Source organism: Hemiscyllium ocellatum, chromosome 6 (assembly GCF_020745735.1).
Source record: "Hemiscyllium ocellatum isolate sHemOce1 chromosome 6, sHemOce1.pat.X.cur, whole genome shotgun sequence".
NCBI classification, from domain to species: Eukaryota; Metazoa; Chordata; class Chondrichthyes; order Orectolobiformes; family Hemiscylliidae; genus Hemiscyllium; species Hemiscyllium ocellatum.
The window spans coordinates 123,113,415-123,257,593 of NC_083406.1; the positions used below are offsets into that span (position 1 = coordinate 123,113,415).

Sequence of the window (144,179 nt, forward strand, 5' to 3'; positions counted from 1 at the left end):
AATCATATTATGGCAGTTGGGGGAACTTCAAGTTCATTTTATTAAGTACACCTGAAAGAAACAAGGGAGTATCAAAGATAGTGACTTTAAAACTTACCAGATTGTCATAAACACCCATCTGCTTCATTTATGCCTTTCAGCAAAGGAAATCTGCTGTCCTGATTTGGTCTAGCTTGTATATGACACCAAATCCACATCATGGTGTCAACTTTAAACTACCCTCTGAATACCTTGTCAAGGGCATTTAGGGATGGGTAATAAATTATGCCATCCTAATCCTGCCCATTAATTTAAAACATTTAACATCAAGGTTGAATGTCTTAGAACCCAGTGATAGCAGTGAAGCAAGGAATTCCAGTGAAGCAAGTGCCAATTCCCAGGATGCAGTGAAGGTATGGTGATCTCCATTATGCAGCAACTTTAATCCAATTTTGTAGCCCAGTCAGAGATCAGGAAGGACTCATGGTCCATCCCTAAATTATGTGGAACAAGCCAAAATGGCAATACAGTGTTACAACTGACCACAATGTATTTGGACTTAGGACCGGAAAGTTCCCTCCGAGCTGTTTATATTTTATATATTTACTCACAGGATGTAGGTGTCATAAACAGGACTGGCATTTGTATTTCCCATTCATAATTACTTTTAAGAAAGTGGTGATAATCTCTGTCCAGGAACTGCTCCAGTCCATGAGAACTAGGCACACCAACTTTTATATTAGAAGGCACTCATTCCTTCTTGAGCATTTTACTTCATCATATACAGATATGTGAGAGTTTAGATGGTTACTTATCAGGTCCCTGAACTTTAGATTTTCTCTCCTAAATCTACTTGCTATTTCTCCTTTAAGACACTCTAGAAGATCAATCTCTAACCAAGATTTTAGTCACCTGTCCTCGTATAATGTGGCTCAGTGTCAACTTTTGATGAGTAACAATAGACAATAGACAGTATGTGCAGGAGTAGGCCATTCTGCCCTTTGAGCCAGCACAACCATTCATTATGATCATGGCTGATCATCCTCAATCAGTATCCTGTTCTTGCCTTATCCCCATAACCCTTGATTCCACTATCCTTCAGAGCTCTATCCAACTCTGTGATTTGGGCTATCTTATTATGTGAAAAGTACTATATAAATACATTTACTGTAACTGTTTAAAATTCATTGATGGAATGTAGGCTTCACTAGCTGGGCCAGCATTTACTGACTATCCCTAGTTACACTTGATAAGATGCCTTCTTGAATTGCTCCAGTCCATTTGCTGTAGGTTCATCCACATCACTACTAGGAAGTTCATGTTAGGAAAGTGCTGTCTAAGGAGCCTTGGTAAATTTTAGATGATACATACTGGTGTTACTTAACATTGGTAGTAGGAGTGAACATTTGAGGAATGGCCTTCAATACCTGGCCTAGGGTTGGCAGAGCATGGTGGCAGTCAGCAGACCATATGGAGTTCCTGGTACTGGTCTACTACAGAAAGCCTTTGCAGAGAGACAGGGATGCTTGCTTTTTAACTTTGCTTCTTGTTTTTTTTCTGATCAATGGTTGTTCTGTGTATAGCTGTAATGCAACTTTTTAAAATTGCTCTATTCTGTAACTAAAAAAAATTCCTAGTACCTTTGTACTTAAGGTGGTGCTGTAAGTGGTGACATGTAAACTTTTCACTGTACTAATTTGAGTACATGTGACAATAAAGCCAATTCAATTCAATTTAGGATGTGGTGCCAATCAAATAGGCTGCCTTGTCCTGGATGATGTTTAGTTTCTTCAGTGTTATTAGACCTCCTGTGATTCAGACAAGGAGGGAGTATTCTATCGCACTCTTGACTTGAGCTTTGTGGACAGGCTTAGTCAGATAGGTTACTCACTACAAGATTCCTAGCCTCTGAACTACTCTTGTAGCAAGTATTTAGATGGCTAGTCCAGTTCATATTATGGTTAATGGTAATGCCCAGGATGTTGATAATGGGACAGTGATAACAATGCCATTGAATGTCAAGGGGCAATAGTTAGATTCTCTTTTGTTGGAGATGGTCATTGCTCAACACTGCATGACACAAACGTCCACATTTCTAACCTTACCAACGACCTTCCCTCCATTGTGAAGCAACTAAAGACAGTTGGGCCAAGGATACTATCCTGAAGAACTCCTGCAGAGATTACCCAGAGCAAGATGATTGATCTCCAACAACTACAACCATTTTTGAACCAGGTATGACTCCAGAGTTTTCCCCTCAATTCCCACTTAGTAAATTTTGCTAGGATTCCTGGGCACCATATTTGGTTAAATGATGTCAATGGCAGTCGCTCTCACCTTAGTCAGAGTCATGCAGTTGGTCCAACTCCTCCTAGAGTTCTGCTGTTCCATTTGTGTTTGAATCAAAGCTGTAATGAGGGTCTGGAATTACACAGCACAGGCACAACCCAAACTGAACATTAATGAGCCAAGGAACTGTTATTAGATAGCATTATCACCGTGGCTGAGTAGTTAACGTTGCTGCCTCACAGCACCGGGGACCCAGGTTTGATTCTAGCCTTGAGTAACTGTCTGTGTGGAGTTTACAGAGTGTGGGAGGACACCCCGTGTCTATGTGGGTGTCCTCCCACAGTCCAAAGATGTGTAGGTTAGGTGAATTGGCTACATTGCCTATAGTGTTCAGGGATGTGTGGGTTACATGCATTAGTCAAGGGAAATATAGAGTAATAGGGTTGGGGAATGGATCTGGGTGGGATTCTCTTAAGAGGGTCAGTTTGAATGTTTTGGGCCCAGTCTCCACACTGTAGGGCTTCTATGATTATTGTTTACCCCTTAATTATTGTTATTTAGGTTGAGTTTGTCCTGCTTCTCATGTACAGGTGACACCTGGGCAATTTTCCACATAGTTGGGTAGATGCCAATGTTGTAGCTGTACTGGAATAGCATGGTTAGGGACACTACAAGTTCTGAAGCACAAATCTTGAATTCTACTGCTGAAATGTTGTCAGAGCCCATAGTCTTGTCAAACCAGTAGTTAATATTTTCTGCTGTTTTTTGATATCACGTGAAGTGAATCAAATTGGCTTAAGACTGGCATCTGTGATGCAGGAGACCATCTGAGGAAACTAAGATGGATTCTCAATCTTTCTGGCTGAAGATCGCTGCAAAACTTTCAACTTCAGTTTTGCACTGGTATGCTGAGATCCCCCTGAGAGGGATGGGGATATTTGTGGAGCCTCATCCGGTGAGTTAATTACCCATCACAACTAAATGTGACAGGATTGCAGAGTTTAGATATGACTCATTGGTTGTGGAATCACTTAACTCTCTCCAGCACTTGAAACTTATATTGTTCAGCACACAAGCAGTTGTTTTGTAGCTTCGTTAGATTGGCACCTCATTTTTAGGTAATGTGATGCTGCTCCTGGCATGCTTTTCTGCATGCTTCAGTTGAAAACCATTGCCATCAAACCAAAGAAAATGGGGGAAACATGCTGGGCCATGGTGTTGGATAAGGATAGCAGATTTCTTCCCTAAAAATATTAGTGAAAATCTACAACCAATCAATAAAGGTTACATAGCCATCGTTAGACTATTTTCTTATTCCAGATTTTAAAAAAAAATTCAAATCTCACTATCTGCCAGGGGATTTGAAATTACATCCCCAGAATTTTAGCTTCGGGCTCTGCATTATACATTATTGCTGTTTGCCTCAAGTGCTTTGAGTGAAGACCCTCTGCTGTGTAAGTATACACTAGATAATTTGAATTGGATTATGTAAAATAACTTTTATTCACGTATGATAAACTTTAAAACAGGAAACTGTTAATTATATATCACCACCCCACCCCACTCCACCAACACAACCATCAAGGTGGCCCAGTTCCATTTACAAGGTCTGAAGTACAAATGAAATTATGTCTGAATGTTACATGTACGTTGCTGGGAGAGTCCCCTTTATGATTGTGAATTCTTAGACTGATGAACTCCCCCAGAAACCATATCCTCAACAGTCCTCAGAATTGCAACTGCTAGGGGTAATAATCAGTACTTTCTGTGCTGCAAGTAAAGATACATAGCAATGAATACAAGTTTAATTGGCATTGGATATTTCAGACTATCAACCGAATAGTAAGTGGAAGGACATGTGTCCAGTGTTCCTGCTTACAAAGCAGGACATTTGCACAAATATCACAATATTCAGAACTTCACAGACTTTGGGTACTGTTGGCTTACACTGAGCCCTGGAGGAATACAATAAGTATTGTGATCCTCCCCAGTACCGTTCATTTACAAATAAGCACCTTGTCAGGGCCACTGCCAGTCTCCACAATTCCCACTGCTACTTATTGATTAAAAGTTCACGTGAATACCTGTAGAGTGTATCCCATCCCAATGTTGAACTGAACAGAACTGGTTGATAGTCAGGATAAACTCCTTTAATCTATGCAGTAAAATGAAAACTCCTGTGACTGACTGTATTTAGAAAACTGCAGAACTCCTGTCATTGAAAGCATTCCTTACAGCTCACTTGGGATGTGAGGTGGGGGACTCTCAATAAATAAATGTAATCATCTGGTGCAAATGTACGAGTCAAACAGACTGGGTTACATATCAGAATCAGAGTGGGAAGGCATAGCTTATATTGCCTGGGGCAGTGAATATGCTGGGTTTAGTGCCAAATTAAGGAAAATGGAACTAAATTAATTGTGTTGTACACATGTTCACTGTCCAGTGACTTGTGGAAACAACATTGTAATGTCCTCTAAAATCTATAAACATTTCCCTGGTCACAGAAGGCTCAGGCAGAAGATAATCACGGGTTGTTGTGAAACTATTGAACTGTACCCAGTGTTGAACCTGGTGGGGACAAGAGGAACGCTCCAGAAACAATTCCTAAAATCTGTTAACCTGCTTCCAAGGACTTTACAAGGGCTATTGAGATACTCCACAATGACACAAAACAGTGTGCAAGGCAGCAATGTAAAGTAGTAACATGTGTTGTAACAGTATAGAGGCCAAAGCAGCATACAGGGTAAGGAAGCTCATCCTTCCAAATGTCAAAATCACAACCCATCTGAAACTGTTCACAAATAATTGCTTTTCAAAAAACAAACATACGTTGTTTCTCTCCTGGTTTTTGATCTCAAACAATTTTTAACATTATCTGCTGAAACAGACTCAACCTGGGAGATGATTAAAACCCTATCCTGTAACTACCATGTGTACACAGGCATCTGTTTGAAACACTCTTATTGATGATCACTTCAGAAAGCTGAAGAGATCCAGTTGGTCGATATCATCTCAATAAAAGACAAAGAAGTAGTACCATTTGGAATAAAGTTCGAAGATTATTCCCAAAGCAGTGGCGGAGCAGAAAGACTCCTGACAATAATATACAATGTTTAAATGTGCAATGAGAAATAGTCTCCAACTTGAGTGCCACTCGAGGTATATGAACTGCATCACTCAGTTATGGGTGACCCTTCCCACACACCTGATTTGTCCAGCACCAGCTTTCCTTCTTGTTTATTGCTTGTCTCAAATAAACCAAGAGCCAATGGTTAGCTTTTCGGACTCTGGTTTAGATATCAATATCTGTCCACAATGATTGATGATGCACATTCAACACCAGTTGACTGAGGCTGGGTCAGCACGAGACGAGATGGAAGCTGCCACTAGACAGCCTTTTTGAAGAATCCCATGATGGACGCCTGCTTGCCTGCCCTGCTGGAAGCTGCTGCTTTCTTATCCTTCTGCTCCTTTAACTGGTCTTTGTTTCCCAATGTGCTCTTTGTGGCGGCTGGTTTGGATCCCAAGAGATTCTTCGACTCTTGTTGCTTGGCCACAAACTCATCCTCGCTGTCTGTACACGACTCACTCTGATAAACCTTTTCTGTCACTGATAAAGGATGCGGGAAAGGGGAGGGGGCAAACATAAACAGACTTAACAGATACATTCTATACATGAGTATGACAATCTATTTTAAATGCAGCTTCAGTGAAGCTCAAAAGTATCATCAGACAATGGATTCTACAAGCACAAACTCTCACTTCCCTCCCTGACCGTGTCCAACATCCACTTTTGGATTAGCTGCAATTTCCCCCAGTGAAATGCTAGGAAGATCAAAGCTTCACATACCTCCCTCCATCCCAAAGCACCCACACCATGTTCTTGCCACTGAATTCATTTCCTTCCCTGGCTACCAGAGTGAACCAAGATTCAGCACTGTCTTCAACTCAAGACCTGAACTTCTGACCAACCCCACTTTGGTTTCTCCAGCAAGAGGACTCCAGCAACTCCTCACCAATAGGAGATTCTTCACTTTTTGTGGGCTTCCTGATAACTGAACAAATGGTATTAATATTAAAGATCATGTAATGATTACTAAATCTTACCCATAGCACCCTCTTCATCCAGAAACATCTTGGATTTGAGAACTCGCCGCCGTTTCCTACGTTTTACTCCTACGGCTTTCTGGATGGGGAGGATGGGAGGAAATAGAGGAAGATGGAATGAAGCTGTAACACTGACCAATTTCTCTCCTCCAGACGGCACTTGATCAACCAGATGCAAATTTTCTGCTTTTACTCTGGTTTTTAATTGTTGTCCTTTCCATTTCACATTACGGCTGGAGTATCAACACATGTGGCAAAACGGTAAGTAATCAGTGAACACAAAGTTAAGATGATGGGCAAGTCGTAATAAGGTTTGAAAATATATATAAAATACTTATAATAAACTGGGAAGCAGAGCCTGACAGGATGTTTGAAACAGATTCATGCGTCAAAATTTCAAAAAAAGAACTGGATCAATGATAGACAAAGATTTACAGGATCTGGACACACTAAATAGCTTTATAAAGAGTCATCGCGAGGCACTAAGATAATGCCACCGTCTCCCCTGAATCTTATTTAGATCTCCATTATCGTAATTCAAAATTGTTCTGATAATTAGGGGGATATTGGTATCAGTTTAGTACAAAGCTCGAGGTGACGATGACGTAGGGAGGAATAGGTTACTACCTGAGAAAGTGCTTGTTGGATTGCTGAATGGTGTCATATACCTTTATTGAGTTATTGACACATTTATCTGGGATTTTTGACCCTGCCAAAGAGTTGGAATGGGAGGAGTAATTGCTGCATGGACACAAATTCAAGTTTATGTCAAACACACATGGTTTTTTCCCACGAACACACAAATGTGGAAAGCATCAATTCTTAAAAATGAAGAGTAGCCAATATATGAGGCTGGTGAAGCTGAGAGATAATGGGAAGAAAGTAGGACCACAGTGCTTTGTGATGACTCCGGTGCAAATCCCAACTGGTCAAAAGGGCTCTGGCTGCTAGTCCAGCAAAGACTTGTTCTTTAAACTTCAATCCTGATTTTCATATCCCTCCATCATTGCACCACTCCCACCTTCTGCTCTGTGATTGCTGCAACCTCCTCCAGCCTTAAATCTGCTGAGCTCACCGAAGTTTCATGGTCCAGGAGGAAGCCAGTGTGCCTGCACCAGCTCGCCAAACAATCATCTCCCAGGCTGAGTCTGTTTCAGATGATTTTCAAAGAAATAATAATCCAATGTCATCACTGTCCTCCTCCAATTCTGACCTCTTGCCCTCCCAAGGTGTTTATTGCTCCACCATTAGCTGCCATGCTCTCAGTTACCTAAGCCACTAAACTCGGAAATGACTGGTTAGGTTTTGAACCATGTTCCAAAGACAGGAGTTAAAATCCCAGTTGAGTAATTTAAATTGGAGTTAATTAAATAAAACAAGAGTAGACAAACCAGTCTCATTTTAGTGACCATAAAACTAATAGATTATGTAAATCTATCTGATTCAGTGGTGCGCTTTTGGGAAGCAATTGTGCCATCCTTCTTTGGTCTGGCCTATGCAGGACTCCAAATCCATAGTAATGTGATTCACCCTAGAATGTTTGAAAAAATATACAGGCCTAGCAAGCCACTCAGTTATAACCAAGAAGGTGAATCACCCATCATACTTTCAAGGACGATTAGGAATGAGCACTAAACACATGCCTTGCCAGCATTCCTTACATGCTCTAAATGAATGAAAAATAAAAACCTCTAGAATTTCCTACCAAAATCTTTTGACTCTATTCTGGTCCCCATTAAGACAAACCTTAAAACCCATCTCTTTAGCCATTACCATGTAGCTTGATGAGATTTTATTCGATTATGCTCCTATAAAATTCCATGGGATCTTCTCCAAGTTAGTGTTTGATATATAAAAGATATTGTTGCAGATTTCAGTTTTGTTTTTCCAAAGAATGGACCATACTTAATGGCATGAAACCAAAATTAGCATTGCAAATCAAGCAAGCTCCGGTCCTGGATGCATGCTTAAAGACGGATTTTACTGTAGCAGCTTGTTCTATTCCCTTCACATCTACATAGAGACAGGCCACAGCTCCTTCCTGAAATCTTGCATAACTATCCTGCAAATTATTGTCTGCATACAGCAACTGAATAATTCCTGCTGGAGGAACTGGGAATTACCTGGGATCCATCTGCATTTTCCCAACATGGTGGCTTAACCTCGATGTCCGCAAAGCACTGAGGTGATATATCCTCTTCCCCAGTTGGTTCTTCAGGGGATGGTGATGGAGTCCTTATATCGCAAGCTTCAGGAGAATCTGGGATTACTAGAACAGAAAACCAAGAACTTGAATGACAAGGAGAGCTGCTCAATGCTGAAAAACAAAATAAATGCAATGTTCATTTTTGAACAGAATTTATTCAAAGGCAAAATGAAAACATTCCTCCTTGATTCCCCAACCACTCTGAAAAATCAATATCCTTGCCATCAACAAAACACTCCGGGATAGAATAGTGAAGGCGGCGTTTGGTATGCTTTCCTTTATTGGTCAGAGCATTCAGTATAGGGATTGGGAGATTATGTTGCGGCTGTACAGGACATTGGTTAGGCCACTGTTGGAATATTGCGTGCAATTCTGGTCTCCTTCCTACTGGAAGGATGTTGTGAAACTTGAAAGGGTTCAGAAAAGATTTACAAGGATGTTGCCAGGGTTGGAGGATTTGAGCTACTGGGAGAGGCTGAACAGGCTGGGGCTGTTTTCCCTGGACCATCGGAGGCTGAGGGGGTGACCTTTATTGAGGTTTATAAAATCATGTAGGGCATGGATAAGATAAGTAGACAAGATCTTTTCCTTGGGGTGGGGGAGTCCAGACGAGAGGGTAAAGATATAAAAGAGACCTAAGGGGCATATTTTTCATGCAGAGGGTGGTGCGTGTATGGAATGAGCTGCCAGAGAAGATGGTGGAAGCTGTACAATTACAACATTTAAAAGGCATCTCGATGGGCATATGATTAGGAAGGGGTTTAGAAGGATATGGGCCAAATACTGGCAAATAGGACTAGATTAGGTTAGGATATCGGGTCAGTATGGATGAGTTCAACCAAAGAGTCTGTTCCATGCTATACATCTCTATCACTCTTCTCAAAATACAGCTTAGCTTATAACTTTACATTTTATCAGCAAAGATAATTTTTCTCCCTGCTCTTTGTTCTAATATGCTCCTCTCAAGTCGGTCTGATCTCCTTTGCCCTCATCAAAACCTGGGAGACTCATGCCAACTCTTTGGATAGGTCAACCCTGTGCTGCTCAAGGACTGGTCTTAAAATAAGTATGGTGGTGAACATGTTCAATTGGCAAACTGTAGTAGAGCTATAAAATAGCTGACATTCCCCTGCTTCATAACGTTATTTTTCAGTTTATATAGCTATCTAAAATAGATGATCATGCACCATTGACAGATGAATCTGGTCTCTGGATGTGGTGCTGATGGCACATTCATTATCCATTCCTCCTTTCTTTGGTGTATGCGAGTAGGAGACCTCATTACGAGGGTGCTCCCACAGTATAGACCAGGAAATTGATTTAGCAGCAATGCAAGGACTATAATAGCGATTGTAACATTGTCAGTCATAGAGATGTACAGCATGGAAACAGACCCTTCAGTCCAAGTCATCCACGCCGACCAGTTTTCCAGACCTAATCTGGTCCCATTTGCCAGCACTTGGCCCATTTCCCTCTGAACCTTTCCTATTCATAAACCCATCCAGATGCCTTGCAAATGCTGTACTGTACCAGCCTCCACCATTTCCTCTGGCAGCACCACACTTTGGATGAAAACGTTGCCCTTTGGGTCCCTTTTGTATCTTGCCCCTCTCACCCTAAACCTATGCTCGCCAGTTCTGGACTCCCCACAACCCAGAGAAAAGACTTTGTCTATTTATCCTATCCATGCCCCAAATGATTTTATAAACCTCTATTAGGTCAGCCCTCAGCCTCTGATGCTCCAGGGAAAATAGCCCCAGCCTCGTCAGCCTCTCTCTATAGCTGAAATCCTCCAATCTTGACAACATCCTTGTAAATCTTTTCTGAATTCTTTCAAGTTTCACAACATCTTTCCCATAGGAAGGACACCAGAATTGCATGCAATATTCCAAAAGTGGCCTAACCAATGTCCTGTACAGCTGCAACATGACCTCCCAACTCCTAGGGTAGAGTGTGGGGTGCTGGAAAAGCACAGCAGGTCAGGCAGCAACTGAGGACAGGAGAATGGATGTTTCCAGCATAAGCTCTTCATCCCTCTTGATTCTGATCTCCAGCATCTGCAGTCCTCACTTTCTCCTCCCAACCCCTATACTCAACACTCTGATCAACAAAGGCACACATACCAAATGCATTCCTCACTATCCTATCTACCTGCGACTCCACATTCAAGGTACTATACACCTGCACTCCAAGGTCTCTTCGTTCAGCAACACTCCATAGGACCTTCCCATTAAGTGTACAAGTCCTGCTAAGATTTGCTTTCCCAGAATGCAGCACCTCACAGTTATCTGAATTAAACTTCATCTGGGACACCCGCACCAATCAACCACACCGCCCTGTGGCCCAACATTTCAACTCCCCCTCCCACTCTGCCGAGGACATGGAGGTCCTGGGCCTCCTTCACCGCTACTCCCTCACCACTAGACGCCTGGCGGAAGAACGCCTCATCTTCCGCCTCGGAACACTTCAACCCCAGGGCATCAATGTGGACTTCAACAGTTCCCTCATTTCCCCTTTCCCCCACCTCACCCCAGCTCAGCACTGTCCCCATGACTTGTCCTACTTGCCTATCTTCCTTTCCATCTATCCACTCCCCCCTCCCCCCTGATCTATCACCTTCATCCCCTCCCCCACTCACCTATTGTACTCTATGTTACTTTCTCCCCACCCCCACCCTCCTCTCATTTATCTCTTCACCCTTCAGGCTCTCTGCCTGTATTCCTGATGAAGGGCTTTTGCCTGAAACATCGATTTTACTGCTTCTCGGATGCTGCCTGAACTGCTGTGCTTTTCCAGCACCACTAATCTAGAATCTGCAGTCATTGTTTTTACCTAGTTAAACTTCATCTGCCAAGCCTCAGCCCATTGGCCCATCTGATCACGATCCCATTGTAATCTGAGGTAACCTTCTTTGCTGTCCTCTACACCTCCAATTTTTGTGTCATCTGCAAACTTAATAACAATACCTCTTATACTCACATCCAAATCATTTACATAAATGACAAAAAGAAGTAGACCCAGCACCGATCCTTGTGGCACTCCACTGGGCACAGGCCTCCAGTCTGAAAAACAACTCTCCACCCCTACCCTGTCTTCTACCTTTGAGCCAGTTCTGTATCCAAATGGCGAGTCTGCTCTGTATTCCATGAGATCTAACCTTGCTAACCAGTCTCCCATGAGGATCCTTGTCGAATGCCTTACTGAAGTTCATATGGATCACATCCACTGCTCTGCCCTCATCAATCCTCTTTGTTACATCTTCAAAAAACCCATTCAAGTTTGTGAGACATGATTTCCCACATACAAAGCCATGCTGACTATCCCTAATCAGTCCTTGTCTTTCCAAATACATGCAAATCCTGTCCCTCAGGATTCCCTCCAACAATTTGTCCACCAGCAATGTCAGGCTCACTGGCCTATAGTTCCTAGCTTTTCCTTCCCACCTTTCTTAAATAGTGGCACCGCCATAGCTACCTCCAGTCTTCTAACACCTTATCTGTGACTATCGATAATACAAATATCTTGGCAAGAGGCCCAGCAATCACTTCCCTTGCTTCCCACGGAGTTCTAGGGTACATCTGATCAGGTCCTGGGGGATTTTCCACTTTTATGTGCTTCAAGACATCCAGCATCTCCTCCTCTGTAGTCTGGACATTTTTCAAGATGTCACTATCAATTTCCCCACAGTCTATATCTTCCATGCCCTTCTCCACAGTAAATACTGATGCAAAATACTTGTTTAGTATTTCTCTGCAGCTCCACACAAAGGCCGCCTTGCTGACCTTTGAGGGGCCCTATCCTCTCCCTAGTTACCCTTTTGTCCTTAATGTATTTCTAAAAATCCTTTGGATTCTCCTTAACTATTTGTCAAAGCTATGTCCCCATTTCGCCCTCCTGATTTTCAAGTATAATCCTTTATACTCTTATAAGGATTCATTCGATCTCTCATCTATACCTGATCTATGCTTCCTTCATTTTCTTAACCAAAACCTCAATTTCTCTAGTCACCCAGCATTCCCTAAATCTATCAGCCTTCCCCTCACCCTAACAAGAACATATTGTATCTGGATACTCGTTATCTCATTTTGAAGGATTCCTATTTTCCAGCCGTACCTTTGCCTGTGAACATCTGCCTCCAATCAGCTTTTGAAAGTTCTTGCCTAATATCGTCAAAATTAGCCTTCCTCTAATTTAGAACTTCAACTTTTAGATCCAGTCAATCCTTTTCCATCACTATATTAAAACTAATACAATTATGGTCGCTAGCCCCACTAGCCCCAAAAGTGCTCCCCCACTGACACCTCAGTCACCTGCCCTGCCTTATTTCCTAAGAGTATGTCAGGTTTTGTACCTTCTCGAGCAGGTACATCCACATACTGAATCAGAAAATTGTCTTGTACACACGTAAGTTCCTCTCCAACATAATGGCAGTCCTAGTCTATGTTTGGAAAGTTAAAATCCCCTACCATAACCACCCTAATATTCTTATAGATAACTGAAATCTCCTGACAAATTTGTTTCTCAATTTCCTGCTGACTATTTGTGGGTCTGTAATACAATCCCAATAAGGTGATTATCCCTTTCTTATTTCTCAGTTCCAGCCAAACAACTTCTCTAGATGTATTTCCGGGAATATCCTCCCCAACTATAGCAGTAAAGCTATCCCTTATCAAGAACGCCACTCCCCCTCCTCTCTTGCGCCCCCCCCCCCACCCCCCACTTTCCTTCCTAAAGTATTTGTATCGTGGAACATTAAGCTGCCAATTGTGTCCATCCCTGAGCCGCGTTGGTGTAATTGCTATGTTGTCCCAGTCCATATTCTTAACCATGCCCTCAGTTCATCTGTCTTCCCTGTTTGGCCTCTTGCATTGAAATAAATGCAGTTTAATTTATCAATCCTACCTTGTTCTCTGCTTTGTTCCTGCGTGCCCTGACTGTTTGACTCGCACCCTTTCCCAACTGTACCAGTCTCAGATCACTTTCCTCACTATCTCCCTGGGTCCCACACCCCCACCTTACTAGTTTAAATCATCCCAAGCAGCTCTAACAAATCTCCCTGACAGTATATTAGTCCCCTTCCAATTCAGGTGCGATCCATCCTTCTTATACAGGTCTCTTCTACCCTAGAAGAGATTCCAATGATCCAAAAACGTGAACCCTTCTCCCCTGCACTAGCTCCCCAGTCAGGCATTCATCTGCTCTATCCTATTCCAACCTTCATTAGCTCGTAGCATGTGGAGTAATCCAGATATTACTACCCTTGAGGACCTCCTTTTTAAATTCCTGCCTAATTTTCTATATTCTCCCTTCAGAATCTCAAACTTTTCCCTTCCTATGTCATTAGTTCCAATGTGTACAATGATCTCCTGCCCCCTCTCCCTTTTGAGAACATTCTGCACCCTCTCTGAGACATCCTTGATCCTGGCACCAGGGAGGCACCACACCATTCTGATTTTTCACTGCTGGCCGCAGAAGTGTCTGTCCGTGCCTCTGACTAGACAGTCCTCTACCACACACTATTGCTTCCAACCGGGCGTACTCCTCATTATATTAGAGTCAATCTCCTTACCAGAAACTTGGCTGTTTGTGCTACATTCCCCTAAGAGTCCACCACCCCCTATATTTTCCAAAACAGCTTCATTGTTTGAAATGGGGATAGCCACAGAAGAGTCCTGCACTACCTGCCTATCCCTCCTACTTTTTCTGGAGTTAACCCATCTACCTGACTGTATCTGTGGCTTTTCTCCCTTCCTATAAATAACTGTCATCTGCCACACCTTGTAGCTCTTGTAAATTATTTATTACCTCTAACTGCTGCTTCAACCGATCCATGTGATATGATAGGATTTGCAACCAAAGACACTTCCTGCAGACATAATCGTCAGTAACATGGAGACTCTCCTTAAACCCCCACATCCGACAACAGGGGCATATCAATCTAATAAGTGCAATCTTTGCTCCTTCACAATCTACAGCTGCCTTATTTGACAGCAAAGATTGCCACTTAGCTCCTGCCTGGCTTCATTACAGCCTCAATTCAAAAATGGACGGGGGTAACCTGGGGCAGGTGTTCTTGTTGCATCCCAAGATCCACGGTCAGTGCTATTTGCTGCCAAATGCATAATCTTGTCCTCCCTCTCAATCAGTATTACCTCTCACTATCTCAAAGCTATCCAACACCTCAGTTCAACTTCATTCTTCAGCTCATTCAACATTTTAACAAGAAACTTTTTCTCTTCCTTTCAAATATTAAGGAATGCAAACTGTAACAATGCAGAGGCGCCTATGGCCCTCTGGCATCTTAACTCACCTGCTGTTCCCTTTGACTCCATCCATTCCTTTTATTCCACCACTTGCTGGGTATTTACCATACCTTCTGACCTTCCTCTCTCCAATGCTTAACGATCTGTACTCAGCAAAGTACTGATCTCAGTCCTCACCTCAATGAATGTTACGTAGTACAAGATGCTGAACTCCTCTTCCATAGTCTTCACTTCTGTGCCAATTTCTGTGAGCAGAAATCCTCTCCCTGGCCCACAGACCCATGCACCTGCCTCCAATACCGTCCCTTCTCCTGGACCATCTGGTCTCTTACCTGTATTCAAACTGCTCATTGAGAACTGTCAACATAACATTGGTCACCTTAATTTCTCTGCTCTGCTCACCCATTCTAACTGTCTCTCTCTGAACATACTGCTCTCTGTACTCTCCAATCCAATCCTGACTTTGTAATCAAGCCTTCTGACAAAAATGGTACTGCTGTTGTCTGGCATGCTGACCTCTACACTACATAGACTAAGTAGTCGGTCTCAATATCTCATATCTCCCTTGGACCATGACCCCACCATCGAACATCCAAGCTGTTCTATGACCATCACTAACTTCACCTCATCTGGAGTCTCCCTGCCACAGCTTCCCACCTCTTTTTCTCCTAACCTCGTACACCCTGCTTCTACCTCCTTCCTAAAATCCACAAACAGGACTGCCCGCGCAGATCCATTGTTTCAATCTGTTCCTGTCCTGAGGAACTTATTTTTTTCCTAACTGAACTCTACTTTCTCTCCGCTTGTCCAGTACCTTCCCACTGACATCCTTGATTTATCTGACACTTTCAAGGTTTCCCGTTTGTGGGCATGAGCTGCCTCCTCTTCACCATGAACGTGCAATTCCTTTACATGCCCATCCCCATCAGATGGTCTTTGATGTCTCCGCTTCTTCCTGGAAAGCAGGCCTGAACCACCCCTGTCCTCCGCCACCACCCCAGCTCATCCTCACTTTGAGCAAGTTCTCCTTTAGCTTCTCTCACTTCCATCACACACGAGCCCAGTTATGCCGGTCTCTTTGTCGGTTACATGGAACATTCCTTGCTCGAGTTCTGCTTGGGACTCTCCTCACAGCTCTTTCTCCAATACATCAATAACACAATAAATGCTGCTTCCCCCGCTCATCTGGAGTTGAAAAAATTCATCAATTTTCCTTTCACCCAACCCTCAATTTCCAACTGGTCCATCTCTTATTCCTTCCTTTCCTTCCTCAACATCCATTTCCATTTCTTTGGGATAGGCCAGTCACAGATATCCAATTTATATTCTCTAGTGTAAGATTCAGTGATAGTGATGCCATTGAATATCAAACTTAACTAACTCTTACCTGCACTATACATCCTCTCATTCTGCTCCCTGCAAGGACTCTATTCCATTTTTCCATCTCTGTTGCCTGCATTCTCATGATGCCAACCTTTGCAGGGAGGCCTCAGAATGCCGACCTTATTCCCAAACCAAAGCTGACAGGGCCTTCAACTGTGTCTGATCCATTTCTCGTTCTTCTGCCCTTATTCCTTCCCTCCTATGACAAAACTAGTGCACCTGGTCATCGTTTCCCACTTCGCCAGCCTACACATCCAAACAATCATTAGCTGTCATTTCTGCCACATCCAGACACACACACTCTTCCCTGGTCATCTCTCCATAGGGACTGTTCCTTCTACTCCCAACACCTTTCATGCAACTGCAGAAAGTGTAACATATGCCCATCTAACTTCACCCTCTTCACATTCCAAGGCTCTAGACACACACTGCTGATTGGAATCATACCTAGCACAAGGAAGATGGTTGTGATTGTTGAAAGTCAATCATCTCAATCCCAGGACATCAATACAGCAGTTTCTCAGAGTAGTTTTCGTGTTCCAATTATTTTCAGCTGATTCAATGACACTCCCTCCATTACAAGGTCAGACATGGGGATGTTCACTAATGATTGTACAATACATAAACTGCGCATGATTCCTCAGATATTTAAGCAACTTGTGTCCATATGCAGCAAGACATCGTCACTTATCATACCAAACTTGAACATACATTAGTGCCACACAAATGCCAGGTGATGACTGTCTTCAACAAGACAGAATCCAACCACTTTCCCTTGATATTCAATGGCATCACTATCATTGAATCTTACACTAGAGAATATAAAATGGTAATCTTAGAAATACCACTGACCAGGAACTGAACTGGACCAGTGATACAAATAGTGTGGCTACCATAGCAGCTCAGAGGCCAGGTTTTCCACAGCCCAGCCAATGTGCTCCCATCCAGTGAATGATTAAGAGTATACACCACTGTGTTAACTACTGTTTTAGGGTTTGCATCTATCTCAAAAATTAAAATTGAGTGAAAATTAACTCATCTATTTGCTGATAGAAAATATTTATTCCCTGGCCAGAAAGGATTCAAACGGAATTGCACGATTATATCTCACCTTCGTCATCACTGCTGTCTGACTGAGGCTGTCTGATCCTCCTTCTCCGTTTGATACAAGGTTCCTCCTCTTCACTGGTTAACGGAACGTTGCGCTTGGTTTTCTTGCTGCTAGGAGAAATGTTTTTGGGAAGACAAAGACATTTCAAACTAATCAGTGACTTCTGATGGTCTTTTAAGGATAACAATAAAAAAGTTTACAGCTACTTTGCTCTATGCTTATTGACATTAAAAGCAAATAGATAAACTGGCAGGGTTGGGAGAACTCCAGGAATGTTAATAGAATAAGATGTTTAGACTTTTTAGTTTATAGTAGACAGTGTCAATGCACTAAGTCATTATTTTTGTTTTAATTTAGTTCATTCGTATACCAGAGTTTTAATGAGAAGAATTAAGAGTTCAGATGCAAGTTTTAGTTTCTCTGCTAACACAGTTCAGTAAAGAAGGGAATGGTTACTCTACAAGCAGGTTTCGTTTCAGTTCAGAGGAAGCCAGTCATTGCAGCAGTGTTGTTTCTAGTTTGAGAAGATTTCCAATCGAGGAGAGTTGGGGATAAAAGTCTTCAGCTTGTTAGAATCGAACAAGTGTCAGCCCATCTGCAGTGTTCCCTCAAATCTTCTTAACAGCTCCAAGGCCAGAGTGTGACAGGGACTTCGGAACTGCAAGTCAATGCCACAACTGGCATGCTGATGCCAATAACTGTGTGCAGTACATCGGAATGGCTGTTCAGCTTATGGGGAATGTTGGCCATCAGGATTGTGAAAGGTTCATGCCATCAAACTTGGACAGAACTACAAAATTACTTCTGCAGTTCAAGGAGGGAAACTGGACAGGGTCAGTTAAGTAGAAACTTTAAAAAGTGGAGACAGGAATATAATTGCTCTGAATTTGGGTCTCTTTAATAGATAGCACTGGAATACAGATTGAAACTTTGTTTTAATATGTGTGTTAAGGTCTCTCTAATTGTAATACATGCATGACTTGTTTTCTTTTGTGTAATAAAACGTTCTATCGTTGAAGAATTTCTGCAACCTCATGTGAATATATTTCAGTAGCTAGCCTCGGCGCAAACCAGTTAAATGAAATAAACAAAACAAAACATATATTTCAAGCTGAGTTTCTTTCTGGAATCTGATTTGCCCAATAGTACCATCAGGTGGAACCTTAGCACAATCTCTTGCCTCAGTAGTAAATAGATGATGCAACAAAGAGCATAAAGGCACTGTTCTACAGTCACATGTACAACAAATAGATTATGTCATAGCACAATCCCTTATTTGATAAAACTCAACTAGTTCATCAATGCTTAAGAATTTAACAACTCAACCTGAAACACAACCTTTAAATCAAAATATAGATTGAAGGAGGCCTTTCATTTTTATTCTGTAGTGGAAATTAAGTAAACTTTCATCTATCTGTATATTGAAATGTTCATGACTGTGCAAGCATTTTATTATTTTGTATTTTATTTTACAGTCTATAACTAGATGATTTGTATTTTTCAGTCATCTATCCATCCATCCATCCATCTGACACTCAGCAACCCACCCACAACTAACCTTTGACCACCTTTTTGTTGTTGTTTGTTCACCATGTCCTTCTTTGTCAGGATTTTCTCTTGATTTGCCAGTGGTTTCTGTGTTGAAGCCATACTTGTTGGGGACCTCTCTCCACCTCCCCCTCTGTCTCTGTCTGATACAGGTTTGACATTGCTATCTTCCACTACAGGAGTGTCCCCCATCTCTGCATTTTCCAGAGTGGATTTGGCCAGAAGATCTTCTTCCTCAGTGACTTGACTGAATGGAGGCGAACTTTTCTCTGTGGGTTTTGAAGCAGATTTAGCTCTGGGTACTAGCAACCACCATTACGTATTTTTCAAGAGAGACCTTATATTTCCCACACATGTAACAGTCATTATTTATCAACAAGAAGCTCTGAACTGTTTAAAATTCAATAAAGGCATGGCATTATTACAAATTTTAACATACACAAAAACAAAAATTAGGAAGTAAAACAGAAGACCCCAAGTGTGCAGAGCAAGCAGTTAACTTGAACAATCCAAGGATGCATTGAAGGTCCTTTATTTTTTCACAGGAACTGGGCAAGTCTGGCTAGGCCAACACTATTTTTGCCCATCCCTAATTGCCCTTGAGAAGGTAGTAGTGTGCTGCCTTTACGAACCGTTATGGTCTATCCTTTAGGAGGAGGAGGAGTGAGCAGGAACTACCTCTGGAGCACACAGAATAGACATTCAATTTACTACAACTAAAATGCATTTACATAGTACCTTTAATTCAGTAAATAACCCCAAGGGACTTCACAGGAGTGTGTATCAAAGAAAAATTTAACATAATGCCTGATATGGAGCCATAAGGCCCAAAGGCTTGGTTAAGAAGGTAACTTCCAAAAGGTGAGGTGGGCAGGTTTTGGGAGGGAATTCCACAGTTCGGGGTCCAGGAAATTAAGGCATGGCTACCAATGATGTTTACTTACTAGCACTAGCTTTCAGAAAAAAGTTGGTGAAGCTGTTGCCTTTGTTTGTTGTTTTACTCCCTGAAGGAGCCTGGAAGAGAAGAGGGTGAAAAATCACTTGGTTGTCATGAAACAACACATTGAAGAAAAAATGTTGTCATCTTTCAGGATGGATGTCAAGAAGTACTTGATTCACAGACAACATATCTGATACAGAAAAGTCTGTGTATAGGGGAATTGGAGCAACAGCGTCTGAATCAGGAGAAGTATTCACAATATAACACCACTATCCCCTCAAGCCTTACAGAAGGTGAAGCCCCACTTCAAAGACCAAAGATCAAAATCCAGGCCAACTTTCCAGCATAACATTGAGAGAATGCAGCAAATTCAGAAATTTAAACTGAGGACTGTGTCTGTGGCTAACACCATTGCTGGGTGCAGCAGCACACACAAGTGTAAAGTCACAAGTTTTGCTTAAAGCTCGCATCTAGCAGCAATGTGTCATGTATTATAAATAAATATAACAAAAGTCACCACGGCCAAAGAAATATTAGAAAATTTGTATGAATAGTTCTAGCATGACAAAGGGCTTCTGACCCATTTTATGGTAATAATATTTACATCAAAATTCTTTCTCCAGATTTTGGTAATCTGATTACACAGAACTGTTTTCAATTGTGAACAGTTTAGATTAAAAACAAAGCACTGGAGAAGCTCAGCAGGTCTCAGAGACAGAGAATCAGAGTTAACATTTCAAGGCCAATATGACTCTCATATTTATGAAACAGTTTAGCCCCATTTGGGACTTATAACATTTTAACACAGAGTTAGTTAAGTCAATGTGAACACACGAAAACCACTGTGTGCCTGATTTGACTTAGCCTGTAATTATACAATGCTGACTATAAATCAGAAGTATTTTTTGACTTTGGATGCCAATTTCAATGACCATAAAGAACTCATGTGTCATCACAGGTGCAACTGTGCTCGCGCTGTCGTCATTATGACAGCCATTAGACCATAAAGTGTAGGAACAGAAGTAGGTCATTCAGCCTGGTGGGTATGTGATCATGTTTGATCTGATAATACTCAATTCCACTTTCCTGCCTTTTCTCCATAAATCTAATTCTTTACTGATTATAAATTGCTCTATCTCAACTTTGAATAGATGGAACGACCTAGACTCGATGACCCTCTGTGGTCAAGAATTCTACAAATACACTACCTTCTGAGAAAAAATTCCTCATCTGTTTTAAACATGCAAGTCCTCATTTCAAGATTATGTCCCCTGCTCCTAGACTCACAAGGAGAAACAACCTTTTAGCATCCTGTCAAATTCACTAAAAGTCATATCTGTTTTAATAAGGTTCCTTCCTGTCCTTCTAAGCTCCAGTGAGTACAGGCCCAAACTACTCATCTTCTTCTCATAAGACATTCCTTCTAAACCCCGGATCAGTCTACTGAATCTTCTCTGGACTGCTTTCCATGCCAGTATATTTTGCCTTAATTTAAGGGACCCCAAACTGTTCACAGTATTCCAGCTATGGTCTAGCTAGTACCTTGTATACCTACTTACCTTTATACTGCACTCCCTTTGGAATGAAGGCAAACATTCCATTTGTCTACCTGATTACTTGCTGAACTTGGATACTGGCCTTATGTGATGCATCAATAAAGACTTCCAAATCCCTCTGCGCTGTAGCTTTTTTTGCAGTCTTTCTCCATGTAAATAATATTCAGGTCCTCTATTCTTCCTGCCAAAGTACATAACCTCACATTAACCCACTTTATAAGCCATCTGCTGGGTTTTAGCCCATTCAATCAACCTATCTGAATCCTTCTGCAGTTTTTTGCATCATCCTCACCACTTATTTTCCCAACTGTTTATGTGTCATTGATGGCAGCACGTATCTCTAGTATTAAGAACCGATGAGAGTCATGATGTGGAGGTACTGGTGTTGGACTGGGGTGTACAAGATAAAAATCACAATACCAGGTTATAGTCCAACAGGTTTATTTGGAAGCGCTAGCTTTCAGAGCACTGCTCCTTCATCAGGTGATTGTGGAGTATAAAATCATAGGAAACAGAATTTATAGCAGAAGTTTAGTGTGAATTAACTGAAATTATATATTGAAGAAGACACGGCACAGTGGCACAGTGGTTAGCACTGCTGCCTCACAGCGCCAGGGACCTGGGTTCAATTCCCACCTCAGGCGACTGTCTGTGTGAAGTTTGCACATTCTCCCCATGTCTGCGTGGGTTTCCTCCGGATGCTCCGGTTTCCTCCCACAGTCCAAAGATGTGCGGGTCAGGTGAATTGGCCATGCTAAATTGCCCGTAGTGTTAGGTAAGGGGTATATGTAGGGGTATGGGTGGGTTGCGCTTCGGCGGGTCGGTGTGGACTTGTTGGGCCGAAGGGCCTGTTTCCACACTGTAAGTAATCTAATCTAATCTAATGTAAGTAATCTAATCTAAAGACCTGGACTGTTTGTTAAGACTCTCATCTTTTAGAATGACCTTGTTGGTTTCAGTTCTTTCATATGCAAATACCAGAACTTTCTTAAAGTTACATTCGCAAGTGAACTTTAACAACAGGTGCCATGTCGGCCCAGATAATGCATTGAAAGTGAGAGGTGCCCCGTGTGAGGCTGTGTGCCCATGTTCAGACGGATTCTAATCTAACAAAGGCACTTACAGAATCTTACATGGATTCATGCAGTGTTTGAGTGAAATAATTCTGCAAGTACAAAGTGTGTGCGTGCGCGTGTGTGTGTGCATGTGCGTGCATAGTACAGTGGGGTCACCTGTAGTGTGACATGAACCTAAGGTCCTGGTTGAGGCCATTCCCACAGGTACCAAACTTGACTATCAACTCTGGTCAACCACTTTGCGTTGTAGGAGAAAGTGAGGACTGCGGATTCTGGAGTACCAGAGTTGTAAAATGTGGTGCTGGAAAAACACGGCAGGCCAGGCAGCATCCGAGGAGCAGGAGAATCGACGTTTCAGGCATCGACGTCTCAGGAATGAGCTGAACGAGGGCTTATGCCCGAAACGTTGATTCTCCTGCTCCTCGGATGCTGTCTGGCCTGCTGTGTTTTTCCAGCACCACATTTTTCAACACTTTGCGTTGTTGCCTGTCCCAAAGTCCACCTTGGAAGATGGTCACCCGAAAGTCTGAGGTCGAATGCCTCGGACCACTGAAGCGCTCTCCAGCTGGGAGGGAACATTCCTGTCTGTTGATTATTGTTCACACAACAATGTATTCTCAATGATATTTATGCTCAAACTGCCAGGCAATATATAAATGCCAGATTCATCTGCTGCACCCACAAGGTAGAGCAAAACATCACCCCATCACAATGCTATCCATGCTCTCAAAACCAATCACAACATTGTCATCAAATGAGCAGATAAAGGAGGAACCATCGTCATTCAAAATAGAACAGATTACTGGAAGGAAGTGTACCGACAACTGAACAACCAGGAACACTACAGACAACTACCAGCCGATCTGACCAAACAGCACACCCGTGAACTAAATACATTGACCATGACTTTGGATCCACTTCTTACCTTTAAACGACCACCAAACGTCAAACAGATTGGGACGGCACGGTGGCTCAGTGGTAAGCACTATTGCCTCACAGCGCCAGGGACCGGGGTTCAATTCCTGCCTCAGACAACTGTCCATATGGAGTTTGCACATTCTCCCTGTGTCTGCGTGGGCTTCCTCCGGGTGCTCTGGTTTCCTCCCACAGTCCAAAGATGTGCAAGTCAGGTGACTTGGCTATGCTAAATTGCCCATAGTGTTAGGTGCATTAGTCAGGCATTTGATAAGGCATCATATTAAATTTCATCACAGGAAATAAAAGCTCATAGCACGGATATAAGAATGGCAGAAAACAGCATGTATAAAAGGTTGTGTGGCAGGGCTCTGTGCTAAGGCTTTCAACTTTTTCAATTTATACTAATGAATTAGATGAGGGTGAATGAAGGCATGCTCAATCTGTTTGCAGGGAACATAAAGATACCCGATTGGTAGAAAGGTAAGCAGTGAAAAAGACCCAATGAGTTTGCAGATGGATACTGATAGGTTGAGTGAATGTGCAGAAATCTGGCAGATGGAGCCTGACGTGGCAAAGCGTGAAGTAGTTGGGGTGGCATGGTGGCACAGTGGTTAGCACTGCTGCCTCACAGCACCAAGGACCCAGGTTCAATTCCACCTTCGGTGACTATCTGTGTGGAGTTTACACATTCTCCCAGTGTCTGAGTGGGTCTCCTCTGGGTGCTCCGGTTTCCTCCCACAGTCCAAAGATGTGCAGGTTAGGTGAATCGGCCATGCTAAACTGCCTGTAGTGTTAGGTGCATTAGTCAGGGGTAAAATGTAGGGGAATGGATTTGGGTGGGATGCTCTTCAGAGGGTTGGTGTGGACCTGTTAGGCCGAAGGGCCTGTTTCCATACTGTGGGGAATCTAATCTAATCTAATTTCAGATCATTGTTCGCAGCAAACGGCCCGGCTTTCAGGACAACACCATACAACCTTATCACGGTAGATGCTGCAAGACACGTCAGTGTCGACACGAATACCACCATTATATGTGGGACACCTCCCACTATGTACGTGGCAGGTGGAGGCATGAGGAAGGTCTTAGCGAGGTGCTTATTCTCATTGATAATGTTCTGCACGCTGCGAAGAACATGACATAGATTTTCAGCACATGGGAAGTACCGGACAACGAAGGGTATCCTGTTGGTTGCAGCTCGTGTCTGTCTCCCGAGGAGGTCATTACGGTTTCGCGTTGTGGCACATTGGAACTGGCAGTCGATGAGTTGAGCCTGTTCTTATGAGGGCATCCTTGAGTACTTCCAAATGCCTATCATGTTCCTCCTCATCTGAACAGATCCTGTGTAAATGCAGGGCTTGTCCATAGGGAATGTCTGTTTTAATATGTTTCGGGTGGAAGCTGGAGAAGTGCAGCATTGTGAGGTTATCTGGGGGTTTGCGGTAGAGTAGGGTGCTGAGGTGCCCATCCTTGATGGAAATGCATGTGTCCAAGAATGAGACAGATACTTGTGACTTGGCCAACGTTGTCTATCTCATACACTGCAGATAAGGTTGCCCCGAGACATGGTACATTGGTGAGACCAAGCAGAGGCTACGGCAACAGACAAATGGACACCGCACAACAATCACCAGACAGGAGTGTTCCTTTCCAGTCGGAGAACACTTCAGTGGTCCCAGGCATTCGACAGCCTCACACAGGGTACCTCTCACTTTCAATGCATTATCTGGGCCGACATGGCACCTATTGTTAAAGTTCACTTGAGAATGTAACTTTAAGAAAGTCCTGGGATTTACATATGAAAGAACTGAAACCAACATGGTCATTCTAAAAGATAGAGACTTAACAAACAATCCAGGTTTGTTTTCAATATATAATTTCAGTTACATCACACTGTAAACTTTTGCTACAAATTCTGTCTCCTACAATCTTATACTCCACAACCACCCAATGTAGGAGCAGCACTCAGAAAGCTAGTCTTCCAATTAAACCTGTTGGACGATAACCTGATGTTGTGTGACTTCTAACTTTGTACACCTCAGTCCAACACTGGCACCTCCAAATCATGACCGATGAGACGGTGATCCTCCTTGTATTGTGTAAACTTTCCAACCATAAAGAACTAGTAGACAAGACGTCCACCTCGTCTAGTTGTGAACAAAGCAGATCTTTGAAATCCATAATGAGTTGACCTGGTGCGTATGTCTCCACAGTTATTTACCACAAAAAGCTGGAAACCAGGACTGGAAGTACAGGTTTATCTAATTTTGTTTACTTACAGAAATTTTGGTTTAATTCCTCTGTCGGCCAGTAAAGCCTAAACAGTCAAAGCTCCAGGTTTAGCTAAACCACCAACCTCTGATTTCCGTATCTCTACAAAATCTAATTTCTGGAAAGAAAATGAGGTGAACCAAATTGGCAGCCGAAAACTGCACCACCTTCATCAGCAACTCAGGTGCACCTGAAGCCTGTTCAAAAATTACCTCTCTGTGCAACCAACTGTCACTCAAACAAACGCAAAATACTGTGAATGCTGGAAATCTGAAATGAACACAGAGAATGCTGAAGAAGCTCAGTAGGTCTCATTGCACCCGTAGACAAAGAATAGAGTTAATGTTTCAAAGCTGATATGACTCTTCTTCATATTCTTTAACTTTGAAGAAGTCAGATTGAACTTAAAACATTAACTTTCACCAGCCTTCTTTGTATTTATCTCGACTGGACATTGACTTACCAGACACTCCAATTCATGTGGACTAATTTTGATATCATTGATTTTAGTAATCAGCAGTTTTTCTTTCCTTGATTTCTTTTCCTTTTGAATGTGTCTTGTGATCCATTTCTCTGGGTTTTGAATGCAATAATAAATTCTACTGTTTTTAATCCTAAAGAATTTGCAGTGGGTCATTATAAATCAGATTTCACAATTAGGGTCTGGAGAAACTCATCACTGTCTGTCCATAAAAATTTTTAAAAAAAAGCAAAAACGAAACAAAAATATCTGTTGTCAGCTGGAGAGGTGGTAAAAATTCATTCAATTCACTTCTCTCTCTTATCCATGATACTTGTCAAATACTTACAGCACTCTCCACGTCTTTCACCACGACTGGCTCCCCCTTGACCTCTTTATCGTGTGTCTTGGCAGTGGTTTTGGCACAAAACATCCCCATGATTCCTTTGGGCTGCTGAGGAACATTTTTAGGGGCTGTGGGCACATTGCCATTTACGATGGGTTTGCTGCTGCTCTCTGTCTCACTAGAACACCGCGAGGACTGTTGGAGTGACTTCTGCAGCCGAGCCATCTCCTCTGCTGACCGAGGAACAGCATCAGCACATCGAATGGCGCTGTACCTGTCATCAAAAAGCAAAGTTTCAGAGGCATTCAGACAGAAACATGAACCAGGCAGAGAATAGAGCCAAACTGACCATGTGCAGGCAGATCATATTAGAGTAGTATCATGGTCAGCACAGACGTGGTGGGCTGAAGGGCCTGTTCATGTGCTGCAGGTGCTTTATGTTCTAAAAAGGTTCTCTGTAATCATGGCAGTCATGGGAGAAAATGGAACATGGCACGATCTATGCTTGAGTTTGGAAAGTCAACATCTCGCCACAAGTTTGAAGCATCAGACATGATTTTATGGGTTAGAATGTTGTAAAGTTAAGTCTTAGTCCAGAGATTTGAGCAGAAAAACAAGGCTGACATTGTCAATGCAGTACAGGGAGCAATACATTGCAGTAAGTGCAAACCTACAGAAGATAACATTAAACTTTCTGCATTCTGGGTACATGCAAATGATCTTAATGCACTACTCTGAGAAGTAGTAGATCTTTCTCAATGCCCTGGCATTAATATCCATCCTTCAGCTACTTTTACTAAAGCAGTTTATTCGATCATTTTATATTACTTGTTAAATATTCATTGATTGGATGTTGACATCACTGGCTAGGTCAGTATTTATCACCTGTCCCTAATTGCCCAGAGGGCAGTTTTCATTCCCTGAAGAACGTTAGTCAACCAGATGAGTTTTTAAAGCAATTGTCAGTGGTTACCTGGTCATTATTAGACTTTTTTAAAATTCCAGATTTTTATCAAATTCAAATTCATCCACTCTCTCTAACACATTGCAAAATGGCAGTTGTATTTCTTAAAAATTATATAAGTGACTACATTTTATTAAAGTGTTTTCACCATCACCATTCCTCTCCAGGATATTGTTTTTGGTGAATGTTCCTTATTAGCACAGGCAGCCAGTGCTCTATTCAGAAAGCATGCAGTGAAGGATGGAATTGGAGACTAAACATTTAAGGTCATGTTTAAAGGGATACACATTACAAACATGCACCTCCTAACCCAATATTCATGCTTTTAGCTTACTCCAATGAAAGGAAGTGTGAGTGAAGCATAGTAAATCCATAGTTAATTCCCAACTCAATCAAATACTCAAAACATTACACAACATGGTTAACACCAGAACTGGTAGATGGAACTCTATTTACTGTGCAAATAGTCAACATGCCCAATAACCATAGATGTAGGCCATTCAGCCCAACAAGGTCTGCTCCACATTCAATGAGATCATTGCTGATCTGATAATCCTCAACTCCACTTTCTTGCTTTTTCCCCATTACTTGATTTCCTTCTTGGTTAAATTCTATTTTAGCCTTGAATATGTTTAACAACTAGACTCAACAGTCCTCTGTGGTAAAGAATTCAAGAGGTACACCAGCCTCTGAATGAAGAAATTCCTCCTCGCGTGTGTCTGAAATGTGCGACCCCTTATTCTGAGATTATGACTTCTGGTCCCATGCTCTGCCATTCCTTTCCTCTAGAGGAACCTTTCCTCTATGCTTCAGTAAGTTTGCTCCTCATTCTTCAGGATTCCAATATTCCAATGAGTACAAACCTGAGCTACAAATCTTCTCAAAAATCGCGAGTACAAATCCACTCAAACTCTCCTCACAAAGACAATCATCTCACATTTACCAACATGATATTCCACCTGTTAAGTTTTTACCCACTTAAACTGTCTATATCCCACTGCAGACTGTCTTACCATTTGCCTTCCCATCTATTTTTTGTGTCATCCTCAAACTTGGCAATAGTACATTCACTTTCCTCATGGAAGTAATTGAAATGCATCGTAAATATTTTTGGCCCCAGCACTGACCCCCATGGCACACTATTAGTTTACAGGCTATCCTTCTGAAAATACCTCCATTATTCTGTCTATCACCTATTAGCTAGCCAATCTCCTATCCATGCTTATAAACTACTTCCAATACCATGAGCTCTTAAGTACCTAACGTATAATTTTAGCAAATTCCTTCTGAAAATCCAAATATAATCACATCCATTGCCTCCTTTATATTGATCCTGCTTGTAACCTCCTTACAGAGTTCTAGTAAATTTGTCAATCATTATTTCCCCTTCATGAAGGCATGCTGATTCTGCTTGACTATATTATACATTTCTAAATTCTCTGCTATTACAACTTTTATAACAGACTAACATTTTCCCAAGAACAGATATTAAGCTTACTGGTCAACACGGAATGCCCTAAACACTACTTTTATGATCTCTGAGTGACAGGGACCCTGTCCCAATTGTGAAGGTGATAGTGGCACCGTAGTACAGTTGTGAAAATGTTGTGCTGAAAATCCTCAACACTGACATAGATTCCATCAAGCTTCATGACATCAGGTCAAACACAGGTTTGGAAACAAACTGCTGACTACAACCTACTGCTCTCCTCTACCTCGGCTGATGAAGAGTCAGTACTCAATGTTGATTACAACTGGAGGATGAATTATGGGTGACATGGGCACAGAATGTGCTCGGGGTGGGGCAGTTCAATGGCCATCATCACCAGTGGCTCAGTAACACTATTACTGGCTGAGTTGGCTGGGTCCTACAGGACATAGCTGCTGCAATTGATCTGAGGCAGGTGGCGAGGGAACTACCCAGAGGGAAAAAACAAACTTGGCCTCACTGTCACCAATCTGCCAGTTAGAGGTGCCGCTCATAACAGTATCGGTAGGTGTGACCAATGCACAGTAATTGTCAAGGTATCCCAGTTCACACAGAAGGTACTCATCATGCTGCGGAGCACCGTCACTGGGTTTCAGTGATGGCAATATCATTGCATGACAAGGAGGTGATGTTTAGAATCTCTTTTGTTGGGGATGATCATTGCCTGAACTTGTGTAGATCTCCATTCCCAATACACTGTGGGTATCCCTCCATTCCATGGACTTCACCAGTTCAAGTCGGGAGCTCATAAATGCATATTCCAGGTCAATTCAAGATGTACGTTAAATGGCCTAGTATTGAAGGAATTCTAAAATATATGTCAAATTTCAATCTGATAACTTTCTCCAGGCACTAGTCTGATGCTGAGGCGATGAACACCAAAAAAGTCTTAGTCTTTATGCAGTGCTGTTGAGAAAGTGTATAAGGTTTGAGCAGGTAGGGAAGGAGTTAAATTTTGCGTTGCGTGACAAAGGCTCAGTTAGCATGACTTTGACCAGATAAGAACTTGCAGTAAACAATGAGGTGCTGGAAGCAAGGATAGTGGGTTAACGAGGTAAAAAAACATTCATTGTATAATGCCAGTTAACAAAGTTAAGAACATTAATTGTATAATGCCAGATGACTTAATCTTTACTGCTGATGGTTGCCAATTATAATGGTCACCCAATCAATATAAATGTTGCCTCATTTGGATGCTGCTCCCTGTATGTGACTATATAATTGCTTAAGAATCTGCAGTTCAAGAGAAGACGGAGAACTTATGTCTGTGTACATGGGCGATTGTTCTCTCTCTCCAGGGCCCAGAATAAAGATGAAGGTAAAGCCATGCTGTGTCTCTGGGTGTTTGCTTTCACTGATACGGTGATCGGGAAACGGGATGACAATATGGTGAGCTAGGCAGGAGTTCAAACGAACAGATACCATTGGACGGTGTCAGTGATCACTCGGAACATCGGTATCTCGAGACAGATGGGCCCACAAGATTTTAAACTTTGGTCCCTCTCAATATTTCTGTCTGTCAGAAACAGTCCGCTCGTTCAATTGCTTCCTACTCTATGGACTCCTTGAAAAGTAGTTGGTTCAGCTGAGAAACATAGTTTCGGAAACTCGCTGACAAACAAAGGTTGAAGTCCTCTGGGTTTTAAGTGGGGTTAGAGACCCCAGACATATCGAGTAAAAGGGTTTGAGTCCACATGAGAAGTAAAGTGAGAAAGGGGTTAAAGTACTCTTGTGGCGAAATTTGAGGCTCAAAAAAAAAGTTAGAATTTAGTACTTAATGTTATTGTCTTTGTCCCCCACACATCCCCTGAGAACTCCTCTTAGACAACATGGTGTCACTGGGAAAAGGGGGAGAAAGTGGGCGGCACGGTGGCACAGTGGTTAGCACTGCTGCCTCACAGCACCTGAGACCCGGGTTCAATTCCCGACTCAGTCGACTGACTGTGTGGAGTTTGCACGTTCTCCCTGTGTCTGCGTGGGTTTCCTCCGGGTGCTCCGGTTTCCTCCCACAGTCACAAAGATGTGCGGGTCAGGTGAATTGGCCATGCTAAATTGCCCGTAGTGTTAGGTAAGGGGTAGATGTAGGGGTATGGGTGGGTTGCGCTTCGGCGGGTCGGTGTGGACTTGTTGGGCCGAAGGGCCTGTTTCCACACTGTAAGTCTAGTCTAAGTCTAGTCTAGTCTAAAAAGTGCAGCCAGTTCACTTGGGTCCTGACAGTAAAGTACATTGACTGTCGGGGAAGCTTTGTCCAGGTCTTTGTGCTGTGAACTTGACTCGGAGTGTCCTTTCTCTGGTGGGAAGAGAGTGGCTTGGACTGTGGCACCGTATGGTCCGCTGTGAGGCCTCTCTTTTTTTTTTGGAAATTTCATCGAGAGGATGCAAACAAAAACGGGAAATGCTGAAATTAAGGTCGTACTATTACTTGGGTCAGAAAAGGAAATTTCAATGTAAATTGTGTCATGCTGGGAGTGTTTGATATTTATAATATTTTGGTTTGTTAAAATCCTGGTTAGGAAAACCCTTTTAAGTAACTGTTTTGCCTTACTTGAATCAGGATCTCCATTCAATGTGTTTTGTGGGCTATGTAATGGAGCAGATTTTGTTTTTACATTGTACAACATTATGTCCTTTTTTTAAAAATGATCAAACTTGTAACATTAAAACAAATTGAATCCTTGAGCCACTGGTTCGTTTGAAATTCTACAATGCCTGTTTGAAAAAAAAAAGTTAGGTCATGCTTTAGCCAGATAAGAGTATTTCATTATGATGCCTTTGCTGCTGTGTGTTTAATAGAGAGTTCAAAAAAGAAAAGTGAATTTGCATTTGATGTTTTGTTACGATTTTAGGAAATATTAGAACTTGAGGCGGAGCTGTTTCAGTTCTGTTAACTATTGTTTCAGGCTTCATTGGCCCCCTTCATATTGCAAATTCAAAGAATGTTGATCTCTACCAAAGTTGTCACTGTAATTCCGACTGTTTTATTTAGGAAGTATGATTTGGAGAATATATTTTAAAATATTCTACATTTGTTTCCCACGAATATTTGAACTGAAACTGCCTCTTCAATTGCTAAAGCACAGGAAACATTTTGTTGTTTTCTTGCTGTTCCAGACTTTTGAAATACTTTTCCTGACAGCTTTCACATTAGTCAAGTCGCAATTTGTTACATGCAAATAATTTTTGAATAAACTGAATGCAGTACCCAAGGTTTTGATTTTAGGACCATTGATTGTTGCTTATAAATGACTGTGCTGCCTAAACAATTCAATTTAGAAGTTACTGGATTGTATAAAACTAGATAATGCCATAAATTGTGAACAGAGTAACAGACTTCAAGACGACGGAGAATGTTGAAATAGGCAAACACAATTTATTACAGTTAAATGTATGACTGTCTTCATACTGATGACCACCTTGGCAAGGAAGGAAAGAGAGGAAATGCAAAGATACTTTCAACAGCTAACATCTTCGCTCGAGTTTCTCCATTCACAGGTAAAGCACACCTTTGGACCACTGCCCGCCCCTCCACAACCTAACCCAATGAATTCAATCAGCTTCCCAGTCATGAGCACAAAAAGTGAAGAAGCTAACAGTGAGGAGGTCTGCAGACTTTGGTCAGTGGCCTTCCTATGGACATTTAACCACATGAGCTTTACCTTGTCTTTCAATCATTTAAGGGATATGAAGGTTCACTGATCAAGCTAACATCACAACAACCAACTGGCTTTGTTACATTTTACAGCAGAGCTGGAGCAGCAAAGAATGCTGTATTCATCTAGCCTGCTGCATCTGTTGCACTGCACGCTCAGATGTGCTGATATCCTCCATCTGAAGCTTCTCCAGAAGAATGGACGTCTCGTCACTTTTGTTGAGTATTTAACTGCCCTTTTCGAAGAATTCAGATTTATCCGTGCAGTGATGCAGAAGGACAAGACTGAATTTTGTTTTCAGGTTGGACCTTATTAGAGGGGATCTTGGATAACTGGTTTGTTTCCGCTCGGCTTGGAGAGGATGGAGTGGTCACTAAGGATTGTGGATTTATGAACTTTACTGGTGAGCTTTTTCCCACATGGGAGGACCATAGAAACTTAACTTACTGCATGGACGAGTAATTTTATTGTTATAATCATTGTATGCTGTGTGTCAATAACTTGCTTAAATACAGGCTGTCAAGAGTCTTATGAAAGCTGGTAGTGCCATCTAGGTGGTTATCATGAAAGGATAAAAAGGAGGGAATCAGAGTGTATCAGGTATGAGCAGGTCGGGAAGGAGTTAAGTTTTGGGTTGCATAACAAAGGCTCAGCTCGCAGGACTTTGCCAGATAAGAACTTGCATTAAACAATAAGGTCCTGGAAGCCAGGATAGTGGGTTAACGAGGTAAAAAGCATCTATTGACAGTTACCAATGTTAAGAACATCCATTGTATAATGCCAGATGGCTTAATCTTTACTGTTGACGCTTGCCGATTATATTGATTGGGTGCGCATTATAGATGTTATCTTATTTGGATGCTGGTCCCTGTACGTGACCATATAATTGCTTAAGAGTCTGCTGTTTGAGAGAAAATCGAGAACTCACGTCTCTGTGCACATGGCAATCATCTCTCTCTCTCTAGGGCTCAGAATAAAGATTAAGAGTGTTTGCTTCAACTGATATGGGGACAGGGAAACAGGACAACACTGTTACTTACTTATTGCTGTTCTGAAGGTTTTCTTTGATTGCTTCATAATCAGTGTTGAAGAGGGGGCTGCTATCCTTCAACATTGCTTTCTGAATACTGTAAACATGGACACTCGCAATCACCAGCATCTTCAGTTTCACTGCTGTGAACACATGAACATTCGGTGAATGTAAAACCATATGTATCTGGCATAGAAGAATTTATTTCCATTAACATGTCCCTTTCACAGTCCCAACACCTCATAATTCTGAGCAATGTTAGATGGTAACACAGTATTCGACCACAGTAAAACTAAGCCTATTCGCATCTCTGATAAACATTTGCAATTTTTCCAGCAGGTCAATGGATCATGATTAGAAGTGAGAATCTGGATTGATTTAGGCTCCCACCTCTATTGCCCTTCCTAAGCCAACTGTTTTCTAGAGATAAGAATTGAGCCTCAGATCGCAAACTAGAGGAACACTTCATTTTCAACTTAGGCACCTTACGACCTCTAGGATTGAATTTTGAATTCCACACTTTCACAGCCTGACCTCAGTATCCTTTATTTTGTTTTAAACATCTTGCAACCCCAGTATTTTGCTTCTTTTTGAACCCCATCTTCTGATTTATGAGACTCAAAGAATCAGGAGTAGGCCATTCAGGTCCTTGAGCCTAACCAAACAAAAACTAAACATTTTTGGAAATTATATAGTCTCCTGTACACTAGAAGAGCAAGTCTGGATTTTGAGACATACAAAACAGGCAAGTCCAACAGTTTATCCATTTAGTGAATCTCTTAAATACCCGTTTCCTCATTATCTATCCAATTCTCTCCTCACTCCACCTCGAACAGGGAGGCAATTACAAATGAATGCATATTAAAAGGAAAACAAAGACATAAAAAAAAAGCAAAGAGATAATGCTTAGGTAGCTCAGGATCTTGGCAGCTGAAGACAATCAGCAGTGGTGGAGCAGTCAAAATTCAGGCATTTGTAAGAGGCCAGAATTGGAGTACAGAGATCTAAAAGCTGAGAGTCTGGAAGACATTACAGAGATAGGGAGGACTTTAAAAACAATTCATGAGTTCTAAACATTGAGGCGTTGCTTAATTGGAAGCCAATGTAGGTTATATAAATACATAAAACATAAGCAGAAGTGGACCATGTGGCTCTTCAAAATTGCACTAATTCAACAAGATCATGACTGACCTGTTTAGAATTCCACATTTCCATCTACTCCTAAAGAATTGTCTGAAAAATATTCAATAGGATAAATAGACAAGGTCTTTTCTCTGGGGTGGGGGAGTTCAGAACTAGAGAGCATAGGTTTAGGGTGAGGGGGGAAAGATACAAAAGGGATCGAAGGGCAACTTTTTCACACAGCGGGTACGTGGTACATGTATGAAATGAGCTGCCAGAGGAAGTGGTGGAGGCTGGTACAATTACAACATTTTAAAAGGCATTTAGATGGGTATATGAATAGAAGGGTTTGGAGGGATATGGGCCGGGTGCTGGCAGGTGGGACTAGATTGGGTTGGACTGAAGTGTCTGTTTCCATGCTGTACATCTCTGACTCTAGTTACTCTTCCAATGCCTTCTGAGTTAGAGTTCCAAAATTTCACAACCCTGAAGAAATTTCACCCCCAGTTCTATGCTGAAACGACGACCCTTAATTTTAAAAGTATTCCCTGGTTCTGAATTGACCCACAAGGCAAAACATGCTTTCCACTTGCATCTTGTCAAGACCATCAGAATCTTATACACTTCAATCAAGTCACCCCTCTGTCCAAGCCAGTCTCAGACAACTGACCACTGCAGTTTATCAATCTAGTAAACTCCTCTGAGCTACCTCCAATGCATTGTATCCTTCCTTAAATAAGGAGGCCAAAACAGCATGCAGTATGCTGTTGCAGTATGCTTGATGTGGTCTTAAATATCCTCTATAACTAAAACATAATGTCCTCATTTTTATTCTCTATTCCTGTCATAATGAAGGATAGTATTTCATTAACCTTCTTGATTATATGCTGTACTTGGATATTTTGTGTGACTCCGAAACCAAAACATCCATTTCTCCCTTTTTCCTCTGTGCAAACTCCTTCTCTAGATGGGTACCCCTCGGAGAATTTTGACTCACAGCTTACATCTGTTGGTCTTTTGGCAATTTTCTCCCAACCGTTCAACTTTTCCCGGTCTTATCCCCAAAACATCGGATTGTGTCATTGGCTTTTTATATTGCCAGTATACTAAATTCAAACTTGATTGGAGTTTGGTATTTTTTGGGGGGTTATAACTTAAACTGGCCCAATTCAAATTTGTTTTGTTCTCCTGGCAACCAGCTACCCTAGCTGCTGACCACATGTTAGATTGTATCTTTTTCAGAACTCTTGGTGCTGTCAGATACTTCTGCTTGCTTTTAACTCTTAAAGGTGCAGTGCACCCACATCTTCATAACACAAGCATAGAGTATTCCATCCATAAATGCAGTTCCATCATTCAATAAGAAAATGATTGATCGGATTACGAACTTAACATAATTTTCCTGCCTATCGCCCCTTCACATAACCACCCATTGCCGCCGCCACCGCCACCACGCTGGCCAATAAAGCACAGGGCGAAATCTCCAATTTAGTTTCTCTATTCTCTCCCACAGAAACTGTGGTACCTCACCCCAACATAAGCAATCTGAGCTCTGCACTCAGTGCTCAGGGTCACAGGTTCACAAAAGATAGATGCTGTTGACTTCTTGAAATGATTGGCCAAAAACTCAAATGACAGACATGAATAAGTGGGTGAAGCGTAGATGGCTACTCTTACCTTCCAGCTGATCTTCTCTCACCACTGCTACCTTGTGACACTGGAATAAAAAAAACCACTGAGTTAGTGACTGGTCAGTTAGCCAGTTAACACCCTCTAACCTGAGGAGAACACCACAACCACCAGACTGCTTCTCTGCAATCCTACCCCCAAAACAACTAATTCTCCTTAAGAAAGCCTTTGTGATGATGTGATGACAGTTGCATTCTTCACCAGTGCTTGCCTGCTAATGCTGGAGGGTGCTGTTGCAATGGAGATCCGGGAGCAGATCTCTCCCCAGTCAGCTGCACTGACCTCCAGTGTAGCAATTAAATATGTCCTGCCTGAGGTCAGCTAATTCAGTGCAGACCAAGGCTGGAACCCGAGATCCTCTTGCTATATGTCCTGAGCAGCACATAAGAGATACATGTATTCCCTGAGTTAGCATCGGACCATATTTTAAAGAATGAGTACATTAATTAGGCTGATAAAGCTATAGACTATCATAAAAGGAACTCTACAATTTATTTGAAATGAGGGCTCTTTCCCAAGATGAAGGGATTGTCTTATAAGGAAAGATTGAGCCTGTACTCATTGGAATTAAGAATGAGAGGTGACCCTATTCAAATGTACAAAATCCTTTGGGTGCCCGACAGTGAAAACGGAGAGGATATTTCCCCTTTTAAGAGAACCTAGAACAAGCAAGCAGAAATTCAAACTGAGGGAAGAAAGTACTAGAATTTGGAGTAATAGCATCTGTTGAGCGAGAAATAGAGTGCTGATAAACCTGAAGAGGTTCTTCAGCACTTTGTTTAATTTCAATTTTCCAGCATCCACAATACTTAGATTTTTATTTCAAAATCAGAAACCTCCTATTTAAAATGGATTTATGAAAGAATTTCTTCTCTCAAAAGCTCATTTATCTTGTAAGTTCTCTACCCCAGAAAACATAGAAAGCAGGGTCATTGGCTGCATTCAAGGTTGAGTTAGGCAGCTTTCAGATTGACAAGTGGCATCAAGGCTAAGGAAGCGTGGTGATGGTGGTGGTGGCGGTGGTGATGGTGGTGGTGGTGGTGGTGGTGGTGATGGTGGTGGTGGTGGTGGTGGCGGTGGTGGTGGCGGTGGCGGTGGTGGTGGCGGTGGTGGCGGTGGTGGTGATGGTGATGGTGGTGGTGATGGTGGTGGTGGTGATGGTGGTGGTGGTGATGGTGGTGGTGGTGGTGGTGGCGGTGATGGTGGTGGTGGTGGTGGTGGTGGTGGTGATGGTGGTGGTGGTGGTGGTGGTGATGGTGGTGGTGGTGGTGGTGGTGGTGGTGATGGTGGTGGCGGTGGTGGTGGTGGTGGTGGTGGTGGTGGTGGTGGTGGTGGTGGTGATGGTGGTGGTGGTGGCGGTGGTGGTGGTGGTGGTGGCGGTGGCAGTGGCTGATTATGTGAAGGGGAGATAGGCAGGAAAATTATGTTGTTCGTAATCCGATCAGTCATTTTCTTATTGAATGATGGAACTGCATTTATGGATGGAATACTCTATGCTTGTGTTATGAAGATGTGGGTGCACTGCACCTTTAAGAGTTAAAAGCAAGCAGAAGTATCTGACAGCACCAAGAGTTCTGAATAAGATACAATCTAACATGTGGTCAGCAGCTAGGGTAGCTGGTGGCCTGGAGACAAAAACAAATTTGAATTGGGCCAATCAGTTTAAGTTATAACGCCCCAAAAATACCAAACTCCAATCAAGTTTGAATTTAGTATACTGGCAATATTAAAAGCCAATGACACAATCCGATGTTTTGGGGATAAGACCGGGAAAAATTGAACAGTTGGGAGAAAATTGCCAAAAGACCAACAGATGTAAGCTGTGAGTCAAAATTCTCCAAGAAGTACCTATCTAGAGAAGGAGTTTGCACAGAGGAAAAACACTGACACCGACCCAGAGAGCAAATCTACAGAGGAAGATATAAAATGATGATTTGACCGCTGGCTGGTTTTGAAATTTGAATTTTGGGCAAATCTTAATCAGGTATTTTAGTCGGACTAGTATTATTCAAGGGAAAGTATAAGATAGGTTAGAGGAAGGAGATGTAAATAATTGTAAGTTAATTATTCTCTGCTCTATTTTAAGAAATAACTTTGACAATTTTTACTTGAAGTAGTTCTTGGCATATCAAAATTTCACAGATTACTGCATGGGATAAATCTTTGTGTTGCTGGTTTAAATTAAGCGGGGGGATTTATTTATTTATTTTTTTAACGCCCATACACTACCGTCTAACTGTGGTAGTGCATAACCGGGGGGACTTACTCTGTCATAACAGTTTGGGGGCTTGTTCCTGGGATTTGAATGGTTTAGGGGGCTTTTGCCCAAGGTTTGAATAGTTTGGGTCTTGGATTTATAATTTGAACTGATTTAGACAGATTTGGGATTACGGAAAATCCCAGCAGATTTAAACACTTGGAGGTTAGTGTCCTAGATCTTTAAATATAATGTAGGTGAAGCAATTTGTTTACTTTCAGTTACTTGTGGTTGATTACAAGGGCGAGAAATGGCTCTTAAAATTGCTAAAGAGGTTGTGGGATTTGTTTGTCAAATTCGCTAAGAAAGTTTAGAAGGAAACAAAAAGTCCATACATTTAGAATTACCAAAGAAGTTAGATTTGGGTTTAACCAAGGACAGAAGTAAAGCTGAAATTGTAAATGAATGACTCAAATACTTAGGTGAATCAGAGAAACAAACAAATGCAGGAGAGGAAGAAAAATTAAAATTGAGGAAAATGGAGTTGGGAGGGAGGAAGGAGTTGATTTCAAAAGAATTAAACAGTCATTTTGATAGATGGGTGCATGCTTTAAAAATGGACAGGACCTCTGAAGCTCTACAAGAGATTATTAGCTGGAGGAGTTTACAAACTCACTTCCAGAGATGATAAGAATTCATGTGGAGGAACAGAGTTCAGGGAGAGGGGAAGGCAACAGAATTAGCAGATGAATACATGCTGGTGCAAAAGACAAGTTTCTGGCCAGAATTTCATCCTGAGGGGGTTGGAAATTGGGAGAAGAGAAGATCCTATACTACGAAACCAAGAGTACAGAGCATTGGCAAGAATTTACCACAGGATTAAAAAAAGAAGCCCAAAAGGGTGGAAAGGAGGTGAAAGGCCTCAGGTGTTTCCACTATGGTAAAGTGGGACATGTAAAGTCACAGTAAAGAAAGGCACTGTGGGAAAAGGTGTGGTAAAAGAAGCTAAGTGATGGTAATAAAGGAGACCCCAAGAAGAGCCAAGGAGCTGCAGGAGTGTGCACAGCCGAGGCAGGAGCTGGATATGGAGTTAGGACCTGATCTCAACAAAAAATTTGCCTCTGTAGGTAAAGTTTACTCAAAGAACAGGGGAGAAAAACAATATAATTTTGAGACATACAGGATCTAACCAGTTGCTGATAGTAAGGGATGAGTGAATAATGCACTCTTTCTGATCTGTTACCCGAGAGTGTGGTGATTTGTGGGTTGGATGTAGAGAAATTTAGTGTTCCCCTGTGTAAGGTTAGGTTGGAGTGCCAACTCAAGACTGGGAAAGTTACATTGGGAGTGACTGACTGAGTGTCAGCTCAGTGTGTTCTTGGGAATGATTTGGCAGGATCTAAGGTGGGAGTGACACCTCTTGTTGTGGAGAAGCCCAAGGAAGACCAAGAAACTGAAGAATTAAAACAGAAATATCCTGGTATTTTCCAAGACTATGTGGTAACCAGATCCCACTATCATTAGTCACAGCATGACGTGAAAAGTAAAGAGAAAGATGAATGATCTGAGGTTCGCAAATACCCTGTTTGATATAATGGTGCAGGAAAAACCTGAACAGGCAGAGGGTCAGAGAGAAGTGTTTAGCCCTGAAAGGCTAAGGGAGTTGCAACAGCAAGACAAGACAATAAAAAATATGAATGTGGATGCATACTCTGGAAAGGAGGCTGAGAATATTCCGGAGGATTATTATCTGAAAGATAGAATCCCAAGATGGAAACGGAGACCACAGCAGGTTAGTGCAGAGGAGAAATGGGCTGAAGTGCACCAGGTTGTGTTACCAGTAGCACATGAATTACCTATAGGAGGTCACCTAGGGATACAAAAGACTCAGGCTAAAGTACAAAAACATTTTTATTGTCCTGGAATGCACAAGGATGTAGTTAACTTTTGCCATACATGCCAAATAGTAGGTAAGCCACAGGTGGTATTAAAACCAGCCCCTTTGTTGCCAATTCCCGCACTTGAAGAACCTTTCGTGAGGGTTATAATTGATTGTGTAGGTCCCCTCCTGAGAACTAAAAATGGGAACCAGTACTTCACCATAATGGATGTGTCTGCCAGATTTCCAGAGGCAATTCCATTACGGAGTGTCAAGGCAAAAAGGGTCATTGAGGAGTTAGTAGCTTTCTTCACATAATATGGGCTACCCAGATAGGTTCAGTCAGACCAAGGGTCAAATTTTACTGCTCGGCTGTTTGGGGTTATGGGTAGGTCAGGTATGCAGCACTTTAAACCCAATGCATATCATCCTGAATCCCAGGGAGCTTTAGAAAGCTGGCATCAGACCTTGCAGACCACACTGTCAGGATTACCTGAATGATTGAGATAAAGGTACACCATTCATATTGTTTGCCATTAGTAATGCCCCAAATGAATTTACTCAGTTCACTCTCTTTGACTTAATATTCAGACATCAAGTGAAGGTCCTTTGAAATTAATTAAAGAAAAATTGACAGGACCAAAGTCAGAGATCTCACACTTAGATTATGTATCAGAGGTGATGGAGAGACTAAATAGAATAGCTGAGTTACCGAAACAACACCTAAAGAGGGCACAGTACAGAATGAAGCAGGTGGCAGATAAAAGCTCAGATTTGGACGTTTTCCTGAAGGGATGACCTGTTAGTACTGCTACCAGTGAAAGGACATCCCTTCAAAGCCAGGCTTAGTGATCCCTATCAAATTGAGAAAAAGTTGAGTCAGGTGAACTATCTAGTAAAGATGCCAGATAGGAAAAAAGGGTATTGGGTTTGTCATGTACTATACTAGACAGAAAGAACTGGAGAAACATGTGTTAGTTACTGCTCGCAGATGAGGAATCAAATCCCAATGATATGGATTTTGACGTGCCTCAAAACAGATTAAAAAATGAACTCGTCCTTGAGGAGTGGGATAGGTTAGTAAGCCATTTGTCTCAGAAACACAGAATGCAGTTGAAAGATTTGTTACTGCAGTATAAGGGCATATGTAAGAATCAGATGGAGAGGACCAATGCTATTCTACATGAAGTAGACTTAGGGAATACTGCTCTGATAAAACAACACCCCTACTGGCTTAATCCTTTCAAAGCCAAACCGGTCCAAATGGAGGCGGAAGCCATGCTCAACGAGGATATCATCGAACCAAACCAGAATGAGTGGAGTTTGCCGATCGTCTTAGTTCCCAAAAAGGACGGAACTCAATGATTCTGCATGTTATTATCGGAAGGTCAGTGCTGTTGCAAAGTCAGACTCCTATTCAATTCCTAGATTGGAGGACAGTATCGAGAAAGTCTGACGAGCCAGTTACATCACCAAACTGGACTTAACGTGTGGTTACTGCAGGTACCTTAATCAGAGTCAGCAAAAGAAATTTCTCAGATTACTGCACGGGATAAATCTATGTGTTGCTGGTTTAAATTAAGCAGGAGGATTTACCCAGTGTCGTACCATTTGCTTCTAATTCTTACAATCTTATTAAAGGATACATGGAGTGAGCAGAAGTGTGGGATTAGAGTGGAGGAGTATTGAAGGATCGATGAAGAGAATTGGATTTGATTGCTTGGTGGGTTACTGGTTCTTGGACATTCCATAATTAAGAAGTATGAGAATGTGAAGAAGTGGTCCTGACAATTTCTAATCTGAGCGTTTTCTGATGGTTCTAGATACACATACCAACATTCCATTTTCAACTGCTTTCCCAGACACGAGATACGTCACATGGAGTTGGGCTCCAGAATTTTCTTTCCGCTTTCTCTCCACGTAGTAATACAGCATTCTTGGAAGTAAACAGAAGGCAGAATTACACAGTTAAAGGTGCAAAACCCCTTGTGACAAACATAATCTGGTACATAAAATGGGTCTCAACCTGAGGAACAAACCTCACGTTTTCAAGAATCTTTCAGAAAACTGGCTGCTCAAGTTGACATCAGGCAACTGCCATGGGGCAGCCAACATATAGCAATGACTAAAATGGCATTAAACTTGGGGCAATATGGTGGAATAGTGGTTAGCAATGCTACTTCACTGCAGCAGGGACCCAGGTTCAATTGCACCCTCGGTCAACTGTCTACACTGAGTTTGCACATTCTCCCCGTGTCTCCATGGGTGTGCTCTGGTTTCCTCCCACAGTTCAAAAATGTGCAGGTTAGTTAGACTCACCATGGGAAATGCAGAGTTACAAGGATAGGGTGGGATGTTCTTTAGAGGATTGGTCTAACCTTGATGGGCCAAACAGCCTGCTTCCACACTATAGGGAGTCTGTGATTCTACGAAACTCAAAACATATCAGCTCCAGAACCTCCAAGTGCATTTGAGGTTGATTTTAACATAGAAAAAAAGTGTTCCAGAGCATTTCACAACTTTTGAATCTAATCAAACAAAATTTGGTGCTCAGCCATGTAAGGAGATACTAGATGAACAAAGACCTGGTAAATAGGAACACAGAGGAATAAAGATCGAAAATGCTGGAGAAACTCAGCAGGTTTGTAGCATCAAGACAGACTGTATCTACCTGTATTAGGATTATAATTACTGAAGTTGAGAAGAAGCAGCAAGTGTGTTCCCAATGATGAGGGTGTCCAGAACCAGGAGGTTCACGCTCTAAGGATACTCAGACTGAGATGAGGAGAAATTTCTGCAACCAGAAATTGGTCAGCCTGTGGAATTCTCTGACACAGAAGGTAGTTGAGACAAATTGTAAAATGTTTTCAAGAAGGAAATAGATATTCTTCTCAGGGCAAAAGGGATCAAAGGGAATGGGGAGAAACCAAGAACAGGGTACTGAAGGAGATGGTCAGCGATGATCATATTGAATGACCCAAATAACCTACTCCTGCTCTTTTATTCCACGTTTGCATTATACAATACAATGCAAGTTCTTTAGTACAAATGATATTCAAATTCTAGAAAATATAGCATCAAACTTTACAATTGTGACATCCATTCTTCAAACCCTGATACTTATGTCCACAACATGGAAACCATTACAATTCATGTCAAATTGAAAAGGAAGAATTGAGGCCGACCCAATATCTGATCCACTCCCACCTGATGCAAATGTGTTGCTGGTCAAAGCACAGCATGCCAGGCAGCATCTCAGGAATAGAGAATTCGACGTTTCGAGCATAAGCCCTTCATCAGGAATAATTCATCATTATTCCTGATGAAGGGCTTATGCTCGAAACGTCGAATTCTCTATTCCTGAGATGCTGCCTGGCCTGCTGTGCTTTGACCAGCAACACATTTGCAGCTGTGATCTCCAGCATCTGCAGACCTCATTTTCCACTCCCACCTGAGGCTACCAAGACCTGTTGCAACATGTTTTACAACAATGAAGATGCTACATTTCAATATGCCAATGAAACATACACAAGTGATTGGTATAACCCACAATCCCTTCTCATTTGGTCCATTTCCTCACCAGATACGAGTGACACAGGATTCCCTCACCAGGAGATCCCACTGTGAGAAGCAGTTCTGTAGCCAAATAATTTGACGGTGAGATGTGAGGCAAGATGTCTCACGAGTCATTGAACTTACTGTTTTGCCTGGTTAACATGAATGCTCAGGAACTGGCTCAGCATCTTGTACGTGACCTGAAGAATAAAATCTAACTAGAAAACCAGGTACAGCAGCAAGACAAGAAATTATACTTCAAATGAGGCATAAATCAATATTCCTCCGATACACCAGATTCCACCCACCAGTTAAACGTATCTTCCCTCTCTTTCCTACCCCTCAACTGAGTGTATTTCCCATGCTCCTATGTGTACAAACTCCTCACCTCATCCTCTGTGTCCCTAATACGGGGGAACCTCAATTATCTGAAGGACACATGCAGGGAGTATTTCGATCTGTTAATTGAATTCCGGATAACCTAGTTTAGCAAAGCATCACGATCTTGCCAGATAATCCAAAATTCGGATAACCAAGTGCCACATAATCAAGGTTCCTCTGTATAATATCATCATTATTACCACCCTTGAAAAGTGTACATTTCCCTACGTTCTGCACCGCCAACCCAAGGTGCATGTTCCTCTACACTTTCACCCCACGTTCCCAGGTGTATGTGCTCCAAACTCTGTCCCTAGGGTGCATACTCCCACATTCTCACCACCATAACCTACCCCCTCCTGCCCAGTGTACATAACTCCTCACACTACCTGCTTGCCCCCAACCTGGGTGTATATTCCGCTGCACTCTTTTCCTATTGCCCCAGCACCCCTTGTACCACTCAGACTCTCTCCTCACCAGTGGTGTGCCCCTCACACTCTCCCACCCTAGGTGGTGTACCCCTCCACATACTCTGTACCCCCCCCCCCCACCCCCGGGTAGTGTACCCCTCACTCTCTTCCCCCCCGGGGTAGTGTACCCCTCCACACAATGTACCACCCTCGGGTGATGTACCCCTCACCCTCTTCCCCCCCTCGGGTGGTGTACCCCTGCACATACTCTGTACTCCCCCTCCCGGGTGGTGTACCCCTCACTGTCTTCCCCCCAGGGGGGTGTACCCCTCCACACACTCTCCCCCCAGGGGGGTGTACCCCTCCACACACTCTCCCCCCTCCCCCCGGGTGGTGTACCCCTCACTCTCTTCCCCCCCGGGGTAGTGTACCCCTCACTCTCTCTCCCCCCCCCGGGGTAGTGTACCCCTCCATACACTCCCCCCCTCCCCCCGGGTGGTGTACCCCTCCACACTCTCCCCCTAGGGGGGTGTACCCCTCACTATCATTACCGCCCCGCCCCCCGCCGCCCACTCACGATCCGATTCTCATCCGCCACCAGCTCCTCAATGTTCTCCACCACAAGCTCAAGCTCCTCCATCGCCACGGCCGAAGCGGGAAAGCGGAGAGTGGGAGGGTGAGAGGTCACGGGGGCGGGGCCGGTTGTGGGAGGGGAGGCCTGCGGGCGCAGGCGGGAAAGGCGGGGTCAAGGGTCAGAGGGCGGGCGGGGGCCTGTTGCCTTGGCAACCAGGCGCCCTGAGAAAAACCCAGAAATAAAATCATTGTTTTCTTACTAATGGACGTTTCGTGGGGGATTGTAAAACATGAACCAGCGGGGATTCACATTAATAATAATATTTAAATATTGAAGATTTGCGGTGGGTTTAAAGGTTGTGAAGATGGCGACAGCCGAGGTTTGAGGTGGTTACATTTTTCTGAATTGGTAAGGACTGCTTTATTTATCAAAAATTGGTTCAATCTTACTTTATTTCATAAAATTATAATGTATTGCAGTGTAAAGGGCTATATATTAAATTCCACTGTCTGCCTGAAGGTTCTGTGTTGAACAGTAACCCAGCACAGAATCTCACCTTGCTGCTGAAACATCCCAAAGTGTTCCAAAGAAATGCAGATGCTCGTAAACTTTTAATAGTCAATATTAACTTACGTCGCTAGATTGAAGAGGTTGGACGGTTTTCCTTGAAGCTCAGGTGAGAGGAAATGTCATCGACATTTTTAAACTGATGAGGGACTCGGACCAACTTTCCCTTGAAGCCCTCCCCCTCCCCTCCCCTCCCCTCCCCCCCTCCCCTCCCCTCCCCCCTCTTCTCCCCTCTCCCCTCTTCTCCCCCCGCACATTGATCTTCAGGCTGTGGCTTGATTCTGGAAGCCGCTGCAGAGAGCACCGACCTTGGATGTTCGTGCTGAAGGAAGACAAATGAGAGGAAACTTTAGTCTGGAATGGAGTAGGAGGGAAGAAACTGTTCCCACTGGTGAAACGACCGATAACAAAAGCACAAAGATTTAACAAAATTGGTCATAAAAGCAACGGAGGCATGGGGTGGGGGGAATAAAAATAGCGTCCACCCGGGGTTAGGATCTGGAATAGCCTTATAACGTCGTGAAGGTACGTTTCAATGGTAATTGGATGATCTGAAAAAAGAACGCTTGTGTGGGAAAAAGTTGTGAGTAGCGCTAGATGAAGAGATACAGCATGGTATTTTCATATGCTCTGACCGTTCTCTGGTTCTGAAACATCCCAAGGTGTTCCAAAGAAATGCAGATGCTCGAGAAACTCAACAGGTCTGGCAGCATTTGAGCAGAGAAAGTAGAGTTAATGTTTCCGGTCCAGTGACCCTCCTTTCCCAGGTGGTGATAAACAAAGTTTGATACAAAATCACACAAGGAGATTTGGGTCAGATGACCAAACCTTTATCTAAATGTCATGACTTTCCCAGGTTATACATTTCCTCAGGCCGTGTGTGCATTGTATTGTATCTGGGTTATGAATTCCTCCTTCTCTGATGCAACAATGTTCAAGTGAAGGAGGCCTGCCAAGAGCAGCAGCAGGCAAATCTAAAATGAGATGTCAAGCTAGCGAAGCTCCAACATGGCTACTTGCATGTCAAATAACAAGTAATAGACAGGGCTAGGGTTAAGCAAATAATAGCTCTGTTGTCCTGCCACATCCAGTTATAAGTGGTAATGGACAATTAAACAAATAAGTGGAAGAAGAGACTTCAGAAATATCCCATCCTCAACAGTGGGGTTCCTGAAGAAGGGCTTATGCCCGAAACGTTGATTCTCCGTTCCTTGAATGCTGCCTGACCTGCTGCACTTTTCCAGCAACACATTTTCAGCTCAACAATGGGGGAGCCTAGCACATCATTTCTAAAGACAAGGCTGAAATATTTTCAATCCAAAGTGCTGAATAGATGATCCGTCTTGGCCTCTCAAGGTCCCCTATTTTCAAACATTTTGATTCACTTCACTTCATGATTTCAAGAAATTGCTGAAAACAATGGATTGTATAAGGGCTGTGGGTCCTGAAAATAATCCAATAAAGGTTTTGAAGACTTGTACTCCAGAATTTGAAAAGCTGCAGATTTACTGAGTCAACTTTCCAGTACAATTACAGCATTGGCATCTACCCAACAACTTGGAAAATTTCCCAGATATTTTCTGTCCATCAAAATAAGGACAAATCCAATCTGGCTAATTACCTCCCAATCAGTCTGTTCACAAGTGTCAGCAAAGTGAAGGAAGATGTCATCGATATTCTGATCAAGTCATTCTTGCATAGCCAAGGCCACTATCCAACTGATTACAACCTTAATTCAAACATTTACAGTCGTAAACAAAGGGATTTGGGAGTTGTAGTTCAGAATTCTCTTATGGTTAACGTACAGTTAGGAAGGCAAATGCAATGTTAGCATTCATTTCAAAAGGGCTACAATACAAGAACAGATGACCTGCTGAGGATTTATTTGATCGGACTGCATTTGGAAAGAGGGGGCCCAAAACAGCCACAAATCTGTGTCGTGTTGTAGGGGATCCAGAGGAGGTTTACAGGAATAATTCTAGGGTTGAAGGGCTTCTCAATAAGAGAAGTGTTTGAGGACTCTAGGTCTGTACTCTATGGAGTTTAGAAGGATGGGATTGGGATGGGGGGGGGGAAATTGGGTGGGGGTGGTGGCGGGTGTTCTGATTAAAATTTACAGAATAGTTCTGAATAGAGTAGATGTGGAGAAGATGTTTCCACTGGTAGGAGAATGTAGGACCTAAGTGTACAGCCTCAGTGAGGGAACCACTGTTTAGAACTGAGGTGAGGAGGAATCTCTTCTTTCAGAGGATGGCAAATCCATGGAACTCACTACCACAGAAGGGTGTGGAGGCCAAATCATTGAGTGTATTTCAGATAGACACATACGCTCCTGATTAGTAAGGAAATTAAGGGTTATGGGGGAAGGCAGGAGAATGAGGTTGAGAAACAAATCTGCCATGATAGAGTACTGGAGCAGACTTGCTGGGCTAATTGGCCTAATTCTGCACCATACTTGTATCTTGTGGGGACAGAAGAGTTGAATGTGAAAGCAGAGAGTTACTGCCTTTGACATGAAAGCTGTATTGCTGAAAAATGTGTTGCAGGAAAAGTGCAGCAGGTCAGGCAGCATCCAAGGAGCAGGAGAATCAATGTTTCGGGCATAAGCCCTTCAGGAATCTTTCCTGAAGAAGGGCTTATGCCCGAAATGTCTATTCTCCTGCTCCTTGGATGCTGCTTGACCTGCTGCGCTTTTCCAGCAACACATTTTTCAGCTCTGATCTCCAGCGTCTGCAAACCTCACCTTCTCCTATAATATCAAGAGGCTCTCTTACAATTAAATCGCTGCTTGTTGGAATCCTCTCTGGCACAAAGCAATATAGTTGTGTTTGGAGGTCAGTGATCTCAGTTCTAGGACATCTCTGCAAGACTTGCAGTGTCTTGACCCAACCATCTTTTAGCGATTTCAGCAACGATCTTATCTTTATCATATGATCAAAAGTGGGGATGTTCACTGATTTTAACAGTATGCAGCACCATTCATAATTCTTCAAATACTGAAGCAATCTGTGTCCCTATTTTGCTGAATATGAACAATATCCAGGCCTGGCCGAAGTTCCAAGCAACACTGGGATCTGAATAGCTAATTCAAACATGATGTGTGATAGTTAAGGACGTTCTCTCTGGTGTTTGTGTAGTGTAATGGGATGCTGTGGATATTAATGGGATTGTATCTTACTGTATTTGAAAATCATGTGCATTTGTAAATAGTTTGGTTATTCTATTTTATCTTCATTTCCTTTGTGTAATAAACATCTGTTTTATTGTAAAGCTCCAGTCTGAAGCATTGCATGCTTATGCTTTGGAGGGTAAATTGGTAAAACACAAAAGAAAATCCACCAATCCAGAAATGTGTGGGATTTGACTTGTCCAGTAATAACATCAGCTGGCTTCTTGATACCAGATTAATGAAGGGCCAATCACTGGCCCATCAGACTATGTTCAATCATATGCACTCGTTTTAAAAATAAGATTACTCAAAGGATGTGGGCATTACTGGTGGGCCAGCATTTATTAGGTGAAAGTGAGGACTGCAGATGCTGGAGGTTAGAGTTGTGTCCTGCAGGAAAAGCACAGCTGTTCAGGCAGCATCCAAGGAGCAAGGAAATCAATATTTTGGGCAAAAGCCCTTCATCAGGCCAGCATTTGTTGCCCATCTCTAGTAGCCTTTGAGAAAGTGGTGGTGATGAGCTGCTGCCTTGAACCGCAACAGTTTGTTATGACACTGGGTAAACCCCTCTGTTAATTTAAACCAGCAACACACAAAAGCTTCACCCCGTCATGTAATCTGTTAAAATTTGAGAGGCAAAGAAGTATCCTCAAAAGTCACTATTTAAAATAAAAATTAACGGCTTTTTAAGTCTAACAGAGAATAATTAACTAACAACTATTTACAACTCCTTTCTCTTAAACCTACCTTTTACCTCTTCACCCTCTCTCCCACCCCCACCACAATAAGAGTCTGATAAAACTCCCGATTATGATTTACAAAAAAAAATCACGTTTCAAAACCAGGTAGTTTTGCAGAGTGACCTCTGTAGATTTTTCTGTCTTTTCTTTTTAGGGGTTCTGATCACAGGTCTTCTTTGGTTTTGAAACGTACCTTTAACTATCAATCAGCTTTGTCAAGTCTCTTGTTTATTCTCTCCAGGTCGGCCTCTATGTTCTGCTATGCAAACTCATTCCCCAAACAGGTACCTCTCAGAGAGCTCTTAAACTAACAACCTACATCTGTCTTCTTTTGGAAGTTCAATCCCATCCTCATCTTCCTGTAGCAGTACAGCTCCAAGTCCTATGTCATGAGCATCAATGGCAACTGTAAAAGGTTTTGAAAAGTTTGGTGTAGCTAAAACTGGTGCATTGGTTAATATTGCTTTCCAATGGTCGAATGCCCCCCGGTATTGTTCTGACCATCAAAAATTTGTGTTCTTCAGCAAATCAATTAATGGTGCCACTACACTGCTGAACTTTGGAACAAACCTCCGATAGAATCCGCTGGGTTCGAAGAATCGAAGCACCTCTTTCTTTGTGGTTGCTCTCGGAAATTCCTTGATGGCCTTCGTCTTTGCGTTCCGTGGGGTTGACCTTCCATGACTGATGTTATGTCTCAAGAACGTCACCTGTGCTTTCGAAAATTCAGTTTTGTTTAAGTTTATTAATAGTTTTGCTTCTCGTAGTCGTTCAAACGGATCTGCCATGTGGTCTTTCCAGGACTTAAAAAGATCACTACATCATCCAAATAGACTGCACAGTTTGTTAACGCAGCCACAACTTTGTTCATGAGTCTTCGGAATGTGACGAGTGCATTTTTCATTCCAAAAGGCATCACTTTAAATTGATATATCCCACTTGTGATTACAAACGCAGAAATTTCTTTCACTGATTCTGATAAAGGTACCTGCCAGTAACCGCGCATTAAGTCCAACTTGGTTGTCCAACTTTCTCTCTATATAGTCTTCCAATCTAGGAATTGGATATGAGACTGATTTTGTAATGGCATTGACCTTCTAATAATCTACGCAGAATCATTGAGCCTGTCCGGTTTGGAAACTAAGGCGATCGGCGAACTCTACTCGGCCTGGCTTGGTTTGATGATCTCCTCGTTGAACATGGCCTCCACCTCCTTCTGCACCTGTCTGGCTTTGAAAGGATTAAGTCAATAGGGGTGTTGTTTTATTGGAGCTGTATTCCCTACGTCTGCTTAATGTACAATAGCATATAGGTAGGCCCATAATGCCATTAGGGAGGGAGATGCAGAATTTTCACATCGGGATAAAGGAATGGCATTATATTACCGAGTCAGGAGGGGAGGTGACTTGGAGAGGATCATGCAGATTGTGGTATCCCCATGTACCTTCTGCCTTACCCTTTTAAGTGGTACACATTACTGCTATGAACATTGTTGGAGGGAGTGATACTTGTGGGTGTGTTGAAAATTAAATGGACAGCTTTCTCCTGGATGGTGTCACGCTTCTCGTGCTGATGGAGCTGCACTCATTCGTACAGTAGGGAATATTCCTTCACATCCCTGACTTGTACCTTTTTATGGATGGTCAATAGGATATGGGAGTCAGGAGATGAGTTACTCATGGCAGAATTTTGAGCCTTTGACCTGCCATTGTAGCCACTATATTTGATTGAATAGTCTACTTCAGTTTCTGGTCAAAGTTAACTTGCAAGATATCGATAGTGGAGCAATTCAACAAAGGTAATTCCATTGATTGTCAAGGCATGATGCTTGGATTCTGTCTTGTTGGAAATTACTATTGCCTTACACATGTGGCATAAATGTTAAAAGCAAATTACTGTGCATGCTGGAATCTGAAACCAAAAGAGAAAATGCTGGAAACTCTCACCAGGTACTTGTGTGGTATGAATGTTCCACTCAAGTTCATCTCTATATTCCATGTTTAGATGAAAGCTGTAATAGAGATCAGCTTTGACAAAGGGTCAGTTAGCCTCGAAACGTCAGCTCTTTTCTCTCCTTACAGATGCTGCCTGACCTGCTGGGATTTTCCAGCATTTTCTCTTTTGGCATAAATGTTACTTACTACTTGTCAATCCAAATCTGGATATTGTCCAGGTGTTGCTGTATTTTGTTATGTCTTCAGTATCTGCAGAGTCAAATGGTGTTAAACATTGTGTAAGCTTTGGTGAACATCCCACTTCTAACCTTTTATGGAGGGCAGATTATTACTGAAGCAACTCAACCAACTCAAGATGGATAGAAAATGTTGGATTAGTGGTGCTGGCTGAACTCCTGTGCTCTTCCAGCACCACTAATCCAAAATCTGGTTTCCAGCATCTGCAGTCATTTGTTTTTACCCGGGTAGAAGATGTTGTCAATATTGCTATCGAGTGGCACCTACTCAACAACAACCTCTTCGTTAACCCAGTTTGGTTTCCAACCTTCTGACCTCTATTACAGCTTTCATCTAAACATGGAATATAGAGCTGACCTTGAGTGGAACGTTCATATCACACCAGTACCAAGCAATTACATAGAATCCAAAGCATTGCTTCCTGACATTCATTTGACTATATAGAATAGAAACAGAACTAGGCAACCCGGCATCTTGAGCTTGCTCTGCCATTCATTTAACAATATGACTGATCTGAATTCCGGTAAGATGGCAGCAGGGAAGTATGCTCTAGCTGGAGCTCCTCCATTCCACTCGTTCTTTTTCTTTCTGTTTCTTGTTTTTTTCCTCTCTCTCTCTCTCTCTCTCTTCCCTCGGCCGGGGTCAGCAGAGGTGCCAGCAGCCAAAATGGGGTCACCAGCGGCTCGGTGCAGAGCATGGTGGCAGCCAGTCATCAGACCACGTGGCAGCCCCCAGCTGTGGAGAGTCTTTGTAGAGAGATTGTGATGTTTGTCTCTTAGCTGCTTGGTTTTTCTGACCTTTGGTTATACTGTGTATAGCTGTAATGTAACTTTTTTGTTCACCATTTCTCTATTCTGTAATGAAGGATTGTATCTCTTAAAGTAAAGGTATGAGACAACCTAGGGAATCCCTTGTGGACTCAGACCTGTATGCCTGTCTCATGGTTCGTCCCGGACATCGTACTCTTTGGTCTGGAATAAAAAAAACTTGTACAGTTTATTGAATTTTAATCATTCCCTTTATTTACAAATAGCATCACGTAACAACATAACACTGATACCCAAAAGCCAGGCTAACAGGATTCTAATAATCCAAGAGAGTAGAACATCAGCTCTTCAGGAGCCCTTAGGCAGGCTATCCGTCGTACTATTAAAAACAGATTATTTTTATACACAGGTTTACAAAGGTGTTACTGTCACAAACACAAAAGTTAATGAAAGCACTGCATGTTCTGAACTAGACAGATAATAGCAAAGGACAATAATTCGGGAGAGAAGTTAATTTGACAGAGTTTTGTTCCGAGGATAGAATTAAACATTGTTTATTAATTTCAGAAAGGAACAGTTATCGCTCAGTGTCATGTTTACACAGATTCGCTGATATTAAGGCAAATGTTCTTAATTATCTTACCTTCCTTACCATAACATTTTTCTAGTATGCAGCAAATGTGTTCTATAATTCAAAATTACATTTTAGTCTAAATGTTTAAGGACAACATTTAAGGCTATAAACTTTCTCATATCTAGGTACCTAAGCTGACGCAATAAGTGGCAACTTAGACATTTTTCACCGTACTCATTTGAATACGTGACAATAAAGCTAATTCAATTAGATTACTCCACACTCCTCCTTAGACTTAATAACCCACCACCGTGCTGCTGAGCACAAATATAACTATCTCTGCCTTAAAAATATTCAAGACACTGTTTCCACTGGTTTTCAAAGACTCTCAACCCTCAAAAGAAATTCTTCTCATCTCAGTCTTAATTGGGTGACGCCTCATTTTTAAACAGTGACCCCTAATTTTACATTCTTCTACAGAGGAAGTACCTAGCTACTAGAAGACAGAGTTGAAAATGTGTTGCTGGTTAAAGCACAGCAGGTTAGGCAGCATCCAAGGAACAGGAAATTCGACGTTTCGGGCACAAGCCCTTCACGTCGAATTTCCTGTTCCTTGGATGCTGCCTAACCTGCTGTGCTTTAACCAGCAACACATTTTCAACTGTGATCTCCAGCATCTGCAGACCTCATTTTTTACTACTAGAAGACAGAGTTGGGATAAAAGGACATTATCTGGATGGCAACCTGTAACTTGTGGAGTGCCAAAGGGAACAGTGTAAATGCCACATTTATTTACAATATATATCAATGACTTGAATGAAGAAAGTGAATGTACTGTAGCCAAGTTTGCAGATGACACAAAAATAGATGGGAAGGCAAGTGACCAGGATGATACACAATCTACAGAAGTCTATAGACAAGTTAAGTGAGCAGGCAAAAACTTGACAGAAGGAATATAGGAAATGCGAGGTTATTCGCTTTTGCAGAAAGAACAGAGGAGCTTATTAGTTAAAGTCATAAGAGTTGTACAACCAGAAGCCGACCCTTTGATTTAACTTGTCCATGCTGAATAGCTATCCTAAATTAATCTCGTCCCATTTGCCACCATATCCCTCTACACCCTTCCTATTCTTATACTCATCCAGACGCCTTTTAAATGTTGTGATTGTACCAGCCTCCACCGTTTCTTCTGGCAGCTCATTCCATAAACACACCATCTGCTGCCCCTTAGGCCCTTTTTAAATAGAAGACTAGAAAGCTACAGAGTGCTTATCCATTAAACACAAAATGCTAGTATCCAAGTTCAATGGATATTGTGAAAAGTAAATGGGATGTTGGCATTTATTTCAAAGGGAATGGAGAATAAATGTAGAGAGGTTTTGCTAAAACTATACAAGGCATGAGTCAGACCAGAGCTAGAATACTGTGAACAGTTTTGGTCCCCTTATTTAAGGAAAGATGTACTGGCATTGTATGTAGTGTAGAGACAGGTCACTAGACTATGACCAGGTTTGGAAGGAATGACCTTATGAGGAGAGGTTAAGTAGTTTTGGTTTGTACTCTCATTCTTCTAAATTCCAAAGAGGTGATCTTATTGAGACATATAATAGTCATAGGTGACTTGACAGGGTAGATATGAAAAAATTGTTTCTCCTTGTAGGAGAGTTTAGAACCAGAGGCATAATCTCAGAACAAGGTATCATACATCTAACTCAGATGAGGCAGAATTTCTTCTGAGGATCATGAATCTGTGGAAGTCTTTACTGCAGAGGGCTGGCTAGGTCGGATCACTAAATGGAGTGAGGGTTATCACGTTCACCTGAAATTCCTTCAGTGTCCTAACTGGGTGACTCCTTACGTTGTGATTCTGCCATTTTGTCCTTGACTGTTCCACAAAGGGAAGTAGCCTCTCAGTATCTACCCTGTCAACCCCCGCAAAAAGTTTGTATGTCCTCCACTTGCCAGATCCTTGCCCAGTCAACCAATCTGTTTCTCTTTATAGCTTCATTTGGTCCTTTTCACAACTTTATTTTCTGAGCTATGTTTGTGTATTTAGCAAATTTAGTTACCATACCTTCAGTAAACCTGAGTGCCATGCTGATCCACTTTGAATGATATAAGGCAGAGACCTTTTAAGAGTCATAGAGTCATAGAGATGTAGAACGTGGAAACAGACCCTTTGCTCCAACCTGGCCATGCTGACCAGATATTCCAACCCAATCTAATCCTACCTGCCACACCCGGCCCATATCCCTCCAAACCCTTCCTATTCATATACCCATCCAAATGCCTTTTAAATGTTGCAATTGTACCAGCCTCCACCACTTCCTCTGGTAGCTCATTCTATACACGTACCACCCTCTGCATGAAAAATATGTCCCTTAGGTCTCTTTCATATCTTTCCCCTCTCACCCTAAACCTATGCCCTCTAGTTCTGGACTCCCCGACCCCAGGGAGAAGATTTTGCCTATTTACTCTATTAATGTCCCTCATAATTTTGTAAACCTCTATAAGATCACCCCTCAGCCTCCGACGCTCCAGGGAAAACAACCCCAGCCTGTCCATCCTCTCCCTATAGCTCAAATCCTCCAACTCTGGCAACATCCTTGTAAATCTTTTCTGAACCCTTTCAAGTTTCACAACAACTTTCTGATAGGAAGGAGACCAGAATTGTATGCAATATTCCCACAGTGGCCTAACCAATGTCCTGTACAGCCGCAACATGACCTCCCAACTCCTGTACTCAATACTTTGACCAATAAAGGAAAGCATACCAAAGCCGCCTTCACTATCCTATCTACCTGCAACTCCACTTTCAAGGAGCTATGACCTTTGGAGTATGCTGAACTCCAAAGTCTCTTTGTTCAGCAACACTCCCTAGGACCTTACTATTAAGTGTATAAGACCTGCTAAGATTTGCTTTCCCAAAATGCAGCACCTCACATTTATCTGAATTAAACTCCATCTGCCACTTCTCCACCCATTGGCCCATCTGCTCAAGATCCTGTTGTAATCAGAGGTAACCCTTTTCGCTGTCCACTACACCTCCAATTTTGGTGTCATCTGCAAAATTACTAACTTTACCTCTTATGGACATGGAAGATATAGAATGTAGGGAGATAGATGGTGACGTCTTGAAAAATGTCCATACTACAGAGGAGGAAGTGCTGGATGTCTTGAAATACATTAAGGTGGATAAATCCCCAGGACCTGATCAGGTGTATGCTAGAAATCTGTGGGAAGCTAGGGAAGTGATTGCTGGGCCTCTTGCTGAGATATTTGTATCATCGATAGTCACAGGTGAGGTGCTGGAAGACTGGAGGTTGGCTAACATGGTGCCACTGTTTAAGAAGAGTGGTCAGGACAAGCCATACCAAGCTATCACTCTAGACCAGTGAACCTGATGTGGGTGGTGGGCAAGTTGTTGGAGGGAATCCTGAGGGACAGAATGTACAGTATTTGGAAAGGCAAGGACTGATTAGGGATAGTGGACATGGCTTTGTGTGTGGGAAATCATGTCTTTTAAACTTGATTGACTGTTTTGAAGAAGTAACAAAGAGGATTGATGAGGGCAAAGCAGTAGATGTGATCTATATGGACTTCAGTAAGGACTGAGATGAAGAATAAGTTTTTCATGCAGAGAGTGATGAGCCTGTGGAATTCATGACCACAAATTGGTTGAGGCCAAAACATATTTTCAAGAAGGAGGTAGATAAACTTTTGTCGTTTTAAAGGGGTCAAAGGATGTGGAACTAGGGTATTTAACTCTATGATCAGCCGTGATCATATTAGTGAGTTTTGAGAAGATTTTGTAGCTCAGGTTGAGGCTCTGGCTGTAGGTTTGCACGCTGAGTTGGAAGGTTCATTTTCAGATGTTTTGTCATCATACTAGGTAACATCTTCAGTGAGCCTCCGGGCAAAGCATTGCTCATGATTCCTGCTTTCTATTTGTATGTTTAAACATGTAAATAGAAAGCATTAATCATCAGCAATACTTCATCCAGAGGCTCACTGAAGATATTACCTAGTATGGTGACAAAACGTCTGAATGTGAACCTTTCAGCTCAGCGAGCAAACCTACATCCAGTGATCATATTGAATGGCTGAGTCGGCTCAGATTAGAATGGCGTACTCCTGCCCTTAATTTCTTATGTTAGGTGGCTTGTTGCTTTCTCTGAAGATTGTTAGTGCACTGAGATTTTTGCAATGAGCTAACAGATTTAATGATCACTTTTGAGTGTCAGATCACAAATCAAAGATATTGAATTCAGTTTTGTAATCGCTATGGTGAGGTTTGATTGCATGACTACAGATTTGCTGCTTGTAAAACTGAGCCACTGACCCTGTATAATCACAGTTCTATAAATAAGTGGGTTTGAAACTAGTCGAGCAAATAGTGATTTGGTTCTTTCGTCATTTTTCCCAGACCTGCGGGATGACCGAAGAAGAGCTACTTTGCTTTGTAAACTGTCTGGGTGTGCTAGTCTTTTTGCTTGCTGTTCTTTACCATTGGATTGATACTGTGCACACTGGATCTCCAGCCTTCTCACAAAGTTTTTATGATGCAAGACCAAAGAGAAGCTTTCACAACCAGCACCGGAGACGAGCGTATACACGAAGCATCTCAGTGAATGATTTGGACCTACCAAGAGACATCCTATGATGAAACCTCCAAGTTGCACTAAAATCCTGATGGATCCAGAACATGTCAGTAAAAGAAACAAGAACAAATCAGCTGGCATGGGGTCAGTTTGTAGATTAAGAAACAACAAGATTCTGCCATCTCTCTAGCAAACACCATTGTGAAGTGTCACGTGCCTATCCTTAAGCCCCAGTCCAGCTGATCAGCATTTAATCCAAAGGGCTGCTCTTAAAGAAGAAACATTCACCACTCTCTGTTCCAGTAGTTGTTGTTCCTACTTTGCTAAAATCACCGAAAAATATTTTAACTAATCATGCAACACATTGCTGTTTGTGGGGCCTTGCTTTGTGCAAAATGATTGTTCCATTGAATCATTAAAAGCAAGCACACTTCAATATTTTATGGGGCACTTGGAAATGTTTCTGGATGTGACAAGCTGCTATATCATGCAAACTTTCTCCTCATCAAATCAAAATGAATTAACTCAGTAGCTTTGTCATCTGAAATTCATTGTTATTAACAGAAACTAAATGGAGCACCTAGTGCTGAGTCGTACTACAAAAGAAACACAAGACTATGGGAACGGATGATATTATTGAGCAGTTTGATATATCTGAAACAGCCAGAGCCTTTGATCATTTGGCATTTGCTGGTTCTGTTGGTACAACTGGCCAAGCAATAGTCACATTCCACAAGTGGATGAAAATAAAACTGCTCACTTCACCCAAACTTAGAAGCTTGAAACTGTTCTGTTTCCGTCTTGATCTGAAACTGGGAAAGGCACCTATGTATTGGGATCTTGCAATGCCCCAGTTAAATCTGATGTGGAGGTGCCAGTGTTGGACTGGGGTGGATAAAGTTAAAAGTCACACAACACAAGGTTTTAGTCCAACGGGTTTATTTAAAATTCCAAAATCCTAGGTGTTTTTCATGGAGTGTGGAGCATCATTTTGGCGTGTGAACAGGTGACCCAACTCTACACCCACTCAAAACCGCATCATTCAGATGTGACGTGGCGGCTTGGTCCAGCACTAGCAGGCATCAATTGTGTCTCCGCACTCATACTCTTCACACGTGCGTCGGCTGTTAGATAACTTTTTTTATTTTCACTGTGAAAATGTAACTTATTCCAAAATCCGAAAAATTTTGAATTCCGAGAAACAACTGGCCCCAAGGATTTTGGATAAAGAATTTTGTACCTGTATTTGTTTTCAGAGCACTTTCTTTCATCAGGTAGCTGTGGAGCGGGATCATGAGACACAGATCTTCTTGCAAAAATTTACAGTGTCATGCAACTGAAACAATATATTGAACAAACCTAGAATGCTGTAAATTCTTTCATCTTTTAGATTGGGTTGTAGGTTTCAGTTCATTAAAATGTAAATCCCAGAATTTCTTTTAAGTCACTTTCTTAAGATAACTTAAGATTTTATTTTTAAAAAATGACATCTCAGCTCAGACAGTGCGTTTAAAGCTGTGTGGTTACAGTCTGCCTGTATATCAGTCTTGAGTCAGACTAGTTCTATTTCCAAAGTAGGAATTTATAAAATATTACAAGATTGACTGCCTGCAGATTGTATGAGCAAAGTAAAATGTGTCTGCCAGTACAATTTCTCAAATGCAAATTCCCCCCATAAGCGCTTATGTGTGCGTGCATGTGAGAGTGTGTGAGGGAGTATAAGCCTATGAGGGTGTGTGCATGGATATATATGTGCGTCTGAGAGTGTCTGCGTGAGTGTCTGAGTATGTAAAAGAGAGAGAGAGGTTATAATGTAGTGGGGTCACCTGCAGTGTGGCATGAACACAAAGTCCCAGTAGAGGCCATCCTCGTGGTACCAGACTTGACTATCAGCCTCTGCTTAGCCACTTTGCATTGTTGCCTGTCCCAAAGTCCACCTTGGAGGACGGTCACTCGAAGATCCGAGTCCGAATGTCCCTGACTGCTGAAGTGTTTGCAGAATTCTATTTACAGAGACATCCTATTCTGCTCAAAAAGCATGCAGTCTGCAGGCAGTCAATGCAGGCCGTCAATCTATGTAATGTTTTATAAATTCATACTTTGGGAATAGAACCAGTCTGACTCAAGACTGGTTATACAGACAAACTCTAACTTCACAGCTTTAATGCACTGTCTGAGTTGAGATGTCATTTTTTAAAAATAAAACCTTAAGTTATCTTGAGAAAGTGACTTAAAAGAAATTCTGGGATTTACGTATTAATGAACTGAAACCTACAACCCATTCTAAAAGATTAAGGACTAACAGCATTCTAGGTTTGTTCAATATATTGTTGCAGTTGCACGACACTGTAATCTTTTGCTATAAATTCTATGTCTTATGATCCAGCTCCACCGCTACCTGACGAGGAAGCAGGGCTCTGAAAGCTAGTACTTCCAAATAAACCTGTTGGACTATAACCTGGTGTTTGTTGACTTTTAGCTTTGGGAGACAGTGAGGTCTGCAGATGCTGGAGATCAGAGTTGAGAGTGTTGCTGGAAAAACACAGCAGGTCATGTGACATCTGAGGAGCTGGAAAATTGACGTTTCAGGCCAGAGCCCTTCATCAGGATTTTCCTGCTCCTCGGATGCTGCCTGATTTTTAGCTTTGACCAATTAAATTTGACACACAACCTGGAAAATAGGACAGGACTGACAATTTAAAGTTTGCCCATACTGTGTTTTTTTTTGCTTTTAACAGTTTAAAAGTTATCGTGCAGGCTAATATTTATTTCTAACCATTGTGCAATACGGAATATCAAATTGTTATCCCATTCTGTTGCAAATGGACTGCTGCAATTCCTCCATCCCAACAGTAACTTGTTCTTCATTGGATATACTTTATATGGTGGTCGTGTGAAAGGTGTTCTATAAACACTTATCTCTTATTCTGTGCACCCTGCAGCCTATGTTTAGTCACCATGCCCTTATTGAAGCCTGTGATCGAAGTGGTGAATCTGGGCAGGATTTCGTATGCAGATGGGCTGCAGGCACAGCGGACCTTCATTCAACGTCACCTCAATGCCCTGTCCCAGCAGCCCACTGCTGAATCCCCCGTCAATGCTGTGCTGCTGTGTGAGCACGATCCTGTCTATACCATTGGGATTAGGACGGCACGGTACCCAATCAAGGAGGAGGAGAGACTGAAGCAGCTGGGGGCAGAGTTCCATCGGTCTGACCGAGGTGGCCTGATCACCTTTCATGGCCCTGGGCAGCTGGTGTGTTATCCCATCCTCAACCTGGCTCACTTCAGGAAGAGCGTCCGGTGGTACGTGGGTGAGTTGGAGACTACGGTTATCCGCCTATGCCACAGATTTGGGATCAAGGCAGAGACCTCTCCTGACACTGGAGTATGGGTTCAAAATGACAAAATCTGTGCTATAGGTAAGTGATACCACTGCCTCTGGAAGACATGTAATGGAGGCAGTTTCCATTTGGGTATATAAGAGGGCATTATATGATAGAAATGGTGTGCAGGGATGTGGAGAAAAAGCAGAAATTGACACTAGGAATAGAGCTGGTGCAGGCATGATGGGCTGAATGGCTTCCTCCTGCACTATAATAATTCTGTGGTTCTGGAGTTAAAGTTTATCATTGATAAACATTCAATGGGCAGAATGGCTGACTTTAGCTCCTACATCTTGTTGCCTTAGGAGGAAGCCATTCAGCGTCTCAGGTCTGTGCCTTGGGCTGTTGCTGTGTTTGGAGGAAAGATGAAAATGATGTTTCACAGGGGTTGGCTGCTGAGTCAATTGTTAATTTATTTATAAATTCAGAGAATCAGGACACAGGAAAAACATTTTCGGACAAAAAGTGGAGCTTTTTCCTATATCAAGAGACTGAAATACTTTGAGAACACAAGTGGGAGAGTGAGATGGGCACAGCCAATTTATTGTGGATACATGATAAGTGTGATGTATAATGTAGGATTTAAATATTTATTTAAAATAAATTCATTTGTTTGAAGTTTAAACTCTTAAAATTTTAAATTTGTGTAAGGAAATTTCTGCATATCTGTCGAAGTTAATGAGTAACTTGACATTTCTGTTGACATGAAGACTTTCTTTCAAAGCAACATGAAGGAGTTAGCTTTCAGAACTAAAGGGTTTTTGTATTGAGTTTGCTGTCAAGTAAGGTAAATAATTGTGAATCAAGGTTTCTGTTGGAAAAGTCTGGAATTGTTAACATTTTTTATATGTAATAACTTAAGGGAAATATCTATAACTTAATTGTTTTAAAATTTTCAGTTTTGGGTCAGTTCTGTAGTAGCCCTTGGATGTAGAAGGATGTATAAAGCAGTGCTGCAGAGAGAGGGCAAGGATGGAACAGCAGATTACTGGGTACAGAGTTTAGGAATTATCGGAGCAGAAGTGTTTAGATCCAGTCCTGAAGAGGTTACTTAAAATTGAGAACATTTTAAACTCCGAAGTATGAAAAATTGAGGAAATCCTTTACAATTTTCAAGACTTGGGAGTGCGAGTAATGGAATTTGCAAAGAAGATTTTCTTATTTTATGGGAATATGTTATCATTTGTTTAAAAAACTTAAATAATTTCAAAGTTTGTGAGAAGATTTGTAGCTCAGGTGCTCGTTGTTATGGTTTTGTTCGCCGAGCTGGGAATTTATGTTGCAGACGTTTTGTCCCCTGTCTAGGTAACATCCTCAGTGCTTGGGAGCCTCCTGTGAAGCGCTTCTGTGATCTTTCCTCCGGCATTTATAGTGGTTTATCTCTGCCGCTTCTGGTTGTCAGTTCCAGCTGTCCGCTGCAGTGGCCGGTATATTGGGTCCAGATCGATGTGTTTGTTGATAGAATCTGTGGATGAGTGCCATACCTCTATCAACAAACACATTGATCTGGACCCAATATACTGGCCACTGCAACGGACAGCTGGAACTGACAACCGGAAGCGGCAGAGACAAACCACTATAAATGCCGGAGGAAAGATCACAGAAGCGCTTCACAGGAGGCTCCCAAGCACTGAGGATGTTACCTAGACAGGGGACAAAACGTCTGCAACATAAATTCCCAGCTCGGCAAACAGAACCATAACAACTTAAATAATTTGGTTAATTCTATTTTGTCTTAACTTCTTTTGCTTAGTAAACTTATGTTTTGTTGCTAAAACCAAATCTGCAACATTGCATGCTTATGTTTCAATGAGAGACCATTACGTTAAAACCGAAACAAAATATCCAGCCAGCTTTCAGTCTGGAATCTGAATTGTCCACTGCTAACATCACCTGGGATTATTACAGATGTAATAAAATTTGAGAAGGAAAAATGAACTGGGAGTAAAGAAGCAAAAAACAAAATTTACAAACAGTGAGCGGGAAAAATTGGAAAACTGTGGAAGATCTAGGCATTCAAAAATATCAATCTGTGCAATATTTGCAACGAGAAAGAATTTCAAAAACGAAAGGTCAAAGGAGCTTTGGGATTTATAGATGTAGATTGAGTGTTTGTTTGAAGAGGACCGTGTAGATGGAGCTTTGCTGTGTCCCCATCGAAGACCTCCAGGACAAGTACAGCATGGGATTAGATACAGAACAAAGCTCCCTCAATACTGTATCTAACCCTGTGCTGTACCTCTCCTGAGAGTCTCTCTGGACAGTGACGAGGGAGCATTAGTTTCAGTTTAAGAGTAGCGGTATCTTCTTTACTGTGTAACTTTGTGCTGTACTCTTTCTGGGAATGTTTATTGGGAGCAGTGTTAAGGGAGTTTTAACTTTTCCATTACTTTCAGTTTAAAAGAGTAGAAGGGGATTTACTCTGTAATATCTTGAAAAAAACAGTGTCGGGTGGGGGTGGATTTCTTTTCTGAAGAAAAGAGCAGAGAGACCTTCATTTTGTAACTCGCCCTGTACCGTCCCTGTCCAGAGTGATTGGGAACGGTGCAGAAGGAGATTTACTTTCAGCTTAAAAGAGTAGAGGGAGGTTTCATACTGTTTCTATCCCCGTGCTGTGTCTGTACTAGAGTTGATTGATGGGGACATTGTACACAGAGCTTTATTCTGAATCTAACCCTGTCATGGGAGTGTTTGATGGGAACGGAGTAGACAGAGCTTTACCCTTCATCTTATCATTGTTGTATCTATCCTGGGAGTTTGCATTCACCCATTCTCCCCTTATTTTCCTATTCAGTGCCAGTTCTTTGTTTCAGCCAAGTTAGATGGCACTTGCTTCAATGGTTCTAAAGATGCTAAATGGACTTAATGCCCTGTTACGCCAATGGGAGACATCAGACCAAGTTGCCCTCTTGATTATTAACCAGCAAGTCCTGAGTTGTCAAGTAAAGAGTGAATTGTATTTCCATTGTCAAATATTTTTATGATTGGTGCCTTTGACAAGAGGCCAGATATAACTGATCATAACATTTGGAGCCTGTATCCCAGTAAAAGTTGAAAGTGTTGAGAATCAGTAGGAGCGATAGCTGAAGGAAAGGGTGGGGAGGGCAGGAAAGGTTTGAGTTGTTATTTCCCTTGGAAATTCAAAGATTGAATTGTGACCTTTATCCTTCTGTCTTGTTTGCTTTTTATCAGGGATTCACTGCGGCAGGTACATCACCTCTCATGGGCTAGCACTGAACTGCAACAATGACCTCCGCTGGTTCTCCCACATCACCCCCTGCGGCATTGAGGGAAAAGGTGTCACCTCCCTGAGTCAAGCACTGAAGAGGGAGGTGACTGTGCCAGACGCTGTGGACCTTCTCCTGGAGACATTTGCCAAGCAGTTTGACTGCGTGCTGAGGCATTAGCGACTTGACTATTTCCTGTCAGGTGTCCACACAGAGAGAGCAACTCAACCAATGTGGCAGGCTTGGTGGGCAGAGACTGGTGAGATTGATTGATTGGGTCGAGTAAGTAAGAAGTGGGACTTGATCATGATACTTTTTGCGTTATCTCCAGGGAATGTGATTATTGGAGAAAAGCAGCCAAAAGGGGAATATTGCTGCCTGGTTGAAGTACTGAACTGTATAGAGGAAGAGATGTCCAGGTCCAAGCAGGAAAAAAGTTAAAACTGGTGAGTGGTGGGGAAACATCGACTGGAGGCTCTGCAGATTTGTAAAATTCATTCACATGATGCAGATGTCACTGGCTAGGCCTGCACATTTTTTCCTGTCCATAATTGCACTGAAGGATTTGATGGTGAGCTGCTTTCTTGAGATGCTGCAGTCCATGTTGCGTTGTACACCCAAGATGCTATTGGGGAAGGAGTTTCAGGATTTTGATTTGGTGATGGTGAAGGAACAGAAATATATTTCAAAGTAGAAAAGTGTGTATGATTGGAGGTAAATTGCAGGTAGTGATGTTCCCATATACTTCCCTTCTCCTTCTTGGTGGTAGAGGTCACAGGTTTGGCAGATGTTGTTGGAGAAGCCTTACGTGTTGCTGCAGTGCATTCTGTAGATACTATATGCTGCTGCCACTGAGCGACAGTGATGGGTGGAGTGAATGTTTGAGGACATGGTGCTAATGCATGGGCTATTTTGTCTTGGATGGTGTCAAGCTTCTTGCGTATTGTTGGACCTATACTCATCCAGGCAAATGGGGAGTATTCCATCACGCTCCTGACTTACCTGCTGTTGAATTCCCAGCATTGCCTAGCTGTATGCTACAGGACTATGATGCACGGCTGTACATTGCAGTTGAATGGCAAAATGTGTTTCACTGATGAAGAAGGTCAACTTGTATAAGTTGGAACTGTATTTTGTATCATCCTCAGGATGGGAGGTCAGGGATTATACCCACCCAGAAAAATATTAAAGCTCGTATACGAATAAATCGAGACTTTTTTTCTTGTTTTTATGTTCTTGGACAATTGTCTCACAATGACACATGCTCCATTTTAAATGTTGAAAATTGCTATGGGCTAACTTTGATTTTATTTAGTGAAAAAGAAATATCACTTTAATTTTGTTTTTTTTTCTGTAGGGATAAATTATGACATTGGCCTTTTAGTTGAGAGTATCGTCTCATATGTTGACTTATGAATTTTTTCAGAAAATCTTTGGAAACAATTTAATACCTAAATGGTTACCGATTTTGAAGGTTTCCTATTGACACTTGCTTCTCCATCTCTCTCTCTCTCTCTTTCTCAAGTTCAAAATGTATTTTACTCTTCACTCCCAGCTCATGTTCCCCTGCCACAAATCCCAGCCATTGCTGTTTGAATTAGAACGTCTCTTATGTGTTCTGTATGGCAGTTTCATTTACTCTTCCCTCTTTTTCTCTGGTTCACTTTTATTCCCTCTGTCTTTTCTCTCTAATTTTTGTGTCTCTTGTTTAGAACGTAGAACATAGAACAGTACAGCACAGAACAGGCCCGTCAGCCCACGATGTTATGCCGACCACTGATCCTCATGAATGCACCCTCAAATTTCTGTGACCATATGCATGTCCAGGAGTCTCTTAAATGTCCCCAATGACCCTGCCTCCACAACTGCTGCTGGCAACGCATTCCATGCTCTCACAACTCTGTGTAAAGAACCCGCCTCTGCCATCCCCTCTATACGTTCCTCCAATCAGCTTAAAACCATGACCCCACATGTTAGTCATTTCTGCCCTGGGAAATAGTCTCTGGCTATCGACTCTATCTATGCCTCTCATTATCTTGTAAACCTCAATTAGGTCCCCTCTCCTCCTCCTTTTCTCCAATGAAAAAAGTCTGAGCTCAGTCAACCTCTCTTCGTAAGATAAGCCCTCCAGTCCAGGCAGCATCCTGGTAAACCTCCTCTGAACCCTCTCCAAAGCATCCACATCTTTCCTATAATAGAGCGACCAGAACTGGACGCAGTATTCCAAGTGCGGTCTAACCAAAGTTTGATAGAGCTGCAACAAGATCTCACGACTCTTAAACTCAATCCCCCTGTTAATGAAAGCCAAAACACCATATGCTTTCTTAACAACCCAGTCCACTTGGGTGGCCATTTTAAGGGATCTATGTACCTGCACACCAAGATCCCTCTGTTCCTCCACACTGCCAAGAATCCTATCCTTAATCCTGTACTCAGCTTTCAAATTCGACCTTCCAAAATGCATCACCTCACATTTATCCAGGTTGAACTCCATCTGCCATCTCTCAACCCATCTCTGCATCCTGTCAATGTCCCGCTGCAGCCTACAACAGCCCTCTATACTGTCAACGACACTTCCAACCTTTGTGTCGTCTGCAAACTTGCTGACCCATCCTTCAATCCCCTCATCCAAGTCATTATTAAAAATTACAAACAGTAGAGGCCCAAGGACAGAGCCCTGTGGAACACCACTCACCACAGACTTCCGGGCAGAATATTCTCCTACTACCACTCGCAGTCTTCTGCTGGCCAGCCAATTCTGTATCCAGACAGCTATGTCCCCCTGAATCCCATTCTTCCTGACCTTCTGAATGAGCCTACCATGGGGAACCGTATCAAATGCCTTGCTGAAGTCCATATACACCACATCCACAGCTCGACCCTCATCAACATTTCTAGTCACATCCTCAAAGAACTCGATAAAGTTTGTGAGGCATGACCTGCCCCTCACAAAGTCGTGTTGACTGCATTTAATCAAGCCATGCTCTTCCAGATGGTCATAAATCCTATCCCTCAGAATCCTTTCTAACACCTTGCAGACGACAGACGTGAGACTTACTGGTCTGTAATTGCTGGGGATTTCCCTATTTCCTTTCTTGAAGAGAGAAATTGCATTTGCCTCTCTCCAGTCCTCAGGTACGACTCCAGTGGAGAGCGAGGATGCAAAGATCTTTGCAAGTGGTGAAGCAATTGCATTTCCCGTTTCCCAAAGCAGCCGAGGACAAATCTGGTCCGGGCCTGGCGTCTTGTCAATCTTAATGTTTGACAAAATTTTCAGCACCTCAGCTTCCTCTATCTCTATCCATTTCAGCATGCACACCTGCTCTTCAAAGGTTTCATTCACTACAAAGTTCATTTCTTTCGTAAAGACAGAAGCAAAAAACTCATTTAGGACTTCCCCTACCACCTCAGACTCCACACACAAATTCCCTATATTATCCCTGATTGGCCCTACTCTTTTGTTTGACCATTCTCTTATTCCTCACATAAGTGTAAAATGCCTTTGTGTTCTCCCTAATCCGTTCTGCCAAGCCTTTCTCGTGCTCCCTCCTGGCTTTCCTCAGACCATTTTTAAGCTCCTTCCTCACCTGCCTGTAATCTTCTAGAGCTCCACCTTATGTAAGCTACCTTTTTCCTTTTGACGAGAAGCTCCACCGCTCTCGTCATCCAAGGTTCCTTTATCTTACCACTTCTTGCCTGTCTCAGAGGGACATATTTATTCATCACTTGCAACAACTGTTCCTTAAACAGTCTCTACATGTCTATAGTGCCTTTGCCATGGAACAATTGCTCCCAATCCATGCTTCCTAACTCCTGTCTAATCGCATCATAGTTTCCTCTTCCCCAATTAAATATCCTCCCGTTTTGCCTAATCCTCTCCTTCTCCACAGCTATGTAGAATGTGAGGCAGTTGTGGTCACTATCACCAAAATTCTCTCCCACCACAAGATCTGATACCTGCCCCGGCTCGTTTCCGAGCACCAAGTTTAGAATGGCCTCTCCCCTCGTCAGCCTGTCAACGTACTGAGTTAGGAAACCCTCCTGAACACACCTTACAAAAACAGCTCCATTCAAATCTTCTACTCAAAGGAGGTTCCAATCAATATTGGGAAAGTTAAAGTCACCCATTACAACCCTCCTTTGTCCACACTTTTCCAAAATCTGCCGACCTATGCTTTCTTCCATCTCCCTGCTGCTATTGGGAGACCTGAGTAAACCCCTAACGAGGTGACTGCTCCCTTGCTGTTCCTCATTTCCACCCATACTGACCCAGTAGGCAGGCTGTAAACAGCTGTTAACACAATGCTTATCAGAACATCAAGTTACTTGCTTTCAAAACATGCAGCATTCCTTCTAAACACTTGGCTTAAAGTAGTTTTTTCTCTGTTAAAAAACACAAAAGTAAACAGACACAGGTCTTTACAATATCTTGTATGACAAAAATGACATTCTATTTCTTACACCCTTGGAATGTTTCTTGGGATTTGTGTTACTTAAAGGTTAATGTTATTAATGTTTTGTGAACATGGAGGTTTAGAAGCATGTTGCATGTTTAAAATTAATTCACTGTGTATGGGCATTGCTGGTTAGGCCATTATTTATTGTCAATCCCTAATTGCGCTTGAAAAGATGGTGGTAAATTGGTTTATGAACTGCTGCTGTCCCGGGATGAGGGTTGGAGTTCTGGATTTTGAACCAGTGACACTGAAGCAACGCTGATTGTATTTCCAAGTCAGGATGGTGAGTAGCTTGATGTCTGGGGAACTTGAGGAAACTTACAGCTGGTGATGTTTCCATGTATCTGCTGTCCTTGTCCTTTTTGGTGGCAGAGGTTGTGAGTTTGAAAGCTGTTGTCTAAGGTACTTTGGTGAGTTATTGCAGAGCATGTTGTTGATGTGCCACTATGCTTAGCTAGTGCAGGGAGTAAATTTTGAAGAAGGTCCACGAGTGTCATTCAGTTGATCATTTTAGATAATTATTGATATCAGTAGATTGGTAAGGAACATTTACTGTAGTACCATGTAAGTCCAGAGGATGGCAATGTATAACCGCATTGAATTGTGCAGCTTTATAAACACGATAATACAGCACAGGAAGAAGCTATTTTGCCTGTACCATATCCCCCATAAACCAATAAAACCAATCCCTGTAAGTATTTATCTAATGCTCTTTTGTTACTTCAGTCACATGGATTGAAGAAATTGGGACTATTTTCCTTGGAGAATAGAGTTGATAAAGGTGAATAGGGAGAAGCTGTTCACATTAGAGAGATAAAGGGGATTGATAGATTTTTTTTAATGAATAAGGGAATCAATGATTTTGGTGGTGGGGGGGGGGGGGAGGGAAGAACAGGAAAATGGAGTTGGTTATCAGACCAGCTATCATCTCATTGAACACTGAAGCAGACTTGATGACTGAATGGCCTACTTCAGCTTCTCTGATTTTTGTGGATTAGTAAAAGAAGCAATGGAGTCCTGAGGGACTGCTTCACACAGCACGTGGTTCGGATCGAGAACCTGCTGTCTGAGGTGTTGGGAGGCAGATTCAGTTGAGGCATTCAAGACGGAGGTGAATCATTAGAGAGTCATAGAGATGTACAGCAGGGAAATAGACCCTTCGGTCCAACCTGTCCATGCTGACCAGATATCCCAACCCAATCTCGTCCCACCGGCCAGCACCCGGCTCATATCAGAAAAGGAAGAGTGTATAGGGTTGCAGGGAGAAGGCAGGTGATGGCACTAGTTGAATTGCTCATTTAAAGAGCTAGAATAGATATGATAGGCTGACTGATTTCCTGTGCTGTAACCATTTAGTGAATCTGAGAAGTTTTGACTGAAAGTGCTTCCAGGCATCACACTCCAGATCACAACAGCCACTTTGTCAGAAGATATTTTCTCTTGCCTCTTTTGACTGTTTTGCTGTAAGAATAATTGCAATTTCTCCATTCATTCCACATGACTAAAGCCCCTCATGCCTCGGAACATTTCTGGTAAAGTGCAGATGCTAGAGAGCTGAAATGTAGACAGGAATCTCTGGAAGCATTAAGCAGGTCAGGTGAAATCTGTGCATTAAAACAACAGAACTAAGGTGAGAAGTATTAAAAAAACAAAGATTGGATAAGCTCACTTGCCATCTTCCACCTTAAATGACCATTCTACCATTTCCACTTCAGCTAAAAGAATAAAAGCATAGACTACTTTCTAAACAGTGAGAAAATTAGTAAAGCCAAAGTACAAAGGGATCTGGGAGTGCTAGTCGAGGATTCTCTAAAGGTAAACATGCAGGTTGAGTCCGTGATTAAGAAAGCGAATGCAATGTTATCACTTATCTCAAGAGGGTTGGAATATAAAAGCACCGTTGTGCTACTGAGACTTTATAAAGCTCTGGTTAGGCCCCATTTAGAGTACTGTGTCCAGTTTTAGTCCCCACACCTCAAGAAGGACATACTGGCACTGGAACGTGTCCAGCGGAGATTCACATGGATGATCCCTGGAATGGTTGGTCTAACATATGAGGAATGGCTGAGGATCCTGGGATTATATTCATTGGAGTTTAGAAGATTAAGGGGAGAGTTAATAGAGATGTACAAGATAATACATGGCTTGGAAAGGGTGGACGCTAGGAAATTGTTTCCATTAGGTGAGGAGACTAGGACCCGTGGACACAGCCTTAGAATTAGAGGGGGTAAATTCAGAACAGAAATGCGGAGACATTTCTTCAACCAGAGAGTGGTGGGCCTGTGGAATTCATTGCCGCAGAGTGCAGTGGAGGCCGGGACGCTAAATGTCTTCAAGGCAGAGATCGATTGATTCTTGTTGTCTCGAGGAATTAAGGGCTACGGGGAGAATGGGGGTAAGTGGCGTTGAAATGCCCATCAGCCATGATTGAATGGCGGAGTGGACTCGATGGGCTGAATGGCCTTCCTTCCACTCCTATGTCTTATGGTCTTATTTGATGTTTGGCAAAAAGAGAAATTAATGGCTTCACTGTCAAAGAATGAGGCTGAGACCCAAGTGAAGATGAGGCTGTGAAGAGAGCAGGGAGAAGTGGGTGTAGGACAAATTAAAGATAAACTTTAATCATCCAGCTATCTAATTAATCAGATCAGATAATTAGTTAAGCTAAAAATATGAACTCAGCTAATTAAATACATAAACTTTTAATTAAAGCATTTCAACGGATGCTGTGTAATTTGCAGCAAATGGAACCTCGATGGGAAAGGAAACTGTGTGGACAAAGCTAAACAGGCTGCAAAAGCATATCAACAGGTTAACCAAGTGGGCAAGGATGGGATCGACTATAGTGAGGAGAATTGTGACATTATAATAGAGAGGCAGATCTCATGGTCAAGTCACCAGCTTGAAATGTTCACTTTTTCTTCATGGAACTGATCGACTTCAAACCGTAAGAAGTAGGGACAGGACTAGGCCATTCAGCCCCTCTAATTCCATCATTCAATACGATCGTGGCTGATCCAACATTCCTCATGTCCACTTTCCTGTCCTTCCCCTATAATCCTTGATTCCACTACCAATCAAGGATCTATTTCAGCTTTAATTACAGATATAAACTCTGCCCCCAGAGCTCTTTATGGCAATGAGTTCCAAAGACACACAATCCTCTGACAGGAGAAATCCCCCTTATCTCTGACTTTAAATTAGCGCTCCTTTATTCTGGGACTGTGTTCTCTGGTCCTTGACTCTCCCATGAGGGGAAACATCCTCTCAGCGTTTACCCTGTCAAGCCTCTTAAGAATCCTGTATGTTTCAATGAGATCACCTCTCATTCTTCTAGACTCCAGTGAGTATAGAGTCCCGCCCTGTTTAGCCGTTGCTCATAAAACAATCCCTCCCATACCGGGATAGTCGTAGTGAATCTTATCTGCATTGCCTCCAATAAAATAATTTCATTAATAAGGGGACCAAGGCAGCTACTCAATACTCAATATGGTCTCACCAGCATCTTGTACAGTTGCAGCAAGACTTCCCTGTTCTTATACTCGAACACCCTTGATGTAAGAAAGCCAAAGAACTACAGATGCTGAAAATCAGAAACAAAAACTGAAATTACTGGAAAATCTCAGAATGGGTTCTGAAGAAAGGTTACTGGACCTGAAACATTAACTCCTTTCTCTCCACAGATGCTGCCAGACTTGCTGAGATTTTCCAGCAGTTCTGTTTTTGTTGCCCTTGAAATAAGGGCCAACATTCCATGAGTCTTGCTGATTACCTGCTGCACCCACGTGCTAGTTTTGTGTTCCGTGCACAAGTATTACCCATGTCCATTTATGTTGCAACTTTCTGCAGCTTTTCTCCATTTAAATAATTTAATTCTTTGGTTTTCCCAACCAAAATGAACAACTTCAATATCTCTCTAAATTGTTTGTATCACTCTCACAATTTCCCTCCCCACCTGTTTTTGTGTCCTTGGTAGATTTGGTTACAGTACATTCACTTTCTTCCTCCAGTTCGAGTCATAGAGATGTACAGCATGGAAACAGACCCTTCCATGCCGACCACATATCCCAACCCAATCTAGACCCACCTGCCAGCACCGGGCCATATCCCTCCGAACCCTTCCTATTCATGTACCCATCCAAATGCCTCTTAAATGTTGCAGTTGTACCAACCTCCACCACTTCCTCCGGCAGCTCATTCCATACACGGTTCACCGTCTGTGTGAAAAAGTTGTCCCTTAGGTCTCTTTTATATCTTTCCCCTCTCACCTTAAACCTATGCCCTCTAGTTCTGGACTCCCTGACCCCAGGGAAAAGACTTTGCCTATTTACCCTATCCATGCCCCTGATAATTTTGTAAACCTCTATAAGGTCACCCCTCAGCCTCCGACGCTCCAGGGAAAACACTCCCAGTCTGTTCAGCCTCTCCCTATAGCTCAAATCTGGCAACATCCTTGTAAATCTTTTCTGAACCATTTCAAGTTTCACAACATCTTTTCGATAGGAAGGAGAGCAGAATTGCAAGCAATATTCCAACAGTGGCCTAACCAATGTCTTGTACAGTCGCAACATGACCTCCCAACTCCTGTACTCAATACTTTGACCAATAAAGGAAAGCATACCAAACGCTGCCTTCACTATCTGATCTACCTGCGATTCCACTTTCAAGGAGCTATGAACCTGCACTCAAAGATCCCTTTGTTCAGCAACACTCCCTAGGACCTTGCCATTAAGTGTATGAGTCCCGCTAAGATTTGCTTTCCCAAAATGCAGCACCTCACATTTATCTGAATTCAACTCGATCTGCCACTTCTCAGCCCATTGGCCCATATGGTCAAGATCCTGTTGTAATCTGAGGTAACCCTCTTCACTGTCCACTACACCTCCAATTTTGGTGTCATCTGCAAACTTACTAACTGTACCTCTTATGCTCGCATCCAAATCATTTATGTAAATGACAAAAAGTAAAGGACCCAACACCGATCCTTGTGGCACTCCACTGGTCACAGGCCTCCAGTCTGAAAAACAACCCTCTACCACCACCCTCTGTCTTCTACCTTTGAGCCAGTTGTGTATCCAAATGGCTAGTTCTCCCTGTATTCCGTGAGATCTAACCTTGCTAATCAGTCTCCCATGGGGAACCTTGTTGAACGCCTTACTGAAGTCCATATAGATCACATCTACTGCTCTGCCCTCATCAATCCTCTTTGTTACTTCAAAAACCTCAATCAAGTTTGTGAGGCATGATTTCCCACACACAAAGCCATGTTGACTATCCCTAATCAGTCGTTGCCTTTCCAAATACATGTGTCCTGTCCCTCAGGATTCCCTCCAACAACTTGCCCACCACCAACATCAGGCTCACTGTTCTTTAGTTCCCTGGCTTGTCCTTACCGCCCTTCTTAAACAGTGGCAACACATTTGCCAATCTCCAGTCTTCTGGCTCCTCACCTGTGATGATCGATGACACAAATATCTCAGCAGAAAGCACAGCAATCACTTCTCTAGCTTCCCAAAGAGTTCTCTGGTATACCTGATCAGGTCTTTGGGATTTATCCAACTTTACCTGTTTTAAGACATCCAGCACTTCCTCCTCTGTAATCTGGACATTTTGCAAGATGTCACGATCTATTTCCCTACAGTCTGTATCTTCCATATCCTTTTCCACAGTAAATACTGATGCAAAGTACTCATTTCGTATCTTCCCTCATTTTCTGTGGCTGCACAGATCTTTGAGGAGCCCTATTCTCTCCCTTGTTACCCTTTTGTCCTTAATGTATTTGTAAAAACTCTTCGGATTCTCCTTAATTCTATTTGCCAAAACTATCTCATGTCCCCTTTTTGCCCCCCGATTTCCCCCTTCAGTATACTCCTACTTTCTTTATACCTCTTCTAAGGATTCACTCGATCTATCCTGTCTATACCTTACGTATGCTTCCTTCTTTTTCTTAACCAAACCCTCAATTTCTTTAGTCATCCAGCATGCCCTATATCTACCAGCCTTTCCTTTCACCCTGACAGGAATATACTTTCTCTGGACTCTCGTTATCTCACTTCTGAAGGCTTCCCACTTTCCAGCCGTCCCTTTACTTGCGAACATCTGCCTCCAAGCAGTTTTTGAAAGTTCTTGCCTAATACTATCAAAATTGGCCTTTTTCCAACTTAGACCTTCAACTTTTAGATCTTGTCTATCCTTTTCCATCATTATTTTAAGTCTAATAGAATTATGGTCACTGGCCCCAAAGTGCTCCCCCAGACACCTCAGTCACCTGCCCTGCCTTATTTCCCAAGAGCAGGTCAAGTTTTGCACCTTCTCTAGTAGGTACATCCACATACTGAATCTGAAAATAGTCTTGTACGCACTTAACAAATTCCTCTCCATCTAAACCTTTAACACTATGGCAGTCCCAGTCTATGTTTGGAAATTTAAAATCCTCTACCATAACCATCCTATTATTCTTACAGATAGCTGAGATCTCCTTACAAATTTGTTTCTCAATTTCCCTCTGACTATTAGGGGGTCTATAATACAATTCTTCCTTAATATATCTTGTAAACAGTTGCCTGTGGAAACCTACTGTTCACAGGTTGCAAATTTGTAAAAGAACCCCTTATCCCCACGCATTGCTTCCTGTCCATTAGCCAATTCTCTCTCCACACTAACATACTAGCTCCAACAGCACGAGCTTTGGTTAGGCCACTTTTGGAACACTGCGTTCACTTCGGGTCTCCCGGCGATAGGAAGGATATTGTGAAGCTTGAAAGGATTCAGAAAAGACCTTCAAAGTTGTAGCCAGGGTTGGAGGGTTTGAGCTACAGGGAGAGGCTGAATAGGTTGGGGCTATTTTCCCTGGAACATCGGAGGTTGAGGTGTGACCTTATAGAAGTTTATAAAATCATGAGGGGCATCAATAGGGTAAATAGCCAAGGTCTGTTTTGAATTGTAAATTTGAGTCTTTGATCAAGTCACCTCTTGATCCTTAAGATACTAAGGAAGATTGATTAGTTTCTTTCTATCAACCTGTTTCTAGCTTTTGTGGAGTTGAGGATTAGGGACACAGTGTAACTTTAGAACCAAATCTTTGTGATGAAACTAGGAAACTTTTTTTCACACAAAGAATGTAACTTTTAAATTTGAGATTGATAGGTTTTTCTAAACCAAACATTTTAATGAATATATGACAAAGGCAAATATGTCATTCAGTCACAGATCAGCTGCAAACACATTGGTACTGCATGACCACCTCCTCGTTCTTTTTAAGTACCCGGTAGCATCTATTTCATTTCTAACTAGATAGGTTCTGTTTTTGGCCCTTAAATTATATCATCCTTTGCTGGGGTGCCAGAGATTTTCAATCAGGACTGCCACACCCTGAAAATCTTGTATCCCAAGGTATTGTCCCTAATCCTCTCCTCCTTTTGAGCTCGTTCTGTGAGAATGTTACATACAGTAGCAGCATGTATTTAAATAGGAAACTTAGCTTTGTTTGAATACCCCGGGGCATTTCACAGGACAATTTTCAACCACTGTTAAAAGTATTGAAGGAGACATTAAAACAGATGAGTAAAAGCTTTGCCAAAAAATTAAGTTTTGAAGGAGCTTCCAAATGGAGTAAGGAAGGGCAGTTATGTTAAGAGGCTGTGGGACAGCAAAAGTGGTTTTCCAGCTGAATATTCATCCACTGATTGTCAGACTTCTTCATCTTTGTTAGATCCATAATAAGCTGCAAAGCAATTGAAATTCAAAAATTGTATTAATGCAGGACTCTCACGATGGATAATTAGTGCAGAAGAAATGATATTGATGATAGGCTCAGGTTATAGCTAGGTTCAAGAATGCCCATAAAAATTCACCAATGTTCAGTAGCATAGTGTAATCTACAAGGTGCACTGCAGAAACTCACCAAGAAAACTTTGATAGCACCTTCCATTTCCATGATCCTTACCATCTAAAAGGACAAGGGCAGGAGATACATGGAAATACCAAAACCTGCATTCCCTCCAAGCCTCTCATCAGCCTGACTTTGAAATATATTGTCATTCCTTTAGTATCGCTGGGTCAATTTCCTGGAATGCCTTTTTTTTAGATTAGATTACTTACAGTGTGGAAACCGGAGCACCCGGAGGAAACCCACGCAGACACGGGGAGAACGTGCAAACTCCACACAGTCAGTCATTATCATTGTGACTCTACCTCTGGACATTCCAGCAGTTCAAGAAGGTAGACCACCACCTCAAGGCCACCGAGGAATGGGCAATGAATGCTGGCCTAGCCAGTGACATCCAGTCGTACAAATGAATGAATTTGTCAAAATTCAGTGACATTCACTGCCACAGGGCTCACAATTCCTGAAGCACAGCTCCAGTAGGCTATGGTTAGCCATAATTAGTGCGGTGGTAACAACACCAAATGAGTTATATCTGCCCACATGAGACAAATCCTGGTAGTATGACATAGGTTGTCTTTCACTTGTGCCATTTAGTGCAAGTAAGAGCATGCCCAACAGTGTATGCGTGCGTGCACACATAAAACACGTATTGAGACATACTGGGAGGTAACCAGCAATGCGAAATAACTGTAAGCACTCATTGTCATGTCATATCTCAGGCCCTCTGTTGGAAGGGTCCCTCATTGCAACATGGAACACTGAACATGGCTAATTCTGCTTGAAATGTCCTAAGTGGTTTGACTTCCTTGGGTGGGCCTATTGCTTAACACACATCTATTGCCAAACTTTAAGCACCTTGGGGTTGAACTAAGACAAAAGGGTTACTTGTATTGAGATGTTTTGGGCCATGCTACATAGCTGTGCCTAACTCTTTATGCTCGAGCCTTGTGAAGATTCAGTCAGCTGTGGTTTGACAGACCTGCTGGAGTATGTGGGACAGAGTGGAACTCTCCAAACCAGGTGCTGGAGACAAGTGCAAGGACATCAATGATATGAAACTACAACTTTGAGAAAGAGACTGAGAGCAATGTAGATGTTGGAGATCAGAGTTGAAGAGTGTGGTGCTGGAAAAGCACAGCCGATCCGGCAGCATCCAAGGAGCAGGAGAGCCGATGTTTTGAGCATAAGCCCTTTTGTCAGGAATGCTAATGAAGAGTTTATGCTTGAAACATTAGCTCTCCTGCTCCTCGGATGCTGCCTGACCGGCTGTGCTTTTCCAGCACCACCCTCTTCGACTGAGAGCAGAATGTTCAACTATGCTGATTATATAAAGATAATGTAAGCTGTAACGATACAAAAAGAAATGAATAGTGAGTGGGCAACAAGCCAGCAGATGAAATATAATGTGGGGAAGTGTGGTTTTATTCATTTTGTAAATAGAAAAGCAGAATGTGTTTTAAAAGTGAGAGACTTGGAAATGTTAATAAAAGCAAATTATGTTGATGATGGGGACCTGAATTAAAACAAAAATGCTGGAGAAATTCAGTGAGCCTGGCAACAGATTCAATAACATTTTTATGTCTAATGACTTTGATTCCAAAGATGAATCATCTCTGACTCAAACTGTTAACTGTTTTTCTCCCTCCACAGATCTTGCCAGACCTGCTGTGTTTCTCCTGCGCTCTTGTTTTTTTGTAATTGTTGATGTTTTGGCATGCTTTCCTGCTGAGGGAGGTGGGCAGTTATCTGCTTCATGGTGTTGAGACTGATTTGGGCAGGACGGCGGTGGGGGGGGTGCACTGGAAATCAGGCCCAACTATTCCAAGCTGTATAAAAGGCTATCGCCAAAACGGTCAACTGGCTTCTCTTTATCACTGCGACCTAGAACAAAGGATACATTCAGCAGGCAATAAAATATACTTAAAATTAATTTGTTTATTATCATCAAACTTACTGTTTCTACAAGTGGCAGAATGGTTTATTAACATTACTATACGTTTTTAAATTATATCACTTTTAATCCTAAAGCGCACACATTGTCAGCTTGTCTTAAGTGTATTTTAATGCTCTGCAATATATTCTGTGTGTGTAACAATTAGGGGGGAGAAAACCCTTGTGGATCAACAATTCTAACTATGATGGTCGAGAATGTGATGCTGGAAAATCACAGCAGGTCAGGCAGCATCTGAGGAGCAGGAGAATCGACACTTCGACCACAAGCCCTTCATTAGGAATTAGGCTTCTGGGCCTTGGGGAGCTGAGAGATAAATGGGAGAGGGTGGAGTTGGCATAAAGGTAACTGGGAATGTGATAGGTAGATGAAGAGCTGGGTGGAACTGGTAAGTTGGAGGGGGTGGGGGGAGGGTGGGAAGAAAGGAAGATGGACAGGTAGGAGCGGTCAAGGGGGCGGTGCTGAGTTGGAGGCTTGGGACTGGGATAAGGTGAGGGAGGGCAACTGAGGAAACTGGTGAAATCCACATTGATCCCGTTTGGTTGCAGGGTTCCAAGGCAGAAGATGAGGCGTTCTTCCTCCATGCATCCGGTGGTAAAGATTTGGCAATGAGGGAGTTAAAATGTTCAGCCACGGGCCGGTGGGGTTAGTTGGTATGGGTGCCTCATAGATGTTCTCTGAAACAATCTGCAAGTTGACATCCTGTCTCCCCGAAGTAGAGCAGACCGCATTGGGTGCAACGGATACAGTAGATAACGTACATGTAAGTACAGATAAATTTCTGTCTGATGTGGAAAGATCCTTGAGGCCTTGGACGGAGGTGAGGAGAGAGGTGTCGGTTCAGGTTTTGCACTTCCTGTGGTGGCAGGGGAAGGTGCCAGATGGGGGGGAGCGGTGGTTGGGGGCATGGATCTGACAGAGTTGCAAAGGGAATGTTCTCCAGAATGCTGATTGGGTTGGGGAGGGAAATATATCTCTGGTAGTGGGGTCTGTTTGTAGGTGGTGGAAGTGGCGGAGGATGATGCAATGTATACAGAGGTTGGTGGGATGGAAAGTCAGGACCAGGAGCTTCTGTCCCTGTTGTGATTGGAGGGGTGGTGTTCAAGGGCATTGGCGCAGGAAGTGGAAGAGATGCACTGGAAGGCATTGTTGACCACATGAGAGGGGAAATTGTGGTCCTTGAAGGAGGAAGTCATCTGGGACGTTCTGTGGTGGAATTGGTTCTCCTGGGAACAGATGTGGAGGTAGAGGAATTGGGAATAAAGATGGTGTCTTTACAGGAAATAAGATGGGAGGATGTGTAGTCCAGGTAGCTGTGGGAGTCAGTGCATTTATAGTAAATGTCCACGTCAAGGTGGTCACTGGAGATGGAGAAGTCCAGGAATGGGAGGGAGGTGTCCGAGATAGTCCAGGTGAATTTGAGGTCAGGGTGGAAGGTGTTTGTGGTTAATGAACTGTTCAACCTCCTCATGGGAGCATGAGGTAGTGTTGATACAGTCATCGATGTAGTGGAGGAAAAGATGGGGAATGGTGCCATTGTAGCATCGGAAGGTGGACTGTTCCACATACCCAACGAAGAGGCAGGCGTAGCTGGGGCCATTATGGGTGCTCATGGCTACCTCTCTGCTTTGGAGGAAGTGGAAGGATTGGAAGAGAAGTTGTTGAGGGTGATGTCCAATTTAGCCAGGCGAATGAGAGTGTCACTAGAAAGATACTGCTTGGGTTGGTATGTGAGGAAGAAACGGAGGGTTTGGAGGCCTTCGTCATGGTGGATAAGATGTGTAGAGGGACTGGATTTCCATGGTGAAGAAAAGGCATTGCATTGGGGAAACAAAAGTCTTTGAGGAGGTGAAAGGAGCGCGTGGTGTCCCGAACATAGGTGGGGAGTTCCTGGACTAAGGGGGACATGATGGAGTCAAGGTATGCAGAGATGGGTTCAGTGGGGCATGGGCAGGCTGAGACAATGGGTCGGTCGGGGCAGTCAGGTTTGTGAACTTTTGGTAAGAGGTAGAATCTAGCGGTGAGGGGTTCCCAGACTATGGGGTTGGAGGCTGTTGGTGGGGAGAGAGAACACCAACTTGCAGATCATTTCAGGTAACATCTCTGGGACACCCGCAACAACCCACCCCCAGTACAAGCCTGTTATGTGGCACTTCCACCTTGGAACCCTGCAACCACACGGGATCAATGTGAATTTCACCAGCTTCCTCATTTCCCCTCCCCCCACCTTATCCCAGTCCCAAGCCTTCAACTCGGCACCGCCCCCTTGACTGCTCCCACCTGTCCATCTTATTTTCTTCCCACCCATCCACTCCGCCCTCCCCTCAAACTTACCACTACCTCCTGTATCTTCATCTACCTATCCTTTCCACCCTCACTTTATCTGCAGCTCCCCCCACACCCACACACAATACACCCGAAATGTTGACTTCTACACTGCCTGATGCTGCCTGGCTTGCTGTGTTCTTCCAACCTCCTGCCTGTCTACTTTGGATTCCAGCATCTGCGGTTTCTTTGTCTCATCTTCCTTTCACCCATCGGCTCCGCCCTCCCCCCCCGGAACTATCACTTCCATCCACACCTTCATCTATCTATCACATTCTCCCCAACCCTACCCCCCCCCCCCCCCCCCCCCCCCCCCCCCCCCCCCCCCCCATTCCCAATTATCCATTTCCCCCCCCGCCCCTGGCCCACAAGCCTCATTCCTGACAAAGGTCTTATGCCTGAAACGTTGACTGTCCTGATCCTCGAATGCTGCCAGACCTGCTGTGCTTTTCCAGCACCACACTCTTGACCCTGATCTGCAGTCCTCACTTTTTCCAAACTAAAATGATAGAACAACATGAGTTATTCATTTCACATTCATTTAGGCTACCATCACAAGACTGCAGTGAAATAATGAAAGATCTTTAGAACAGATTTCAGGTGGGAAATTGTGAGGAGTTCTGCTATCTGAAAATTTTGGGTTCTTTTTCAACATTTCACTGAGAAGAAACTTTTTTTTAACACCGGTTTTGCTTTAAGAATTTGTTTTTCCTGATTACTGAGAGAGAGAAAGGGAGAGTTTTCCTTTCTGCCAGCTTTTCTTCAACTGCTACTTTACAGGTGAGACAGCATTTTTCTAGCTTGGTGGTTGAAATAACTGCACAGAGGCTGGTATCCCGTCACCAAGTCATCCTTTATTTACCTATGCACCGTACACTGGCTATGGACAGCCAGCTCAGAGTTCATTTCCCCTGAACTGAGGAGATTCTAAATCCCCTGTTTATAGGGTTTTTTCATGGTCCCCTTTTTTTTAATGTTGTGTAGGTGTAAGACACACTGAATGATCACGGAGTGCATAAAACTTTATTTATATTCCACCACCAGGAAGAAAGAAAACTCCCAAGTGACCACTGACAACCATTGCCCTCCTCAACAAAGGGCAATGCTGAGTGATCAAAGAGTGAAAAGGGAGGGTGGCTGCAATTAATTCAAAATAGAGTCCAAGGGGGAAATACACTGCGGAGCCCACCTCTCCCTGAATACCTCAAGGATATTGGGAGACGCTGCGTGCTCCTTCTCCAAGGACACCTGGGCCGGGACATACTCCCCTGTTCATGTGAAGGGAGGTGTAGGGATTAAATCAAAATAGAGTTGGAGGGGGTAATAAAGCACTCCATTCGCTGCGGTGCCCACCTCTCCCTGAACAGTTCGAGGGAGTTGGTAGACACTGCGTGCTCCTTCTCCAAGGACACCCAGGCCCGAATATACTCCCCTGTTTATATTTTTTTTCCTTTCTTTCTATTTTACCCCCACATTACTGTCTAAGTGTGGTAGTGCTTATAATTTATTGTTTTTGAGGAGATTCTTATCTCCTGTTTTTTTTCCTTAACCCCACACTATAGCCTAACTGCAGTAATGCTTATATTTTCCCCAGCACGCATGTTGTGTGTGTGCAGGTGTGAGACAGTGAAAGTGAACAGGTGTACAAATCTTTATTTAATTTCCACCACCAGGAAGAAAGGAAACCCCCAAGTAGCCAGTGACAAGCAGTGTCCTTCACACCAAAGGACAATGCTGTGTGATCAAAAAGTGGAGGGGAGGGCAGGGTTAAATCAAAATAGAATAGGCGGGGGACATAATGCACTCCATTCCTTGCGGTGCCCACCTCTTCCTGAATAGCTAGAGGGAATTGATAGACACTGCATGCTCCTTCTCCAAGGACGCCCAGGTCTGGACATACTCCCCTGTTTATTTTCTTTAGTCACCGCCAGGATGAAAGGAAACACCAGGGCGGCCAGTGACAAGCAGTGCCCTTCTCAGAGGGCATTGCTGCATGATCATACAGTGAAGGGAGGGCAGGGATTAAATCAAAATTGAGTTGGGGAGGAATAATACCCTCCACTCTCTGCAGTGCCCACCTTTTCCTGAAAATCTTGAGAGTGTTAGTGGACACCGCATGCTCCTTCTCCAGGGACATCCGGCAAACTGGAACAGTAAACTGGATTACTTCTGCCCCTGTTTTTTAAAAAAATGCATTGAAAAAGCATTTGACTTACTGAGCTTGCTTTACTATTCAGTATGATCATGGCTGATCTGAGGCATCAACTCCACTCTACTGTGTGTTCTCCAAAATGCTAGGTTCCAGGAAAGGCCAAAGATTTTTATTTATTCACTCTTGGCTCGTAGGTGTCATTGGGTGCACCAGCATTTATTGTCAATGTTGAATACAGTTAAAACTGAGATAAACAATCACCCACAAGCCTCTTGGTACAGAATTCTAAAGATTTCCAACTGTTTGACTGAAGAAATTTCTCCTCATCATGTTAAATGATTGGCCCCTTTTTCTGAGAGTGTGCCCTCCTGTTCGAGATTCCATGGTGGCAGATTGGCATCTAATTTTGGAAATAGTACTCTGAATCTTGCATATGTTTAATGATTCAGTATTACTGACATGTGGGGCAGGTTAGTGTGTGGAATGAACTTCCTAAGGAAGTGGTGGGTGTGGGCACAGTTTCATTTAAAAGACAGTTAGAGAATGACGCAAATAGGAAAGGTCTGGAAGGATATGGACCAGGCAGATGTGACCAGTTTAGTTTGTGATTATGTTACGCCAGGATTGATAGAACCAAAGGGTCTATTTCTGTGCTGTATGACTCTATGACTGGCAAGTTGGGAGTAGTCAATGGGGCATCTTGTTTGATACCATCCACTAGATGGAACAATCAATTAATGTATATGGATGTATTGACAAAGTGGCACAAGACTGGTTAACAAAATTGAGGCTCATGGAATAGCATGATCAGCAGTATCAACAACGTTTTGTTGAACGTGTTGCCATAAATGGTTATTTTTCAGACTGCAGGATGTGGTCTTCCAGCAGATTCATTGAAAGGACCACTGTTTATTTTTTGATATGTTATACAAAAATGACCTAAATTTTGAAGCATAGAGTAACATCTAATGCTGAAGATACTAAACTTGTCAGTTGTTGTCAGAAAGTAAGAAGAGAATCTAAAAGTCTTTTGCAAACATGAAACAACTTGAAAACGTCAGCAGCCATGTGCTACAGGCGTGAGAGCAACATAGATCACGCGTGCACATCAGTGAGTGCGGGGTGGGGCTTGCGGGGTATTGTGCAAGGAATTGTGGGTTTTGTAGTCCTGCAGCCCGATCATTACTTACGTGTTAGGCGATAGAAAACGTCAATACCCGAAAGGCGCGTGAGGTGAACATAGTGCCCGCCCTCCTCGTGCGGTTAGCCTCACGTTCCCTTGGAAACCGGGGCGGCGCGGTGCCTGACGGGTTTTGTAGTCCGTTATCTCGCAACATCCCGCAAAAGCTACAAACATGGCGGCCTCTGCGCATGCGCAGATCGAAATGCATGGGGAGGCTACGGTAAGGAAACCGAGCGCCTGCGGTTGGGGTGCCGTCCGTATGAGGTGGTGGCGTCGCTGTCACTGACGGACGAGGTGACGCCAGGGGAGCCTCTCGAATTGTGTGTCTCGTTTTGTTTTAAGCTGCGTTGGTTTGTGGTGCGGCTTCTTTCCCTCTCTGGTGGAGATGGGAGACTGTACGCAGGATGTGAACGCGAACCCGCTGCAAGGGGATACCCACCGTGATGGAGACCAGGAGCTGGAGCGGGCTCTCTGCCAGTGGCTGCTGTGGGACCAGGTCAGTCAGGCTGCAGCAACCTCTGACACACACGGCCAGAATTAAACCGCGTTAGCACTTTCTGTTTGTATTTGGTTATCGGCTCCCTTTCCCGGCGGCTGTTTCTGTGCTGCACGCGCTGGGTCCGGTAGTATTTAAACGCGTTGCTCTTGGCAACGCGCGAAGCACCTCTGGGCGGCTGATGGCATGGGGCCGCTGGGCAGATGGGTTTGACCATTGGAGGTCCCTCTGTTGGGGTTGAGGGGGTTGATGGATTGGGCCATTGGAGGTTCCCATGATGAGGGTGAGGGGGTTGATGGATTGGGCCAATGGAGGTTCCCATGATGAGGGTGAGGGGGTGGATGGATTGGGCCATTGGAGGTTCCCCTGTTGAGGGTGAGGGCGTTGATGGATTGGGCCAATGGAGGTTCCCATGATGAGGGTGAGGGGGTGGATGGATTGGGCCATTGGAGGTTCCCCTGTTGAGGGTGAGGGCGTTGATGGATTGGGCCAATGGAGGTTCCCATGATGAGGGTGAGGGGGTGGATGGATTGGGCCATTGGAGGTTCCCCTGTTGAGGGTGAGGGCGTTGATGGATTGGGCCATTGGAGGTTCCCATGATGAGGGTGAGGGGGTTGATGGATTGGGCCATTGGAGGTTCCCCTGTTGAGGGTGAGGGGGTTGATGGATTTGGCCATTGGAGGTTCCCATGATGAGGGTGAGGGGGTTGATGCATTGGGCCATTGGAGGTTCCCATGTTGAGGGTGAGGGGGTTGATGGATTGGGCCATTGGAGGTTCCCCTGTTGAGGGTGAGGGGGTTGATGGATTGGGCCATTGGAGGTTCCCCTGTTGAGGGTGAGGGCGTTGATGGATTGGGCCATTGGAGGTTCCCCTGTTGAGGGTGAGGGCGTTGATGGATTGGGCCATTGGAGGTTCCCATGATGAGGGTGAGGGGGTTGATGAATTGGGCCATTGGAGGTTCCCCTGTTGAGGGTGAGGGCGTTGATGGATTGGGCCATTGGAGGTTCCCCTGTTGAGGGTGAGGGCGTTGATGGATTGGGCCATTGGAGGTTCCCATGATGAGGGTGAGGGGGTTGATGAATTGGGCCATTGGAGGTTCCCCTGTTGGGGGTGAGGGGGTTGATGGATTGGGCCATTGGAGGTTCCCCTGTTGAGGGTGAGGGGGTTGATGGATTGGGCCATTGGAGGTTCCCCTGTTGAGGGTGAGGGGGTTGATGGATTAGGCCATTGGAGGTTCCCATGATGAGGGTGAGGGGGTTGATGGATTGGGCCATTGGAGGTTCCCATGTTGAGGGTGAGGGGGTTGATGGATTGGGCCATTGGAGGTTCCCATGTTGAGGGTGAGGGGGTTGATGGATTGGGCCATTGGAGGTGCCCCTGTTGGGAGGAGAGGGGGTTGATGGCGATTTCCCCTGAGGCGATTGATGTATATAATTCCCACAGTGCAGAAAGAGACCATTTAGCCCATTGAGTCTACACATGGCGTGTTTAGCACAGCCAATCTACCTAACCTGCACATCTTTGGACTGTGGGAGGAAACTGGAACACCAGGCAGAAACCGGTGTAGTCACTGGGAATAATTTGCAAGCTCCACACCAACAGTCACCCAAGACTGGAATCGAACCAGAGTCCCTGGTGCTGTGAAGCAGCAATGCCAACCACTTCCACCATGGCATCCCAAAATTTGACTGAGGAATCCTTTAAAGCAAAGTATAGAACCGCAGGGGCAAGTGGAAGGCACTGATTTTCAAATTTAAGGTGGGCTTTAGCTTTTTATGGGATAATAGAAGCTTTGGATTCTCTCTCAGAAGGTTGGGAAAGCTTTATCACTTGCATATTTCAACACAACTATTAACAGTTTTTTTTTTGGAGACAGTGAGGTCTTCAAATGCTGGAGATCAGAGATGGGAGTGTGTTGCTGGAAAAGCACAGCATCTGAGGAGCAGGAAAATCAATGTTTCGGGCCAGAGCCCACCCCCCCCCTTCAAGTTTTTATTTTGTTATTTAACGGCATCGAGGAATATGGAACAATGGCAGCTGTAAATGGAGTTAGATGCAGATTGACTCTGACTTAATTGAATGGCTTTAGGGACTGAATGACCTCCTTTTTTTAATGTTTAATAGAGCCATTGATGGCTTGTTGATGAAGAGTTCTCTAATGTAGAGTGACTAGTTCAGTGATGCTGCTTCAGTACTGCAGGAAATATGGTGACAAGGCTGATAATTAGGTTACTTTGATGAGAATAATTAGTTTCTGTTTGATTTATTTATTTTTTATCGACTTATAACTTGAATTGATGAAAATTACAAGCATGTACTTCTGACATCTCCTAACATATGAAGGTCGAATGAAACATCAAATTAAAATTGGCAGGGGATTGTAAGGCTACTGCAATGTCATCTCTGCAGACAACCCAGATAGTCAACCAGGATAGGAAAAGACAATTTGCTCACATAAATGAAATTTGAAACTCTCTGATGTTACATTTGCAGTGTGCATTTCATTAGATTGTTTCCATCCAAAGTGAAAAGCCTAACTGTCTCCTAGATCAGACCTGAAGTTTGGTTTTTGTTTGTGTCCTTTTCCTTGCTTTGGTTTTATTTTTTCTTTTCTTACCTGCCTATGGCTCTTTTTTTGTTGCTACAGCACCATTCTGTTTGGTCCTGTAACTCTTGGGAGTCTCTTCTGTCTTTCAACTTATCACAGATTTTCCTTTTGTCCTTGTCCCACCATCTCTTCTTTTCCCACCCCTCTCAAACAAAGATAGCAGCCTCCCTTTCCAGAAATATTGCCTTACCTGCTAAATATTTCCAGCACATTCTATTTTGATCCCAAATCCACTGCACTGTACAATGAGAAGCAATGAGACCCAATTTTACCCAATACTGAGAATAAATTATTAAACAAAAGCAAAGTACTGTGCACAGTCATCTGAAATAAAAAAAACAGAAAATGCAAGAATGGCTCAGCCGGTAAAATGAACAGCAAATTTATCCATGAAGGCCCACATAAATTCTGGGAAAAATCAATCATGAGGGTGACTAAAAAGAGAAAAGTCACCCCGATTCTCCAATCACCATATGGTTCTTTTATTTAATATTTGGATTTTCAGGATTTCAGGACCTTCCCAAACTATGTGTAAATATAATCTTGCATAAGTAAGATGCCTTTGGTTTGTTTGTTGGATAGAATCAAACTCCAATATTTATTTTCTTCATGTGCAACCATACAGGACAAAACTTCTTATGTGACTATGTATATGTACAAAGGTATTTTTATGAATAAAGTATATTTTTGAAATGTAAAAAAAAAACTTTTGGGTTTTGATAATGTACCCCCTGTTAGGATACTTGATAAGAACTGAAAAGTGCGGTGCTGGAAAAGCACGGCAGGTCAGTCAGCATCCAAGGAATAGGAGAATCAACATTTCAAGCATAAGCTCTTCATCGTCAGGAAGGGCATGTGCTTGAAATGTCGATTCTCCTGCTCCTTGGATGCTGCCTGACTTGCTGTGCTTTTCCAGTGCGGCTCTTTTCTACTCATTTTCAGTATTTGCAGTCCTCACTTTCTCCGACTTAGTAAGAGCTCATGATTTCAAGGTAGTGTATTAGCGTAGAGGATTGTGTAACAAATAGACTGTTGGGATAAAAGGGACATTTTCAGGATGGCAAACTGACTATTGGTCTGTCACAGAGATCGGCGTTGGATCACAATTATTTACAGGTATGTTAATGACTTGGATGAGGGAAGTGAATATACTGTCACCAAGCTTGTTTTTGTTACAAAACTAAGTGTTAGGACAAGTAGTGAGTATGACTTCGAGAATACGGATGGACTGTCTTGTGAGGAGAACTTGAGTAGTTTGGGCCTGTACTCATTGGAAATTCGAAGAAAGAATGAATACGATCTTATTGAACATGCGAGATTCTTAGGGACTTGACATAGTAGACGATGAAAGGTTTCCTCTCATGGCAGAATCGAGAACAAGAGTCATGGAGATGTACAGCGTGGAAACAAACCCTTCCGTCCAACTCGTCTATTCCGACCAGATATCACAAACCAATCTCTTCCCACCTGCTAGCACCTGCCTCATATCCCTCCAAACCCTTCCTATTTGTATGCCCATCCAGATGCCTTTTAAATGTTGTAATTATACCAGCCTTCACCACTTCCTCTGGCAGCTCATTCCATACACATACCACCCACTGCGCGATAATGTTGCCTCATAGGTCTCTTTTATATCTTTCCTCTCTCACTCTAAGCCTATACACACTAGTTCTGGACTCCCCCACCCCAGGGAAAAGACTTTCTCTATTTATCCTATCCATGCCCCTTATGATTTTATAAACCTCAATAAAGTCACCCTTCAGCCATGACGTTCCAGGGAAAACAGCCCTAGCCTATTCAACCTCTCCCAATAGCTCAAATCCTCCAACCCTGGCAGCATCCTTGTAAATCTTTTCTGAACCCTTTCAAGTTTCACAACATCTTTCCGATAGGAAGGAGACCGGAATTGCGTGCAATACTCCCAACAGTGGTCTAACCAATGTCTTGTACAGCCGCAACATGACCTCCCAACTCCTGTACTCAAAACTCTGGACAATAAAGGAAAGCATACCAAATGCCGTCTTCACTAGCCTATCTACCTGTGACTCCACTTTCAAGTAGCTATGAACTCGCACTCCAAGGTCTCATTGTTCAGCAACACTCCAGAGGACCTTACCATATAAGTGTATAAGGTAAAAACAATGACTGCAGATGCTGGAAACCAGAGTCTAGATTAGAGTGGTGCTGGAAAAGCACAGCAGTTCAGGCAGATCCGAGGAGCAGTAAAATCGACGTTTCGGGCAAAAGCCCTTCATCAGGAATACTGTATTCCTGATGAAGGACATTTGCCCGAAACGTCGATTTTACTACTCCTCGGATGTTACCTGAACTGATGTGCTTTTCCAGCACCACTCTAATCTAGACATTATGTGTATAAGTCCTGCTAAGATTTGCTTTCCAAAATGCAGCCCATCACATTTATCTAAATCAAACTCCATCAGCCAAGCCTCAGCTCATTGGCCTATCTGATCAAAATCCCATTGCCTGCCCGGTGCCAGGGTGTGGGACATCTCCGACCGGCTTGAAAGGATATTGGAGCGGGAGGGGGAGGATCCAGTTGTTGTGGTCCACGTTGGTACTAACAACATAGGCAAGACTAGGGTGGAGGACCTGTTTGGGAATTACGAAGCACTAGGCAGGAAATTGAAGCACAGGTCCTCAAGGGTCATAATCTCTGGATTACTGCCCGAGCCATGTGCCAATTGGCATAGGGACAAGAAAATTAGGCAAGTAAACACGTGGCTAAGGGATTGGTGTGGAAAAGAGGGATTCCACTTCATGGGACATTGGCATCAGTTTTGGAACAGGGGGGATCTGTACCATTGGGATGGTCTCCACCTGAACCGAACAGGTACCAATGTTCTAACGAAGAGGATAAATAGGATGGTCAGTAGGTCTTTAAACTTCTGAGTTGGGGGGAAGGGAAAGTGAAAGCGACAGGGAGTATGGCGTTAAATGGAAAGATAAGCAGCAGGATAGCATGTGTCCAGGCGGATTTAAAATTGAGGCGGACTGGGAATGCAGAAAACAGCAAGGATAACTTAGGACATCATATGACTTCCAATATCTCTAATGATAAGAAAGTTAGCAATAAGGCACTTTACCTGAATGCTCGTAGCATTCATAACAAAGCAGATGAACTAATGGCACCGATCATAGTGAATGATTATGATGTGGTAGGCATCACAGAGACTTGGTTACAGGGGGGTCAGGACTGGCAGTTAAACCTCCAAGGATTTACAACTTATCAAAAAGACCGAGAAGTCGGCAAAGGGGGTGGGGTTGCCTTGTTAGTTAAGAACAAAATTAAATCTATGGCACCGAATGACATAGCGTCGGATGATGTGGAGTCTGTGTGTGGGGAATTGAGGAACCACAAAGGCAAAAAAACCATAATTGGAGTTGTGTACAGACCTCCTAACAGTGGTCAGGACCAGGGACGCAACATGTACCGGGAAATAGAGAAGGCATGTCAGAAAGGCAAGGTCACAATAATCATGGGAGACTTCAATATGCAGGTGGACTGGGTAAATAATGTTGCTAGTGGATCCAAAGAAAAGGAATTCATGGAATGCTTACAGGATGGCTTTTTGGAACAGCTTGTCATGGAGCCCACAAGGGAGCAGGCTATTCTGGACCTAGTGCTTTGCAATGAACCAGACTCTATAAAAGATCTTAAAGTAAGGGAACCCTTAGGAAGTAGCGATCATAATATGGTAGAGTTCAGTCTGGAGTTTGAAAGAGAGAAGGCAAAATCGGATGTAATGCTGTTACAGTTAAATAAAGGTAATTATGAGGGCATGAGAGAGGAACTGACAAAAATAGACTGGAAATAGAGGCTAGCGGGGAAGACAGTAGAGCAAAAATGGCAGGAGTTTGTGGGTATAATTGAGGACACTGTACAGAGGTTCATCCCCAAGAAAAGAAAGATTATCTGGGGAGGGATTAGACAGCCATGGCTGACAAAGGAAGTCAGGAAATGTATTAAAGAAAAAGAGAGATCCTATAAAGTGGCCAAGAACAGTGGGAAATCAGAAGATTGGGAAGGCTACAAAAACAAACAGAGGATAACAAAGAGAGTAATAAGAAAGGAGAGGATCAAATATGAAGGTAGGCTAGCCAGTAATATTAGAAATGATAGTAAAAGTTTCAATACATAAGAAACGAACGACAGGCAAAAGTAGACATTGGGCCACTTCAAACTGATGCAGGAAGCCTAGTGATGGGAGATAAGGAAATAGCAGGAGAACTTAACAAGTACTTTGCATCAGTTTTCACAGTGGAAGACATGAGTAATATCCCAATAATTAAAGGGAGTCAGGGGGCTGAGTTGAGTATGGTTGTCATTACAAAAGAGATAGTGCTAGAAAAGTTAAAAAGTCTTAAAATTGATAAATCTCCTGGCCCCGATAGGATACATCCTAGAGTTCTGAGAGAGGTAGCTGAGGAAATAGCGGAGGCATTGGTTGAGATCGTTCAAGAGTCAATGGAGTCAGGGAAGGTCCCGGATGATTGGAAGATCGATGTTGTAACCCCCTTGTTCAAGAAAGGATCAAGACAAAAGATGGAAAATTATAGGCCAATTAGCTAACCTCGGTTGTTGGTAAAATTCTAGAATCCATCATTAAGGATGAGGTTTCTAAATTCTTAGAAGAGCAGAGTCTGATTAGAACAAGTCAACATGGATTTAGTAAGGGGAGGTCATGCCTGACAAACCTGTTGGAATTCTTTGAAGAGGTGACAAGTAGGTTAGACTAGGGAAACCCAGTGGATGTGGTCTATCTACACTTCCATAAGGCCTTTGATAAGGTGCCATACGGGAGGCTACTGAGCAAGGTGAGGGCCCATGGTGTTCGAGGTGAGCTATTGGTACGGATTGAGGATTGGCTGTCTGACAGAAGGCAGAGAGTTGGGATAAAAGGTTCTTTTTCGGAATGGCAGCCAGTGTCGAGCGGTGTCCCGCAGGGTTCAGTGTTGGGGCTGCAGCTGTTCACATTATATATTAATGATCTGGATGAAGGGACTGGGGGCATTCTAGCGAAGTTTGCAGATGATACGAAGTTAGGTGGACAGGCGGGTAGTACTGAGGAAGTGGGGAGGCTACAGAAGGATCTAGACAGTTTGGGAGAGTGGTCCGGGAAATGCCTGATGGAATTCAACGTGAGCAAATGCGAGGTCTTGCACTTTGGCAAAAAGAATAAAAGCATAGACTACTTTCTAAATGGTGAGAAAATTCGTAAAGCCAAAGTGCAAAGGGATCTGGGAGTGCTAGTCGAGGATTCTCTAAAGGTAAACATGCAGGTTGAGTCCGTGATTAAGAAAGCGAATGCAATGTTATCACTTATCTCAAGAGGGTTGGAATATAAAAGCAGCGATGTGCTACTGAGACTTTATAAAGCTCTGGTTAGGCTCCATTTGGAGTACTTTGTCCAGTTTTGGTCCCCACACCTCAGGAAGGACATACTGGCACTGGAACGTGTCCAGCGGAGATTCACACGGATGATCCCTGGAATGGTAGGTCTAACATATGAGGAACGGCTGAGGATCCTGGGATTGTATTCATTGGAGTTTAGAAGATTAAGGGGAGACTTAATAGAGACGTACAAGATAATACATGGCTTGGAAAGTGTGGATGCTAGGAAATTGTTTCCATTAGGCGAGGAGACTAGGACCCATGGACACAGCCTTAGAATTAGAGGGGGGTCAATTCAGAACAGAAATGCGGAGACATTTCTTCAGCCAGAGAGTGGTGGGCCTGTGGAATTCATTGCCACAGGGTGCAGTGGAGGCCGGGACGCTAAATGTCTTCAAGGCAGAGATTGATAGATTCTTGTTGTCTTGAGGAATTAAGGGCTACGGGGAGAATGCTGGTGAGTGGAGTTGAAATTCCGAATGGCCTTCCTTCCACTCCTATGTCTTATGGTCTTATCTGAGGTCACCTTCTTTGTTGTCCACTACACCTCCAATTTTGGTGTCATCTGCAAACTTACTAACTATACCTCTTATGCTCACATCCAAATCACTTATATAAATGTTGAAAAGTAGTGGACCCAGCACCGATCCTTGTGGCACTCCACTGGTCAATGGCCTCCAGTCTGAAAAACAACTCTCCACCTCCCTTTGTCTTCTACCTTTGAGCCAGTTCTGTATCCAAATGGCTAGTTCTCCCTGTATTCCATGAGATCTAAGCTTGCTAACCAGTCTCCCATGAGGAACCTTGTTGAATGCCTTACTGAAGTCCATATAGCTCAGATCTACTGCTCTGCCCTCATCAATCCTCTTTGTTACTTCTTCAAAAAACTCAATCAAATTTGTGAGACATGATTTCCCACACTCAAAGCCATGTTGACGATCCCTAATCAGTCCTTGCTTTTCCAAATACATGTACATTCTGTCCCTCAGGATCCCCTCCAACAACTTGCCCACCACCGACATCAGGCTCACTGGTCTATAGATCCCTGGCTTGTCCTTACCAGCCTTCTTAAACAGTGGCACCACGTTAGCCAACCTCCAGTCTTCCGGCGCCTCACCTATGACTATCGAGATACAAATAACTCAATTGCTTCCCACAGAGTTCTCGGGTACACCTGATCAGATCCTGGAGATTTATCCACTTTTATGCATCTAAAGACATCCAGCACTTCCTCCTCTGTAATATGGGCATTTTTCAAGATATCACCTTCTCTTTTTTCCACAGTAAACACTGATGCAAAATACTTGTTTAGTGTATTCCCCATTTTCTGTAGCTCCACACAAAGGCTGCCTTGCTGATCTGAGGGGCCTTATTGTCTCCCTAGTTACTCTTTTGTCCTTAATGTATTTGTAAAAGCCCTTTGGATTTCCTTAACTCTATTTGCCAAAGCTATCTCATGTCCCCTTTTTGCCCTCCTGATTTCCCTCTTAAATATACTCTTCTAAGGATTCACTTGATCTATCCTGTCTATACCTGACATATGCTTGCTTTTTTTTTTAATCAGCCCTCAATTTCTCCGCTTTCAGGAGCTATGAACCTGCACTCCAAGGTCTCTTTGTTCGGCAACACTCCCTAGGACCTTAGCATTAATTGTATAAGTCTTGCTAAGATTTGCTTTCCCAAAATGCAGCACCTTGCATTTGTCTGAATTAAACTCCATCTGCCACTTCTCAGCCCATTGGCCCATCTGGTCCAGATCCTGTTGTAATCTGGGGTAACCCTCTTCGTTGTCCACTACACCTCCAATTTTGGTGTCATTAGATTACTTACAGTGTGGAAACAGGCCCTTCGGCCCAACAAGTCCACACCGACCCGCTGAAGTGCAACCCACCCATACCCTTACATTTACCCCTTACCTAACACTACGGGCAATTTACCATGGCCAATTACCTGACACGCACATCTTTGGACTGTGGGAGGAAACCGGAGCACCCGGAGGAAACCCACGCAGACATGGGGAGAACGTGCAAACTCCACACAGTCAGTCGCCTGAGTCGGGAATTGAACCCGGATCTCAGGCGCTGTGAAGCAGCAGTGCTAGCCACCGTGCCGCCCACATCTGCAAACTTACTAACTATACCTCTTATGCTCGCATCCAAATAATTTATGTAAATGACAAAAAGTAGAGGTTCCAGCACTGATCCTTGTGGCCTAATACTGTCAAAATTGGCCTTTCTCCAATTTAGAACTTTAGCTTTTCGATCTGCTCTATCCTTTTCCATCACTATTTTAAAACTAATAGAATTATGGTCGCTGGCCCCAAAGTGCTCCCCCAGACACCTCAGTCACCTGCCCTGCCTTATTTCCCAAGAGTAGGTCAAGTTTTGCACCTTCTCTAGTAGGTACATCCACATTCTGAATCAGAAAATGTTCTTGTACACACTTAACAAATTCCTCTCCATCCAAACCATTAACACTATGGCAGTCCCAGTCTATGTTTGGAAAGTTAAAATCCCCTACCACAACCACCCTATTATTCTTACAGAAAATTGAAATTGCCTTACGGATTTGTTTCCAGCTTGGTGATTCTCCATCGCTAGATTCAAAATGCTAACTTTGCTTTATTTGCTGTGTTTATTCCAGCAATTTCTATTTTTGTTTCAAACCTCCATCATCCGCTTCTTTGTTTATTGCCCTTATTTATAGATTCCAAGTTAAAAGATCATATGTATATGCAGGCTTTGTACTACCTTTTCTGTGTTAAGGAGGGGAAAAAAGGCACAAATCCAGAAGCTAATGTTAAGGCATGACTTCACCTAATCAAGAAATTATTGGGAATGATAAAGGACCCTGCAAACCTGAAAACCAAAAAATAAACCTTGAAGTCTGTAGTGAAACCTTAGGGAGGGGGAATATTTTGACCTCTGCTAGTGGGTCTGGCAGCATTTACAGAGAGAGAAACCAAATTAATGTATGATCCAATTTTGTGATCTTTTGGCAGAATTCTAGATAGCAGGACTAACCAATGTAGATACCTATTTTAGCAAAAGGAAATGAGAACCAAGTTTATGATAAGTGATTGGAAATCTGCCCTCAGTCGTAAAAATTGCACAATGTCTAATTGAACGATGTGATCTTCCTCAAACCTCTGGACCACTGTAGGAGGGTGAGGTTGGTGTGAGAGGGTAGGTGACTGAAAGCTCAGACGATCTTGAGGACTGAGCAACCGTTGTTCACTTGGTAAGATGAGGATTGGAGCCAGAAAATCAGCCTTCGAGTCCAAGACTAGGACTTGAGGATAAATAATTAAGCCTAGGCAGTACTGAGGGAGTGGTGCTGGAGAAGCACAGCAGGTCAGGCATCCGAGGAACAGGGAAATTGACGTTTCGGGCAGGAGCCATTCATCAAGAGTTCCCTGATGAAGGGCTCCTGTCCGAAACGTCAGTTTTCCTGCTCCTCGGATGCTACCCGACCTGCTGTGCTTTTCCTGCACCACTTTAATCTTGACTCTAATCTCCAGCATCTGCAGTCCTCACTTTCGCCTAGTACTGAGGGACTGCTGCATTGTCGGAGATGTTTCTTTTAAGTGATACATTTAAGTTGAGGCTGCATCTGCCCTTTAGGTCAATGTTTAAGAATCAACTGTCACAATTTTAAGAAGAGATTTATCCCTGTTGTTTTGAGGTCAATGTTGATCCTTCAACCAAAGTCTCGGAAGTAGAGTTTTTCATAATTATTGCATTGTTGTTTGTGGATTTTGCTGTGTGCAGATTGGCTATTCTGACTCTTACATGACAATATTGACAAGAATTAAGAGGTACTTTATTGGCTGTAAAATATATTGGGACCTCTGGTGGTTGGTCAGATGCTTTATAATTGCAAGTCTTTTTTCTTTTTATTGTTTGAGAGATCAACTAATCTGTAATTGAACCCCCTGCAGTAGTTGGGACACATCACAAGCAGCAAATACAGATTTGCAAGTCCAGTTGCAGTCATCATTACTCTTCAAGTAATAAAACAAGCCTGCAACCAATGCACAGGAGCTCCAACACTAACCATTGATTATCAGCAAGATGCTAGATTACATCAACTGTCCTGGTGAAAATTAGTTATCAGCTGGGCATGCCATTGTGTGGAACATCAAAATATTTCAATAAAGAAGCTGTATTAACTTGGAAAACATCAAGGATAGATTAAAATATATAAAAAATAGTGTGGCTGTCACTTTCAGGACAGGTGATAGAATTCATGATTTTTTTTTCTGTCTTCTGAATTAATCTTATTTTCCACCTTCAATTCAATCAACACCATCCTCCAACTGGTTTTCTCCATTTGACCAGCAACTTCATAATGCTTTTCTCTGATTTTTTGAAGATATTTTCAAATCAAAAAATTTTGGAATATTGTGTGCAATTCTGGTTTTCCTCCGATAGGAAGGATATTGTGAAACGTAAGCGTTCAGAAAAGATTTACAAGGATGTTGCCAGGATTGGAGGGTTTGAGCTATAGGGAGAGGCTGAATAGGCTGTTTTCCCTGGAGCATCAGATGCTGAGGTTTTTAAAGTCATGAAGGGTGTGTATAGGGTAAATAGACAAGGTTGTTTTCCCTTGTCTGTGGGAGTCCCTAACAAGAGGGCATAGATTTAAGGTGAGAGGGGAAAGATTTTAAAAAGACCTTAGGGGCAATTTTTTCATGCATAGATGGTGCATGTATGGAATGGACTGTCAGCGGAAGTTGTGGAGGCCAGTACAATTACAATAGGAAGGGTTTAGAAGGATATGGGCCAAGTGCTAGTCAGCATGGGTGCGTTGGACTGAAGGGTCAGTTTCTATGTTGTATATTTCTATGACTCGATCTCCTCCTGGAGCAGGAAGGACTTGAACGGAGTCCCCCGGCTCAGTGAATGTGGTAATGGAAGATTGGAAACCATGGCAGAATCAGTTATCTAGCCTCTGAAGCTGAGAGATCTGCAATTATCCACAATATAGTTGATTATTTGAGAAGCTGCCAGTTTGCTCTGTTAATGGGCGATTAAAGGAGAAGATATGTCAAGACTCCTCGAGACATAGCCTAAGGATCCAGTAAGCCTGTTCACATTGCCTAAGGACTAGAATCTTACTAATGTGCTGTACTGATAAGGCTTAAAAATTGTTACACTCAGGACAACCTTCTGCATGCATGAGGTCTGTATTAGAGTTCTCTGGATTTGGCTCCATGAAGTGTGAGGATTGGTAAAGACTGCCTTTGTGGCTTCCTCTGTTTGTGGGTTTCTACATTTGCAATTTCCAGTGCAGAGTGGAAATCTGAATGTAAAATGTAACACCACTTTATTATTGTATGCAATGCATTTGCATACAGACTTTAAGCTTCAGTCATTATGTTTTAGCTTGTTTTTTGATCTTTTTGGTCACCTACAACCTGGAGCTTTTATGGTGACATTGACCATGATGGATTTTATATCAGCAAACAAGCCCTTTAGGCATTAAGTAAGATCAAGGGTTAAACTACATGGCATGGCTTAGTCATTCCCCTCCTCCATTCCCCTGCTTCCTATCACCATTCCCTTATAGCTAGTATAATTTATCCCAGCACACACATTACTGGCTGCCTGCCCACAAGGATTAAATAGCCTTAACAGTTGCTGACACATCAATGATAGCTATGTAGACAAGGCTCTAGATCGTCATTATGACCTGTTGAAATTTGCCCAAATGTGAACTGTAACAACAACAACTCTTATTTATATAGCCTCTCCTAACATATGTCCCGAAGGTGCAAGGAATATTCTTAAACAAAATTTGACAACTGAGTCAGATAAGGAAATGTCCAAAAACCTATGTGAAGGTTTTGGTAGGTTTTAGAGTGTGCCTTAAAGAAAGGAAGGGAAAGAAGTAGAAATGTGAAATTCTGGAGCTTAGGGGGCTAGGTGGTTTCCTTTCCACTTGAGGGAAGAAAACCTGACAAGGGATAGTCATGGTTGGGAATATTTATGAATTTAAACAAGGTGATGAATTGATCTGAATGAAGGAGGTTACCTCTGATTACAGCGGTATCTTGGTCAGATGGGCCAAACGGCTGAGAAGTGGCCGATGGAGATTGATTTAGATAAATGCGAGGTGCAACGTTTTGAGAAAGCAAACTTAGCAGGACTTCTACACTTAATGGGAAGGTCCTAGGGAGTGTTGCTGAAAAAGAGACCTTGGAGTGCAGGTTCATAGCTCCTTGAAAGTGGAATCGCAGGTAGATAGGACAGTGAAGAAGCCGCTTGGTATACTTTCCTATATTGGTCAGAGTTCTGAGTACAGGCGTTGGGAGGACATGTTGCGGCAGTACAAGACATTGGTTAGGCCACTGTTGGAATATTGCGTGCAATTCTGGTCTCCTTCCTACCGGAAGGATGTTGTGAAACTTGAAAGGGTTCAGAAAAGATCACAAGGATGTTTCCAAGATTGGAGGATTTAAGCTCTAGGGAGAGGCTGAACAGGCTGGGGCTGTTTTCCCTGGAGCGTCAGAGGCTGAGGGGTGACCTCCTAGAGGTTTACAAAATCATGAGGGACATGGATAGGGCAAATAGGCAAAGTCTTTTCCCTGGGGCCAGAGAGTCCAGAACTAGAGGGCATAGGTTTAGGGTGAGAGGGGAAAGATATAAAAGAGACCTAAGGGGCAACATTTTCACGCAGAGGGTGGTACGTGTATGGAATGAGCTGCCAGAGGAAGTGGTAGAGGCTGGTATAGTTTTACAACATTTAAAAGGCATTTGGATCTGTATATGAATAGGAAGGGTTTGGAAGGGATATGGGCCGGGTGCTGGCAGGTGGGACTAGATTGGGTTGGGATATCTGGTCGGCATGGATGGGTTGGACTGAAGGGTCTGTTTCCATGCTGAACATCTCTATAACTCCATCTCGCAAAATCCCTGATTATGCAAGTGTATGATTTCCATTGATGTTCAGGATCTCTCTACTCCAGCAGCCATGCTTGAACCTGGTGGTAATGTAGTCTTCTGTGATTGCCTCATAACTGCAATTTACCCGACTGTGACTATTCATATCTCTGATATCCATGCCGCCTTTTCAGCAGGGCCTTGGGCTTTAGGGCGACCTCCTTCCATTCTGGATTGCAGGTCCTAAAGTGATGATACAGCCCAGTACTGGAATAGCACGCCATGGTGCAGGTTGGGCTGTTGAGCTAAGGTTGTTGAAATGATGGGTACACCCTTTAAAATCCCAGCTGTCCTGTAGCAACTTTTTCTAACTGTATATCGCCTAATAATTTGGTTAAAGGAGGAAACCACTTTCCAGAGCATCCTGGATCTGTAGGGGAAGGATGTTAAAAGCAGTTTGCAAATAATACTCATTTTACTTTTTTTTATTCATTCATGGGATGTGGACATTGCTAGCAAGGCCAACATTTATTGTCAATCCCCGGTTTAGTCAACTACATTGCTGTGGGTCTGGAATCATGTAGGCCAGACCAGATTTATTTTCCTAAACGACATTAGCAAACCAGATAGAGGTTTTCATGACAATCAACAACAATTTCATGGTCATCATTAGACTCTTATTCCCAGATTATTGTTGATTCAAATTCCACCATGGTAGGATTCGAACAGTCTAGCAATATTAACAGTGGGCCATTGCCTACTCTAAATGCAAAGGTGATTACATATTGCTAAAGTTGTGTGTACGTTTTGTCACAATGAGAGGATGTTAAACCAGTCAGGTACAATATGGACTTAGATTTATGCCTGGATTTGAGAAAATATGGAGTCGACCTTGGAAAATTAGGGCTGATACTTGGACCATCTCTGACACCTCCCTCCCCTTCCTGGACCTCTCCATCTCCATTAATGACGACCGACTTGACACCGACATTTTTTACAAACCCACCGACTCCCACAGCTACCTGCATTACACCTCTTCCCACCCTACCTCTTGCAAAAATGCCATCCCATATTCCCAATTCCTCCGCCTCCACCGTATCTGCTCCCAGGAGGACCAGTTCCACAATAGAACACACCAGATGGCCTCCTTCTTTAGAGACCGCAATTTCCCTTCCCACGTGGTTAAAGATGCCCTTCAACGCACCTCGTCCACATCCTGCACCTCCTCCCTCAGACTCCACCCCTCCAACCGTAACAAGGACAGAACGCCCCTGGTGCTCACCTTCCACCCTACAAACCTTCGCATAAACCAAATCATCTGCCGACATTTCCGCCACCTCCAAAAAGACTCCACCACCAGGGATATATTTCCCTCCCCACCCCTTTCTGCCTTCCGCAAAGACCATTCCCTCCATGACTACCTGGTCAGTTCCACGCCCTCCTACAACCTACCCTCCCATCCTGGCACTTTTGTCTGCCACTGCAGGAACTGTAAAACCTGTGCCCACACTTCCTCCCTCACCTCTATCCAAGGCCCTAAAGGAGCCTTCCACATTCATCAAAGTTTTACCTGCACATCCACTAATATCATTTATTGTATCCGTTGCTCCCGATGCGGTCTCCTCTACATTGGGGAGACTGGGCGCCTCCTAGCAGAGCGCTTTAGGGAACATCTCCGGGACACCCGCACTAGATGCCATCTATCAACCCCTCAGAAAATGAACAGGAAATGACATCACCACAAACCCCAGGAACCCCATCCAGGAGGAAGATATAAATAGAAAGCAGGAGACAACAGCTTCGCTTCATTTGTAGGTAATGAAACGTCTGGATACCAAACCTACAGTTCAGTGAGCAAACCTACACCCTAAACTGTCTTCCTGAATTACTGAAATCTGTCCCACAATTGTGTTGGTAGTGTTATGACTGTGACTGGGAGAATGGAACATAGGAGTAGTAGGCTGTTCAAACAGTCAAGTCTGTCCCACTGTTTGTTATGATCATAGCTGAGCAAATGTGTTACCTGTTACCTAGCCCTTTCCCATTACTATTATTCCTGCCTTTTAAAACAGCCTCTTTGGTAGAGAATTCCACAGGTTCAGTAGAACAAATTCTCCTCATCTCTGACCTGAGTGATAGCCCCCTTTTGTCTTTTAAATTTTTAAATGGTGTCCTTTCGTTTTAGACATCCTGACCAGGACAGACATCTTACCTGCATCTGTCCTGTATAATTCTTTAAATATTTTTTGTTTCAGTGACCTTTCTAAATGTCAAATATCCTTGAATATTCAGACCTCCGTCCTGGTCACCATGCTGCCATAGTTCTGTAATGGCAATTGGATCTCTTTGTGCTTTTTAGGTTATCTGTTATAACTTACGTGCATTCACATGAAGTGCCCTTAAATGTGGCATTTTGACATAATTCCACTGTCCCCCTGTTGAACCATTTAGTAAAAATGTTAATTCAGTGTCCAAAGTAGCTGGTTGCTCCTCTTTAGCAAAACCAAAGGAAATGTAATAAGACTTCTACTCACTCCCCCACTCACACACCCAAACCAAAGAGGGGAAGAGCTGTGTCAAAGGAAACAAAGGTTTGATAAATATCCAGTTGTGGAGGTGTCATGTGTGTCCCTACCTCTGCGTTAGATGGTCCAGGTTCAAGTCCCACCTGCTACAGAAGTGAATTGTGATATATCCAAACTGATTAACTCTCCTGCTGAAAATGTGTTGCTGGTTAAAGCACAGCAGGTCAGGCAGCATCCAAGGAACAGGAAATTCGACGTTTCGGGCCAGAGCCCTTCATCAGGAATGAGGAGAGGGTGCCAGGCAGGCTAAGATAAAAGGTAGGGAGGAGGGACTTGGGGGAGGGGCGATGGAGATGTGATAGGTGGAAGGAGGTCAAGGTGAGGGTGATAGGCTGGAGTGGGGTGGGGGCGGAGAGGTCAGGAAGAGGATTGCAGGTTAGGAGGGCGGTGCTGAGTTCAAGGGAATCGACTGAGACAAGGTGGGGGGAGGGGAAATGAGGAAATGATTAAATCTCCTGTTCTGATTACAATCAACTTGGATTTGAGTTGTTGAGAATTGGTTATCGTCGCAGTCCAATACTTCAGGATTTACCAGAGAAATACTGGGATATGGAAACACAATTTCCCAGGGATACAATTCGAAGGACAGCTTCTGGCGTGTCTGCCTTATACACTGCCATCCGGATATGCAAAGCAGAATTCTAAGTCCACAAAATGGGTTGCTAGGCAATCATTTACATTAGCCCTTAATCTAGTAATAACAGTAATAAATTCCTCCTCTATTTCTTTTTTAAAGTGCTTGTCAAGAGTCACTTGATTTTCTGTTTAAAAATAGCAGGGATGTTCCAGCACACACTGAACATTTTGACTTCAGGAATTTTATAGGTGGAATGCAGTCCACATCCTGTGGAATACAACTCCAAGAAATCACATTATTATTTTTGTTCCCAAAAATGCCCAAACAGTTCAATCTCTTCCATCCTCCTTTTCACACGATCCTTTTAAATATAGATGTTTATTCTCAATGGAAGTTTCAAGATTCTACCTTCATGATTTTGTATGACTAGGAATGGAACCTGCAGGAGTTGCTGTTTTCATGCTATCCTTAAGTCATGGAGGTGGTTGGTTCGCGAGTGCTATCAAAGACGTCTTAATAAGTTACTGCATTACATCTTGTAACTGGAGCACACTACACTACGGAGGTGAACTGGTAGAGGGAATGAATGCTTTAAGGTGGTAAAAGGGATGTTGTTCAAAATGATTTCTCATGGGTGTTGTTAACGTCCACCGGTAAGTAGGGAAACTTGTCACCCTAATGTACCTTTGTAGATAGTTGAAAAATAATTAGCAGGAAATGAGATACTCACTTACTGAATTCCCAGCCTCTGACCCCTTATATAGCCGCAATGTTTCTGGTCAGTAATGACGGCCAGGATGTTCCTGGGGGTATCAATTATGATAATGCTGTTGAATGTTGATAAAAGGTTAGATACATTGCCCCTGCTAGATGGATTACAACCCAGGGATTTGAAGAAAATAACTGTGGAGATTGTAGAGGCATTGGTGGTGATCTTTCAGGAGCTACTGGAGTTGGGGAGAGTCCCAGAGGACTGGTAAATGGCTAATGGTTACAATACCCCTGTTTAATAAGGGAGGGAGGCCAAAAATGGAAAACTTGTAGGCTGGTTCGCCTAACCTTAGTCTGTGGTAAAATGTTAAAGTCTATTATTAAGGATAAGGTTGTAGAATACTTGGAAGTGTAAAATAGGGCTAAGTCAGCATGATTTGATTAGTAGTCTGTTAGAATTCTTTTGAGACAAATTAGACCAGGAGAGCAAGTGGACGTGATCTATTTGGATATCCAGAAGACTTTTAACAAAGTGGCAGGAGGCTGCTAGATAAGATAAGAGCCTGTGGTGTTAGGGGCAAGGTACTGGCACGGATAGAGAATTGGCTGACTGACAAAAGGCAGAAAGTTGGGATAAAGGAGGAAGTTTCAAGATGGCAACTGGTGACGAGGAGTTCTGCAGGGGTCAGTGTTGGGATCACAGCTACTTATGTTATACATTAATGATGTGAATGCAAGAATTGAGGGTATTGTTGCAAAGCTTGCAGATGACACAAAGATAGTGTTGGGACGATTGCAAAAGGACTTGGGCAAGTTAGAAGAGTGGGCAGAGAAGTGGCAGATAGAATACAATGTGTGAAAGTGAGCTTTTTGGTAGGAAAAATAGAGGCTTAGACTACTTTCTAAATGGGAAATGTCTTCAGAAATCTGAAGCACAAAAGACGTGAATCCTAGTTCTTGCAGGTTCAGTTGGCTTTTAGGAAGGCAAAGGCAATGTTAGCATTAATTTCAAAAAAGCTGGAATACAGGAGGCTGTATTTGGAATATCTGAGCAATTGAAGGCTTTGTATCTAGGGCAGGATGTGCTGGCTTTGGAGGTTCAGAGGAGGTTTACGCAAATGATCCTGGGGATGAAGGGCATGTCATATCAGGAGGGGGTTGAGGACTCTGGTCTGTACTTGATGGAGTTTAGGGGATAAGGTGAGATCTCATTGAAACTTGCAGAATGCTAAGAGATCTGGATAGAGTGGACATGGAGACATTTCCATTATTGGAGAATCCAGGACCCAAGAGCATAGCTTCAGAGTGAAGGGACCACCCTTTGGAACTGAAATGAGGAGAAATCTCTTCGTCCAGTGGGTGATGAATCGGTGGAACTCATTGCCGGAAAGGGCTGTAGAGGCCAAGTCATTAAATGTATTTAAGACACTGGTAGATAAGTTCTTGATTTCTAATGAGATCAAAGGTTATCGGAAGAAAGCAAGAAATGGGGTTAAGAAAAGGGGTTATCAGTTATGGTCGAATGGTGGAGCAGACACGGTCAACTGAATGGCCTAATTCTGCTCCTGTATCTTACTGTCTTATCGTCTAAGATGGTAAGAGTTTGTTTTGTTGACAATTGTAATTTCCTGGCACTTCTGTGATGTAAATGTTACTTGCAACAATCAATCCAAGTCTGACAGTTGTTCAGACAATTCTGTGGATGTCAATCTCTGCAGATTGTGAATTTGACTGCAGTCCTCAGTGTGTGAACCCCTTTTATGTTGATGAAGCAGCTGAAGATGGCTAGATCTCAGAGACTGTCCTGAAGATTTCATGCAATAATGTCATGGGGCTGAGTTTATTTTACTTTCAAAATCCATAACCAACTTATTTTGTGCTAGGTATAACTCCTATTTGGATTTGTCAGACTATCTTATGGACAAAATAGATCTGGGATTTCTCCACATTTTGTTAGAGTTGACCTGTTTTACATCAACACGACCAGTGGTGTGTCTAGTTTAGATTAGATTAGACTTAGTGTGGAAACAGGCCCTTCGGCCCAACAAGTCCACACCGACCCGCCGAAGCGCAACCCACCCATACCCCACATTTTACCCCTCACCTAACACTACGGGCAATTTAGCATGGCCAATTCACCTGACCCGCACATCTTTGGCCTGTGGGAGGAAACCGGAGCACCCGGAGGAAACCCACGCAGACTTGGGGAGAACGTGCAAACTCCACACAGTCTGTTGTCTGAGTCAGGAATTGAACCCGGGTCTCAGGCGCTGTGAGGCAGCAGTGCTAACCACCGTGCTGCCCACAAAATGTTCTGGAGCAACAATCCTTTCGTACTGTATCTAGATTGGTGAGGTTCTATCCTTTGCCATATCCAGTGCACTCATTTGTTTCTTGGTGAATTGAATTAGCTGAAGGTTGCTATATATGATACTATGGTTGCTGCATTTTAGCTTCTTCAGCCGCTGAATTTCTTTTAGTTTTAGATTTCTGTAGTCCTGGTCTGTCATTCAGTTCTTACTCTGCTAGTCCTGTGGCTTTATGGGAAAGGTGGAGTGTAATTTGCTGAGCCATGGGATTACAGATTGTGAATGGATTAACTTTCTTTTTCTGTTGCTGATGGTCCATGGCAGCTTTTGACTCTATGCCATTTAATATAATAATAGTGTCAAGCAGTACAGCAGAAGGTCTTCTAGTATGAAGACTAGAGCGTGTCCACAAGGACTGTCAAGTGGTTAGGTAGTTTTACCCTTGTGTTGGTTCTTTTCCATTTGTTGCAGCTTTTGTTCTTCAAGACTGTCCAACTTGATCTCTAGTATTGTTGATGAGCTATATTTAAAGATGGACATTCACATTTTCCAGCCAGAATAAGTTCTGTTATGTCGTTGCCTCCTGTATTAGATGTTCACTTTAGAGCCTCGATTAGTCAGCTGTGAGAGCAACAAGTGGGATCAGCCACATCTTTGATCTGATGCTGATGATCTGATGAGACTTTGTGAGTCAGGGTCACTTTTTTGCAAACTCTCAGAGCTCCTTGTGTCTGTTTTCTCTCTACAGACGCTGCCAGTCCTGCAGAGTTTTCAGTTTGTTTTTATTTAAGATAATTGGACATGATTCTGGACAGAAAAATTAAATATTTGGTTTGATCTATATATTTCTATTACAATAATATACTTTGTGAACTATTGTTGAGCTGTTGTTATCATTTTAATTGCTGACAGCAATAAACCTATGACTAGAAATCCATCCTGAAGGGGTTCTTTTAACCAGCATCGACTATCTAACCTCCTAAACTGTTTCAAGACATTGCCAAGAATCTTATTTGGGCACCCAGCTGTGAATGCTACGAGCCTAGTAGCCTTTTCCCGACTCATATTCAACTCCGTGTTAACACTGTTTCCTTAGACATTTTTACTGCACAGAAAGAGGCACTTTGGCCTATGGCGTCCACACTGATCATCAAGCACCTATCTACTTTTGTCCTTTCTTTAAGCACTTGGCCTGTAATCTTGCATGTTGTGTTGTCGCAATCGATTATCTAAGCATTCCTGAAATTTTGTAATGACTTGGAGTCATAGAATCAGAGATGTACAGCACGGTCCAACCCGTCCATGCCGATCAGATATCCCAACCCAGTATAATCCCACTTGCCAGTATCCGGCCCATTTTCCTCCAAACCCTTCCTATTCATATACAGATCCAAATGCCTTTTAAATGTTGTAACTGTACCAGCCTCTACCACTTTGTGGGCGGCACGGTGGCACAGTGGTTAGCACTGCTGCCTCACAGCGCCAGAGACCCGGGTTCAATTCCCGCCTCAGGCGACCGACTGTGTGGAGTTTGCACGTTCTCCCCGTGTCTGCGTGGGTTTCCTCCGGGTGCTCCGGTTTCCTCCCACAGTCCAAAGATGTGCGGGTCAGGTGAATTGGCCATGCTAAATTGCCCGTAGTGTTAGGTAAGGGGCAAATGTATGGGTGGGTTTCGCTTCGGCGGGTCGGTGTGGACTTGTTGGGCCGAAGGGCCTGTTTCCACACTGTAAGTAATCTAATCTACTTCCTCTGGCAGCTCATTCCATACACGTACCACCCACTGTGTGAAAAGGTTGCCCCTTAGGTCTCTTTTATATCTTTCCCCTCTCACCCCAAACCTATGCCCTCGAGTTCTGGACTCCCTGACTCCAGGGAAAAGACTTTGCCTATTTGCCCTATCCATGTCCCTCATGATTTTGTAAACCTCTGAGGTCACCCCTCAGCCTCCGACACTCCAGGGAAATTGGCCCCAGCCTGTTCAGCCTCTCCCTAGAGCTTAAATCCTCCAATCCTGGTTATATCCTTGTAAATCTTTTCTGAACCCTTTCAAGTTTCACAACATCCTTCCGGTGGGAAGGAGACCAGAATTGCATGCAATATTCCAACAGTTGCCTAACCAATGTCCGGTACAGCCACAAAATGACCTTCCAACTCCTGTACTCAATACTCTGACTAATTAAAAAAAGCATACCAAATGCTTTCTTCATTATCCTATCTACCTGCGACTCCACTTTCAAGGAGTTATGAACCTGCATTCCAAGGTCTCTTTGTTCAGCGACACTCTCTAGGACCTTACCATAAAGTGTATATGCCCTGCTAAGATTTGCTTTTCCAAAATGCAGCACCTCTCATTTATCTGAAATAAACTCCATCTGTCACTTCTCAGCCCATTGGCCCATCTGGTCCAGATCCTGTTGTAATCTGAGGTAACCTTCTTTGCTGTCCACTACACCTCGAATTTTGCTCTCATCTGCAAACTTACTCTTATGCTCACATCCAAATCATTTACGTAAATGACAAAAGGTAATGGACCCAGCACCAATCCTTGTGGCACTCCACTGCTCACAGGCCTCCAGTCTGAAAAACAACCCTCCACCACCACCACCCTCTGTCTTCCACTTTTGAGCCACTTCTCTATCCAAATGGCTAGTTCTCCCTGTATTCCGTGAGATCTAACCTTGCTAACCAGTCTTCCATGGAGAACCTTGTCAATGCCTTACTGAAGTCCATATAGATCACATCTACCGCTCTGTTACTTCTTCAAAAAACTCAATCAAGTTTGTGAGACATGATTTCCCACGCACAAAGCCATGTTGACTATCCCTAATCAGTTCTTGCCTTTCCAAATACATGTACATCCTGTCCCTCAGGATTCACTCCAACAACTTGCCCACCACTGAGGTCAGGCTCATTGGTCTATAGCTTCCTGGCTTGTCCTTACCACCCTTCTTAAACAGTGGCACCACATTAGCCAACCTCCAGTCTTCCGGCACCTTACCCCTGACTATCGATGATACAAATATCTCAGCAAGAGGCCCAGCAATCACTTCTCCAGCTTCCCACAGAGTTCTAGGGTACATGTGATCAGGTCCTGGGGATTTATCCACCTTTAACCGTTTCAAGACATCCAGCACTTCCTCCTCTGTAATATGGACCTTTTGCAAGGTGTCATCATCTATTTCCCTACAATCTATACTCTCCATATCCTTTTCCACAGTAAATACTGATGCAAAATGTTTGTTTAGTGTCTCCCCCATTTTCTGCGGCTCCACACAAAGGCCGCCTTGCTGATCTTTGAGGGTCCCTATTCTCTCCCTAGTTACCCTTTTGTTCGTAATGTATTTGTAAAAACCCTTTGGATTTTCCTTAATTCTATTTGCCAAAGCTATTTCATGTCCCCTTTTTGCCCTCCTGATTACCCTCTTAAATATACTCCTACTGCCTTGATACCCTTCTAAGGATGCACCCGATCTATCCTGTCTATGCCTTTCATATGCTTCCTTCGTTTTCTTCCTGCTTCTACCATCATTTTTCAGGCAATGAGTTTCAGATACCATCACCCTCTGGGTGAAAGAAATCCTTCTAAACCTCCTGCATGTCTTAACCTTTAAATTTAATGCCCCAATTGTTGACTTCCCAGTCTGACAGGTCTTGACAAAGCCATGTTGACTGTCCTTCGTTTAATCCTTGCCTCTGAACTTTTCCCAGTAGCTTCTCTACTGGTGATAACAGATGATGTCAGACCTGTTGAGTATTTCCAGCACCTTGTTTTTATTTCAGAATCCACAGAATTCTGCTTTTATTTTGGTCTACTAGCATATTTGTTGCCCTATTTGTTTGTCACTCTTGCTTTCCTCCAGTCCTACATCTCTTGGGATGGGCAAGGCTTCTTGATCGGAATAGTTACCATTTTCTGTCTAAGCAAAGACCTTTTGAAAACCAGCATTTTTGGCTGTCTAGCAGTTAATCGAGCATGCTGGCATACTTTGACCATTTTAAATCCCTCTTAGTCCATTTTAAAATGATCTTCTACAACAGTTGTTATCTTTAAATACTACATGAACTATCAGTGAGCTACACTTCTACATAGTTGTAACTGTGTGATAGTGAGGCAGCTAACTTATTTTTGTCAATTAGGAAAGACAAAAAGAGCTTTTACCAATAGCCTTTTGCTATATTGTTCTTCTTATCAAGAAGTGGATTTGAAAACATCTTTTCTTGTCCCCAGAATCCGAAGACTAAAGCTGAGATTGAGAAAATGCTACGAGATGGGAAGAAGAAAGAATTGCGTGATCGTCTGTGCTGCAGAATGACATTTGGGACTGCGGGGCTGCGGTCTTCCATGGGTGCTGGTTTCTCCTGCATTAACGACCTGACAATCATACAATCCACCCAGGTGAGCTTTTGGGTCAGATTCTAGAATGAAGCCTAGCTTTGATAGACCATAAGTTATTAGCAAGTTTTAAGATTTGCAGTGTAGGTTGAGGTTCTGCATGTAGGCTTGCTTGCTGAGCTGAAATGTTCCTTTTTAGACGTTTCGTCACCATACCAGGTAACAATTTCAGTGGGCCTCTAAACAAAGAACTGCTGGTGTTTCCTGCATTCTGTTTATGTTTGGGTTGCCTTGGGTTGGTGATGTCATTCCCTGTTCTTTGAAATTATGTCACCACAGGAAATGACATTACTAACTCAAGGAAACCCAAACATAAACAGAATGCAGGAAACACCAGCAGTGCTTTGTTTAGAGGCCCACTGAAATTGTGACCTGGTATGGTGATGAAATGTCTGAAAATGAACCTTCCAGTTCAGCAAGCAAACCTACATTCAAAACCATAAGTTGTTTTTTGCTTTTAGGAATCATGGTGGTTGGTAATGAAACATTATCACGAGACAGCTGAAGTACATTTAGCTGAAAGTGCATCAAGGTTTTCTCTCTCTCAAGAAAAACAAACTATTTGAAACAGTCTTTATTTTAAAAGCCAGAAATCAAGGTTCAACACTGCTATCTTCAACAACCTTTCAGATACACAAACCTCAGTGAAGGGTCACCCGGTTTCCATTTGAAAGTTTCTCGCTCAGTGGGCACAGCTCTTCAAGGTTTTTTTTCTGACAAACATCTGCATTCACTCAACGCAATCTTCTTCAGTTAATGTTTCCATGAACAAGCTGCTAATGCAGCTCACTCACTCCTCGGCACGTGTTCCTTAAACTTACACGTTCAGCAACTTGTAAGGTATATTTCTTGTGAAGCCATTTGTTTCTAGAGCTTTTCTGTTACTGACTTCTGGTCACTTGGGACAACATTTCCTCTGTCTGACTGTGTTTGTTTGTTTGTTTGTTTCTTTGTTTTAGAGACTGATTAACTGTAGTGCTGATGTTACAGGACATCTCTCTGACCTGCTTTTCTAATGGTTCTGTCTTTTTAAAATAACTTTTCTGCCTCCATCTCATTCTGCCATAGGACATCAACAGCCCAGTTTATTTTCCTCTCTCCTCTACTTTATTTTCTAAAGTACTGAGTAAAATCCTCAATAGGCTATATTTTTTAATGCCCCATTAAAATTGATATAAACCACTTTCAAGACAACCTGTCATTGCTCTCTGAACTCGAATGAAACCAAGGTTATGTTTCCTCTTAACACAAATTAAATTTAAAGCTATACATGGCTTTGTCCACATGAACTAACTATTTTACTGACCTGGCTTGATTGATAGTTTTAATTTTGCAGTTTGGTTGCCATGGTGGTCATCCACTGAACACATTCAAAAGGTCATTACACATTAAAGAAAAAAGAACAAACCATCTTACACTCTACTAAAAACTAGTTGAAACAGTTTTAATTTTATTACAAATATGGGAAATAATGATTTCAATCCTCTTTTCATCAACAAGAACCTTGCTGCTCCATGGATCTTAATGAAGGTTCACCCTGTTTCCACTTTTAAAGCTCTGAGTATAGCCATGCCAATTGAGCATTGTTTATTTCCAGCAAGCCTCGACACTTACTTGTTGCTAACATCTTTAGTAAATATTGCTCTGAGACCCTTTTGAACAGACTGCTAACATGGCTGAATTGTTCCTTTAAACACCTCTTCCACTCCTTTTCCTGGAATTTCTTTCTCCTGCCCTTAAGAGTATAAACTGTGCTGCTGATGATACAGGCCTTTCTTCTCTAAAATAAATTTTCAAATGCATTCTCTTTGAAAGAAATCCTCTCACTCGCTGAACGTTTAGGGGGAAACCGTATGTGTCATCAGAAGAAGAGTCCTACCAGGACTTCATGTTAACTGCTTCTTTCTCCATATATGCTGCCAGATCTGCTAGGTTTCTCTAGCTTTTTTTTGTGTACGTAACTGTTTGTCTCTGTCCCCCTATGTCATTGAGCACTTTGTTTCTAGGTAGCAGCTCAGTTTGTTTTCTCTCTTCTCTTCATGTTTTCAAACGCAATGAGGTATCACTTGAAGGATTTCTTTGAAACTTCATCTAAATGCATGTAAACAACACTTCAGGCACACTCTCAGAACTCTAAATGAAACAAAAACTACTTTTCCTGACCTAAACAACATCAAAATAAAAATAACACTAAAAAGCTATGCATGATTTTGTTGACTTCTGTTCCAGGTATTAATATATCATGAACCCTTTGTCCCTAACAGCACAGTGGGTGGTTCTATGTCAAATGGGCTGCAGCAGTTCAAGAAGATGATTCATCACCATCTTCTCAAGAGCAATTAGGGATGAGCAGTAAATGCTGACCCAGTTAGTGATATCCACATTCCATGAACAAAGAAATTTTCAAAAAAGCTTTTGGCCAACAGGTGTGGACAAGACGCGCAACTTCAATGTGTTTTTGTCTGACATCTAGTAGATTGTTAAATTTTGTCTAGGCTTGTGAGTAAGGAATGGGTGAGAAACTGAAAAGCGTAAGGAACTGTTGAACTACACAAAGATCCAGATAAGTGAAGAATTTTAAAAATCTGCAATACAAATACAATTTTTAAAAATGTAAACACTCCTTTAAATTTCATGTTAGAGAAGATCAATTGGGCTTGTTAATAAGGTGACCAAATGGAAGTTACGATATTGTTTCTTCTCTCTCCTTCAATTTCCCTGGAATAATCATGTAATGTTTACTAAATGTGGCTTTGCTGTGAAAGCCTATTCAGCCTTGCAGTTAGCATCGTGAAATCCGATCTTGATATTTTTATATGATTTATGGTTGGGTGACTGCAAAACAAGATACAATTTGTTTTCTTGTGACACCTTTTTTTTGGTCATTTCTGATGAAGGGCTTTTTGCCCGAAACATCGATTTTCCTGCTCCTCAGATGCTGCCTGACCTGTGCTTTTCCAGTATCTGCAGTCCTTGTTTTTACACCTTTTTTTATCTACACTTAATGCAAATAACCACAATGGGTTACTGATCAATTTAAAGGAAAGAAACCTCAGACAGGTTGCGGCTTTCAGAAATGTTCATGGATCTCCAGAATTGCCTGTCCCAGTGTCAAACCTAGAAGTGTCAAACTTATTAGACTGAGAGGAGATTGGGAAATCGATACCAGAGGAATTTTTCAAATAACCTGCTTTCATATGCTTTCTTGCAAATCTTAGAACCGTTACAATATACTGAATATACCAGGCTTTAATGAATTGAGAGAAAATGGATTGAGTATTGATCAGCTGGCAGGAGAAAAGAGCAAATGGTTTATTTTCAAGGTGGAAGACTGTGATGAGTGGTCTACAGCAGGGACTGATACTTGCGTCCCAGTTATTCACAATATATATCAATTGTATGAATTGGGAATCTTTTTCATATTTGTTCATGATACAAGATTAGGTGGGATTGTGAATGTTAAAGACTCTTCAAGTTGATTGAGTGAGCAAGTATATGATGGATGCTGTATAATGTGGATAAGTGAGACGTTGCCCTCTGTGGTACTAAAATAGAATAGTACTATATTATTGAAATGGTGATTAGATTTGAAAGGTTGACGTGCAAAGAGTTCTGTACACAGTCAGTAAAAGGGATCGTGTAGGTGCAGCAAGCACTGAGGAAGACAAAGGTTTACCAGACTAATTTCTGTGTTGGCAAGTTTGTCACATGAGAGATTGGGCCAACTGAGCCTGTATTAACTTGGATTTAGGAAAATAAGTGGAAATCTCATTGTTGGAATTGGGCAAACTGGGTGCAGGAATACTGTTTCCACAGGCATAGAGTCATAGAGATGTACAGCATGGAAACAGACCCTTCAGTCCAACATGTCCATGCTGACCAGATATCCCAACCCAATCTGGTCCCACATGCCAGCACCCGACCCATATCCCTCCAAACCCTTCCGATTCATATACCCATCCAAATGCCTCTTAAATGTTGCAATTGTACCAGCCTCCACCACTTCCTCTGGCAGCTCATTCCATACACGTACCACCCTCTGCGTGAGAAAGTTGCCCTTTAGGTCTCTTTTATATCTTTCCCCTCTCACCCTAAACCTATGCCCTCTAGTTCTGGACTCCTCGACCTCTTTACCCTATTTACCCTATCCATGCCCCTCATGATTTTGTAAACCTCTATAAGGTCACTCCTCAGCCTCTGATGCTCCAGGGAAAACAGCCCCAGCCTATTCAGCCTCTCCCAGTAGTTCAGATCCTCCAACCCTGGCAACATCCTTGTAATTCTTTTCCGAACTCTCAAGTTTCACAACATCTTTCCGATAGGAAGGAGACCAGAATTGCACGCAATATTCCAACAGTGGCCTAACCAATGTCCTGTACAGCCGCAATATGACCTCCCAACTCCTGTACTCAATACTCTGACCAATAAAGGAAAGCATACCAAATGCCTCCTTCATTATCTTATCTACCTGTGACTTCACTTGCAAGGAGCTATGAACCTGCACTCCAAGGTCTCTTTGTTCAGCAACACTCACTAGGACCTTACCGTTAAGTGTATAAGTCTTGCTAAGATTTGCTTTCCCAAAATGCAGCATCTCGCATTTATCTGAATTAAACTCCATCTGCCACTACTCAGCCCATTGGCCCATCTGATCCAGATCATGTTGTAATCTGAGGTAACCTTCTTCACTGTCCATTACACCTCCAATTTTGGTATCATCTGCAAACTTACTAACTGTACCTCTTATGCTCGCATCCAAATCATTTATGTAAATGACAAAAAGTAGCGGGCCCAGCACCGATCCTTGTGGTACTCCACTGGTCACAGGCCTCCAGTCTGAAAAACAACCCTCCACCACCACCCTCCATCTTCTACCTTTGAGCCAGTTCTGTATCCAAATGGCTAGTTCTCCCTGTATTCTGTGAGATCTAACCTTGCTAATCAGTCTCCCATGGGGAACCTTGTCGAATGCCTTACTGAAGTCCATATAGATCACATCTACTGCTCTGCCGTCATCAATCTTCTTTGTTCCTTCTTCAAAAAACTCAATCAAGTTTGTGAGACATGATTTCCCACACACAAAGCCATGTTGACTATCACCAATCAGTCCTTGCCTTTCCAAATACATGTACATCCTGTTCCTCAGGATTCCCTCCAACAACTTGTCCACCACTGAGGTCAGGCTCACCAGTCTATAGTTCCCTGGCTTGTCTTTACTGCCCTTCTTAAACAGTGGCACCACGTTTGCCAACCTCCAGTGTTCTGGCACCTCGACTATCGACGATACAAATATCTCAGCAAGAGGCCCAGCAATCTAACTTATACTGATGCAAAATATTCATTTAGTAACTCTCCCATTTTCTGTGGCTCCACACAAAGGCAACCTTGCTGATCTTTGAGGGGCCCTATTCTCTCCCTAGTTACCCTTTTGTCCCTAATATATTTGTAAATACCCTTTGGATTCTCCTTAATTCTATTTGCCAAAGCTATCTCATGTCCCCTTTTTGCCCTCCTGATTTCCCTCTTAAGTATACTCCTACTTCCTTTATACTCTTCTAAGGATTCACTCGATCTGACCTGTCTAAACCTGACATATGCTGCTTCTTTTTCTTAACCAAACCCTCAATTTCTTTTGTCATCCAGCATTCCCTATACCTACCAGCCTTTCCTTTCACCCTGACAGGACTATGCTTTCTCTGGATTCTTGTTAGCTCATTTCTGAAGGCTTCCCACTTTCCAGCCGTCCCTTTACCTGCCTCCAATCAGCTTTCGAAAGTTCTTGCCTAATACCGTCAAAATTGGCCTTTCTCCAACTTAGGACTTCAACTTTTAGATCTGGTCTATCCTTTTCCATCACTATTTTAAAACAAATAGAATTATGGTCGCTGGCCCCAAAGTGCTCTCCCACTGACACCTCAGTCACCTGCCCTGCCTTATTTCCCAGAGTAAGTCAAGTTTTGCACCTTCTCTAGTAGGTACATTCACATACTGAATCAGAAAATTATCTTGTACACACTTAATAAATTTCTCTCCATCTAAACCTTTAACACAGTGGCAGTCCCAGTTGATGTTTGGAAATTTAAAATCCCCTACCATAACTACCCTATTATTCTTACAGATAGCTGAGATCTCCTTACAAGTTTGTTTCTCAATTTACCTCTGACTATTGGGGGGGCTCTATTATACAATCCCAATAAGGTGATCATCCCTTTCTTATTTCTCAGTTCCACCCACATAACTTCCTTGGATGTATTTCTGGGAATATCCTCCCTCAGCACAGCTGTAATGCTATCCCTTATCAAAAATGTCACTCCCTCCTCCTCTCTTGCCTCCTTTTCTATCCTTCCTGTAGCATTTGTATCCCGGAACATTTAAGCTGCCAGTCCTGCCCATCCCTGAGACATGTTTCCGTAATTGCTATGATATCCCAGTCCCATATTCCTAACCATGCTCTGAGTTCATCTGCCTTCCCTGTTAGGCCCCTTGCATTGAAATAAATGCAGTTTAATTTATTAGTCCTACCTTGTCCCTGCTTGCCCTGACTGTTTGACTCACTTCTGTTCTCAGCTGTACCCGTCTCAGATCGATCTCTTTCCTCACGATCTCCCTGGGTCCCACTCCCCCACCTTACTAGTTTAAATCCTCCCAAGCAGTTCTAGCAAATTTCCCTGCCAGTATATTAGTACCCTTCCAATTTAGGTGCAATCCGTCCTTCTTGTCCAGGTCACTTCTACCCCAAAAGAGATTCCAATGATCCAAAAATGTGAATCCTTCTCCCATACACCAGCTCCTCAGTCATGCATTCATCTGCTCTATCCTCCTATTCATGCCCTCACTAGCTTGTTTCACTGAGAGTAACCCAGATATTACTACTCTTGAGGACCTCCTTTTTAAATTTCTGCCTAACTCTCTGTAATCTCCCTTCAGAGTCTCAACCTTTTCCCTTCCAACGTCGTTGGTTCCAATGTAGACAATGACCTCCTGCTGGCCCCTCTCCCCCGCGAGAACATTCTGCACCCTCTCTGAGACATCCTTGATCCTGGCACCAGGGAAATAACGCATCATTCTGCTTTTTCTCTGCTGGCCACAGAAACGTCTGTCTGTACCTCTGACTATAGAATCCCCTAACACAATTGATCTCTTGGAAGCAGACGTACCCCTCATTGCATTAGAGCCAGTCTCAATACCAGAAACTTGGCTGTTCGTGCTACGTTCCCCTGAGAATCTTATCACCCCTACATTTTCCAAAATAGCATACCTGTTTGAAATGGGTATATCCACAAAAGATTCCTGCCCTAGGTGCCAACCTCTCTCATCCTTCCTGGAGTTAACCCATCTGTGTGACTGTATCTGAGACTTTCCCCCCTTCCTATAACTGCCATCCATCACACACTGTTGCTGTTGCAAATTCCTCATCACTTCTATCTGTCTCTCCAACTGATCCAATCGATCTGACAAGATTCACATCCAGCAGCATTTATGGCAGATATAATCCGCAGTAACCCTTAAACTCTCTTTACATCTGACAAGAAGTACATATCACTGCAAAGGCCATTTTTGCTCTTTCACAATCTACAGACCCAGAAAATAACATGTCTACAAACACTGCCCCTGGTTAAATTACTAGCGATGGCTTATATTTTAAGTTTAATCAAGAGACTTATCTCCAAAAACATATAATCAAGAAAGAATCCACTATACTCACTACTGCAGCCTTTCTCTTGGACAGACTTAAAACAACAATTAAATATCTGATTCTGTGCTGTGAACTTCGCCCAACAGGTTCCTCCAAGATTAGTTGTGAAATTCACTGGGTGTTAATTTTCCCAGATGCACTCCGATGTCTCGCGATACACGAATTCAAACAGCAAAGGCAGTAACTGTGCAGATTCTCTCTCTCTCTCTGTCTCTCTCTCCCCCTCTCTCCCTCTCTTTTCTGCACTGTCCTCACCATGTGCTTCCTTTTTCTGCTCTTCTCCCTTTTAATCTGCTGTTGTTTTGACATTTTTTCCCCAAAGTTCTAAAACAACGCAACAGCGTATAAAACAGTAATTGCTGCTCCTGGAATTCGAGGAAATCACCTCCAACACCTAAAATACCTCAAAAAAAAAGCAGCTCTTACAGCCAGAAATTTTTCCCGTCCTCCATCTTGGATTACCCAGAATCCCCTGGAGTTCCAGATGAAGGGGTCATGGTCTCAGGGTATGGGGTAGGCTATTTCAGACTGAGATGTGAAGTTTGTTTGCTCAGAGGTTGGTGAACCTGTAGAATTCTTTACTGTAGAACGCTGTGGAAGTCAAGTCCAAATATCTTTAAGAAAGGAATAGATTTCATAGGCTAAAGGCGTTGAGAGGTGAGGAAGGGAACGGGTGTATAGTATCAAGATAGAGGTTCAACTCTGATCATATTGAATGATGAAGTGGGCTCAACAGGCTGAATGACCTACTGCTGCTCCTATTTTCTATGTTTCTTAAAAGCTACTGGGGTAGTTTGGCAAAATATGTGGCCTTTAGCATGATTTGAAAATATTACCTAAAACAATGAAATGCTAAATGTGGTCGCGTTAACCTTTAATGTTGAGTAATTGTAAAATTAGTAATGGGAATTTCCTCCTCTTTGCGAATACCTCTTGAACATTAAGGCTGTGACTGGAGCATGATTAGCAGTTGCCACTGGTGTCCAGTCAGTTAGTATTTACTTTCTGTCCCTGTAAAGAAGATTGATGTGGTCAGCATATCAGCAGACAGCAGTGCTGATGTGACACTTTGTGTCTAAAGAAGTGTGGGTCTGTTGAGTTTGTGGTCCAGAAATGCACAAATTAAGATGGAGAGAAATCATAGCACTGAGCATTTGAAGTAGTGAGTGGGAGGACATCCTATCACAACAATCCCAAGACGAGGGCCACTAATTGAGTGTTAGTGAATTTTGAGAAGATTTGAGGGCATCCTGAATCGAACCCTGAAAAGGTATTTCCAGAGTTTCTTTTGTGGAACCTTTGGGGAGAAATTCGATAGCACCTGAGAAAAGGTCAAGGATAACAATGTGCAATTAATCCATGTCCATTTGCTTCAAATGTAGACAGACTCTGTGCTCACTTACTTTTGGTTGCACGTTACAGCCAATTAAGCGTGCTGATGAGTTGGTTGACACCTGAGTCGAGGGTACAAAATAGTAAGAGACTAGAATGGGTACAGGGTAGCCTGTACTTGTTTTAAGGCCCAGCCTACAAGACCAGGATTATGTTTTGGCCACAGCAGGTGCTAGGGGTCATTATAGAAGTGAGTTTGATCTGGGAAGGACACAGCACAAGATAGACAGCGTGGACTCAAAGGTTTGCCTGATTCAACCTGGACTTTTTGGTGCAGAATGTGGACAAGAGGAAAGATATCCCTGACCCCTTGTCTGTCAGAGGTGAGGAACTTCTTAAAAACAGCAAATTCTAGGAGGTGTATGAACATGGGAATGGGAGGAGGCCACTTCACTCCTTGAATCTTCCTTTATGCAGTGAGATCATGGCTGATCTATGACCTAACACCATCTATGCTGATTTCCCCCAAATGCTTTCACACCTTTTTGCCCCTTTTTGAAATATTTTGTTTTTAAACTGAACTAAGTGTAGAGCTCTTGTATTTTTAAATGCTCCCAAATGTTACATTCTTGTTTTCTTAAAAGAAGGTTTCTAGTGTATTTTCTTTTATTTCTGATTGTGGACTGAAATGAAAAAAAATGGATTGTTGAAGGATTACCATGCATTTTCAAAAGCAAGTAACCTGATACTCATTCTTTGTGCTATTTACAAAGCTGATTGTTCAAAATAAAAGCTTAGTTTGTAGATGAACTGGAGCCAAAGGATCTGGACAAATGGAGCTTTGCTTACGACAAATAACTGATTAGCCTGTAGACTAGTGACCAGTCATTAACACAGGCCTCCTGGCAGTTATGTGATCGGTTTCCAGTTGGCTAAATAGCTTAGGGTACAAATGTTTTCACAGAAACAATTGAATCTCTTTTCTCTGCAATTATAAGTATCTCAGACCTAAAGGTAGCCAGTTTTATTGTTGCTGTAAGCTATTGACTTTGAGTGTGATTCAGCCGCACTGAGCCTTCTATAAGCAAGTGAGAGTATCTGGAAAAGGAGAGTCAAAAGAGCAACTGTCCTGACAAACCAAAAACACCATCTCAGTGGACCCTGCAAACAAGGACCACTGATCTGTCTACTCGGTCTTTTCCTCAACCATTTTATTTGTGTGTCTGTGTCTGTGTCTGTGTCACTGCCCACTGAGATAAGAAATTCCTCCTAATCTCAGTCTTAAGTATGCAACTCCTTATCCTGAGTGTCCTCTGGTCCATCTTGAGCAAAGGGAAACGGCATTTCCGCATCCACCCTGTCGAGACCCCTAAGAATATTTCCATTAGGTTGCTTCTTATTCTTCTTTATTCCATCAAGTAAATGCCCAACCTACTCATCCTGTCCTCATCAGACAGTCTCTCAGGGTGGCATGGTGGCTCAGTGGTTAGCACTGCTGCCTCACAGCGCCAGGGACCCGGGTTCAATTCCTGCTTTGAATGGCTATCTGTGTGGAGTTTGCACATTCTCCCTGTGTCTGTGTGGGTTTCCTCTAGGTGCTCCAGTTTCCTCCCACAATCCAAAGATGTGCAGGTCAGGTGATTTAGCTATGTTAAGTCGTCCATAGTGTTAGGTGTGTTAGTCAGGGGTAAATATAGAGGAGGGGAATGGGTCTGGGTGGGTTACTCCTTTTGGAGGGTAGGTGTGGACTTGTTGGTATGAAGGGCCTGTTTCCACACTATGGATTTTAATTCTCATTCTCTGCACTGTCTCCAATGGCAGTTGATCTTTCCTTTAGATAAGAGATCCAAAACTGTACATAGGATTCTAGCTATGGCCTAACTGGTGCCTTGTATAATTTTAGGAAAGCTTCCCTAATTTTATATTCCATTTCTTTTGGAATAAAGGCCACTTGACTCCCCATATTACCCACAGAACTTGGATGCTAGTTTTTATGATTCAAGAACAAGCATTCTGCATCCTTCTGTTCTGTAACTGGCTGTCGTCTTCTCAATTTAAGTAATGTTCAGCTTCTGTATTCTTCCAACCAACTGCATAACCTCACATTTTCAATATTTTATTCCTTCTGGCAAGATTTTACCCACTTGCTTCACCTGTCTGTAAGCTATTGACTTTATAAGTCTGTGACATCCACCACTTACCCTCTTGCCTAAACTTGTAAACAAGTGTTTGTTGATGAACTTTTCTTTAAGCCTGTAGCAGGCAGACTACCAGGTTCCCTGCTTGTGACATTATTTTTCACTTCACTAACATCTTGGCAAATTTTTTTTTAATTGCCAAAACACTGAACACTTGCAAATAGGAAATCAGATAAGGATATGTGGTTGCGGAAGTCAGAGCAGTTGATTATCTAATGTTGCAGTATTTCAACTATCCTGGATGACAGCAATTTGTTTTGATAAATTACTGATTAAGTTTATGTGCTTTAGGAATTGAGGTTCACCAGTTTCCATTACAGAACACCATCTCTTTTTCTTTTCTCACTCTTCAGAATATACTCAGTAATATGGAAGCATCAGGTTAGTGATGACTTAGTACTGAGTAGCTACCTGAATTTAGAGTTTTAAAGCCTCATTTTACATATTTGCTAGCTTGCTTTAATGCACTTGCCTATTGTCCTACTATCTAGTTCAAGAGAAAGACAGAAACCAGACCATATTAAACCAGTAATCTGAATTTTCTGACAGTCTGAACAAATTGAACATATTAATAAATATCCAGGACAGCTACAGGAAAAAAATAATGAAATGATAATTATAATTATAGCCTAATGACTTGGAACAATTTAATAAATCCTTAACACTAGACAGCATTTATTCCAGAGTACTGATAGTGACTACAAAAGAGATTTGAGGGGCACTGGCAAGATGGAGATTGTTTCATTAGTTTCTACTTTCTTAGAATGGTAACTGGTCATTGTGGTGTGGTGATGTTACAGGTCACTCAGGCAATTTTGAATTGCTGTGGCAACATGAGCATGCATGTTTATATGCATGTTGTCATCTGGAGTTGTGCGTAGTGATGATAGAAACTCTCAAGTTCTTTTTCTCAGGAAATCTACTTTCACTGCCTACCATTGGTGTGTGTTGGAGGCTCTGTAGGTTGATGGTTATGCTGTTTGGCTGCTTTATAAATGCACCTTCCTTGGCCATTAAATACTGGAGTTGGCCACAAGCACAGGATTCCTGGCCTGGAGGCAGCAATGCTATACAAACATGAAATGTAGTTCCCAAGTTCAAAAGAGACAACGCCAACATTATTTTTAGGTTAGGTTGACTTTCATCCATATCAAATAATAGAATTGATTTTCTACAGCTCACTTGATGACCATCTGTAGATCAGTAAAACAGCCGATAGCAGTTGGCATGAGATGATTGTACATGTCTACTAATATCGACTGTGGGAAGCCCTATGATATGACGCACATTAACTTTCAAAAGGCTTTTCATAAAATTCAACAATGATTAAATAACCTAAAGGCAATAGAGATTCAGATGTAACAGATATGAAACAGGGCATGAAATATACTCCGTGAACAAATACTTTGGGTAGAATGTTAGATTTCTGATTGACTTTTGTAAATAAGTGACTGGCTGATTTTTAAAAGAATAGATCTGTGTTATTGACCATATCACAAGAGTAAAGTAGTAGTTGTGGTCAAGCTTCATTTGCTATGAGTGTATTATGTCAGCTGTGTGTTAGGTGGGAGCACTCCATTGAGTTGAGAAGTTCTGGTTTCAAGCTGTACTTCAAGACTTGAACACAAAAATCAAAGTGTAATATTAGGAGAGTACCACACTATTGAGGGTGCTTTTGGATAAGATGTTAAATAGAGGCCCCGACTGACCCTCAAATGGATGTAAAAGATCCCATGCTGCTATTTTAAAGAAGACCAGAAGAATTAGCCCTGGCGTCCTGTCAAATATTTACTCATTGCTCTATCAACATCACAAAACAGTTTGGTCTTTATTTTGGTGTTGCTGTTTGTAGGAGTTAGCTGTATGCTGAACTTGGTGCCATGTTTCCTACATATAATACAGGCTACACTTCAAAGGTGTTTCCTTTGTTGAAAAGTGCTTTGAGAAATCCAGCAGTCATGGAAAGTATAATATAAGTGGAAGTCTATCTTTATTTTTATTAGCCTTGTATTGTCCTTTTGTAAACAGGCCAAGTACCAGAGAGGCATATCCTTCCTTGAAAGACATCAGTCCATCAGTTGGTTTTAAGTCCTATCAGTAACTCATAAATGAATAGGTTATATTCAATTTTACAGCTTATTCCTTGGAGGAAGTTTGTTTAAAGTTTCTTGTTTTCACCTTTGCAGGGTTTGCTTAAGTACCTTGAGAAGTGCTTCTCAGACCTGAAACACAGAGGTGTTGTGATTGGATATGATACTCGAGGTCAAGAGACTACGAGCTGTAGTAGCAAGAGGTAAGTGCTGTTCAAAATTTCTATAACTTTTTTATTTCCTTTTTAATCAGGCTTGAAAGTGGTCAAACCAATACAACAATTACTCTAAACTGCATCAATGTTTGCTTCTCCTAATGGAAATTCAGAAGCTGGAAATTCCTTTATTTTTGAAGAGAATTTGCAGTTGTTAGTCTGTCACATTTCAAAAGTGGATAAACTGTTAGGTCATTAAGCCCCTGGAGCCAATTCTGCCTACTCAATGAGTTGATTATTGTCATTAATCCATATCCCTTCAAATCTATCAATACCAGATTTATTCTTGTAATGTGCATAATTGTAGTGTCATTTCCATTTTAAAATTTATATTTTTTTTGTGTGGAATGTTGAGTGACTATCTGAATCTTGATGAAGGTTTTTTAAGGCAAGTTGTGATCTGCATAGTAAGTGTGATCTGATGATTAATGATATGAGAATTATTTTCTTACCATTTGGTACAGACTTGCCCAGTTGACCGCTGCTGTCTTCCTTGGAAAGAATATACCTGTGTATCTGTTTTCTACCTATGTGCCAACACCATTTGTGGTAAGAATTGATTGTGATTACAGTAAATCTATCTATCTGACTGACTGACTGTCTGATGCTGTCAAGCCTGGATTAGCAGAAAGCATTCTTAATAAATCCGATTTAAGATTCTGGAGAAAAGCTTCAAACTTGGAATGTGTGGGAGATTGTGTAGTGCATTGGTTTAAATGCAACATTTCCAGAATATCAGTTCCAGTCTAATCCATGTCATAAAGAAGACAACCAGTTCTGACTTGCTTTTATATCACTTTGAACGGTGTTACCACTTCCTAGCGGAAGTGATCTCATGACATGTTACTAACTGATACTAGACTGACATTCTTAGTCCAGGTGATTTATTTTTCAATGTAAAATATTGTTGCATTGACTATTTTCTGTAGCAAAGCCACCTTGTTGAAACAGCATAGGGGACGTTTCGCTTTAAATCTCATGTCACTATCTGATCTGGGACACTATAGTTTAAAAACATGGACATAACTCTGCCATCTTTCTATAAACAAACCCTCCCATGTTTTCTTTAATGCAGAATCCACGAGCAGAGAAACAGACCACGAAACTAATTGCTTTGTGTTTATGTCACATACAGTTTATCCTGCCCACCAGCATTTTGAAAAGAAAACATACCTTGCTATCTACATACCTTGCAATTAATTCTTTTCTCCCTGTATTTTTCAAGCTTCCCCTTTTTAATTTGTTTATGTAACTCATTTCTACCTATCTTGTGGAAGCAAGCTTTGCATTCTCATCACTGCCTGGTAGATGTTTCTCCTGAATTTCTTCTTAACAACATTATATTCAAAATCTTTTCATCCAAGAAGGAAACAAAAGAACTTTTTGTTTCTTAAAGCAGGGAATCAGTAGGTGGTGGTAGTGAGAGAAAGTAAAAGTTCATGATAGAATAACCATGACAGTGAATGTACAGACCTGATGAATCAAATGGCAGTTTTACATCCTTGACTTGCAGCTTAATATTTGCAGTGTTCAATCTGGAACTAAGAATAGGAGCCATTCCTATCCAACCTCTGAATTGCTGTCAGGTATTCTATGCACTAATTCAAAATGGGCTCATGACCACAAGCAGCTGAAAATGTGTTGCTGGTTAAAGCACAGCAGGTTAGGCAGCATCCAAGGAATAGGAAATTCGACGTTTCGGGCATAAGCCCTTCATCAGGAATGAAGGGCTTATGCCCGAAATGTCGAATTTCGTATTCCTTGGATGCTGCCTAACCTGCTGTGCTTTAACCAGCAACACATTTTCAGCTGTGATCTCCAGCATCTGCAGACCTCACTTTTTACCTCATGACCACAAGCAGAATACTTTCAAAGCTCAAAAGCAAAATCTGATGGCTCCTTAAAATCTGAAATAAAAACAGAAAATGCTGAAAATACTCAGCAGGTCAGGTGGAGAGAGGAAGAGTTGATGTTTCAGGGTGTTCATCAGGGATCAATCACAATTAATTCTATATTACCGCTTCCCTCAAATGACTCATTGTTTCTGGTGCATTATATTTGGTGGGAAAGCATCAGGGATAAATTAAAAAGGGGAGTACAGTTAATCACTGGACTAGCCATTTATTGACTGATATTTCTTTTTCTTTCTAGCCATATGCTGTTAAGCAGCTTCATGTTACAGCTGGTGTGATGATTACTGCGTCACATAATCCTAAACAAGACAATGGATACAAGGTACAGTGAAGTGCATGACCAGTTTATAAAATGTTTTGTGCGCTATTTAGGAGTGGTTGGTATGAACGTATTATGTTTTATGCACCACCTTCTGGACTACAGTTATGAAAGGTCAAAACAGAATAAGACAAATCTTGCATCATTGTTTCTGTTACCATAACAACCAATGAGATGATTCTAGATTAGTTTGCCAACTGCATCTGGGCACAATGAAATTAAACTGCTGAGCTAAGTTGTGTTACACTGTTTCATCTTTCTGTTGTTTTTGCAGTGGTTTGACAGTTATAAACATGAGCAGCCCGGAGTTGTGGTCCACAAGGCAGTAATGACGTAGGTAGGAAAAGGGATGGGGATTTAAGGCAGAATTTCAGAGAGCTAGGGTGGAAGCTTAGAGCAAGAACAAACAGAGTTGTTATCTATGGTTTGATACCAGTGCCACATGCTAGCAAGGCAAGGAATAGGGCGAGAGAGAGGAGTTGAACACGTGGCTACAGGGATGGTTCAAGGGGGAGGGTTTTGCATACCTGGATATTTGGGGCTTATTCTGGGGTAGGTGGAACCTCTACAAGCAGAATGGTCTACACCTGAACCAAAGGGGTAGCAATAGTCCGGGGAGGATGTTTGCTAATGCTCTTTGGGAGGGTTTAAATTAATGCAGCAGGGCGATGAGAATCTAAACTGTAGTTCCAGTATCCAGGAGGTTAGGAGTAGTGAGGTCAGACATGAGGTTTCAAGATTGCAAGAATGCACCAGAAAGCAGGAAGGTGTGTCTACTTCAATGCCAGGAGCATCCGGAATAAGGTGGGTGAACTTGCTGCATGGATTGGTACCCGGAACTTCAATGTTGTGGCCATTTCAGAGACATGGATAGAGCAGGGACAGGAATGGTTATTGCAGGTTCCTGGATTTAGATGTTTCAGTAAGAACAGAAAAGATGGGGGAGGGGGTGGGGTGGGGAGTGGTGGCGTTGTTACTCAAGGGCAGTATTACGGTTACGGAAAGGATGTTTGAGGATTCGTCTACTGAGGTAGTATGGACTGAAGTTAGAAACAGAAAAGGCAAAGACACCCTGTTTGCAGTTTTCTGTAGGTTTCAGAGACATAGAGTCATAGAGATGGACAGCAAGGAAACAGACCCATCCATGCCGACCAAATATCCCAACCAATTAAGTCCCACCTGCCAGCACCCGGCCCATATCCCTCCAAACCCTTCTTATTCATATACCCATCCAAATACCTTTTAAATGTTGCAATTGTACCAGCTTCCACCACTTCCTCAGGCAGCTAATTCCACACACGTACCACCCTCTGCATGAAAAAGTTGCCCTGTAGTCTCTTTTATATCTTTCCCCTCTCACCCTAAACCTATGCCCTCTAGTTCTGGACTCCCCAACCCCAGGAAAAAGACTTTGCCTATTTACCCTATCCATGCCCCTCAATTTTGTAAACCTCTATAAGGTCACCTCTCACTTCTTATTTACCACTAAGTGGGAACTTGTTTCATAGGTCAAAGTTCCTTCAAGACTTTAGATGTGTCTATGGATTTTCTTGATTTTTGTACAAAATACCTATATAGTTAATCGCATCAGTTCAAAATAAGTATATCAAGGTGGAGGGCATGGATTGGTTAGTTTGTTGATCACATATAAAGAGACACTTGCTGACAAAAGTCATGGTCTGTGTGCAGGCTATGTACCTGCATATTTTCCACTTCTGAATAAATCTAGTCCAAGTAAAATCTTATAGTCTGATTCCTTCCTTTACCAACTGGTAACCAACTAAAACGTAGCTTTCTGAAAAAAAGCTTAACATTTCCATATCAATCAAGCCTCAGGAAAATATTTAATTCTGTTGCTACTCTACATTAATTTTTGTGTTGATGCTTCAAGTTCATAGCTTTTTATCCTAAATACACTCAGATGCCTTCATGATAAAGCTTATTTCAAAAGTCTCTTTGCTGCTCCTCTTTAAGACTAGATGCTAAGGACAGTAGGCAGTATGTTGTCATGACATCAGCATCTAGTTTTCCCTGGGTGGCCTCCATCAGCTAATTAAGCAAAGTACAAATGGAGGAAATAAAAGAAAACACCACTTCTCCTTTTGCCATACATTAACATCCAAGACTTATTCACTAGTGTAAAGCAGATTAGATTTCATGCTATTTTCATAAATTTTTTGAATCTTTTCAAGATTGCAACTGAAATTTTAGAATGTGACCGTGTAATACCAAAAATCAGAAATCAATTCGAGATTGATAGGATGGTTGTAATATATGGAGCAGACTACATTACATTGTTGTGTTACATCAGATGTGTACAGTATGATTCTTTCCTCAAATCAGACTTAAATTACAGCATTACAGAAATAAAAACTGGAGATCATAGAATAACATACAAACACAAGTATGCTTCAAAGTTAAAATGTTTGAGCCTTATATTGAAACAACAGTTAAATTAGATCGCTCCATGGTGCAATCTTAGTGGCTTATATTTTGCAATGAAAGAAAGAGATGTACAGAAAACTGATGTACTCAAACTGAATGAGGATGATTTGCGAGGGAGTGCGAACTTCAGGATCTAGATTAATGAGCTTCCAAAAATAATTCAATCATGCCAATCAGTAGAGATGCTAGGAAACCTTCACTGAGGAAGACACTGTACAGTCTTCACATCGCTCTCTCACACACAGTAATCAAAGTGTCCTCAATGTGGAGAATAATTAAAGCAGTTTAAGGGCATGAAAAAAATATCCACAGAAACATAGAGGAAAGGATTGCAAAGATGATTCTGGGTAGGAATGAGGGTAACAGGGTAGTTGTTATGTGGGACTTTAACTTTCCAAATATTGACTGGAATTACTATCGTTCGCGTACTTTAGATGGGTCAGTTTTTGTCCAGTGTGTGCAGGAGGATTTCCAGACACATTATGTATACAGGCCAACAAAGGGTGAGGCCACATTGGATTTGGTATTGGGTAATGAACCAGGCCAGGTGGTAGATTTGGAGATAGGTGAGCACTTTGGTGATAGTGACAACAATTCGGTTATGTTTACTTTAACGATGGAAAGGGATAGGTATATACTACAGGGCAAGAGTTATAGCTGTGGGAAAGGCAATTATGATGTGCTTAGGTAAGGTTTAAGATGCATAGGATGGCGAATGAACCTGCAGGGAATGGGCACAATTGAAATGTGGAGCGTATTCAAGCAACAGTTACTGCGTGTCCTTCATAAGTATGCACCTGTCAGGCAGAGAGGACGTGATCGAGTGAGGGAGCTATGGTTGAATCTCTTGTCAAGAGGAAGAAGAAGGTTTATGTTAGGATGAGATGTGATGGCTCAGTTAGGGCACTTGAGAGTTACAAGTTAGCCAGGAAAGACCTAAAGAGAGAGCTAAGAAGAGCCAGGAAAGGACATGAGAAGTCATTGGCAGGTTGGATCGAGGAAAACCCTTCCATAGGCATATCAGGAATAAAAGAATGACTACAGTAAGATTAGGACAAATCAAGGACAGTAATGGAAAGTTGTGCATGGAGCAAGGAGATAGGAGAAGCGCTAAATGATTTTTTTCGTCAGCATTCACTCTGGAAAACGACAGTGTTGTCAAGGTGAATGCTGAGATACAGACTACTAGACTAGATGGGATTAAGATTCACAAGGAGGTGTTAGCAATTCTGGAAAATGTGAAAATAAATAAGTCCCCCTGGACAAGTTTGGATTTATCCTAGCATTCTCTGGGAAGCCAGGGAGGAGATTGCAGAGCCTATGGATTTGATCTTTGTCGTTAGTGTCTATAAAAATATTGCGAGAAGACTGCAGGATCGCAAATGTTGTCCCCCTGTTCAAGAAGGGGAGAAGATACAACCCTGGTAATAATAGACCTGTGAGCCTTATTTCGATTGTGGGTAAAGTGTTGGAGAGGATTATAAGAGAGGATTTATAATCATCTAGAAAGGAATAAGTTGATGAGGGATGCTTAGCATGGTTTTATGAAGGATAGGTCATGCCTCACAAACCTTATTGAGATCTTTGACTCGGTGATGAGGTGGATGAGGGTAAAGCAGTTTATATGATGTATATGGATTTCAGAAAAGCATTTAATAAGGTTTCTCACGGTAGGCTATTGCACAAAATACATAAGCATGAGATTGAAGGTGATTTAGTGGTTTGGATCAGAAATTGCCTAGCTGAAAGAAGACAGAGCTGGGAAATGTTCATCCTGGAGTTCAGTTACTAAGTCATGTACCACAAGGATGTGTTTGGGGCCACTGCTGCTTGTAATTTTTATAAATGACCTGGATGAGGGTATAAAAGGATGGGTTAGTAAATTTGTGGATGGCACTAACATCAGTGGAGTTGTGGATAGTGCCGAAGGATGTTGTGGGTTCCAGAGAGACTCAGATAAGCTGTAGAGCTGGGCTGAGAGGTGGCAAGTGAAGTTTAATGCAGAAAAGTGAGAGATGATTCACTTTGGAAGGAGTAACAGGAATACAGAGCACTGGGCTAATGGTAAGGTTCTTGGTAGTGTAGATGAGCAGAGGAATATTTGTGTCCATGTACACACATCCCTGAAAGTTGCCTTCTAGGTTGATAGGGTTGTTAAGAAGGCATATGGTGTGTTAGCTTTTATTGGTAGAGGGAATGAGTTTTGGAACCATCAGGTCATGTTGCAACTTTACAAACTCTGGTGCAGCTGGAGTTGAGTATTGTGTACGGTTCTGGTCTCCGCATTATAGGGAGGATGTGGAAGCTTTGGAAAGGTTTCAGAGGAGATTTACTGGGATGTTGCCTGGTATGGAGTGAAGGTCTTATGAGGAAAGGCTGAGGGACTTGAGGCTGTTTTTGTGAGAGAGAAGAAGGTTGAGGGGACATAGTTTTAAATTGAGGGGTGATAGATATAAGGCAGATGTCAGAGGTAATTTCTTTACTCAGCATAGTAGGGGTATGGAATGTCCTGCCTACGACAGAGAATGTAAAGGGCAATTAAATGGTCATTGGATAAACATATGGATGAAAATGGAATAGTGTAGGGTAGATGGGCTTCAGGTTGGTGCAACATCGAGGACCGAAGGGCCTGTACTGTGCTGTAATGTTCTATATTCTTTGAGCCATTTGATTCCTCGAGCCTGCTCTGCCATTCAATAAGATTATGGTTGTTTTGATTATGGCCTCAACCCTATGTTTCTGCCAACTGCCAATGACATGGTTTTCAATTAAGAATCTAAAGTTAATTTATCCCAGCTTTAAAAGTTTTAAATACCTCTGCCTCTACATGCTTTATACAACTGAGTACCCTGTACACCATGAAATTAATTTTAAAGACTTATTAACTCCGATCATGTAAATGTTTTACACTTTATTTGGCATTTTTTCAAAATATTCTTTTATATTTTAAATCATCTGTGTATGTAAGCTTGTTATGCTGTTATTACTCCTTCCAACTTCACATTATATTTCCATATTAACAGAAAGTGTTTTTAAGTTTGATAACAGAATGAGCAGATTTAGAATTCTCTCTCTGCAGACCTCAGTCCAGTTATTCACTGCTTCAGCTGAAGACTATATTTGATCTTAACTAAAAAGTGAATTTTTTAAAACAGTGAAAGAGCTGTGGATGCTGGAAATCAGAAATCAAAAGAAAACTTGCTGGAAAGTTTCAGTAGGAATCGCAGTATCAGTGGAGAGAAATCGGTTTACATTTCAGGTTCAGAACTTGAAGAAGGGTCACTCGACAAGAAATATTTAACTCTGATTTCTCTCTCAGCTGCTGCCAGACCTGCTGAGATTTTCCAGCAATTACTGTTTTTGAAAAGTTGTTAAGTTCAGTAATGCTGGTTAGATTTCTTCATCAAGATTAGAGCGGTGCTGGAAAAGTACAAGTCAGGCAGCATCGGAGGAGCATGAAAGTCGACTTTTTAGGCTCCTCTGATAATGCCTGACCTCCTGTGTTTTCCAGCACCACTCTAATCTTGACTGCAATCTCCAGCATCTGCAGTATCCACTTCTGCCCAGTTAGTTTCTTACTCCATTCTCCCAAACATGAGCATGCTCATACCTTCAAAAATAAAACAAATAAGTATCCACACAATTGGGGGTAGGCATTTTGCAAACCGATTATTTAGAGTTGCTGGTTCGTCATCTACTTATAGATTACTAGCTTTCATTAATGTCTTTGCTGTAAAAATGCAGGAATTTCTGAAGGTAAAGCACTGCAGTTGCTTCAAGCCTGCAAGAAGACTACACTGATTGCTCCCAGATTTGACCTTGAACTGAACTATCTGATTTATCATTAAACTGTCTGGAAATTCCTGAAATTATGAAAAACTGGCATCAAAGTCACTTCAGGGAAAAAAAATCTCATAATTTATTGCTGAAATTTAAGAGCTATTAATCAATATAAAACTAAGCATCTAGTTTGATCTGTAGTCTGACACCACTCAAGCTACCTTTCATTCAGGCTTTACCAGAAGTGTCCTGAGGATGACAATGGGATAGAAAAGAAACTAAGACTTTAAAAATAAAGTCAGGACAAATAACAATGGAAATGACTGTGCCCTTTGCTAGAAAGCAGAAAAATGAAAGGAGTATCCTCCCTCCTTTCCATAACCAGATATTCTGGTTAGTCAAAGTTCTAACAAGAACATGATGTCAAATCTGAATATAAATTTAACATGTTATTTCTGTTCACTTGTGGTAGGTTTACTGGGAAAATGGAGCTCAAATTGGCTCTCCTCATGATAAGAGAATCTTAGAGCATATTGAAGAAAGTTTGGAACCCTGGCAGGAATCATGGAATGTGAATTTGCCTGATATTAGTCCTTTACGGCATGACCCTCTGGATGAAGTCTGTACACTATACGTAGAGGATCTGAAAAAGCTGTGCTTCTACAGGTTAGAGCTTAGGACTTCCTACTTTGTATGGAGCATGTGCTAAACCAGACACAAAAGAAGAAATGCATTGTTATATTTTATGTTGTAATCTTAATTTTTTTTAAAGTCTCTCGTACAACATTGGTCTCAGAATTTGATTAATATTTTAATTGTAAATTCTCCCCCATTTCTTTCTTTCTCTTCATTTTAAATCCTTTTTAAGTAGCTGACTGTGTTGCTGTGATACAGTTCCCTTGGTTTCATTGTATTCCAGTGTCTCATTCGTGTTCCACTCTTGACAGTGGCTGTCAGCAGGCTACTGAACTAGGGGGTGGCATCACAGATTTCCACCTGATGTCCTGTGAACATGATACTCAGCAGTGAGCGTAGGATAGCGATTAGAAGGAGGAAATCGAGTGAGATATACCATTTTTGAAGCACAGAGGAAATAGAAACAAATGTAATTCCCCCTGCTTTGTTGGTAAGGGCAGTTGTGAAAGTGATAGTCAGTTGTCATCTTGAATAAAGCTGAATAGCTTGGCCATTTCAGAGACGAGTTAAAAGTCAGTCAAATTGTCCGTTCTCTGGAGGCTCAGGTAGGTTAGACTGGGTAGGAATAATACATTTCTTTCCCTGATGAACTTCAGTGAGCCAAACAATTTTTTTTAATGACCTTCTGGTAATTTTATGATCCCAGTTACTGACATTACCTTTATAACTAGCCCAGCATTGACCTAGGATTAGATTTTCAGTTTTTCAGTTTACTTCTTCCAGTTAGGTGGTAATAACAAACACAAAAACAGAAATTGCTGGAAACTTTAGCAGGTGTATGTGGCAGCCTGTGGAGAGAAACCAGAGTTAAAATTGCCCCCCCCTCCCAACTTCAGAACATTCAGATTCATTTCTTGAATCTAACATAGATTTCCTTCCTAAGTGTTCTTATCCCCTTTTGGGGTTGGACCTTCTGTTATGATACTGCTTGCCATCAAGAAGCCTGGAAGGCAAACAACCAAATAAAAACCAAAAGAACTATGGATGTCATAATTAAGAAACAAAAACAAGTTGCTGGAAAAATTCAGCAGGTCTGGCAGCATCTTAAAAGAGAAATCAGAGTTAACGTTTCAGGTCAAATGACCCTGCCTCAGACCTTACGAAGAGTCACTGGACACAACGTTAATTCTGATTTCTCTTCACAAATGCTGCTAGACCTGCTGTGCTTTTCCAGCAATTTATGTTTTTATTTGAGACAAGGGGATTCTATGATTCTATGAAATAACCAAAACTTGACCAAGAGCATAGGCTAATGCTTGTAAGCAACAAGTGTGTCTTTTTATTTTAATGTTGATTTATTATTTACATTGTACTCCTCCCTAGTTTCCATGTACTGCCTTTCACCTTGGCAAATAAAACCCAAAGGGTTGCAGGAGATTCAAACTCTATTTGTGACACTGTGACTTGTTAACTTTTCATTGAGGGAGTGAAATTTTTCTTACAATCTTTGATAATGAACACACAATGGTAAAGGACATAGCAAATGCTAACAACGATCTGGAAATGTGACAGACAGATTGGGAGCAGATGTAGGGCAGTCATAAGTTTTCAGTCACCTGTTTGAGAAATGTGGAAAATCCAACTAGTGTCATACCAAATCTTCATTGTATCATTAATAATTCTCTCTAATTCTCACTTTCTGCTCCCTTCAGACCCTCCTATAGTTATTCTCATCATGCCCACTACTTTTCCAATTACAGTCATCATGTATGGTTGCTTCTCTTTCTGCTTTTTCTCTCTAATCCTCCTCCTCTTCTCCATCTTTGTGCTTTACCATCAGTGAATGAACTCTTGCAGTAAACTTTGCGATTTCTCCTGGTGATTCCAGAGCCTTTTTTAAATGCTACTTTCTGAAGAACGTTTTATACTTGTTCATAGCCAGCATACAGCAGTGAAGAGAGTCACAAAGTCTCTATTTTTAAAATACAAATATTCTAATCCATTCTGTAATAATTAATTGGTTGGTTAAAATAGCTGCACAGAGGCTGGTATCCTGTCACCAAGTCACCCTTTGTTTAGATGTGCCCGGTACTTGGGCTTTGACCAGCCAGCTCAGCCAGTCCCTAGAATGAAGAGACATTGTGAATCCCCTATCAGGGCTCCCCATTTGTCCCAGGTTAACAGCTCCAGTCCAGGGTTTCCTAGTCAGGGAGATCAACCTGACCCTTGTTGCAATCACTATATTCTCTAACACCAGCACCCCTGCCCTGTCGATGTAGGCGAGTTCTTTCTCTTGTAGCATCTCCTGGGACATTTTTACCTCAAGTCTCTGACTCAGACATCGACAGAGGTGGCAAGTACTGTACTGTAGCCTGTTTCTTCTGCATGGAACATCTCGGGAAAAATTTCTCCTTTCGGTGGTAACAGTATTAAGGCTGCATCCATCTTCAACTCTGAGGTTTCCTCAACTCTAGGTGGAGGGGGATAACCCACTTTTTCTGACCAGCCTTTCTGACCGTTCTGAGGGGCCAGGTATGTTTTGCTCATGCCCTGATATTCAAATAACTACACCCAAGTCACCCGTTACCATGTGCACAGTACATTGGTTGTGACCAGCTAGCTCGGAGTCAGTCTTTCGATTGCGGAGACTTTGAGTTTCCTGTTTATATCTGTCAGCCAGGGCTCCCTGATTGGGATTGTTAATCTGGGCCAATCAATGAAATCCACTGGCCCTGGTTCCAATAACTACAGTGGTTCATTTGGCATCAGTTTTGTTTGCACTTATTTTATCTTTTTGTAAATGTATCTGACAAGGAGAAATGTAATTTTGTGATTCTGTCCTGATGTGTACAAAGTGAAAAACTTGGACACCGTGGGCTGAATTTTGCCAAGAATCAGCTAATGTTAGGCAGTCCTCTGCTGCTCGCCTCCTGTACACCAGGCCTCTGGAGCAGAGATTTCTGCCCTTCACTGCCATATTTAATACAGTGTCACATGGCAGGTTAAATAAATGGTTTGGAGAGCAAAATCTGCCAATGATACCAAGTTAGGAAGAATAGTGAATTATGACTGATGCTGAAAAACTCCAGAGGGACATTGACAAGTTGGCCAAATGGGCAGACACCTGGCAGATGAATTTCAATACAGAGAAATAAGAGGTAGTGCATCTTGGTAGAGGAAACATGGAAAGACAATACAGGTTCCACGGTATAGCCTTGAGAGGAGTAATGGAGCAGAGAGACCTCAGGGATCAAGTGCATAATTCTGTGAAGGTGGCCAGGCAGGTTGAAACAGTTTACTTAGAAGGCTTATAGGACACCTGGGTTTACAAAGAGAGGCAGAGAATATTAAAAACAAAGAAGTAATGCTGCACCTCTACAAATCATTGGTCAGACCACGTTTGAAGAATTGTGTTCAGTTTTGGGCATTTTTTGGAAGAATGTTAAAGCCTTTCAGAAAGTGCAAAGGAAATTTACTAGAATGATACCAGGAATGGGGATTTTAGATGCAAAGAAAAATGAGAGAAATTGGGCTTATTCTCCTTGAAGCAGATAAAGTTAGAAGGTGATCTTGTTGAGATCTTCAAAATTGTGAACAATTTTGATCAGATAAAGAAGGATATTCCGGGTGAAGCATAAATTCTGAGATGGACTTGTTCAGCCAAAAGGACTATATTCAGAACAAGTGAATGTAAATCCTCAAGACCTGATGTTTAAGGAATTGGATAGGATAAATGGTTTCTCTGTACCCTATTTTCTCTGGTTGAGATGGGGGGCGGGTCATCCAGAATAGGGGGAAAGCTTAAAAATAGATCATTTTAATTAGTTGCACTTTGTTCACTTGGACTTTAATAAAAGCCTTGGACAAAACTTTACATGGTAGACGAATTAGTAAAGTTAGGTCACATGGAATTCAGGATGAGCTTGCCAATTAGATACAAAATTGGCTTGACAGTGGGAGACTGAGTGGTGCAGGGTCGCTTTTGGGACTGGAGGCCTGTTACCAACAGTGTTCCATAGGGATTGGTGCTGGGTCCACTTCTGTTTGTCATTTATATGAATGATTTAGATATAAAAAGAAAGCATGGTTAGCAAATTTACAGATGACACCAAAATTGGTGGTATAGTCGAGAGTGAAGAAGGTAAACTCAAATTACAAAGGAACCCTGATCAGCTGGATCAATGGGCTAAGGAGTAGCAGATGGAGTGTAATTTGGATAAATGTGACGTATTGCATTTTGGTAAAACAAACAAGGGCTGGACTTTATACAGTTAATGGCAAGGCTTTGGGTAGTGTTGTGGAACAGAGAGCCCTTTGCGTTTAGGTACATAATTCTTTGAAGTTTGCATCACATATAAGCAGTTAAAGAGTGTGGTGCTGGAAAAACACAGCCGGTCAGGCAGCATCCGAGGAGCAGGAGAATGTACGTTTCGGGCATAAGCTCTTCATCAGGAATGAGGCTTGTGGGCCAAGGAGGCTGAGTGATAAAAGGGTGGGGCTGGGAGAAAGGTAGCTGGGAAAACGACAGGTAGATGAAAGTTGAGGTGAAAATGATAGGTTGGAGAGCAGCGTGGAGCAGATAGATGGGAAGGAAAATGGACAAGTAGGACAGTTCAAGGGGACAGTGTTGAGTTGGAAGTTGAAACTGGGATCAAGTGAGGCTCATTACTCATGAAGGGCTTATGCCCGAAACGTTGATTCTCCTGCTCCTCGGATGGTCCCCCACCTTATCCCAGTTCCAACCTTCCAACTCAGCACTGTCCGACTTGTCCATCTTTCTTCCCACCTATCTGCTCCATCCTCCCTTCCAACCTATCACTTTCACCCCCTATTCATACACCTATTGCATTCCTAGCTATGCTTTTCCAGCACGACACTCTTCAGTTCTGATTTCCAGCATCTGCAGTCCTCATTTTCTCCTAGTTGATCACGTGTAGACAGGATGGTTAAGAAGGTATTCAGTGTACTTGCCTTCATTGCTCAGACCTTTTGAGTTTGGAGTGGGGATGTTGTGTTGAGGCTGTTCATGAAATTGGTGAGGCCTCTTCTGGAATACTGTGTCCAGTTCTGGTCACCCTATTCTCGGAAGGATGCTATTAAGCTGGAGAGGGTTCAGAAAAAGTTTACCAGGATGTTGCCGGACGTGGAGAGTTTCATTTATAAGGAGAGACTGGGAGTTTTTTTCATTGGAGCATAGGAGGTTGAGGGGTGATTAATAGAAGGTTATAAAATTATGAGGGATACAGATAAGGTGAATGAAAGTCTTTTCCCTAGGGTGGGGGATTTCAAGACTAAGAGTCGTATTCTTAGTATAAGAAGAGAAAAATTTTAAAGACATGAGGGATAACTTTTTTAGAGTGGTTTGCATGTGGAATGAACTTCCAGATGAAGTGGTGGATGCAGGTAGAATTACAACATTTAAAAGATATTTAGATAAGTAAGTGATTAAGAAAGGTTTGGAAGGATGTGGAGCAAGTACAGGCAAGTGGAACTAGCTTTGTTTGGGATTATGTTCAGCATGAACTGGTTGGACTGAAGGGTCTGTTTCCGTGCTGTATAACTCTGTATGTATGGGGATGGTGCCAAGAAGCGTCTTTTCACAATGTCAAGGATTACTCTTGCTCCAAAAGTCTTAAAGACTTTGTGTGTGGCAAGTGGTCAAATTAAAATTTTAACATTAAATTAATAGACTTTTATTGTGCATGGATATTCAGGGTCATAGGTGAATGGTATTAAGATACAAATTAGCAACTATCTGTTCAAGAAAGGATCAAGACAAAAGATGGAAAATCACAGGCCAATTAGCCTAACCTCGGTTATTGGTAAAATTCTAGAATCCATCATTAAGGATGAGGTTTCTAAATTCTTGGAAGAGCAGAGTCTGATTAGAACAAGTCAACATGGATTTAGTAAGGGGAGGTCATGCCTGACAAACCTGTTGGAATTCTTTGAAGAGGTGACAAGTAGGTTAGACCAGGGAAACCCAGTGGATGTGGTCTATCTAGACTTCCATAAGGCCTTTGATAAGGTGCCACACGGGAGGCTGCTGAGCAAAGTGAGGGCCCATGATGTTCGAGGTGAGCTATTGGTATGGATTGAGGATTGTCTGACAGAAGGCAGAGAGTTGGGATAAAAGGTTATTTTTCGGAATGGCAGCCGGTGACAAGCGGTGTCCCGCAGGATTCAGTGTTGGGGCCGCAGCTGTTCGCATTATATATTAATGATCTGGATGAAGGGACTGGGGGCATTCTAGCGAAGTTTGCCGATGATACGACGTTAGGTGGACAGGCAGGTAGTACTGAGGAATTGGGAAGGCTACAGAAGGATCTAGACAGTTTGGGAGAGTGGTCCAGCAAATGGCTGATGGAATTCAACGTGAGCAAATGCGAGGTCTTGCACTTTGGCAAAAAATAAAAGCATAGACTACTTTCTAAACGGTGAGAAAATTCGTAAAGCCAAAGTACAAAGGGATCTGGGAGTGCTAGTCGAGGATTCTCTAAAGGTAAACATGCAGGTTGAGTCCATGATTAAGAAAGTGAATGCAATGTTATCACTTATCTCAAGAGGGTTGGAATATAAAAGCACCATTGTGCTACTGAGACTTTATAAAGCTCTGGTTAGACCCCATTTGGAGTACTGTGTCCAGTTTTGGTCCCCACACCTCAGGAAGGACATACTGGCACTGGAACGTGTCCAGCGGAGATTCACACGGATGATCCCTGGAATGGTAGGTCTAACATATGACGAACGGCTGAGGATCCTGGGATTGTTTTCATTGGCGTTTAGAAGATTAAGGGGAGACTTAATAGAGACGTACAAGATAATACATGGCTTGGAAAGGGTGGACGCTAGGAAGTTGTTTCCGTTAGGTGAGGATGACTAGGACCCTTGGACACAGCCTTGGAATTAGAGGGGGTAAATTCAGAACAGAAATGCGGAAACATTTCTTCAGCCAGAGAGTGGTGGGCCAGTGGAATTCATTGCCGCAGAGTGCAGTGGAGGCCGGGACGCTAAATGTCTTCAAGGCAGAGATCGATAGATTCTTGTTGTCTCGAGGAATTAAGGGCTACGGGGAGAATGCGGGTGAGTGGAGTTGAAATGCCCATCAGCCATGATTGAATGGCGGAGTGAACTCGATGGGCCAAATGGCCTTACTTCCACTCCTATGTCTTGTGGTCTTATGGTCATCCCCTGTTCCCAGGGCAGCTATCAAGTGACACACTGGTTTTGTGCTATCGAGGGATGGTCGAATCTTCTGGGAAAGTTTAGATTAGTTTAAGTTGCTCATAGTAGCAATATCTTCTGTTGAGTCTAGTGGTTATCTGTGCCCAGCATGTTTGACGTTGTTGATTGCTATTTATTGATATTTTTGGACACTACTGTGTGGGAATGGGAAGTCAGTCATTTTTAGAATTCTTGTACTTGATTAGAAATGTAAGTTAAGCACAGGAATGTTGAGCTTACTTGTAACAAAGCCCCTATCACCCCTGTGCTCACTGTAAAACCTGGTTATGTAAAGTCTTAATTTTTTTAAAAATTCTCATCCTTATTTTCAAATCTCTCCATATCCTTGCTTGTCCCTATTTCTATAATTTCCTCCAATCCTAAACTTCGTTATCTGTGCTCCTTTAATTCATGTGTGTGTTCACAATTATAATTATTGCACCATTAACATAGAAACATAGAATATCTGAGCAGAAGTAGGTTATTTGGTCTTTTGAGCCTGCTTTGCTATTCAATATGATCATGCCTGATCATTCCGCTCAGTGCCCTGTTCCTACTTTCTCCCCACATTCTTTAATTCCTTTGGTCATAAGAAAGAGGCAGCAGATATGGTTCTTAAGTCTTCAGTGTTTTGGCAATAACAAGTTTTCTGTGGCTGAGGATTCCACAGCCTCACCATTGTTTGGGTGAGGAAATTCATTCTTATCTCTGACTTTAAAAGGCCTCTTCTGACCTCCCTGGCCATTGAGAACATCATCCGTTGTGTATCTACCCTGTCTAATCCCATCAGAATTTTATTGGTTTCTATGAGATTCCCCCCCCCCCCCCGCTTTTTTTCCTAAACTCCAATGAATATAAAACATTACAGCGCAGTACAGGCCCTTCGGCCCTCGATGTTGCGCCGCCCTGTCGTACCAATCTGAAGCCCATCCCACCTACACTATTCCATGTACGTCCATTTGCCTGTCCAGTGACAACTTAAATGCACTTAAACTTGGCGAATCTACTACCATAGCAGGCAAAGCATTCCATACCTTTACTACTCTCTGAGTAAAGAAACTACCTCTGACATCTGTCTTATACCTATCTCCTCTCACTTTAAAGTTGTGTCCCCTCATGTTCGCCGTCCCCATACTTGGAAAAAGGCTCTCCCTGTCCACCCTATCTAACCCTCTGATTATCTTATATGTCTCTATTAAGTCACCTCTCAACCTTCCTCTCTCTAATGAGAACAGCCTCGAGGCCCTCAGCCTTTCCTGATAAGACATTCCTTCCATATCAGGCAACGTCCGAGTAAATCTCCTCTGCACCCTTTCCAAAGCTTCCACATCCTTATTATTATGCGGTGACCAGAACTGTACGCAATACTCCAAGTGTGACCGTACCAGAGATTTGTACAGCTGCAGCATAACCTCCTGGTTCCGGAACTCAATCCCTTTATTAATAAAGGCCAAAACACTGTAGTCCTAACTGATCCAGTCTCTCCCCAGTCATTGATCCTTCCATCCCATTGGTTGCCGTGGCTTCACTTGCCAAGATTTTGAACTCTGAAAGCCCTGCCCTACACCCTATGCCTCTTTGCTTTGCTTTCTTCCTTTTAAGATAATTCTTCAAGCATATTCTTTTTGACCAAGCTTTTGGTTACCTGATCTAAGATCACCTCTAGCTCTCTCATACTTGGTTGTCCTGTGTTGCTGTGATGTGCCTTAGCACATTTACATAGTGGTTGTGCTTCTCTGATACATTGTACCTTTTATTGAATTCTTGCTTTATCAGGCTTACAGCTGCAATAACTTTGCAATGATCTGTTCGAAATGTTGCAACTTCCACTTGTATTTACAGCTTAAAAAAAAGTTTGCGTTCACTTCCCCATCTCATGGGTCACAGCAGACATGAACTCATGTGCAAGAGTTATAGTGATCTGTTCTTGCTCAATTTTCACTTTGCCTTCTGATGAGCACCTCCCACAGGCAGAGATTGGGAGCATTCACATATTCTTGTTTTTATTCACCATATCTCAACATACAGCACTCAGTTCTTTGATAATTCTAGTTCTACCTTAAGCAGAGTACTTTTGGAAAAACAGAAGGAAAGAAATTTGGGACATCCCACAGTGTGTCACAACCAATGCAGTTGGATTCTACAAGCAGTCTTGAGGTAAATTACCAGGTAATGACTTTGAGTGGGTCTAGTACATGGATAAGTGTTGGCCAGAACATGCCTCAGAGTGAAGGGATGACTCTTTCCAGTTGGTGAAAAGGAATTTCTTCAGCCAAATGGTGAATCTGTGAAATTCATTGCCACAGAAGGCTGTGGAGGCCAAGTCATTGAGTATGGTTAAGACCAAGAGATAGGCCCTTGATTAGTATGGGGTTCTCTAATGTGTAGCGAAATACATCATGGTGGAATGGGCTCAATGTGCAAAATGGCCAATTCTGCTGTCGTATCTTTTGGCTTACATCATGGTATCGTATATGCTTATCTGATATGCCTTATGTGATCAATACAACTTTTGATAGTGCTTTCCATCCTCCGTACCACACAAATATGTCCGCCTAATAACTCCATGGTGAGAGTCACTAGGCCTATTCTTAATTTTCAAGGCTGAGAATAAACTATGTCTATCAATTCATAGCCATTTTGTTGCAACATCATGCAACATGTTGGAGCACATCACAGCGTGCCACTACATCACATAGATTCACAGGTTGAGTTGACTAATTTTTTTTAAGAAAATGAAATAATGTGTTCATTAGAGGAGTGTATATGTGTTGTGCTTTTAAAGACTTCCTAGTCTAGATGCCCACTATCTGACAAAGAATTCTCATGAGGTAAACTCTAGAGTCTTTCTACAGTTTGCCCATCTTAGGCAGTGGAGACAGTGAGGTCTGCAGATGTTGGAGATCAGAGTTGAAAGTGTGTTGCTGGAAAAGCGCAGCAGGTCTGGCAGCATCCAAGGAGCAGGAAGATCGACGTTTTGGGCTAGAGCCCTTAATCAGGAATTTTCCTGATTTAAGGATACCGGCCCAAAACGTCAATTTTTCTGTTCCTTGGATTCTGCCAGACCTGCTGTGCTTTTCCAGCAACACACTCTCAACTTAGGAGGTGCTTTGTAATCTAAGTCAGCAGTCATATGACACCAGGTTATAATCTAACAGATTTATTTAAAATCACACTGCTCTGAAAACTTGTGATTTTAAGTAAACTTGTTGGATTATAACCTGGTGTCGTATGATGTCTGACTTTGTCCACCCCAGTCCAACACTGGCATCTCCACGTCATGGCTTTATATAATCTAACCATCAGAGTACTGCACACTCCACTTAAACAAGATCCTGCATAAATCATCCATTCTTGTACCTGCTTGGGTAAGATCATTTGATTGTAACTGTATTAAATTGAGAGAGCATGTCTCACCAAATTCATATGAAGGGCTTTTGCCCGAAACATCGATTTTCCTGCTCCTTGGATTCTGCCTGACCTGCTGTGCCTTTCCAGCACCACTCTAATCTAGACTCTGGTTTCCAGCATCTGCAGTCCTTGTTTTCACCAAATTCAATGCCAAGTGACTGGATTTAAGGGTGGAAGGACATCTGTATGATAGTTGGCCAAATTCCATTAGTGTTATTCACCAGTTCCTGCTTGTGTTTTTATGTTCTGGCTGTATAATTACCTGAATTGTGACTTGACAGACTAATTTTGAGATCAATGTTTCAGGTATCTTTGAAGACCATCTGTGTGCCAGTTGATTATTTGCGCACTACTCCATGTCTCATGATATTGAA

General features: G+C 42.4%; 3 protein-coding genes across 7 annotated transcripts in view; 2 read left to right on the top strand and 1 right to left on the bottom strand.

Annotated features, from left to right (window-relative positions):
• Positions 1-3,772: 3,772 nt before the first annotated feature.
• Positions 3,773-45,476, bottom strand: pold3 (polymerase (DNA-directed), delta 3, accessory subunit). Of its 3 annotated transcripts, none has more exons than XM_060826926.1 (12): positions 45,395-45,476; positions 44,174-44,229; positions 42,308-42,410; positions 36,387-36,426; positions 33,598-33,727; positions 26,458-26,728; positions 19,834-19,903; positions 18,900-19,158; positions 17,342-17,451; positions 8,502-8,647; positions 6,379-6,457; positions 3,773-5,881 (listed from the first exon to the last, which is right to left on the bottom strand). In XM_060826926.1, the coding sequence occupies exons 1-12, from the start codon at positions 45,455-45,457 to the stop codon at positions 5,658-5,660; spliced, it is 1,551 nt and encodes a 516-aa protein (XP_060682909.1). In that variant the 5' UTR covers positions 45,458-45,476; the 3' UTR covers positions 3,773-5,657. The 3 variants fall into 3 exon arrangements, with proteins under 3 accessions (XP_060682909.1, XP_060682908.1, XP_060682907.1); XM_060826925.1 differs by having other exon boundaries at positions 17,342-17,448; positions 33,598-33,730; XM_060826924.1 differs by having other exon boundaries at positions 33,598-33,730.
• Positions 45,477-45,693: 217 nt separating this feature from the next.
• Positions 45,694-65,820, top strand: lipt2 (lipoyl(octanoyl) transferase 2). 3 transcript variants are annotated; one of them, XM_060826928.1, is made up of 4 exons: positions 45,694-45,799; positions 57,827-58,145; positions 60,944-61,422; positions 64,579-65,820. In XM_060826928.1, the coding sequence occupies exons 2-4, from the start codon at positions 58,060-58,062 to the stop codon at positions 64,791-64,793; spliced, it is 780 nt and encodes a 259-aa protein (XP_060682911.1). In that variant the 5' UTR covers positions 45,694-45,799; positions 57,827-58,059; the 3' UTR covers positions 64,794-65,820. The 3 variants fall into 3 exon arrangements, with proteins under 3 accessions (XP_060682911.1, XP_060682912.1, XP_060682913.1); XM_060826929.1 differs by lacking the exon at positions 57,827-58,145; XM_060826930.1 differs by lacking the exons at positions 45,694-45,799; positions 57,827-58,145 and adding an exon at positions 50,829-50,851.
• A 19,038-nt stretch (positions 65,821-84,858) lies between these two features.
• The window catches only part of pgm2l1 (phosphoglucomutase 2-like 1), a 118,473-nt gene continuing 59,152 nt past the window's right edge, over positions 84,859-144,179 (top strand). The window contains exons 1-6 of the mRNA XM_060826931.1: positions 84,859-85,065; positions 110,382-110,549; positions 123,959-124,065; positions 124,542-124,626; positions 126,229-126,312; positions 133,007-133,200. Of these exons, the coding sequence (XP_060682914.1) occupies positions 84,955-85,065; positions 110,382-110,549; positions 123,959-124,065; positions 124,542-124,626; positions 126,229-126,312; positions 133,007-133,200 (749 nt within the window). The 5' untranslated portion in view covers positions 84,859-84,954. The remainder of the gene's footprint in view (positions 85,066-110,381; positions 110,550-123,958; positions 124,066-124,541; positions 124,627-126,228; positions 126,313-133,006; positions 133,201-144,179) is intronic.

What these genes read in the sequence shown, in the direction of transcription:
- lipt2 (XM_060826928.1), top strand. Translation starts at nt 58,060, where the DNA reads ATGATGAAACCTCCAAGTTGCACTAAAATCCTGATGGATCCAGAACAT. An exon ending in AACAAATCAGCTGGCATGGG is followed by an intron (nt 58,146 to 60,943) that starts GTCAGTTTGTAG and finishes TGCACCCTGCAG; the next exon opens with CCTATGTTTAGTCACCATGC. An exon ending in TGACAAAATCTGTGCTATAG is followed by an intron (nt 61,423 to 64,578) that starts GTAAGTGATACC and finishes GCTTTTTATCAG; the next exon opens with GGATTCACTGCGGCAGGTAC.
- pold3 (XM_060826924.1), bottom strand. Translation starts at nt 45,457, where the DNA reads ATGGAGGAGCTTGAGCTTGTGGTGGAGAACATTGAGGAGCTGGTGGCG. An exon ending in CAGTTGAAAATGGAATGTTG is followed by an intron (nt 36,427 to 42,307) that starts GTATGTGTATCT and finishes TTTTTATTCCAG; the next exon opens with TGTCACAAGGTAGCAGTGGT. An exon ending in TGAAAGACGTGGAGAGTGCT is followed by an intron (nt 19,904 to 26,457) that starts GTAAGTATTTGA and finishes CTTCTCTTCCAG; the next exon opens with GCTCCTTCAGGGAGTAAAAC.